At 38.3% G+C, this 115,909-nt stretch overlaps 1 protein-coding gene and 2 long non-coding RNA genes across 5 annotated transcripts in view; 1 reads left to right on the top strand and 2 right to left on the bottom strand.

Annotated features, from left to right (window-relative positions):
- The first annotated feature begins 7,618 nt into the window (after positions 1–7,618).
- Positions 7,619–17,856, top strand: LOC137169390 (uncharacterized). Its single transcript, XR_010924453.1, has 3 exons — positions 7,619–7,807; positions 12,854–12,924; positions 17,046–17,856. It is a non-coding gene; the product is annotated as an uncharacterized lncRNA (long non-coding RNA).
- A 9,808-nt stretch (positions 17,857–27,664) lies between these two features.
- opn5 (opsin 5) lies at positions 27,665–100,906 on the bottom strand. Of its 3 annotated transcripts, none has more exons than XM_067571759.1 (7): positions 100,701–100,906; positions 82,905–83,051; positions 57,595–57,714; positions 41,837–42,007; positions 40,495–40,829; positions 40,123–40,367; positions 27,665–33,771 (listed from the first exon to the last, which is right to left on the bottom strand). In XM_067571759.1, exons 2-7 carry the CDS (start codon positions 83,035–83,037, stop codon positions 33,705–33,707), a joined length of 1,071 nt encoding a protein of 356 aa, XP_067427860.1. In that variant the 5' UTR covers positions 83,038–83,051; positions 100,701–100,906; the 3' UTR covers positions 27,665–33,704. The 3 variants fall into 3 exon arrangements, with proteins under 3 accessions (XP_067427860.1, XP_067427862.1, XP_067427861.1); XM_067571760.1 differs by lacking the exon at positions 27,665–33,771 and adding an exon at positions 33,788–37,776; XM_067571761.1 differs by lacking the exons at positions 82,905–83,051; positions 100,701–100,906 and adding an exon at positions 58,883–58,966.
- Positions 100,907–111,270: 10,364 nt separating this feature from the next.
- Positions 111,271–115,909, bottom strand: part of LOC137169428 (uncharacterized) — an 11,045-nt gene continuing 6,406 nt past the window's right edge. The window contains exons 1-3 of the long non-coding RNA XR_010924458.1: positions 115,236–115,909; positions 114,870–115,140; positions 111,271–113,553 (exon numbers count right to left, since the gene is read on the bottom strand). The exon at positions 115,236–115,909 is cut by the window's right edge and continues 6,406 nt beyond it. This is a non-coding gene — a long non-coding RNA (uncharacterized lncRNA). The remainder of the gene's footprint in view (positions 113,554–114,869; positions 115,141–115,235) is intronic.

Raw genomic sequence — 115,909 nt, 5'->3', positions numbered from 1 at the left:
CAGTAATATCTAACTAAAGTCTAACTAAAACATTGGCTAGCATTAGCCACCAAAAACTACTGGTCATGCCAGAACAAGAAATGCTGAAACAGCAAAACCCCTGTATTGAACTGAGGAAGGGTCCATTTACTGCTTCTGTATTCAACTTTTAGTTTGTGAGAGGGAAAATGTACCCTGATCTTACATTTCTTACATAATCTCCCTTTAAATGTGAATATGGTATGAAGAATATTATATGTACAGGGGAACCTTCAAGCAAAGTTCTCTAGATGTTCTGTGTAGAGAATATTCCATTTTTGTTGGTTGTAATGTGATTGAACTACAGTTTTCTGCTGGTTAATCTATAGTACACAAAATACCCAGCAAATAATTGGTCCAGAGACTCGTTTTCAGGTCAGGGGAATGTTCCCTTAAGTTCTGCAACATTCCTGAAAGTTAGAAGATGCGGTTCCTTGGACATTCTTAAAAGCATCAGTTCAGTGAACTGATGCAGTAATGTTAGTTATACAGCAATTTTAAAGCGCTAACATTTGCTAAAATTAGCTTTCAGAAGGTGTTGGTTATGCCAGAGCAAGAGAGATTGTACCAGCAAAATCCCTGCAGGTATTATACTGAGAAAGGGTCTGTTTTATTGCTTTTGTATCCAGCTTTTCATTTGTTAAAGAATAATGTGATATTTTGTTTGTAAAAAGTTACATAGTCTTACTTAAATGTTACAAGAATATTATGTAGAGTGAAGAACCTTCAGGTAGTATTTTAAAAGTAACTATGCACAGACCATTAGTAAACTTTTCCCAATGGTTTTATCATTATGCTTATATAAAGACACCTTTTTGGAACCCAAATATTTCCAGAACATTCTTTGAAGGTTGTAACAAAGTAAGTTAACACTGAAGGATGTTACAGAATTTTCTGGATGTAGATTGGTGAAATCAGATAGAACTACATTTTTCTGCATCTCAATATACAGTACATCTTTAGTAACTCTAATCTGCAGTTACCTAAAGTCATGCTCTGGCTCTACTGAGCAGCCTCAGACTCATCATTTGTTTGAGCTCTGGTTTTGAAATGTAGTCTTTATCACAAATGGCTGATTGGACTGTTTGTACCTGACAAGAATGGTTTCTCAAACTGGGTGGTATTCCTCTTTTAAGTATCAGGTAGCTTCATAAATCTGTGCTCCTCATATGACCACTGGCATTGCCTTACATATGTTTTCCCACTATTTCAATACTGATGTCATCTTTAAGGTGCAGTATTTTTTTATGTATTGTGATGGAGTGAAGTATGTCTTCGGAACCAGGTGCACTGAAGAAACACTGTGAAGAGATGACGATGTTGTGAAATGTCGTTGGATGTTTGCGTGTTGTGTCAATAGGTGAGTGGAGGTGTATTGAGTTTGATGGTAACTTGTCGTTTGATGTTACTATACTGTGGACTTTAGGCTTTTTAAAGTGCTGTTCATTCTTAATGCCTTCCTCATAACTATTTTTCACATAACAATCACTCAAAATCACAAGAACCGATGTGGCTATGAAACTGAGAGAAGAGCATGCACGTGTGTGCCCAGAAATCGTGGTTCACATGTTGTGATTTTGCTAAAGAATGAATTGTAATCCCCTTCTCACCGCCTCTAGTCACTGTTAAATAGGTTGCCTACGTTATGTAAATGCTAATGTCACTCAGCTGTTAGACCAGTGCACAGCTCTGCATGGCTTTGTATCATACACAAACACATGTACACACATGTTGCCAAGGGATACTCTTCAAAGAAGAACAGGAAATTATCAGCTTTGGTCTTTGTGTTGCTTGTTTTTCTGGTTGCCTTCTTAGGTGTTGGCAAAGCTTGAACTCTGTTTTGCTAATCTATGCCTTTTACCAAACAGCAGGAAGATTTAACCTCATTTGACTGCAGTGACAGAGAGGAGAAATACAGGGTTGGAAAAAACAGTGAGAGAAAATGTAGGCAAGGATGAGAGAAGTGTTAGAGGGAGGGAGTGATAAAGAAAAATGATGCTGGCAAAACAGGAGGTAAGCCCTCATTTGAATTTGAGAAGATTTCAGCAGCAGGGATGAAGGCAAGTTTCTCGGTGAAGGCAGATGTATGAATCGAGGGTGACTGCGGCACTGCAAGAAATGTTAACATTGAGTCCTTTGCTGATGTAATGAGTCTTATCGGCTTACTTTATGTACAGCACGTAGAAAGTTGCTGTCTGTTGTGTCAAATGCTGAATTGCTTGTTTCAGAAAAAAGTAGTTATCTTGTGAAGGTAGGATTTTTGACTTTACTCTCAATTTTCTTGGATCAAGTTCAGTTGCCTGGGAAGAAAATGGAATTACCTCAGTCTTTGTCAGGTTTTACAACTTCCTATTGCACTTCCATGAAGTTTGGGAGCTTGCGAAGAATGGATTTTTTAAAAAATGGTCAAAATCAATGCAACAGAGGCCAAGATATCCAGATTTTTAGTCAATAGCGCAGAGGGCTGGATTAACTCACTTGGGGGTCCCAGAGCAAAAATGAGCCATGGACCCCCAGAGAGACTCAGAAACCAACCGATGTTTCCCCTATGTTTCTGCCCTAGGTTTGCTGTATGTCCGTTAGTTTGTGAGAATAAGATTAAAAACAAATTTGTTGAAGAATGCACACTTTAAATCAAATATTAATAAAATATTAAAGGTCCTGAAACCCTATATTCTCAGTCAGCTTCTTATTATGAGCAATGCGGTCCTATATGAACAAACAGTTTTAGTTGAGATTCTTTATTGTGTTTTTGTCCTTGCTTTTCTCACTGGTTTGAAGTGGGTGGGGCTAAGTTGAATGAAGGTGATGTCATGTATTTCCGTGCTCCGATTTGAGTTTAGAAACATTTGAATCAAAATATGGTAACAGTTGTTTAATTACGCAGCCAGCACTATCAAACACAGTCCTGATGAAGAAATTAGCTGAGTTTGTGAGTGTTAAACATAAATAATAACTAAAAAAACTTTAAGTTTGATTATTGCTTATTTATTTATTAATATTTAATCTTGTAGAGAAAAACTTCAGGGGCTTTAGAGGTATACTGAGCGAGCTTAGGGCCTTAACCATAGCAATTTTTGATTGTGGCTCAGTGGTGCATATCACCAACCAAATGTGTAATTTATGAAATTATCATAAAGTAACTGCCACACAGACAAACTGGAGACTTCAGGGTCTGGGGCCCTGGGGCAGTTGGTAGTCTTGCTAGCCTTGCTAGTATGGATCAAGCTCCGTAAACTGGATCCTATACTTCCCATAATGCAACTCGATAGCATCTTTCAATTGACCCTTTTCTGTCTCAATTCACACTTTATGCCCTCATCTTTCACACTCCGTACCTCTAGTCTATAATGCAGGCTTTCCCTCAAAATTTGTAGTCTCTAAACCTAAACTGAGACAACCCAGATGACATCGTCCGGGTTATTTTTTTTAAACTTTTAAATGCTTCCTCCTCATAGTACTACTCACATGTACACTGATCTTGATGTTTAAAATCGGAGTGCCCCTTTAAGTCTCAGTAAATATTTTGTCAAGATGGACTTTTGTTTTGCAGTAAGATGCCAGAATTTAGCCATGAGGTATTTAATTTCAAAGTTTGGATTCAGAAATAATCAGTATGATTGAGGAAATTTAAAATTTTATGTGTTTGCCTAGTTTTTGCATTATTTGATGGTAAACCAACCAAAAGTGCATCTCTGTTACAACGTCCTAGATATATACAGTATACAGACAGTAGAGAGAGTAGAGGACTAGTTTGAGGACTAGGCTCTATACTGCATGACACTGGAAGTTTTACTGTACAAGGCCACATCATAGTGGCTTTTTATAATCCCCAAACGTTTTACTTCCTGAGCTGACAGAGACTGGCAGCAGGAGTGGCTGCTGTCGTGTTGTGCTCTGTTGCAGCGTTATTGCGCCAAGCTGCCTTGGCCAGGGATATTTTTGGCTGCCACCTTGTCTTAATCCTGTCGTGATTCTCCAATGGATTATTCATGCTTCCTCTCTCCTCCCCTCCCCAACCCCTCCTGTTCATCCCACCTTCTCACCCCTCCTCCCCCCTTCTCACCTTCTCTCTCCTTCCTCTTTTTTTTTCTTTCACACTTTCCCATCCTTTCCTTCTGAGCACCTTCCTTTAACACCACCACTACCACCACCAGTTCTCCCCTTTGTGTCATCATTATCGTGCCTGCATGGTTCCAGTGATGAAGTGTGTGCTCCCATGCTGGGGACCAATAAGATCTGTAATTTATTCATTCATTAGGTTATATAATATATCTGCAGTTCCCCCCACACCCTGCAAATATATAAATAAAAAAAACTACAAAATCAATAATCCTGTTAGCACCACTACCTGGCTTTTAATGTATCCCTCCACCCTCTCCCCTTCAATGAGATCGCTTTTCTTCACAACATATTAAAGTAGTCTGAATTCCCTGCAGAGGGCAGCTGCGATAATTACTTCCATAGAATTCTCTCTTTTGCTCTTTCTCTCAGCCTAAAAAGAGATCCTGAAGACTTTTGGCAAAGAATGGATTGGACTAGTATATGAATATATATTAGACTTGAGACTGAAAGTCTAATTCTCTCTGAGTGTGAGAAAAAATGAGTGAGAATACTCTGTGAAATCTTTATTAATCATTTTCTTTACAGTTTGTTTGGGACTATCACTGTGCAAGGTGGCTAACAAGTGGTGGAATGATGATAGAAAGCAGAGAGAAAAAGAGGAGTGGAAAAATGGTCAGGCTCAGTTGGTTTCCGGATTACTATAATTCTATATATTAGTTCAGTTTAAACTTTATGCACACATGTTGCTGTTCTCTGTCCTTCACTCAGCATCCAGGTCACTTCAAATTTGAGAGTACAGCCACACTAAGCTAAACATAAAAACGCACCATTTTCTCTCCATTTTGGCTCTCTGTCCACACTAAACCAGCTTTTTTTTCACCTGAAAACAAGGTGGATAAATCTGTAAAGGCCTGCTGTATGTTTTAATACAGACTAGGAAAACTGATGTTTTGGAAAAAGATGACATAATCCTGTAATCTGTCATTTTTAATGTTAATATAGCCAATGAATCAATACAAATGTGGTCATTAAGCTGTATATATGCAAAGCAGGATTTACTGTTTGTCTGGTTAATGGATAGCTTTTATATGGAGACCCTAAAAAAAAAAAATCGTGATGTGGAAATCTGTGCAGACGGGTTGATGAACCCTGTGCACAGATTAATAAAATATTAGGGACAAATCTGTACACAGTCAGATTGCATTTATGGGAATGACAAGACTTCTGATCCGGACCTCTGACCTTAAGAATAAAATAGAACAATAATCAGCCAGATGCATTTTGAGATATAACTTGTGCTTCAACAAGGAATTGTACAATGGCTAATATGCTGTTACACACTTGTTTTCAGTATATTAAGTACAGCATATGGTATTTATAGTATAGTATTTTCACTTTTATTTCTGATACCAGTTATTAGTCTGTGCCTCCTCTTTAGCTGGTATGTTAAATGCTGCATTTCATTAAAAACAGTGTGGAAAAAACAGAAAAATTGGTTTAATTCTAAAGGCCAGATGCATAACCAGAATCCTGCAAAATGTCCTGTAAACCATGCACTCCGTTTATAATCTGTACTCACACATTTACAAACCAATATTGTTTTTAACTATATGACCCCCATGAGCCTCCGTACTTTATGACTGCTCATTGTGACAACAGAAACAAAAAAATTGTGAATGAGAATAACAGTGTATGTTTTGTTTTGATGACAGAAATGAGACACAGAGGAAGAGATTTGGTTGTTTTCCTACTGTAAAGGCTTTTTAGTGTGGATGGAGATCTTTATGAAAATAACCTGACAACACTAGTGTGGATGCACATTACTTTCACACACAGAGAGCATTTGGAAAATTAGCCGGCTTAGAGTGGACATAGTGACTGATGACTACAAAACTGCTGGTGTGGTTGTCAAGTTGCTTTGCTGGTCTTGAAAAGTAAAGAGTTAATCACTTCCAGGTCTCTAAAATAAATAAATAGCACAAAAAAGTCTCTAAAAGAATTAAAATAGAAAAAACAACGTACATGTGATACACATCTGATGTCCTTTTAGATACAGTGTTATATCAAATATAGTAATATTTATTGTTAGACACAATACTCTTCTGCTCTTTAGCGCATCGCATTGCCCAGCTGCTATCAGTGTTCAGTATATTGGATTTAATTCATCCAAAATCTTCAAATGCAGTCAAGGAATTAAAGTTTTTGCATCACCAGCAGTGTGTCAATACTCCAGCATGTATTGGCCCTCTGATGGAGGTTGAACAAAGTCACTAATATTCTGAACTAGACAAACAGATACACATAACTACACACATTATGTCAGCTTGTGTGTATTTTTCTGTCATGTGAGTATTACGTGAGCTTCTGTTTGACTTCTGTTGCAGTTATATGCTCATGAATCCTCTCAGATGTCAACTTCAGCTATGTGAAATGATGTAAACCCTCACGGCAGCAGAAAATGAAAAAGCAGTCTTCCATAAGCGCAAACATGTAGGTGACAAATTATCAGAATAAAAGACCTCTTGGACATCCTAGCTTTGCCATCTCAGCTGGCTAACTGTTACAAAAATGGAGAAACAAAAAAAAATGCAAATATGTCGGACTGAGATCACCTGGGTCAAAATATTATCCTGAATCCTTTTTTGAACAAAGCTTTTCACTGTAATTTTTGACTGATATCACCCAGCACATTACAATACAGCCCAGTCCTGGCACTGACAGCCAAACCAAAATGTTCTTGGACGTACATCTGCAAGGATTTTGGATAGAATTTGAGCCCAGGCTTGCATACTGTATACATTTCTCTTGTAGCAAGGGGCTGAACACCACCGATCAGACCAGCCAGAAATAGAACCATAGTGAGTTGATGATGTAAGGGAATGTCTCAGTTTCAATTTATTAGAAGACTTATGCTTTTGAATGCTCTGAATATTTTAAATGTAAACTCTTTTTCTACTGCCTGCTATGTTGAAGCTATAAATAGTATGCATATGTTCAATCTTTTTTACTTGACAGAACAAAAAAAAATTCACAATTTTCATTAAAAAAAGCTTTTGTCTATGAAACACGTGTGAGTGACTTTTGTTGTTTTTTTCATTGTCTGTTAAATTTCAGTAGTAAATTTCCACCAACAAGCTATGACCATACAGCATAGTATAGCTATGAACTGATCTTCAGAAGCCAAGAGCACCAGGTTGTTATCTTGAGATCGCAATCATTATTATTTCATTATGTTGAGATATCAGACTGTGCTTCTTTAGATCACAGTGCAATTATCAAGAGATTACATGTAAAAGTTTATTTTTGACAACATCACGCAACATTAAAGCTGCAACATTTTTATGGATTAACATCAATGCACTGTGCATGTAATAGGAAATAGTTTGTGGCCAAAGATGAGCAGTATGGTATGTCAGAACTTTAGAGGTAGTGAAACTACATTCTTCACCTTTTTTAAGTGTGAAAAGGCATCTGATCAATGAGGAAATGTCTAAGCCTTGGCTTTTTTCACAGCAGACATTTTGACTTGTCATAGTAGGAAAAACACAGGTGTTACTAATAACATTAACGATGGCTCTGTTCAATTTAAGTGTCCCAGTAAACCATGACAGTGTGACAGTGAGCCACCATGTGCAATACCAAGACCCTGAAACTGAAGCAGCTAAATGGAATTCAGCCATCATTCATTTTATCAACGCCAGTCACCAATGCTAACCAGCTAAAGGTAGGAGCTGAAGGAACATCCTTCTTACCTGTATTCATCCAAAAAAAGGGGGACATTCTGCACATTTACAGGTCTATATTTATATTCTGGGACACTACTGGAATATCACTGCATGATTTATAATAATAAAACTCCTTATTTATCTTATACTAACCCTAAAATATACTATATTTATGTGTGTGTGTGTGTGTGTGTGTGTGTATACACTACATTTTTTCAGCGATGCTGTTTAATGATGTGAGTCTCAAGGTCAACTTGTACGTTATGGGGCTTATGTATGGTTTCTGTTGATTCTCTGTTGGCTTTGTGTGCAGCAGTGGGCTCTTGTATTTGTTTTTCACACCAGTTAAGGCAATCACTGGATTGCCAGTATGTGTGCGTGTTTTACAGCATCTGCCCCTCTGCTGCTGATTTCATTAGAGACCAGTCTATTGTAGTAAACCTGACAGTCTGGTCAAAGTTTAGACTTACAAGCACTGAAGAAATCACATCTGACCAATGCATCATTTTTTACTGTAAACAAGAGGCTGAATGTGCAACCGCTATCATTACCTAATCACATATCACAAAGAAATAAAGTTTGACATTTCAAGATAATTGAATAAAGAGTGAAAGACTGATGACTGAAAGAAAAAACTAGCACCAACAGCTGCCCTCGACTTCCCCATTCAACAAATTACATCCATCTAAGTGTCCTTGGACACATTGATTAACTGCTGCAGTGTTAGAGCTTTTTGACAAATGGAAAAAAACTGTAGTTTTATTGGGCTGCTTCCATGTGCAAAAGTGTGAAATGGTCAACGTGGGAAGTTGGATGGTGCTGAGGTTGTTTGCACTCAGCAAAGCTTCCCTGCAGTAATCAAGGTTAAAGACATGTACAGGAGTCAGACTGGGTAAGGATAACACATGCTAATATGCTAACACTGCTGGGTAATAAACATGAAAATTAAAGATTTGTTCCACTTATTATTATCATATGCAGTTATTAGACTCTCATTCATGTATCCATAACAAAATATGATGAACATTAGAAAGTGTAGTCTTCCAGCACAAGTATCAGTGTTGCCAGGTGAAAACCTTTGAACTCCAATCTGTTGAAATGTCTGTGTACGGAAGCCCATTTCTGCCAGGAAAAATAGAGATGAAAAGTTAGACATGATGAAGATAAAATCTGAAAAAAGTCAAAATGATGAAATTTCAAATTCAGAATTTTGAGATTTTAAGTTAGAATCATGATCCTATGTCAAAAATATAAGATAGTAAGTCTCAATTTTGACATACTGGGCTCTATTTTGTTGCAGGAACTAGCAATTTCCTGAGGTGCACTGAGGTTATTTCTTCAACAGCACTGGATTAGTTTGGTGTGCCGTTGTCATGGATTTGCACGGACCAGATTGACAGCACAGCAAGCACAATATTTTGGCCACTTCATTTGGTCAAGATAAACCCATATAAACCTCTCTGAAATTACACAAATCTCTTTATTCATGCTTTGCTCGTCTGTTGTGATTAATTATTCTGCATAGTTTTACTGCAGTGTAAATCAGGAGGTTTGTTACATACTGAAAGCAGTTCACACAGTGCCACATTAACCTTGTCTGTGCATGTAAAATGTTCCTACAGGCAGGTGACAAATGGAGGGAACAATCTGGATGAATGTGTGGAATAACATAATAAATTCAGATGCTTCTACAGAGCACAAAAGGTCACTGAATGGTTCGCCAAGGAGCAATGAATCTGTACTGGAGGTACTAAGACACTTTATGTCAGGTTTTCCTTTATTTTCACACATCTACATGTCCATGCAGTCAGTGTGCTTTGGTATTTTTGACCCATAGTCACGCAGAAAGAAGAATGACATTCTCACATCTGTTTCTAAATTTATTACACTACAGGAAAGCTCATCGGTACTAATTACAAAAGCCAATCAGATAATGAAAATAGTCCATCTGGCACAGTGAGGGGGAGGTGATAAAAGCAGTAACAGGCAAGCAAGAGGAGTGAGAGGACTGCTGGCAGAGAGAGAGAGAAGAGACAGAGATAGCAGCTGAATTCTTCTCAATCTGACACTTTTTTCCCCCTCCAAACTCCTTCTCACCCTCTCTGGCTTGCATCTCTCAAGAAATGAAATATTCATGGAAGCCCTGGATTTTATCTGCCGCTTATCATCCTGCCAGCCTCCTGCTCTGCTACTACGGGTGTGATCGCTACTACGACAGCAGTGAGGCCACCGCGGCAGCCTGCATCACTACCGTCACTACCAACACCTGCACTGCAAGTTCACACTGTTTATTTGAGGGGTTCCTGCATGGATGCAAGGGCGATCTCAAGATCCAGCCGCCCTCCCTTTCCTCCCTTCCACCCACACAGGAAGACAAGAAGAAGAAGAGCAAAATGGTTAAATGGAAAATGAGGGAGTGGGGGTGTCTGTTTGGGGTGTCTCAGAGAAATGAGAAGAGAGGGGGGAGATAAGGGAGAAATAACTGTGGAGAGGAAGGAATAGATGAATGGAGGTAAAGGGAGATACAGTGCAGCATGGTGCACTGGGAGTACCACATAATATGCCATTATATGCCTGTGATATCTCCTAATAGCCAGTTTCCATTTAGGAAATCTCATAAAATCAGAGCAGCTCTGATTTTCCCACAGAGTGCAAATATGGAAAAATATTCTATCACTGGAGAAGGAAAAAAAAGCACATGCTCCATTTTCAAGCCATGTAAAATAAATTCAGACATTTGCTTTCATTTACGCTGGTGACGCTGAAGCTGCATGCTGTGAGCCTGAGCAGTCTTTAAACTTCAAAGAAAGAGCAATTGCTCCCCCTAGAGGCTCCTCTGCACTCAACTGTTTGATATTTCATTTTTAGTCAGTGCACATACTGCCATTGTAGTTGACTTTCTTAGTAATAATCTTATCTCTACTATTATATTATATAATAATTATAATATAGCAATAATTACAATGTTAAATGTAAATACACATGAAAATAAAGTTTAAATGTGTGAATGACCCTGGCAGAAGAGACGACATCATGGCCAAGTTTATGTACATAATTACAACATCCAACACTGAACTGTTTGTTTGGAGTGAAACGTGGAACCCCTGTGATGAAAAAAGAAAGTCTTTAGTCAGAAAGATTTACCAAGTGTGTTCATATCAATATATCCCCAAATCAATCATCATTAAGTGCATTTTCCATATAAGAAAACTGACTTGTAAAATTCAGAGCGAGAAGTCTGATTTCATGTTCTTATAAACACATGTAACTCAAATATCTTGTCATTTTTATCTGACACAGCTGTTTGCACAAAATGCAAACTACCAACTGTGTCTTGCTTTTGAAAGTTGTATTACAGCATAATGTTTAGACTTTAGAACAAAATGCATTAAATAAGTTATAAAACTTGTCTGTTCAGCAATTATAATATGGCAATAATAATAATTTAATATATTGTATTATGTACTAACAATTCCTAAAAGACCTGTACATGTTTGAGGGACTTGAGAACATGTGAGTGAAAGTCTCGTTTTTACACACTTTAATAGAATAGAACACTTAACTGCCCACCAAGGTGGAAAATTGTCTTATGGCCATGTGGCTGATCATTAAAGCATTAAATCACATCACATAACAACAACACGGATAGTGTGAATACAAGGAATATTATATAAGGAAAAAGACAAAGAAAGAAAAGAAAAATTGAGAAAAGTCAAAATTAATAGATATAAAATACCGTACAATGTACAAAATTTAAGACAACACCTGAAAAGAGAGAGGAATAAAATTTGAGTCTTTAAGAATTGAGCAAGCCAACTGTCTGTGAGATAAATGTTGCTTTATACGGTCTTTGTATCCCGTAGCGACTATCAGAGCTTGAATCTAGAGAACAGAAGGTGTGAAGGTTCCTCCGGCTGGCTCTGTGGCTTTAGATGACCCTCGCCAGCTTGCTGCTGTATCTACTGCTACAATACTATGCAGTGTACAGTCCCAAACTGTATGACAGAACATTTTCAATGGCAGATTTATGGACAACTTTGAAAATTTGGTTTGTAAATTCCTTATAAACGGAATCAACATTCACAGAGAAACAAAGGATACTGTGTAGGAATATACTTTAAGTTATCCACAGCCTGAACTGGTTGATCATTGATTATGACAGGGTGAATGACAGTCTTTGGAAGGAGCATAATGACTCATACATCACATGTAGGTGTGCGCCTTTTAGAAATCAACATTGATGAAAAGAGCAACACCTTTACATAAATAGATGACGTGTGAATCCAAGTCTGATGTTTGTCACTACACACATACAGTATAGACTAGTATATAGGCTCTATGATGTATCTATGATGGTCAACTATCCAAACCTACAGGACTATGGATCGATGTAGCCCAGTGGCATATTGATATTTAACCATATTTTATGCCTTTAGAACAGCAGCAGTTCTCCTCGGTACACTTGCACACAGTTTTTCAGGTACTTGGCAGGTCGGTTGTTCCTGCATCTTGGAGAAGTTGCCACAGTTCCTCTGTGGATTTAGGCGTCTCAGCTGTGTCTGTCTCTTCATGTAATCCCAGACTGACTCCATAATGTTGAGATAAGGACTCTGTGGGGGCCAAACCACCTGTTGCAGGACCCCCTGTTCTTCTTCTTGATGAAGCTCTTTATGACTCTGGTTGTATATTTGGGGTCATTGTCATGCTGCAGAATACATTTGGGACTCATCAGACGCCCCCTTGATGGCGTTGCATTAATGATAATAATCTACACATCTGAAGTGCCTAAAACTTTTGCGCAGTACTGTATATATACAGTATTTTTGGTGGAACTTGTTGATAGCTGTCCATGGTAATGATGATAACATACATGTATGTTGGTGTATGTGAATGGAAAAATATAAAGCATATGAATGGAGATAAATACATTTTTAATGCTTGTTGTCTTACATGTCCTAGATATTTTTGATCAATTATTGCCTCTGTGCTCTAACTCTTTGGAATTAATGTAATTTGTTTGCGTTTTCACAGTTTGTCATTGTCAGTATTTCCTAGATGCAGTTATATATGGAGGGGTCAAAGGTCAGAATTACCCAGGAGCAGCTTTACTGTGAAGGTAAGTGAACAGCTCAATAAGATCACATTAACTCAGAATTGTCTGACTGATGCAGGGGACATACCTGCCATTGTGCACTCTGCTGCTTCTGCAGTTATGAAACTCATTTATGCTGTTTACATAGTTAGCCACAAGAGGGCAGTGTACACTGTGGCAAAGAGTCACTCAAGACTTGAAGAATATCACTCAACTGTAGTGTATAAGCGTCATTATATTGCCTGATGCTGATTATTACAGTAAATCAGGCCTTAGAATCTAATGTAATTGGTTTGACAGTTAAGCTGTTATTATTGTTAGTGACAATAAGACACAATACAATACATCCCAAGCCTACTTCTATACTAAAGATTACTGATTTAAACTTTATAACCACTTATAATGAATTTATAAAACTATTACTTAAAAACTAATATTACTTAAAGACATGAAATCATCAGATAATAAAGCTGAAATAAAAGAATCTAGCTTGAGATCAGGTAATTCCATTTAAAAGGTGATAACTAGTTTTAATGAATCAATACAAATGTGGTCATTAAGGTTTTAATGAGTGAAACCAGCTGTATAATATCTAAAGATAAGTGGTTACTGGATCATTTACTGTGATTTCAAGATGTGAGAAGAGATGTGATGTAGTTTGGATTGGAAACTTTATAGATGAATATCATGAGAAGATTATTGATGAGCAGGGTTTAGCTACTGAAGAAATACTGGAGCCCCACTACAGCACAGCAATAAATTACATAAAGGGCACTAAGGTCCTGCATTACAACCACATCTTGAGGCCCTGTCTTGTAAAGGGGCCCTTTCCCACAGTCTTTGACTTAAGACCTTTATTATTTTAGTTTACATGGTGCATTGTCCTACATAGATGTGTTTAATTAAATAATGACATGCTAGATGAGACACAACAAACCAGGGGCAGGTAGTATTCTGGTTTCTGGTGCTCTGGGCAAAGTATAATGAAAGTCTGTGCAGTCTGCTGTGGGCACTTTGCATGAGGGGTACATACTGAACAGACAGAGAGAGGAGCAGGTGGTCAAAAAGAACATACGGTTCATTATTTTTACTCATGGCCCCCTAATCCAGCCACGAGACAGAAAGAAGAAAACTAAAAAAAAGATCCTTTGCTCCAGTTAATGATTTTTTATTCCTAGCCTTCAACTGCTTTTGACTTTAAGGCGTTCATTTGTAAAGAACAAGTCTACTTTGATGATTTGCAGAGTATGCTTTGATGATTGAGAAACAAAAATCTTTCTTCAGAAAGTCTCTTACATGAAAAATACAAGAGTTGCAACATTCTCCTCTGACTCCAACAAAATGTCACATCTGATACATTTAAGACAGAGAATATAACTTGTTTCTGGAGTCAAAATGTTTAATCCACAAATTACTGACTGATTACTATAATCTACCATGAAGTATCTTGTCAAAAATAATTGTTTTTACCCCAACCTGACTGAGGCATCTCAAGCTTGGGTGAAGTGTGTTAGGCCGTTACGCTACACTTCTCCCAGGAAGTTATCGACAGCAAAATCGATTTTGGTATGTGGACTGTTTATGGAAGATGGCTCTAAGGTCTAGGCTCTAGGATGGCAGAGAGACTGAGATATGTCAGCAACTATTGGATGGATTGCTATCAATTTTTTTGAAGACATTCATGGTCCCCAGAGGATGAATCCTACTGACTTTGGTGATACTCTCACTTTTCCTCTAATGCCACTATGAGGCTGACATTTGTGGTTCAGAGTGAAATATCTCACTCAACTGTTAAAGGGATTGCCACAACAAGAGGTCACTTACGCTGTGATATACAGATGTATATCATTTCGTTTTTCAGCTTTACCACCACCTTACCACAGTGCTGCCATGGTGGTAAAAGAGGGGGCTGCACCAAATATCTGTAGACACTAGGTGGCAGCAGACATGGATATAGAAACATAGATACCACACTGTCCGCTCATGTATGTTGCAACTATGTGTCCGCGCATCCGCCATATTGGGGCAGTAAAGATCCACTGGTAAACAAATATTTGTATTGAGAGATGCAGACTTCACTACAAAATGGACTGTAACTCACTTAATTCATAACTGATTTTCACAAAATTTGGTCTGTTATAAACATGAGAAATTGAACATGATACTGGTTAGTTGTTGAAATTAAATTCAGTTACAGGGGATGGATCTAATCAGCTCTCTGCCAAAACAATGACCCACTGAGCCACAACTTCCTCTGGGACATGCAGGCTCCAATCTATGAATAGGCAACATCAAGTGTAAATCATTTAGAATTTGATTTTGTGAGTTTCTCCAAAAATGTAGATTTCTATATCTATTATATTGTTATAAAGCCGCCTGATTGCTTGCTCTTGTATTAATAATTAATTCAATTTATCAATAAAATAAACAAGCCTATTTTTGTTCCTCAGACTCCAGTTAAAAGTAGAACATCTAGTGAGTTCATCCATTCACCCCAAGACACATATGATAACTCCACTAATGCAGGCTGGACAGCTGCCATTATACAAACAATGTCACAAATATTGTAAATCTCAAATATTTTACTTTCATCTTCATTAATTCACTTTAGACACTGACACATACAATACAATACTATGATATAACAATACAATACAGTACTATAATACAATAACATGATACTAATATAATCATAAAATACATTCATATAATAATACAATACTACATACAATGTAGTGTGTCAAGTGTTTGAGATCAATGTTCAGATATACAGTGCAGTCATATGTAAACATAAAATTGGGCTAGGTGAGAATCAAAGTAGTTCCCCGTCTTGGACAAACTCAGTTCCTCTCCATCTCACACTTTTTAGCAAAATGTGATCAGCTTTTGTTTTAATGATTAATATCCTTGAAACAGTATATTTTTACAGATCTTCCTTCTCAAGCTACCACTTTGCAATTACAGAGTGTGAAGTTTGGCAATGTGGTACTGCTTCAACTTGTGGAAGTTGCTGACAACTAATGACAGTGATGCAATGCAAAAGTGATGATTGTCAATGTTGTTCTGAGTTCCAATAATATGGTCACCAAGACTGAACACATCCTCTGAACCTACATAGGCGTTGATGAGCTGTTGATGAGATGTTTGTGGTTTGATGAATCTAATGCTCTGCTGAGTGGATCACCCTGACAATACCTACAGATGCAATCATCAGGCCTCCATTGTTCTTCAAGGTCAACAGGTGGTAACATTCAGAAAATTATGCCAGTGTTGCCCCGAGAAACCCCACAGTGGACCATTAGACAGCGGAAAATGCTCTGGAACTGAACCAAACTCAAGTTGTTGTTCCACTCACCCACTGTAATTTGCACATTAAGTGACATTAGAGTTCTGTATTCTATCATCTAATAAAATTTTTCCCTTACCCCTTGTCTTACTTATAACATAGCATTGTGTATTCAAAATGTAATTGCTACCTGATGCCCTGATGGACAGGAGCTGTAAATGGTCCTGGCTGAAGCGCTATGTGCAGACATAACACTGTGACTGAAGCAGCTCTGGAATCATCAAGGTTAGGGTGTTGATGTTAATGATGAAGCCAGTCACGGATAAGTACCTTTAAAAAATACTGAAAATGAATTAAATTAAAATAGTAAAAACTGGCAATATTATAAATACTCCTATCACCATTACCTCAGCCTAAGTGCCCCATTTCACTATGAGAGTATCATGTAAACAGAACACATTTTGCTGTCACATGAGAGGACAGAAATTACATTTGCTCTCACTGAAAACTGCAGTGATGCCGAATTCAGCTTTGTTAATTGTTACATCTAATGGATGCAGCTTACTTTAAATGTAATAAATCAAATTTCCACATCACTTGTTTTCAATGAGAGGGTGTGGTGTTTATCCCCTTCACATTTGATAGTCTATTTACATTATACGACATGGAGCAATTAGATTAAAATATTTTAATGTGAAAATGTCATTGTGAGTATAACTATGTATAGGAAAAAAAAATTATGCTACTGCAAAGGTTTATATTCATGTGTATTCTTGGATGGGTTCATGTATGCTGGGTTGTATTAAGAGTATAATGTTTTCTCTGTGTTTCACTTCTGTGTACCTGCATTCCTCCTCAGCCCGTTTTACCCTCCACACCTGCCCTGCATCATGTCCGGTAGCCCTGCCCTGCTCCCTTGGTCTTCCCAGCCAATCAACTCCCAGCTTGCTGTTGTGTCCATTTCCTCATTAGTTCAGTTTATATTTTAGCTCTGAGCCCTTGAGTTTGCTCTGTTCCATTCAGCCTGTTCAGTCATGCCCTGTATTCAGTTTTTTGCTCAGCTCAGCCAGCTTTTTGTTTTTTGCCCACACATCCAAGAATACAGAACTTATTCTTCAGCCCTGCTTTTGCCTTCGGTCTCTGCACTTGGGTCTACCTGCTCCACTATTCATAACAAGTCTGGAACATCAAACAAACTTCATAGAACTGAACATCAAACAGCAAAAACTTTTAAAGAGTAAGTAATAAGTACAGCTTAAGGGAGATGAGACCAGAGTCAAAATGTCTGTACAGTTATATAAATATGCATTTTTTAAATAATAAATTTGCTGATATTGTAAATGAAAATTCAGCAGTATATATCTAAAGCTTGGTCAGATCCCCAAAGACATGCTATATGGTGAGCTTGCTACTGGTACCAGACCTGCTGGAGGGCCTGTTCTCCATTACAAGGATGTTTGCAAACAAGACCTGAAGGTATGCAACATCAACCCAGCAGGCTGGGAATCTGTAGCTGCAGACAGCAACAGATGGAGGCTCACCATCAAATCAGGCATCCAGAAGAGCGAGAAAAGGAGAAAGGACCTGTGGGAAGAAAGAGAGTGCAGACAACAAAAGGCAAAATCAGCACCCACAGAGTCAGCTGCGCACTACGCCTGCAGAAACTACAACAGAGACTGCCACTCAAGAACTGGGCTGTTCAGCCACAGCAGGCACTGCAACTCAACCACAGACTAATCCTTGGTGCATACTCCATTGTCTTGTGAGACAGAAGAAAGCCAGTGATGCATTTTTTTTAGTGGACTCAGTACATAATCATTAAAGTATCATGGGCCAATCAATGCATTTATGAACAGTTGTTTGATATTTGATATGAAATATGAATCTTTACTGTCATAAATTTTTAAAAGGAGAATCCTTACCATCTATTTTAGATTCCTGCAGGGGTTATTAGGGGCATTTACCTTACTGAAGTAAAAAACCTGAGCAGTATAGTGGTGTCCGATAATTCATTGCCAACAGAATCATGTACTCAAAGTATGTTGCACAAGTGCTGTGGATAAGAAAATACAGGATCATCACTTGCCTCACCAGCTTGTTGAAGTTCTGCATTCAAAACGTATGTAACAGTTAACATTTTATTGGTTAAATGTAGTTTAAATATCATCAGATAAAGTCTTCAACTGTTTCCTACTGTTGGAGGAAAATCTCTGTTAACATATCGTTAAATTTAACAGAGCTGAGCTTACTGTTAAACATCTACTCCTTTCTTGCCTCAGATGTTTTCAGAAACACATTTTAGTGTACTGTTTAGCCGTAATATGAGAGTTTGTGACGCAGACGCCATGTTGAAAAGAGACAAGCCAAAACCAAGCACTGCCCCACTCGCAATACGTCACCCACATGTCAAGTCTTTTGATCGGCTCGCTCCACGTGAAGGCGTCTTTCATCAGACCGACGACCCTTTACATGCTTGTCCCTGCAGTGTTACTGCTTTCATTCACAATACAGTCAAACCGGCATTTTCTCTGAAATGTTACTAGGTCTTGAGGTGGAATTGGTGACAGATTTCCCTGAATATCTATCCCTGCTCCCATTCACAGATGACCCCATGCAGGAAATGTTCCTGAACATATAGAGTGCATGTGTGAAAGGAGCTTAAGCCATTTTTCCACTACATGGTACTGGCTCGGCTCAACTCTATCTGCTCGATCTGCTTGTTCATACAGACATTCATGGTTCTCAGACGATGTATTCTAATGACTTCAGTGATGCTCTGATTTTTCCTCCAGTGCCAACATAAGGTTGACTTTTTAGTTCTTTATTGAAATATCTCAACAGCAATTGGATAGTTTGATGGTGAGATTTTATTCACACATTCATGTCTGCAGAGGATGAACTGTAATAACTTTGATCTCCTGACTTTTCGTCTAGCGCCCTCATCTTGCCAAAACTTAATTTGGCCAATACTTTGGTTTATGACCAAATACTTGCAAAACCCATCAACCTCAGCTGTACTTTGTGTTTAGTGTTAATTAGCAAATGTTAGCATGCTAAAGCAACACTGTGAACAAGGTAAACATGATACCAGGGCCTGATCAATATATATATATATATATATATTGATCAGGCCCTGGTATCATATATATATATATATATATATATATATATATATATATATATATATATATATATGTGTGTGTGTGTGTGTGTGTGGTTCTCAAACACTTGTGACAAAGATATGTAATGGAGGCATGTTTTACAGTTTAACAATAAATGTTATTGTATAGAATGACATGCGCTGAAACACTTCACTGAGAATTTAATAATTATAAATGACTATAAATAAAACAAAAAACATATGTACATATATTTAACCTTGAATTAAGAAAAGGATCAAATGTACATAAAATGCTGCTTATATAACTTTATATATATATATAGACGCATCTCAGACAACATACACACCGATATCAATATATCTGGGATAGGCCAATATCAGCTGACCGAAATATCAGTTGGGCTCATGATACATGCTAAATATCAACATGCTAGTATTATCATTGTGAGCATGTTAGCATGCTGATGTGAGGGTTCACTGAGCAGAACGATATAAATGCTTACCCCCAAACATTTTTTTTAAAGAAAACTGAATATTACCATGACATAAAAATTAAAATTTGTCAGTATGTTAAATCTAATGTTACTCCATCGTATATTTCTTGAAATTATTGTGATTTTTGAGACCCATAATAATATTAATAATAATAGGAGAAGGAAAAGGAAAGGAAAGGAAAGGAACTGTCAAATGCAAAAAAGGGAGGGAATTTAATATACTCAATATTTGCATGAATAAAGGCACTAAATGGCATGAGGAACACAGAAAAGACTTGGATCAGTAGTTACTCTGGATTGCAAACTGTTGCAAAGCTTGGTGCTCTTCCTCAGGCAACTGGCAGATGCTGCAGTTATTGTAGTACTGAAGTATCCCAATCTGTCATCAGAAAGCAGTTCAACATATCAACAGAGAGCGACTGGGATGCAGAGTTTGTATGTTTATCTCTCATCTAAATTATGTAAGATTTTATTCATGTCCAGTGTTGTCTTGATCCTTCTGCCAAATTAAATAATAATAATCATTATCATCCTATAATGAAAATGCTTCTTCTATTTAAAGGATTGTCAGATGGTTTGATCCGCCACTAGGTGCTGCAGGCGGGCTGACCAGAATCTGCTCTGAAGCCAAATTCACAAGCAACATGAGCAAACATCAAGATTGCAGTCTATTAAAAACCTTGACTTCCAATCGCAAACGCTGGCCTGTCCTGGTCCTGGTTTTCTTGGTTGAATAGAAGCTTATTCATAATGCTCCCTACGTTCTCCAGTTCAGTGTTAAATCTTGACCTATTTCTGTTAACAGAATTTTCATTTTCTAAACAACGTTACTGGTGTCATGGGGCGGACAGTAATGAGGGGATTACATTTAAATAGCCTGCCATTCAGTGCTTTTCATGAAGTATAAAGATTCCCCAGTGGTCAGTGGAGGTCTATTGATGAGGTATTGCCTGATCAATTACTCAACCAGTAAGCCTGGATTTAGGAAGATTGACTGTGAGGCTTTCCAGCCTTTACAGAGAGCACTCCCTGGAGACTTTTGGCCTCTGAAAATTATGAGTTCTATTTAACATCGAGGCAAACCTTCTAGTAATGTGCAAGTTTTAATAACCTCACAATAATATTTGAATAACCGTCTCTTTTTGGACCACAAAGTTTTGCCACTAGGTTGGAAACACTCTATTGTCTAAAATGTTATATGATGCATCCTTATTTGGTAGTAAAAGTCCCAGACAAAACTATGACAAAAAGCAAAAAAGTACACACATGTGGGCAGTAGTGATCACATACAGTGTGTCTACTTTATGTCACTCGACAGAAGTTCATGATTAGCCAAACATAAACAAAGGCTGTCTTTCAGGCTTCCAATCTCTTGCATTTATTTTGAAATCCAAGGTAACCTTAAAACAAACAAGATATAAAACCTATAGGTTATTTTTTTATCCCTGTGTATGTTGCATCTATCTTTGCATAATTCTTCCTGCCCATACTGGCAATTAATAGATCCCTTCCTAACATGATCTACTGGAAGTGCTGGTGGACAATATCCACAGTCCTTGAAATGTGTTCAAAAGTTTGTAGTCAAATTTATAGTCAAATAAAAACAAAAATTCCCTTATGTGGAAAACACAGATTCTTGTGTTTTTCTCTGGATTTCCTTGTTGAGCTTCAGTGGAAGGATAATAACAAAAAGAGAGAAAATTATACAATATGTACACACACAAGAAAAGTAACTTGATTTGACTAGATTGCTAAAGCCTCATATTAACTTCAGGTAATTTTAGAATACATGTTGGTGGTAGGAAGGCATTAGGAAGGGATCATTAAATGGTCAATATGAACAAGAGGAATGATTATGGCAAAAAAAAAATGTGACCCTATCCTTTAAACAATTAGCCTATGGACTGAGATTATTTTCAATACACTTTATTTGTCTTACTCATATCATCAAAAGCAATTGCAGTAATATCTGTGATTTTACTTTGGGGAAAGGTGCACCAACTAATGTGTAGATCCATTTTCTGAAAGGAAAAAAAAAAAAGGGACAAGAAAAAGAATTCAAAGAATAGTAAATACATACACACACATAAGACATGTTACCTAGTAGTTAATGTGAGGTTAAATTTTCTATTCAAAGACTGTTGGGTAGAAGAATAGAAAAATTAAAATCAGAGAGGATCTAAGCGCCTGACTCCTGCATCTGACTGGCCGGCGGGGCTCAGCCACTGTAAGGCCTGCTTTCAAGTATTATATCCGGTCTCCTGACAGTCATGGCTGCTTACTACTGAAGGCCAGTTACACTGTTTTGTTTTGTTTTTCTACTTGCAATTTGGGCAAAGACTGTGTGTGCTAATGTAATTATGCAGACATATAGCATATCACTTCCATGACAGCGAACTGGCTTTTGTACTTCTGGTAGAACAAAACAAGAATTTTAAATATGCTGCATTAGACTGTGGGCAATTGTTATGATCACTTTTTTCTGACATTTTTAGGACCAAATATATAATTGATTATTGGAGAAAAGAATTAGCAGATGAATTTGTAATGAACACTGATGCTATGGTGAAACTGTCAGAATGGAAAGCAGATCCATCATTAAACTAAGCTCAAAGCTAAATACTTACTTAAGTCAGCACTCTTTCATTGATGAAGTGTAGATACTTGAGTCACAGGGTTTTGACTCAAAGGACGAGTGCTGTAAAATATGCAGTGAAGTAGGTGTGAAACAAAGAAATTAAACATATTTCATGCAAATGTATGTGCATCATTGCACCTTTTTATTTGCACTTTTACACAAGAGTTTTACAAACACAACAGATTTGCAATGCAGTGCAACTGTTTACTCAGTGTGCAACACATTGTACTTATAATAGGTAAAAAATACCTGACTGAACGGTACACAACAATCAACACATACTTATATAGTCTCATCATCACAGTATCAGTGATGTTTTTGGACAAATTGCATAAAAATGCCACATTTTATATGACCTCTCTTTATCTGTGATACAATAGAGAAGCTTTTTCATGCTTTTAATGCTCTCCAGCTCAGCTCACATTTTAAAAGTTGACCTATTTACCACTTTCTAAACAGCATTGCTTACTGATGTCACAGGGCCGATGGTAATTAGAAAATGACTTTTAAATAGCCTACCATTCAGTACTGTCCACAAAAATTTGAAGATTCTCTGGCTAATAAAGGTCTATTGATTAGGCTTGTTCTCTCTCTCTCTCTCTCTCTCTCTCTTTATATATATATATATATGTGTGTGTGTGTGTGTGTGTGTGTGTGTGTGTGTGTGTATAATCTCAAAAAGCTATTCCTTAAGTAGATATGTGGTCTTTTAAATTTAGTATAGTATTTTTATCTGCACAATAATGTGAAAAAAGACAAAATTAAGTGAGTAAAAAAATAACATCTTTCTTTATTGAAGCCTAGCGATATAAGTCACATTAGGACAGTGCATGATGAAATGATGAGATTGGGATTATTACAGCAATGTGTCCTGTGATGTTAAAATTATTATTAGGTTATTAGGATTTTCCCATTAAACTCTACTGCTGCAAGAGTTTATGTTCTACCCCTTTCACCCAACACATACATACATAAATTCAACACATATTGTATCTTTCATTCGTTTTTCACCTCATAGTCAAACACTGAAACAACAGCACAAATTCTCCTTACAGAGAAAGCAGATCCACACTGATTTTTGTAAATATTGCCAGCAGTTAAAACCCTGTTTGATTCAAGATTTATCACAAATCCATACAAATGTTATAACAGATGGGTAAGTATTTGTCAGGCCACTTGGGATAAGGAGTGAGAGTTTGCTCTAAATCAACCTTTCTGACTTATAATAGTTTATAGTGATTTCTTGTGAATCACCACAAAAACAAAAATGCAATGCTATATGAAATATGTTCTTCTTTGTTACAGTTTTCTTTTTCAAATTGCTGATGATAGTTTCTATCAGTGTAGCATTCCTGGCTGAATGATGGTCTAACCCTTCAACTGAGGTTCACAAAGTGTTTATTTTATGTGCAAATACACCATACTGTAGCTCAACCCACAGCTGAACATACCTTGAATACACATTTTCCAAAATTAAGCACACACTTATGCCATGTGGACACACTTGACAATCTACAGAGTCTTTCTCTCGGCAAGACTCAGAAAAGCCCCAGCTTTAAAATCTAAAATGACAGGACAAATAATACCTAAATAATACCCAAATAATAACCTTTAAGAAAATACTTATAAGATGCATAAAAATGAAAAACAACAAATTCTGGGAACATGCTGGGCCATACTAAAGGTCATTTACATTCAAAGTGAAGTTCCTGCTTCAGAGACTTAATGCTGTTGTTTTCACTGTTAACCAAATCATGTGTTACAGTAACAGTTTTAAACCATCTACAGATTAGTCTCAATTTACCGTCTGACTGTCACATGTGGAAAAATCATGTTTTAGGAAAACAATTTCAGAAAAAAAGAACCAAACAATGACACATACTGGACAAACGATTAAATAGAACAAAATCCTATGTGTGTATGCACAGAATAAAATACAAATGAAAAGATGTGTTTGATGAAATCTCTCCCTCCTAAAAGAATCTTTTACACATGAGGCAACAGGCAGAGATCCTGACTAACATAAAATACTTACAGGTAGACTGAATATGAGGTTCCATGTGTGCCAAAAGTGTGTTGAAATATTGTGTTTCAATTTTTTTTTATCACAGTGTTTTTTTTAATCTGTATTTGTTAATTTGCTTGTCGTTATTTTATAATAAATATATATTATTTTATATATTTTATTATCTTCACTTTGTACCTCAACTATGACTTTGCCTATCACTCCTCTTGTTTATATCTTTTGTAGTATCTGAAAAAAACACAAGAAAAAAAACTTGGCCCCAGTGGTCCATCTTGCTACAAACTATATTATATAAAAGTGATATAAAAGTGATTATTACTGTCATCTGTGGTCAACGGCCCACACTAGACTAAAACCAATGATGCACAAGTCCATGTTTCAATGGTCTCTAACTTCCCTACTCTGTCTCTCGGCCCACTCAGCCCAAAGCCCATTTTTCCCCTTTTCCCGTATTGTTGACTTAACTCTTTAAAGGGGATATATTATGCTTTAACTATGATTAACTTGAGGTAGAAATGCTCCCTGAAAGTTAAAAGCCCAGGTTTCTTCAACCTGCTCTGAACACTTTGCAATGTTTTTTTCTACCTTACCCATGCCCTTAAACAGCAGTCCGTTCATAGCCTTTGTTGCTAAGGTTGTTGCAAAGGTTTTTCCATATGTTGATCATGATGTCCACTCTCATATTTTGGATTGGATTCCAGCTCAAACATGTACAGAAGTATCTGAGAAATTCACATTTTGAGTAAAGAATGAGAAAAAGTAGTGAAATCCTGCTACTATAGTTTGTTTGATGGTTTGTCAGTGTAGCCTCCAGAGCTGGCAGAAGTCTCCTGAGGGGCAGCTTACAAGAGCTGGCCAATCAGGACAGAGTGGGCTTGGGAGGGGAGGTGGTCTTAAAGAGACAGGGGCTAAAAGACTGAACAAAGGGGCTGCATAAAAGGGCAGTATGAGTTAAATAAGGATTTTTTTTGTTGTTGTTGTTTTTTCTACTATAAATCATGTAAAGATACTCCAGTAGTACCCCAGATTAATTTTGGGGATTGATTTGAAATAAACTACAGTGCAGCAATTAATTACAATATTAATAATAGTTTTTGGACAACAATGGAGGTCTGTGGCACAGAGGAAGAAGCTTTTCAGACTTTGGCTACACAGACAATACTTGTTGGTAGGTTTAATTGGTTTGAGCCCTATCATGGGATTTATTAAGAAAAATATACAGTATCTACCAGCCTGACTCTTTAATTTGGCACATTAACACAAATCGTACTCAACGGTTATACCTTTTAGTCAAAAAGTTTCTCAGTTTCAATATGTGGTTCAATATGAAACAATCCCATATCAAAAGTGGCCTGCAGTCTCATTTATCAACTACTTACTGTACAATATTGTCCTGACATCCCTTCACAAGGCAGTTTCACGCCTGTGACTCATATAACTGATGACCCTCACATGACTGTCATGTGACCTCAGTGACTCTCAGGTGACATCAATGCACAAACAATCCAGAAGGGCTTAAATAATATATTTATAATATACAAAACACATAGGAATACAGTGAAAGAGTTTATTCTGGTTTTGTGTCAGTGTTAATGGATTATGGTAAATTATGATGACATGCCTTTTACCTTAACTGTCAGTCAAAATGAATAATAATCATTAAACAGATGTAATACTGTTGATGTCTGAATTTAAAGTTATCAAACAGAAATGATTAACCAAAACCAAACAGAAGTGATGTACAGAGTCAAAACGGTGTACAACAGTAAATAAATGTGCAAATATGAAAGTCAACAGTAATTCATATTATAAATTCTGAAAACAGTATTTATGTGTAACAGATTTTTGGCACAAACGTAACCTCATACACCCTCATAGACCAACAGATCAGAAACAGACCAGAACATCTAACAACCAATACCTGAGATTCAGTTTGACACCAAACAAGGGCATCATTGTCTCCATCATATAACTACAGGCCAGGCCGCCTTACCCTCACTTCAGAATTTCAAATGTTTATTCAGTAAAATCTTAAGGCTTAAATTCATGTTTATGATTATTATATAATGGAACTTCAGATTATACATTTGAACTGAGGGCAAACACAACCCAGCCTGTTTTATAATGCTTTTTTATGTGCATAAACATTAGTTGTATCACTCATGATTCAAGGTAAACAGTACAGTGTGCTTTCTGCACAACTAAAAGTCAGTTTCCTTTTGCTTCTACATAACGTTGGCCTCCCACAGACCTGACTGATATCACATGACATCATTTGACCCACCAAAACAGGAAGCAAGAAACAAAACAAACAAAACAACATTCTTAAAAAATATTTTATCAATAAGCACATTTATAACTATTGACAAAGCATTTAAATGTAAGCAGCAAGTCAGTCTGGAAATATTGGTAAAATGCAGACAGTGCAGAACTAAAGCAATATTGAGTTTGTGCAAAATGTTTGCTGCAGCAGTGAATTATGTTTTGTGGAACTTGGATTTTGTGCAGAGAACAGTGGGACTAAGAACTGCATCTACTAGAAAACATGCCTGACTTGCACTACAACAACATGAACAACCTGTACAATATGGTGTAATACAAACTGCAGTTTCATTTGAACCAATATTGCTATTGTGTTAGATTACATGCGACTGTACAAGTGTGTAGGATATGCTGTCTATTCCTTGTTCTGTAGGTGTAGAGCTGCTGAATTCTGTCATCCTGAACTGACAAATCATATTTTACTTGACTATGATTGATAAATCTGTTTAGTTACTGTATATGGATTTTAAAGGACCAGTGTGTAGGATTTAGTGGCATCTAGTGGTGAGGTTGCAGGTTGCAACCAGCTGAATACCCCTCCCCTCCCCCTCCCCTTCCAAGCGTGTAGGAGAACCAGCGGTGGCTGCAAAACTCGTGAAAAACACAAAAGGCCCTCTCTACAGCCAGTGTTTGGTTTGTCCGTTCTGGGCTACTGTAGAAACATGGCGGGCTCTGTGGAAGATAACCTGCTCCCTATGTAGATATAAAGGGCTAATTCTAAGCTAACTAAAACAAAACAATTCCTTTCTCAGATGATTATACACTAATTAAAACATACTTATGAATATTATATTCCATTTCTGCCAAGTCCGCTCCGCTAGATTCCACTAAATTCTACACACTGGACCTTTAATATTGTAACTCCCTGTGGGCAATATTTTGATCTGATGATGTGAGTCAGTTTTTTTGTTTGTTTGTTTTTTTGTTCTGAACTGTGCATTAATGAATTATGGCTTGTTTTACATGTGCAACGCCCTAAAATTAGGTCTTCTGACCAGGGCTTACTGGTTGTCCCTCGCGCTCAACTTAAAACAAAAGGTGATTGTGCCTTTGAAGTGGTGGCTCCAACACTGTGGAACACTCTTCCTGTAGACACACGATCTGTGGTCTCTGTTGATGCCTTTAAAAAGCAGCTGAAAACTGGCCTTTGTCTTGCCTCTTACTGTCTAGGGTTTGTATGTTGTGTCTTTTTAAGGTCTGTTGTTGCTTGTTTTATTGTTTCTTTTATTATATCTCATATTGTGCTTTCTTTAACAATTTTACTTCTGTGAAGCACTTTGTGACCTTACTCTGTGAAAGGTGCTATATTGAATAAACTTTACTTACTTACTAACTTGCCTAAATTGACCCACCTTTAGATTAGTAGTACCAAATGTACCAAATTTGGAGAAAAAACTTGGACAGTTAAGCAGTAGTAGCAGTTTAGCAGCTCATGTTTTTCATAGTGAAAAACACGAGCTGAAGCACATTAATGACCTACTGTGACCACCGAAAGTAAGAAATTGCTCTTTTTTTAAAAATGAAAATTGACAGCAAGATTCAAGATTAACTCTTGAAGCCACTTTTGTCCTGCTAAGGTCAAAACATGGACTAGCTGGCAAAAGCAGGTTTTGCATATTTTATGCAATTGTTATAACTCTGTCTAGGTGGAAATAGAATATAAATTAACATGTAAAAGCACTTTTAAGACCAACACCATCTGTACATAGGCCAGTAGGGCTTGGAAATATTTTGTATATTATATTTTGTACCAACTAATTACTTGGCACACATGGGGCACAGCACGGGACACATTTTTCTTCCTCATTGTTTACTCATAAGTCCCAAAATGTGATGAACATGTGTCTTCTGTGGACTGTAGGTAATCAGGCATGTAGTTCCAAAAGGTAACCTACAGCAAACCATAAATGTCCCTCCCTCCCTGACAGATTCATTACCATTCACAAAAGGTAAATGTTAGTTATATTTTGTGATGTGAATCAATCCCATGCTTCTCCACAGTAGGTATGATGAGATGTGCGTAGAGAAGAAGAATATAAAGAAGAAGCAGGTCTTTTGTAACAATACAAACTGCACATCACAAACAGTCAATGCAAAGAGACAGCACGTAAATCTAGCGGATAAATTTAGTCTTGAAGGATCAGTGGCACTAGAGGGTTGCTGGAGAATCCACAGAGTGTCTGACTTACTCGGACAATGCCCCGATTAGGGTTGCAGTCATAATAGAATCCAGTCAGGTGTTTAAGACAGTAGGACATGTCCAAACACTTAGGCTTCAACGCTTGCAAAGTGCTGAGTGCAGACACATGGAGGGAAACAAAAGAGGTTCAATGGAGCATGTTTACAAAAGACTCAGCAAGAAAATCATAGCAGCAAGAAAATTATAGCAGCAAAGGGAACATCAACTCATGAGAAAAATATTACCAGAATGTGTGACAAATTGTGCCTTTTTTTTTTTAAAGACTTTTGTGCTGGTTGTCATGCATGTTGCTGTTGAAATACAAATGTCACAGTTTCACTCAGACACCATTTGAAGCTGGACTAGTCAATAAATCTACACATTGCTACTGTGTATTATTAGTCTAGGGCTGTTTGCTATGGTGTCACACAGCATTTTAGGTGTGTTCAAATGTACTGATAAAATTAAGGTAAAGTCTGTTTTCTGGTAATAGATTTCATTACAACAGCCATCTTTCCATGCTGTCAAGTGCTGCTCATATGACATTTTTTATGATAGCACACACCTCTCTCTAAAATTAATCAAATTCACATCTGGAAACCACAAAAAAACATGACTTTGCTCTGCTTTGCCATATTTGTATATGTGTCACATTCTGGTTGGTGATATGGATAAAGCCTTCTATTGATGCAAAAAAAAACCCTGTTATTCTAACACTGCCATTTGATTTTCAATATTTTTCGCAATGAGAGATATACACAACCAGAGATAGTAAAGGAATGGATACAGTAGAAAAATCTCTGATGGTTAAAGATATTGTCTGATCACCCAACCCTATTTCAAAGTATTAAAGATGTATTACCTATAGTAAAGAAACAAATCCCCAGCCTAATATCCCTTAGAATTAGGCACATATTGGAGGATTCTGATTTTTGCCAAGTGCCAACGTTCAGTCCCAAAGCAGGAGTGTGACCTTTATGTAGTCAGGTGGAAAGTAAGGGTGTGGAGGAAGGGGTGTAACATTTGCATTTTTATTAACTTTTACCACAATCTTTTCCTAACCTTAACCATATGGTGCAGTAGTTGTCTTGTACAGATATCGGAGAAAACAAGAAATGTTGGTACTGGATAACAAAAAAAAAAAACATTGTCAATCAACATAATCTGTGATTTTGCAGAATTGTCCAATATCAACACTCTTGTCTAGAGACAGTGTTGAAATGTCAGAGCAGCTGATATTAGTGGCTGAGTACACTTGCAGCTTTCAGGAGCTTCATCTGAAAAGGTTGTACAATGGAAATCTGGTCCAAACTGCAGTGTGTTACTGAAGGTACTGAATGACTGCAGTAACTTGGGGTGGAAACGTTCATAGTCTACATTAGACATGAAGCATGAACTGTACATGCGTCAGGCATGATTATCACACCCCAACAAGCAAAATTCCTCAGATGAACCTGAGCCACTTTGAGGACTGTCATTAGACTCAACACTGATTCATTTAACCAATATTGTATCTTCATCCCAGTTTGCCTCCACTTTAAACATGCAAATAACAACCTTTGAATCTCCCTGATGCTTCAAGCTAGCTCTTTTTGACCTCACAAAGGATTCTTCCCACTCCATCCACTTCAGTCAGTCTGCCAGCTAAACCTGCTGTTGAACTTTCCTGGCACTCATGAGCCTCTCTGTGCAAACAGAGAATCAATGTCCTCGTTTAACCTCTTTCCGTCTGCCTGCCCACTGAATGACACTGAAAAGTAAAATCAAGTACCTTCAAACTAGCACTCATTTATGATTTGTGGAGTAAAGGTCCACAAGACAGACTTGCATGGTTTTCAAAATGTGAAGCTCATGTTTTTGAATATTGCTTATCCTATCAGAAAAGTGCTTACATGAACATTTAATATGAAATTTTAAATATTTTTATAATGAGGCTGCAGGTTTGCAGAAAAGGGAAAATGTTCAACCAAATAAATGTTTACTTTAAAGGAATCACTTGACATTTTGGGAAATATGCTTATTTGCTTTCTTGCTAAGAGTTGGATGACAAGAATGATGGGAGACTCTTATCAGACCACTACAACCCGCAAAGCAAGGGCCATGTGAACATCAGAGACAGCAGATGGTGTCAGGAGGCTACTTTTCAGTAGCTTTGCTAGCTTGTCAAATAGTAATGCTAGGTAACTAAACAGTGAAGAAGCACATAACACAACTTGGAAAACTAGTCTGTACAGTGAAGGGAAAAATGCACTAAAGCATTTCTTTATACTCAGAAGTTGTGATTCAAATTATGCAAGAATATTTAAATATAACATCCAAAATATAACCATGAATATTCATGCAAAATAACTTTGTTAATCTGATTGTAAAAACAACATTTAAGCATCCCTTCAATAGGTCTGTCGTCCAGCAAAAGACTTCCATCAATTCTGTTCATGTCTGTCAGGAAAAATGACGGATAAAGAAGAGGAAACATGTTGTAAAGAGACAGTACACCTCATTTTCATCAGTTCTTCTGTAATGTCTCTATTCTAACAATTAAAGAAAAAGTAATAAAACAATGTGACATAGCAATAGCTCACACCGCGAATAGTGCCCAAATGGCAGTGGACATGCTAGCGGATTAGTTTGCTAGTGTTAGTGCCTGCAGTTACCCACGACAGCCACTTGACCCTAATCTTGCAGGTTGTAGTGGCCCATGGAAAGTCATCACTGTGAAGTATCTCCATTAAATATAGAACTGGAGCCAGGAGGTGATCAGCTTAGATCAAAGACTGGTAGCATTAATAGACAGCTAGCCTGGCTCTGGCTTAAGTTAAAAAATCCACATACAAGAATCTCTAAAGCTCAGTAATTAAAACATTGTATCTTGCAGGAAGTCACTGTAGTAGACTATATACAGTACTTTCCTTCATAACTTTTCATTTCTTAGTTTTCTGTTTGTGTATGCATTAAACAAGCAAGATACAAAGCATTAATTTGTGAGCTTTAGAGAGATTGGAAGGTATATTTTTAGCCATGCTAGGTGCATGGCTATAGGGATGGCAATGTCGGTCTGTCGGTCCATCCCTTTGGACAGACAGAAATGTCTCAACAATTATTGGAGAAATTACCATGAAATTTGGTGTGGACATTCATGTCCACCTCAGGATGAATTCCAATATCTGCCGTGATCTCTTGACTTTTTTTCTAGTCTCTCCATCAGGTCAAAATTAACCAAATACCTGTAAATATAATGACATTCCCTTCAGCCTCAGATGCACTTTGTGTTTAGTGCAATGTAGCAAATGCTAGCATGCCAAACTAAATTGGTGAACATGATAAACCATATACCTGCTTATCGTCAGCATGTTAGCATGGTCATTATGAGTATGCTGGCATGGTGATGTTAGCATTTAGATCAAAGTACAGAGCTGCTGGCAGACTCTTAATCTTGTTTAACTTTTGCTATCTTCATTTTCCCCTGCTTCAAGTCTTTATGCTAAACTAAGTTAATTGCCTCCTGGCTTGAGCATCATTCTTAACACACTGACATGAAATATTTTCATCTAACTTGAAAAGAATGAAAATAAGCATATGGAAATGTTGAGCTATCATTTGGAGCATTATGAAAATGATGATGTTATTTCTGTCAATGGCCATAAAGGAAAAAAAGAAGCTAACAAACCAATAATAAATAGATTACAAAATGGTCCCTGAATTAATCATAATTGTTCCTGTTCCCATAAACACAATTGCACTGTAAGTTTGGTAGTAGTGGAAAAAGTACTGAAAAAATGACAAAACTGCTGGATTTGTTTCTTTTTATGTGCATCTGTCCACTTCTCTGCAACAATCCACAACATATATATGTGTGACACAAAACTGTTATCAATGAATACTGAATGGTTTTGTAGGTAAAGTGCACTCCTGTGCGTGTGTTTTCTTGTGAAAGGTTTAACCTTTAGCTTTTGATCAGTGCTGCAATGTGACAATACCCTGTTAATGTAATATCAAAGTCTCGGTTTCACCTATTAGAGTCACAAACATCTCCTTGTGCAGTTTAACAGCTGATGAGAACATAAGCTGACGTGATTCAGTGCCTTTTGAAATATCTACTGTATACAAGCCACAGGTGTAGGAGTACAAAAGACAACAGCCTGTACAAACAGAAAAAATACAACTTTGAGCTTTGACGGTAACACCCAAACCTGATTTGACAAGGCTTACATCAGGTTTTTTTTTTCTGTTTCAATTTGCAGTTAATGTTTAGAAACATTGTTAATTTCACGCTTTTGCAATATTTGGATTCGCAAAAAAGGTTATAGCTCCAGATGTGACTTGACTTTGGTTGGAAACTTCTTAAAATTTCAAACCTGAGTCAAGCCATATTATGAGAACACTGTAGTGAGTCGGTAATACTAAAATGTTAAGTCAAGAAGCTTACACAACACATCACTTGTATGTTGTAACCACTGTTAAGACAACGCTACTCCACAGATGAAGGAAAACCTCGTGGGAAAGATGTGTTTCCAAGGAAGAGGAGGTGGGGAGCTGCGGGAAGCACACAGAGATCCAGCGTGGGTGCAAACAAGCAGCGAGACTCAGGAACCACCGGCTACAAAGGTGAGCGGTTGATGATGTCATAGCAGATGACAGGCAGCGTGTGATTGGGTAAGTGTAGGGCACAGAGGGCAGGGAACAAGGCAAACTGTCCAAATAGAAGAGGTAAGAGGGTCACACAGTCTAAGTGTCTGTCTCACATCTCGATGTGAGCTTCTTTGGCTGGTGGCGTGTCCTTTAATGAGCCCGAGATGGTGTAGAACCTGCAGGAACATGTAAATAAGAAAGAATTTTTAAGAAGAATAATATACAAATAGTGATACACACAGAATCGCATACAGTAATATTAACTGTGTCTGATATAACTCATCATATCATGTCACTAGCTCATAACTGCAGTTTATACATCTGTCATCTCATTTGCAAAGGCGAGGTGTTGCAACTCATGGAATTTTTAGCACAGGGAACATTCTTTGCTTTGCTGTGCAGTGTGATGTTTTTATTAACATATACATTGCAATTTAATATCTCTTCTAATCAATGATGGAAAACCAGAAGGCTTACAATGATTTATTGTATTTATTATAATTAAGTACATGAATTTATTGACATTTATATCACATTTCTGTCAGAATTTCCAAGCTGTATATAACAATAATTCCTAGTAGTATAATGAATCCAGTAAAGTGTTCTGGAGCCAGAGAAGTGGCAGAAAATTAATAGATGGATTTACCTGTTACAAAATTCTGTTTTTGCTAATTGAGACTAAAATTTACCAGCTTTCTAGCCACCATAGCTAGCAGCAGTGACAGCATAGCATTCCCTACAGGTCTGATGATGCTGACTGAAATTCCACAAAAAAGATTAAACAGCTTCCTGCAGCACAATCCACTGTCACACCTGCAGTATTGTATCATATCATATCGTATTGTATGCTATTGTAACATTACTGTTTTCCAAAACTGTTCTTTAATTTAAGGATTCTGTGCAAATTTGAATCATAAGTGAAGAAATAAATTAAGAAAAAAGTAATTTTTTTCTAACAGGTGTTAAATTGAGTAATACGCCCTCGGCTGGCTGGTGGTGGGCAGAGCTTTTCAGTTAACTCAGAGACTTGGGGCCAAACATTCACAATCATTCTGAGAATACTCTCAGAGAGCTCCTCACTTCGTCTAAAAATTCTAGCAAGGAGTCGTAGCTTAAGAGGGATTTCAATTTCTCAAAGCAACTCTGAGCAAGGAAGGGACAGAAACTTAGTTTCCTCTTAGTGAGGAAGTGTGGTTGACCCCATTGCTAGATAGGATATATTTTAAATGTGTGGTTGGTTGAGCAAAAAAACAAAGCCTCTTAAAAGTCCTCCTCCCTGTTTCTTAACAGTTTTTCACCTTAGGAGCTCTCTTAAGGGCTAAGATGCTCTGTGAATAGCTTTTATCTTCACCAGGATCTAGTCTTAACTGTAAGGGGAAATTCTTAAAAAATGTCATAATTCTAAGAATTTTCTTAGAATTTGGTCTCAGAGGAGCAACTCTTTGTACTAGGAAGCTTTATGAATATAGCTCCAGATCTAAAAAAGAAAAGCACACACAAAAACCATGAAATGATGAGGTGGAGAAGAAAAATAAGGTGAGAGATGCAGTCTTAGTAAGACATTGTTTGGTTAGGATTGTTAGCCAATTTTACTGGTCGTGGTTTTTTCATTTTGATAGTCCAAAACATTAATAATTTATTGTGAGCCATCCTTTAAAGCCAATTCCAGTGCTATAAACTACATAATTGATTATCTTTTTCCAAATTGATGATGATGATTAAGATATCACCACTGGTGATGGCTTTGCAGGTATATGTCATGAATTAATGATGCAGGTGTTATAAATAGGCACTGACAGATGCTCTGGCATAGTTGGAGAACCTCGTCAATATGTTCTTATCTGCCTTTTGTTTCTTCTCTGCCGTTTGTGTCTCTGACAGTTCTAATGATTGGTGAATCAGGCAGAAGTACTGATATGCAAACATCTGATGAATTATGTCTAATTATGAATTATTTTATATGTGATTTTGCAGATATTAGACATATTGTTATATATATCAGTATCTAAAAAAGTGCTCTTATTAATATTTTGATATTGACTTCAACCATATGGCTCAGCCCTATGCATTAGATAGCAAATGTGGAGTGATTTTGGACAGTCATTATGACTTTTTGCGCTAAAAATTTTTTTTCGCTGTGAGTCTGTGAGCTTCTCAGGTAGGTGTAAATATAACAACAAAAACCCCTCACTAGCATGCACACATTCACATGTCAGTGAGACACACACCAGGCAACTGGATCATCTCACAAACTGTTACTTTTACAGTGTGTCACCTCTTCGCCATCAGGCACACATCATGCATCTACCTAGATGGCAATTTGATTTTCACCATCACACAGAGTTACTCATCAGTAATATTTTTACTGGTCAAAATAACATTGTTTTTGCATACGACATCAGCTCTGACATCATTCTGTCAAAATTTGACATATAAATATAAGGTTCTTCAGATCTAAATATGTCCTATTATTCACTTAATTTACTGAAAGTGTTGACATTGGTGGGCTTGCAGCAGTTTTTGCCATTTCTTAATGCTTAATGAACTTCAACATGCAGATTTGTGAAAGGTGATTTGACCTCTAAGGGGCATGTGTGATTGAGTCACTGACAGTGAAGACTTTTCATTTAGCCTGTGTGACAGCCTTCACTGTCAGATGCCCTTGAGAATGAGATTGAAGTGCAGCGTTCAGTTAAAAGCACAGAATGATGTTTCACTTCACTGTGACAACATCAGAGTAGAAGAATATATCACAGCACCGACCACATTCACACTGTAGGGATGGGCAATTCTGATGATAGGGCCACAAAAATTTTATCCTCACTACCAGAAGGCCACATTGTGACCGTGCACCTCCACCAGTAGGATACTGTAATCGCATCACTCAATTAGCCAATTATAGATACTAATTTAATTAAAAAAACTAAATATATACCAGTAATCAAAGTTTATTATACCAACAATCTATTTTTAATATTCAAATGCATTTAGTAATGTTTCTATTAACTAAACACAAAAACAAAATGTCCACATTCCTGAGTGATAAACCATTATTTCAGTGCAATGGGGCCTCAAAAATCAGCATTCAATGGTGGTGTGCAACAACTAATACTCATGTTTGTTTGCATTTCTACTCTGCCCTCCCATTCCATGACATGTTTCAAATAAGCATGTATTTATCTCAAAAACCACTGACTCTCACCCTCAGGTGGATCAGTATAAAGTTCTGTCTTAATATAGTTGATAGTTGTGGCCTCTCTTGCTGGCGTTCTATAGACTGAATGTCATTCTCAATTTTTATGCATCCAATCAGGCTGACAGATGAAAATCTGTTCCAGCTCAGGCACTTTCTCTCTTCACTTGATGTGCTTCATTGTTGAAAAGCTGCTCTCGCAGATATAAGTGCTCCCAAACATGCTGGCCAATGAGAGTGCAAAATCCCTGAGGAGTGGAAAGCAGGACTCGGGTAATAGTCTCCAAAATGAAATTCCCGTCTCATTGCACTTTGCTTGAAAGAAGGGATCTGACTGTAGTTTGCACAGTTCAAGCCACAGTTCAACTCTGGGGGTTGCTCACTGACAGCAGCAGAGAAGGGGTCAGTGAATAACACAGTTCATGGCATAGAAATCTTGAAAGCGGTCGTTGAACTGCTGCTGCAGTGTTTCTATGTCAGCTCTGTACTTGAGAAATGTTTTCTCGGTACATCTTTGCGTACCATTTGGATAGTCGGATGAAAAGCCTTGTTCGAACAGGGCTAGTTTACACTGAAATGTGTTCATGTGTGCATAGAGATCCGACGCAGTTTGGCCTCTTCACAGCAACTGCATATTCAGGTGATTTAGATACAAGGTAATATCCACAAGGCAGGCCATGTTGCAGGGAAACTCTGCATCCCTGAGTTTACTGCAGTAAGCATTTTTTGTATCACATCAAATGTTGTCCTCCAAGAACACTGGGATTTCAGTGCGCAGCACAAAGAACCTCTTCAAGCACCTCCCACGGCTCATCCATCTAATCTCAGTGTGCATCTGTAAATCCCCATAAGCTGCACTCACTTCATCCAAAAAGGCTACAAACTTCCTATGATTGAGATACCTGTTCCCCCCTCGAATGAGATTGGTAAACTTGGAAACTAGATCCATGAAATGACTGAAGTCCATAGTCTTGGCACAGAGGACCTCCTGTAAGATCAAAATAAAATAGGATTTATGTAATGATAAAAATGATCACAAAGAATACCCACATTCATAACCATATATTAACAGTTAGTTAACAATAACATTACCTACCTGATGTGTGATGCAGTGCAGTATTGGAAAGTCAGTGCTGCTCTGTTGGAGAGCCCAGCAGATCCAGTGCGTCTTCCTTGCATTGATTGTGCGCCATTGGTAACAACAACTGAATGCTTGTCAAAGCCCCCATGCTCACTTACAACACTTTTAACAGCATTGAAAACATCCTTGCCCTTGTTGGTGTCATGCAAAGACACCAGTTTCAATAACTCCTTATACATGTCAAATGAACTGTTAATGGCTCTTATGAAAATGAGAAGCTGGCTAGCATCCATCACCTTAATCAAATTATTCGCATCACTGTGTGATGGGACAGAGAAACCGTTTCAAAGTTCTAGCCATGTTATAATCTTCAAAAGCTTTAGCCATCTCTACTGCACATCGCTTCACTGTTTCGCCATCTGACAAGGGCTTCTTTGCTATAGCAAGCTCAAGGGAAAAAGCATAAGATGCCTTGAGAGAGGAACTTGTGTAATTGTGGCTTTGGTAAAAGGCTCTGCTGTCAGTGTATTTTTCCTTTGAGGCCAGCGATGATAGTGGCTCTGGCAGCTCTGGTGTACATTTCATATTTGTCTTTGTATGTGGTGCCGTAGTGGTTGAAATCCTTCATGACCGATTTTGTTTCTAGGCACACTAAACACATAGGTTTGCCTTCGAATTCTGAAAAAAGATCATGTTTCCCAACTTGCCTGGAAGACACGGTTTTCTTGGTCGAGTTTTCTTTTTTGGCCGCTCAAGTCTCTCTTGCCATTGTGGAAGAGACCTGGCGAGACCAAAACGAGACCATGTGCAAGCAGTTGCTTGGCTAAAGGCCTCTTGCGTTTCGAGAGAGTGACTTCCTTACTCACTAAGTGAGTACAGGGGCCACATGTGGCCCATGGGCCACCAGTTGCCCGTCCCTGCTGTAGATACTGTAGTATTTGTTGTTTCTCTTTACATCAGGCCAACAGTATTATGTTTAAGTTCACATTTTAAGTTCCCTGAATGGTGAAGCAACACAAACGTTGTACTTTATATGGATGCAGTTCATTCAAATTCTAATGAGATGAAGGCGGTTGGACCTTTTGCTTAATGCCTCTACGATTTTATTTCATTGCGCCTCTTAAACTGCTGTGAGAATATGTGCCCACACCACTGTTAAACTAACAATAACAGCAATGAACCTCTGGCAATTTCACCTCAGCAGTTACAGTATTGTATGTCATAAATGCCTCTGAACATTTCTGTAAAACTGCAGATTATCACTATTCCTGCTGACCCAGGAAAAACTGTATTCCCTTTTAATACTTTTTTGAAACTTTTCTTTTACAATTACTTCAACCCCATTTTTTACAGGCTAATCAGAAATGTCATCATTTGTTATATACAGTAAATGGTACTATCCATGTTCTGGAACACTTTGAAAATAAAAAATGTATGCAATTCTAAAATTGTATTTTTTGCCTGTATTTACACAGGTTCCTACCACATCACAGATATCTGTATAATGAATGGAAAGAGGAGAATGTAAGTTCTATTTTATTCAATAGTTGTTTTTTGGTTTGTTTGTTTTCTTCTCTAAGAATATCCTGGAGCTGTTTCACCACCGTCAACAAACAGTTTTGATTTTAGCAACTGTGAGCACCTCCATTTCTTATTTGCACTGTGGGAGAATAGTGTGCATCAATGAAAATTCAAGAATCAATCATGTTTTAGGATGCATACTAATTGTTCTGAGTACACTTTACTTTGTCAGAATGTAGAATGTATGTAATGTGGAACACATTACATTTTAGCCACTCTGCACCATAAAAAGGCTGCATTAGTTTCTTGAAGTTTGAAGTGCATTGTAACCATGGATAAGCAGACAAGAATATACTGGATGGAAGGCATAAAGCTTAATTTATATTTCTTTGAAAAAGGGTTACTTATCTTTTCCTTTGCAGTAACACACATCTAGCAAAGCGAACTCCACTTGTAACTTTCTGTTCACCATGACCTCTGCTCTCTATCACAGTAATAGTGGACATTCCCATGAGGGACTGTAAACACAGTTGCTGTGTGGAATATAATTAAAGCACGACAATACATCGTGCAGTGTTGCATTTGTGCTATTAACTGGCGAAATCCAGTTTGACTGAGTTACAACACTGAAAAAATATGCAATTTGTCAATTTAGTGCTAAGAGTTAACTAAATCAACTAACTAATTAAAACAACAAACAGCGAGGTAGAAAGATTACATGTTCAATATTACCTTGACTTTCTAAAATGCCTGCGTTTCTTCAGGACCTTAAAACAGGAGGATTTTGCACAGGAATTTTTCAGATCCACCACCTGGTAGATGATGGGGTTGTACATCGCTGAGGACTTGGCCAGCAGGGTAGGAACAACAGACACAGGGATGGGCACTGAGTCCGGCTCGCCAAACGCTGACACCACTGACACCACTGCATAAGGGATCCAGGCTATTAAGAAGCCTGCACAGATCAGCATTGCCACCTGGGAGTGAACACAAAACAAGATTCAGATCACAGATTTGGCCTTAACAAGACTGCTGTATGAGCAGAGAGAAAATGTTTTGTTTTGCATGTTTCTTTTCACCCCTTCCCTCAAACCTCTCACCCACCTTTGTGAGTTTCATCTCAAGGTTGTGGCTGTTGTTGATGCGGGCGTCAAAGTGCGAAACCTCTTTCGTGGAGGACTTGACCTTGAAGATGATCATGACATAGGAGAAGACTATGATGCCGGTGGGGAGGATGAGACAAAAGAACAGGATGGCCATGACAAAGGTCTGGCCAGACAGGGAGGCCTGGGCCAGCCACCAGTCCAGGGTGCAGGATGTCCCGAAGGGCTCTGGGGCGTAGTTTCCCCAACCAATCAGGGGCATGGTGGCCCAGAAGGCTGCATACACCCACACAAAGACCAGGCACAGGAAGGCGTGGTGGCGTTTAAGCCATGTACCTAAAAGAGAAAAAGATGGACTAGCGGTGAGAGAGACAATAAAACCCCAATTTTTGAATCTAAATTCAATCTTAACTCTAACTCCAACCTTATTTTCTGACTGTGATCTCAGCCTCAGTGTGTGCATCATATAAAAACTCATTTTCTAAAAACTGCTCATACACTGCAGTGACAATTACCCAGCCCTCACAAATGTCACACATCACATCACTGCATCAAGCAGTAGTAAATCATATATTTTCCACTTAAACAATCATGTCTGTTCACATAAATCACATCTGTCAAATGCAGTGTTTGCTTCAACCAGGCAGTGAGAATGTGAGAAGGGTTTAGGTTGTGTATGTCTGCTTTTTGCTGCTGTCTTGAGTGCATTTTGATCAGAGAATATCTTGAATATCCCTGATCAAAAAACAAATAAAGTAAACTACCTCGTGCTATGGAAGTTGACAGCATATCTCCTAGCATTCATGGCACTTAGATGCCAGACAACTGTCATGGAAAACACCATTTCCACAAATGTATCCATAAACTGTTTCATCGTCAAAAATATGTGCATTATCTGCAATAACATAATAGTTTATATTTCTTTACAAAATATGTAATGAGGATTTCAGTTCAACTTTAAGCTTCTTTTGGTTCTATAATGTATAGTAACAAGTAGTCAAAATATGATGTAAGGTAATGTGTGTAAGACAGGCCAAAACATGCACATGTTAACATGAACATAACATATGGAGTCTGGAGACCCTGAGAGGTCCTTGAGGGAGTTCCATGATTCATTTCAATCAAATCTGTAATTATAATTGATTTCATTGGGGGAAATAACAAGTGCGCAATATTTCAGAATGAATACTCCAGTTGTGTGTTTGTCTTTCACCTCAATTACCTTCCTCTTGCTGTTACTTATTTCCATTCAGATCAAAAAGCCAACTCATCAATATTTGTTTGTCTGTACGAGTGTGCATGGAAATTTTACAGAGGTTCTGTTAAATGAGATTGTGACGTACCATATCTCAGATGGCAGATCTTGAGGTACCTGTCCAGGCTGACCATGGTCATTGTGATGAGGCTGCCGCATCCAAAGAAGAAGCCTGCCCAGCCATAGAACTGACAGCCCTCCCAGCCAAACAACCAGCGATGGGCGAAACTAGATACAATAAAAAAGGGCTTTCCTGTCACTGCAAGGACAGGGAAGAGGAAGGAAGGACAGGAGGAGGAGGAGGATTAAGAGAGGTAAATGGAGGAGTGGGGGTAAAAGGAAGAAATGATATGAACATGACAGAAGAACAGCAAGAGGAAGAAGAGGAATGGGAAGAAAGAAAACGAGGACAAATAGAATAGAAAGGCACAAGTACAGAGGAAGAGAAGGAAGAATGTCAGGTGGAAGAGGTGGATATGAAGAAAAAATTATGTAGAAACAAAATTTAGAAAATGAAAATGAGGGAATACGGAGTGGATAAAGGGAACAGGAAAAAAGAACAGTGTTGTGTTGACAGTGATGATGAGGGTAATATGGAGGGAGGAGTAAGTAGATTTTCACAGACAGGGGAGGGAGAAGCAAAGTAAGGAGCAGAAGGGGTGAAAACATAAAATTAGTATCAATTCTTTACCCAGATAGCATATGGAAGTGGGCCACTTCAGGCAATAATGCGGCACTGCTGGTCTTCTTCTGGTCCGGACAAAATGGATGTGAGCCTGAAATGGCCCACATGTAAAATAGCAAATATGGCCCAAATATCCCAAATTTGGTAAAGATGTGGTACCTTTTTTGGTAAAGATGTGGTGCTCTCAGGTATGTGTATCCTGGATGTGGGCCAGTTTTGGTTTATCTGGTTTGTTCTTGGTTGGCATACGGCTTACATGTGGCCAAGATCTGGGAAACAGGAGCGGACCGCCCAAGTGCCATCATTCTACGCGGTATGTGGGCCGGATGAAAGTGCCGAAAGTGTCGGGTGTGGGCCGGATCTGGGCCACAGCAATTTTGCTATCTGGGTAGTTATATTTACTAAAAGAGATTTCATTTTAATCATGAAACTTGACAGCAATCCCACAAAATTACCTAAACCAACAGTGTGTTATTCTGTTCTTCAGTAATTTTTAGCTTTTCAAGCCTGTCTGTGGCTTTCAGCATCAAGTTCATTGGTTCCTACTACAGATGTACATCTTCAAGGGGACTATTTTCAGCCACATTTACTGCTTGCCAGTATTTACAGTGGTAGGACGGATGTATGTGGGTTTGACTCATAATAAATGACAATGCCCATGTTCATGGTGATGAAGAAACTAGTCACCAAGGGCAATAGTGTGGTATGTTGTTATTCTTTTTTGGAGATTAACAGGGTTCTGCACAAAATAATAAAATATATCAGGCTTTGGATAAACAAACAGTACTTGTTTAATTCATTGGTTTGGTCTTTTATGGGATATGTTGACAATATGAAAAATAGAGAATATCACCAGCCTCATCTTTTAAATAACTTCAGGCAATACACTTAATTATAACTCTTCATTACATTTATATTCACCACCATCTACACCACTTTTTCCCATCCAAGACCACAACCAGGCACAGGATCTACTAAATATCTATAAAGTAGGCCTAAGGCAGCTAGTGCACCTATTACATGTAACAAACCCTTACAAAAAAAACATATTGAAAATAATTCTATACATTTAACTGATTAATCAGAGTATATGAAAGAACTCCACACACATACATACATACATACTACTATTAGCTAGACTAATGCAGTATAATTCAACTTCATGGTCATTTTGGAGGCTATAGATTATGTTATACTTGTTTGTAGTTTGTCATTTTTTGTTTTATATCATTGATATAAATGGTTTAGACAAAATAATACCTCTCAGTTTACTGCAATACAATTCAGCAGCATCACAAAGTGCTAATCCAGCCTATTACCAACAAGAACTGAACATTATTACCTTTATATAAGTAGAATATATTGCAGGGCTGTTTTATTCAACTGCATTAGTTGTAGTTAGGTGTACCTACCTAATAAACTGGCAAATTCATGTATATTTCTGTTGCACCTTGGAAGAACTTTAATGTCAGCTAAAAGACAAAAGTTGACAATATTCTGAAAAGTTTAACTACTGAGCAATACCGAATCAAAAGGCAGCTACAATAATACAGGCTTGAGTGCTACATGGAAAAAGCCAAAGGCCAGTGAAAGGACATAAAAGTTAAACTTGCTGTCCTTGCCTTGAGACTAAATAAATTGCAACAGGCAGGAAAAACCCATTTTTTAGTGCTGATGACAAAAGCCCCTTTCTCCTTTCCCGGTAGCTCAGATTCAAAGGATCAAAAACAGTAATACATGTGACAGCTCTTGTGACAACTTGTGTCAAATGCTTCATTACAGAGCAGCCAAAAGGAGAGTGACAAACAAGAGGGTAAGAACCACTCACTGATGACATAAACACAAAGCAATCATAATCGCTGTAAAGATTCCTTGAAACATAGTAGGGTACTGAGCTCATATCAACACAAGATTCTACTGCTGCTAACCACAGTGACTTCCTGATAGTTGTTGTGTTTGTCAGACGCGGGCCCTCTTCTTGGCGAGCCGGACAGGCCAAGAGCCATGAGGCATGCCAAGTCTGAGCGGCATAAAAGGGATAAACATCAAAACCTCTCGAGGCAAGATTACATGAGACTATGAGCCAAATGTTTTCTTGGAATCACTGAAAACCCACCAGGGCATGTACACATGCTTGCACATGGTTGCTCACATGTTTGAGGGCTTAATAGCATTTATAGTACACAATCTGAGTCACAGAAATAACAGAAAAAAATCTTTCAACTCTACAAATTGGGCAATTGTTTTGTTTGCCCTTTGGCTTGTTTATCCTGGTGACCATCACTGTTATTTGTCTTGCAGCTGGTGAGGAAAGGATTATGTCTAAATGGAGAATATGTCCAGAATTAATATCAACCATGTAGGATCTAACCTTGATACTCCCTGTGAGCATACCCCAAGTTTGTCACTCCCCAAAAGATTGAGGAGTAGCAGCACACTCGTATTGTCTGACTGAACCAGCTTGCAGGGATTGTTCCACTATTAAGAGACACCGTCATATCAAGATTATTCCAAGTAAACCCCAGGGTTTTCTCTACATTTACTCCACAAATGTTCCACCACTACATGAAAAGCTGCGGAAAAACTTTATTATTCACACATAAAGGGCAAAACTGTAACTTCATTTCAAAATAGTATAAATATATGTTTCCACCTGAGTTTCATTTGTTAAAAGAGTAGTTAGGTTATGGAAAATTTAATTTAGTGCTAAAATTGTACTTAGAGTTAAACTGTATATGTAATTTGTACTATATGCAATTTGAAGGTGAATGCTGACTGATGAAATTAGTAAAACTTGCTGCGGTCCATGAAATAAGTAGTAGTGCTGCTTAAAGGTGGAGAAATATTTCATATGACAGCAGCTGTGTTCTGATCTCCACTAACCCCTGAGGGAAATGACTTTTTAGCTGCTAGATGCTCCACTATCTTTACCAGCTAGTCACTAACGTTGGCGCTGGGCAGGTAGCATACAGTTACTGTGTCTGGAAATGACACTAATGAGAGCACCGACACTGAAACAAAAAAGTAAAACTGTAGAAAACCAAAACAATGAGCAGAGTTAGCTGATAATTCTCTTTGGGTTTGTTACTGAGAGCAATCCATTTCACAAACACATTATCAATTGATCTATTATTAACATAAAAATATTGATCATAGCAGCTTTAAGAGAGAGCATTCAGAAACATTGCCTGAAGCTGACAGCACTGCACTGACTGTGGAAGTATTTTATTTACTGTTGTAAAGACTAAGTCATGCTGTGAACCTTGACATGGCCACGCTGAAAGCTGTCTATATCTTGATTAAATGCTGCATTATGCTGTCAGGGATTTTAAACCGTTGCTTGAATCTGTTTCCCTGAACCTGAATCCTTACGTTTGTTTAGCAAAGTGTCTCCCTTTACAGAAGAAGGAAAAAGCATAGGTATGGTTTACATTTTGGAGGTGTTGTCTTGATGAAAACAATCTAAGAACTGGAATAGTCTTCATGACTGATATCAAGAGAAAGAGAAAAAGGGTTTTGGCTTAACTTGTTTGTTTGTTCATAAGGGTTAAATGTTTTGCTTGGTGGAGATGAGTGAATAGGAAAGTCATAGAGTGGCTGTACCTGAGACATCACCAGCCTCCCCTACCAAGAAAATTCAACTTAATTATTCTTTTTAATTCCAAAATTTCCATTTTTTCCTTTCTTTATTCCTTTTCCATTCCTCCAGCTTTTTATTTATTTATTTTTATTGATTTACTTGTTATTATCATCATTATTATTAATTTTTTTTCTTATAACCACTCGCCCCAATTGCTCTTCTACACTTACATACACACTCACTGTCATGACCAAGCACACCATGTCCGTGTAAACCAGCTGAAAGGCTTAATGAGAGGACTAGTCAACCACAGGAGGATTAGTGAGGGTACAGCCCTGAGGATGGCATCAAGTATTATGCAAGTTAACAAATTTGTAACTGCTTTTAAATTGATGTAGTTAAATTGCATGATTTTGGTTACACAACAACTTAAATCTCTATTTTCCCCCAGTCATCTTTAAAATACAAAGAAATTACAAAATATTGTTAGACTTAATAATTTTAATGATTTCTGTCCTCAGAGGTTTTCATTAAGCTTAACCTTAAATTACGATTCATTAATAACTTAACTGCAGGACCTAACCAATCAATTTATTTATATCTCTGTCTTCATTTCTGCTGAGCCATATTGAGCATCATGAACAGAGAAGCAATCGCTGCAGCCTGCAGGTAATGATATAGATATATCATTGAGGCCAGTACTATTTAATTAACTTATATCTTTAACAGAACTCTCACAAGGTGACAGTTCACAGTCAATATTGTATATTTCCACTTGTCTCATCCGTTAAAACCGCAGCTCAATTTTTTTCCCCCGAGGGATATGAGCATGAACATCCATGGCACTTTAATGAAACCTACCTGTCATGCCTGATATATGTTGATAGGGAGGAAATTAATTGTCTTGCAAATTCCCGTAATAACTTTCATATGCTGTAATAAAATTGTAGAATATCATGTATGATCATACATAAACATTTCAATACATTTTTTTCTCTTAATGTATAGTATCATTCTTAACAGGTTAGATTTTCAGGAGTTTTTTTAAAGGATAATAAATGAAAAAAAGGTTGCAGTCACTAAAGTTGCAAAGTTGCAACTCCCTAAAGTTATAATATACGTAGATAGGTTCATTTAAGGCAAACTGGTCTAGGGCAAGGCCAGATGACAACCTCCTGATAGGTTTTAAAAGATCAGAGAGACCCTAAGCAGCTCTTGCAGGTGAGTTTCCGGTGATATAGGGTGTTTGCAAACCTAGAGTGGGTTTGCTCTGCTCTGAATCAATGGATGCGTTGGTTAACTTGTTGCATTTTCACATTGGTTCAATTGCTTTTCACACAATAAAAGATACAAGCAGACCAAAATGCATTACTAAAAGCCACTCCTCTCATTGGTTAGCTGTGTCTGGGCTGGGAGCCAGAATGTAAACACAGGAAGGTGGTCCTGAAGAAGCTCCTCTCTGCCCAAATATGAAAACTTAACAACGTACTTCATTGTTGGTCCAGGTAGGATCTCGATTCATTCTCGGGCTAGCTGCAAACAACTGTTGATTTTGCTCATCCGCAACCCAGTATGCAAAGGGCACCTACCTACTTTTAGCTCAAACTTGCAGACTACGCCTAGTATTTGGGACAAATCGAGGTTTTATCACACTCCCACTGCAAACAAACCACTTGTTTTGGTCTGTACCCACCCAAATACATTTGCTGTGTTCAGATCTACCCAAACGAATTGTACCAGGGGGGAAGTCCAATTCAACCAAACTAAACAATGCAGGTTTGAAATCACCCTTAATGAGTTCAGCTAGTGAGGTAACCTTTATCATTACCTTTAATGATGATCACTTGCGAGTGGTAAGGGTCGATGTGCATTGCCAAGGGACAGGATGAAAGCAGATTTGACACTTCCTTCCTTCCTTCCACTTCTCATATAATAAAATAAAGACCCAGTCAGATGAAACGCCCTCCGGCGCTCTGTAAGAGGACTGTGGTCAAGATGACAAGTGTAAATCATCAAAACATTAAGACTGGTGAAGATGTTGGCCTTTGGCTGTTGCCAGGAGGGTACAGTGACAGCAGTTACTGAAGTTGCAGTAGTTCAATGAAAACAAGCTCCTTCTTATGGTGCAGCAGTAAGAGCAAATTGTTGTGGTTCCACATTTTCCCCAGCGCAAAGGGGAAATGTGTTCATAATCGTGAATGAATGAATGGTACAACATGTTCGAGCTGAAAGATTCCCAGCAGTGTGAAAATGTTTTGTAAAAGACATTCAACTTGAATCAAGCAGATTTGTTAAAAAGGTACTGTTTTGTTTTTGATCTTCTGTGTAACTGACAAATCAGTTCACATTGGAAAAAGAGAGAGAGCGAGCTACAAGAAGACAAGACTGACATTTTTCACAATTACTCCAAACAGCTTGGCTGCAAGAATCCGGCACGTGCTGGTCCAAAGAATCTGTGTGAGCAAACTACATGGACCAGCCTTCATCTGTCATCTTCTAAACATTAACCTCTGTCTTTGGAATATTAAGCACTGCAGGTACATCATATGCACAACATCAAAATCACCTGATGATGAAAATATATATTGTCTTGAAATTGGAGTCACCTTTGAAAAGAAAATACACGCATCTTCTTTGATATGAGTAACATTGTTGTGACAGATAGATATGGATATAATATTTTCTGAATAACTGTACACTGCTATTCATTTACTCCTGCTTCAATGTTGTTATAGCAAGAATACAATACTCGAGGGATGAGTACTTGCAAGCACATTTGACAGAGTGCAAAGCACTTCACGGACACCAATCTGATTGAATTTATGCAGACAATGCGGAGAGAAGAAAGATACAAAGGAAAGCAATAGAGTAGATGAGAAATTATTTATGGAAGACATGAAAAAAGAAAAACATTATGATTTCTACTTTTCGAGAGTTCACATCATTTTCAAAGGCTTTACTTGCCAGCCATACAAACTGAGTCAGATTGAGCGGCAGGAAAAGGCAGATGCAATTAACAAGGTAATACAGTTTATATAAGACATGAAATGCTTGTCCATATAAGCCAAAGGCTAAAAGTCTGTATTTTTATATGCACATGCTAAGTACATAATTCCATGTGCTCAAGAGATTTGGTTTTTGCAATTTACAATTTAAAGCAGCTTTCATTGATTTTTATGTATTTATTGGCCATTTGGTGACAAAGTAACAGCTGTAAACACAACACTGACATATTATGAAGTGATAAAGGTGTTTTGATGAACACATTATCAAACAGTTGTCTTTTTACACATGCAGCAGATACAGAGCAAAATTTATTATACTTTTAAACATTTATTTGAAGTCAAGCGTCTGTCCATTCATACTCTCATTTTAGCTTTGTTTTGGTCTCAACCAACTCCTGAGAAAAAACATGTCTTTCTGACAGCTAAATGCTCCTCTATGTTCATTAGCAAGTTGCTAACTTTGTCAGTCTGCTGTTTGCAGGTACTGTACAGTGGGTTTATTAAAGCATTTTTTGTTGAAAACAGCTGCAGCTGGGCATTAGGTTGATGAGAGCTGTGAGAGTGAATCAGTACAGTTGCGACTCATAAATACCAAAACAATTAGCTAAAAGACATTCAAATGTTCTGTTGAGTTGAGTGGAATTGCAGAGTTGGGTGGTAATTCTCTTTGGGTTTATCATTATGAGTGAAACCTTTCACATTACACACAGGGCCAAATCCACAAAGCTAATAGCACCGTGAATTGCACAGATTTTGGACCCGCAATCCGCCCCGTTTTAAGGTCGTATTCACAAAATATTTTGCGCTAATGATATGCCGGCACAAACACGCCCATAAAGTTTTGGAACAGAGTGCAGGTTGCCCTTGTTTTGTGTCTGATTGAGTGAGTGGAGCGGTTTACAGTGTTTCATGCTCTTCTCCACATTTCAGCACACAGATTGATCAATAATGAAAACTGCAGAGAGCAGAAAAGCGTCAAATTGTGTGTCTTTAATTAGCAGAGGTGTGCACACACTAATGATGTGCAGAGAGCCTAGTATTTGTATTTGTATCTATATTTGTTGAGGCAGCAAAATTATTTATATTTGTATTCGACTAAAAGTGGAAAGAGGCTTAAAAATCCTGTTTTTGTTTTTATTATTCTTTTAATTTTAGAAAATTAAAGTGTTACAATAAGTGTCCATGAATAAACTACCTTACAAAGGAGGTCCCCACACTGGGTCTTGAACTGGAGTCTCCCAGATCATAGACGACTGTGCTGACTACTGAGTTAAAACCTTACTCATTGCAATAGTACAGACAGACCCGTAGTTATTTATACACCCATAATACAGAGACAGCACAGTGTGTAACGTGTAGGCAAAGAACTTCAAAGGCGATTATTGCTTTGAACTTTTCATTTATTGCCTATTTTTTACAACCTAACTTTGTGGAAAGGAGAAGGGGAAGAACAGGTTATGAGAGTCCCTTGGGAGCACTTTGTGTGTGTCAGTTGCTTAGCTTTATATCTGGGGAACACCCCCAACTCCAGGAGTGAAATAAGAAAATGTGCATCATGTAGAAGGTGGATGTGACTCCCCTTATTGAGACCTGCTGATAGACATAACAGCGGAGCAGAGGAGAGAGACTGAGATAGAGATGTAAATGGTATTTGACATGGGAAGAGAGCCAGGGTCAGAGCCAAGCTAACACAGCTTGGACCTATAAGGCTATTCCTCTACCCAACCTACTTCTGGCTAATGTCTGGTCGCAGGAAAATAAAATGAAGACTAATTCAACAACGGGAAATCAGAGACTGTTGTGTCTACATGTTTACAGAGACCTTGCCCCATCCCAACATCCCAGATCAAGCTATTGCACTTGATGGGCAGATGGTGTTTTGCGTCGACAGAACACAAGGAGAGGAGACCGATTCTGTGTTTACATCAATGATGCTTGGTGCTCAAACGCAATTATAAAGTGGATGGACAATGTTTACAAGATGACGAGTTTTTAATGTTAAGATGTCGACCATATTATCTGCACAGAGAATTCAGCAGTGTGTTTGTTGTTACTGTTTACTTTCCTCTAGATGCAAATTCAAAAAATGCCCCTCAGGAATTGTATGAAGTCATCAGCATCCACATGACAGAACAACCAGATGGTATTTTTATTGTGGCTGGTGATTTTAATCAAACAGACCACAGAACTGTTTTACCTAAATTCCACCAACATGTCCACATCCCCACCAGGGGATGTAATACCCTGGACCATGTTTATACCAACACTGCTGGCAGCTACAAAGCCCTCCCTCCTTCCCATTTTGGCATATCAGACCATATTTCCCTGCTTCTCCTGCCTACTTACTCTCAACTGATAAAAAGGGTCAAGCCATCAGTAAAAACTGTTAAAGTGTGGACAGATGATGCTATAGCAGCTCTACAGGACTGTTTTGAGTGCACAGACTGGCACATGTTCAGAGATGCCGCCACCCAGGTGAGCCACATCAACCTTGAGGAATATACATCAACAGTGACATCATACATCAGCAAATGTGTTGGTGATGTGGTGATCACTAAGACAATAAAATCATTCCCCAACCAGAGAGCCTGGATGAATGGAGAGGTGAGGGCTCTATCCAGACCCCAAAAAGCTGCCTTTCGGTTAGGTGATAAGAAAACATACAACACCGCCAGAGCAAGACTGAAAGCTGGCATCAAGGAGGCAAAGCGAAGACATCAGCAGAGACTGGAGAGAGACCTCAACACCAATAACATCAAAGATATGTGGCAGGCGATCCGGAACATCACAAGCTACAAAAGCAGGAGCGTCTCCATAATGTGTGAGGCCACATTGCCAGATGAGCTTAACTCATTCTATGCTCACTTTGATATCCTCAACAAAGTCAGCTGTAAAGTCCACTCCGCCTCCAGAGGACCTGCTACTGTCAGTATCCACAGCAGATGTGAGAAAAATCCTGCTGAGAGTGAATATGAATAAAGCTGCCGGGCCTGATAACATCCCTGGCCGTGTACTAAAAATATGTGCCAACCAGCTAGTTGATGTTATTACTGACATTTTTAACATTTCACTGTCACAGGAGAATGTTCCCACCTGCTTCAAGACAGCCACCATCATCCCTGTACCTACAAAGTCTGCAGCGTTGTCCCAGACAACCTGGACCCTCACCTGTTTGCATACAGAATCAACAGATCCACAGAGGAAATAACAACACCTACATCAGAATGCTGTTTTTTGATTTCAGCTCAGCATTTAATACAATTTCCCCCATGAAACTGATTGGAAAACTTAGCACTCTGGGCTTAAGTACCACACTCTCCAACTGGATATTGGACTTCCTCACAAACAGCCCCCAGACAGTTCAGATTGGTGGTCACACCTCCTCCGCTCTAATGCTCAACACCAGAGCCCCCCAGGGTTGTGTGCTCAGCCCCCTCCTATTCACGCTGTATACCCATGACTGCAAACCCCAACACGGAGAGAACTCTGTTGAGAAGTTAGCGTATGACACCACCATCATCGGCCGGATTTCAAACAATGATTAGAGCTCATATCAGGAGGAAATCAACAATCTTGCAGAATGGTTCACAGAGAACAACCTACAGCCCAATGTCAACAAAACCAAGGAGCTAATGGTTGATTTTAGAAAAAAGGAGGCAAAGACACATACCTCTGTCTACATCAGTGGAGCTGAGGTGGTGCAGGTGAACAGTTTTAAGTTCCTGGGAATCAACACCACAGAGAACTTGTCATGGACATCACACATCTCCACCCTAGTAAAAAAAAAGCTCAGAAATGACTGTACTTCTTAAGGAAACTTAAGAAGGCAAAATTCCCATCCCAAGTTCTTGTTTACTTTTACAGAGGAGCATCCTGACTTGAAACATCACAGATTGGCATGAGATGTGCACGGCCCAAGACAGGAAGGCTCTGCAGGGGTAATTAAAACTGCCCAGAAGATCATCAGAACCCATCTACCCAGCACCAGTGATATTGGTGAGGTGAGGAGCCTGCATAGAGCCCAAAGTATACTAAAAGACAACACCCACCCCAACCACAGCCTGTTCACCCTGCTGCCATCTGGCAAGAGATACAGAATTATCCGCTGTTGTACCAGACCACAGAGCAGCTTCTTTCCTCAGGCTGTGAGACTCCCCAATTCATCCTCTGCACTCCAATATAAAAATATAGTTCTATTTTTATGACTTATTATTTATTAATCCATTTATATGATTTCTGTTTTTGTGAGTAGCATTAAGGGACTACAAACTACATTTTGTCATACAATCATGTGTTGTAAAATGATAAAAAATGAATCTTGAATCTTGAATTTCACCCTTTGCGGGTGCTTTGTGAGTTACAAACTATCTTTCTTGTCTCATTTACTATTTGTATTTTTGCTCACAATAGACTCAATAGTTTTGAGCAACTTTTTTGTCATTCAAAACTTTCATTTCTATTTTTCTTCCCCCCTCCTTTTTCATTTTATTCTGATTGTTTTTTCCCTGTCTCCCTTATATATTTCTTTACTCATGCATACACACTCACACACAACCTTGTTACCATACACAACAGACTGCCGTGCTCCTTCTCTCATTACTTTTGTCAAATCTGTTTCAAGTCATACTCAAACCCAACTTTGTTCGCTGTTTGTCATAATTTGCATGTACTTAATGTACATGTTTTGTTCTGATGTGTCAACCTTGTCATGTTGTGTTACATTCTGTAACACAAGTGCTGACAGATCCATTTTCCATTACTTGATCACATCTGTGTGTGCTCCGCTCTTTCAAACAGAAAGTCAATGGAGTTCTGTTCGCATGACCAACACAATCACCAGCATCCAAAGTGATCACCGGTGAATGTATGTATATTAAGACATGGTTGAAATGAAAAAGTAGCAAGTAAGGCACTGCATAGACCAAACATCTGCATAGCACATACTGAACAGTATCAGTGCCTCTTGCAGATAGTAGCTGCAGTAAAGCATGTGACAGCATGCAGAGTGAATGTGAGGCTGAAGGTCTTTAAATAAACCACCACATCATTGAGATCTGATCAGTCCATAAGGTAATGTGAGCAAATTGTAAAGCTGTAAAAAACAAACAAAAAAAAAAACAGCATCAGTTCAAGGTTGGAAAGCCAATTACATCCATTTGAAAATCTGATAAATGGAGTAGGATTAATCAAAGGAGGAAACTGTTGACTCAGTCAAGCTGCTTTTTATAATTTCTATTTTTAGAGCTGTTTAACTTTTTTGGAATAATACAATTTAATCAAATCAAATCGAGGGCAGAATGCAGGATTGATAATGCATCAGAGTTATTCCAATTGAGACGTCCGATTAAATCATCACACCCCTTTGAAACAGAATGGCATGACTCTCACTTGTCCTGGTTGATTTAGGTCATAAGTATACCAAGACATTCTGACCTTTCTTTCAGAATTCAACTGGTGGATGACCTATTTTGGAATAAAACTCCTCAGTTCTTCTTAATATGCCAATGTCATAATTCACGTCACAAGGCATGAGAGGACAGCAGACTTATTTAATAACATTTATTGTGAGCCAGGACTACTGCGTAAGTAGCCGCGGGGCAAACACATGTGCTGATAACCCGGCTTTGTTCACTTTCTGGGTACACATGGTCTGTTGATTTTTGACTGTGCCTAGCACAGAGCGGTCCATACAGGGCATACATGGGTCAGAATCCCACACAGCATCCCTATAGACCAGATAGATAAAGTCAAAGATGATCAAGTGCTTACTGTGCTTCCTGAGAGCTTGTCTTAGTTAGATTTCATGAATACACACACTTTCTAAACTGTTCTTTGACAGACAACAATTTAATGTGAAAAATATTTTGCCCAGCTCTGGTTCTCAGAGTCTCGTGGTCTCTGCAGCTGCGCATCATACTCGAAAAGGCCGAAGAACAAGATGACCTCTTGTCTCATTACTACAACTCCTGATGATTATGTTTAACTCATTGGAATGTTGACATTCAGATTCATTTTAATCATAAAAGTTGAAATGTGCCCCAATCAAACTGTAGCACACATTGATCACAAGTACACTGAAAATAACTGACTTTAGTATCCAGCTGTGATGTTACCTTGAACCAGTGTTTCCCCTATATTCAATCTGCATCCAACATTTTTTCTGAGAATCTATTAGTGCCGTCTGGGCTGAAGGGATTTCCTTCTGTAGCCTATCTGACAAATTTGAAAACACACACACAAAAAAAAAAAATCAGAAAACTCATCATGCATAATGTTGCAGATAAATCAGCTTGTTGTCAAGCTAGCTACATGTGAGTGCATCTTGTATGCAGAAATTTTGTCTCCATTTCTTAGCGTGGCTCTAGAGATGTCTGTCGGTCAGGCCACCATTTTGATGCAGACTAATTTATCTCTGTTACTACTGGATGGACTGACATGAACAAATCTCATCTAACAAAATTTAAATTTGTCCAGTTCTTTGGTTTAAAATTAAATACCTGCAAAACTACTGACATCCTCATCAGTCTCAGCTATGCTTAATGTAACACGCTAAACTAAGATTTTGAAGATGGTAAACATTATACCTACATGCATGTTAGCGGGCTCACTTTAGCATTGATCTCAAAGCACTATGTGCCTATATAGCCTCACAGAGCTGCTAGCATGCTGTAAAATCTTACACTGCTCAGAGAGCATAGCATTAGCAGCATGTTTAGCAGGGCAGCTACGGATATAGAGTCAGTTTTGACTACATTTTCTTTGATTTTTTTAAATATTCTACAAGTTATTTTGTTGTGATGTCACCCTTTTTGAGAAGGCTTTAGCTACTTCCCACTGAAAATAGTTGGCAACACTAGTAGATCACCCACGTTTTAGAAGTGCTTCAAGTCCTATACACATATACTGTAGTTAGTCTGTCTGTCTTGGGAGAGGGATCCCTCTGTTGTTCTTCCTGAGGTTTCTTCCATTTTTTTTCTCCCCCTTAAAGGGTTTTTCTAGGGAGTTTTTCTTTATTCAAATCAAGATTCTAAGGACAGAGGATGTGGTATTGCTGTACAGACTGTAAAGCCCCCTGAGGCAAATTTGTGATTTGTGATATTGGGCTATACAAATAAAATTGACTTGACTTGACTTACTGCATCTTTTCATTAGACTCTCTCTGCAAGGTAATCTTTTAAACTTTATGTCTCCAGTTTGTAACGCAAGCTTTCTGTCAAGCCCAAAGATATTATACAGCTGTTTTCATAGTAGTAATACCCATGACTACTAAAGTGACATTTATGTGTAAAAATCGGTTCCCCTTTAAGTAGCTGTTGAGCAATGTTGCATAATGTGACACTGCCGAGTGATGAATCGAAATGTCAAATCATTCTCCTGAGGCCAAACGTGTGCGCTAACAGTTAAGTCATCCAGAAAAGAAAGAAATGTAATTTTCCAAAAGTTATTAAAGGAGAAATTCCATAAATGGCCAGTGAATCACAAGCATTATGGGTTGGAGCAATTAAATGGGGACAAAAGATTTTGAGATTCAACACTTGATAATAATGGTGAAATACAAAAACAAAATGAAAAGTTAATGAAATAGCAGCCAAATAGATGGATAGCCTCATCTTGTTGAGAGTTGAAACAACTTTGAGAATAGAAGCTATTTCCTTCGTCTGACAGCTTCCTCTGGCGTCCTGTGACTGAATAAATGAATCTATGAATATGCAAATAGTAACCTAATGCAACATGTATGAAAGAAAAATTAGCAACAAACTGACACTTCACACAGTTTCATATTCAGGCCTGTGGCTGTTATCTAGAGGAGAAAATTAGTAAAACCTGATGCTAAATGCCATCATCATCATTTTTTACTAAAAATATTTAGTGTCTGTACCTTCACCAGTGGTTATGTTCTCAGGTTTGGTAGTTTATAGGCTAATTAAAATTAAGATTTTGAAAGATTTTTTATAAATGTTCATTATTCATTATGATTCCTCCATCAGTCTTACATACTATACTTTTGTTTTTGATGTGTGTTACTCAAAGTGGTCCTACACTGTTTCCCTCAATCCTCCCCATACGTTTTCTTTTTATGACTTGAAGTTTATCATTTGATTTGATGATTTGATTTGGGAATTGATTGAGAGCATACATTAAAGTTAATCAATTTTATACTAAAAAAAAGTATTTATTCAATCACAGACAGAAAAATTGCCCACATTGGGATACCATACCATTGATTGCCGTCGCTAAACTAAAGACTGAAGTTTAACAAAAATAAACTTCAGTCTGCAGAGGTCCGTCAAGCGTGTGATTGGTTGTAGGTCTATCCAATTATGTCCAGAGGCATTTTGGTCTGCACCCATTGATAATGCCCCTTGGAAATCAGAAATGGAGGTTCCAGACTAACATGCATTTGTAAATTAGTCTGGTGATGCCAGGCTAGATTTTACTCATGAAGTCTAGATATATTAAACAGTGCTGTTACTGGATTCCATTCAGTGTGAGAGCAAGTATACAATACACAGTTAAGTGGTACTTCACAAAGCAGTCTGGCATTGCTGATTTTACAACTGAAAGTATTACGGTACCTGATATGCCAAAGTCAAAGATGGCTAGATTAACAGTCATGAGCTCCGGAGGCTTCAACTTGGTCTTGCGTTTGATGGTCATATAAATGACATAGCCATTCCCTGTTGCAGACATGATTCCTGTAGGAGAGAGTGAGAGGGGGGTTTGAGGTTGTTGAAATACCATTTGCACTTGTGAGTCACAATTGTTATACATAAATTTGAATACATTGTGGATACTTGACGTGAGTCGTTGAAGTCTAAATGACAAAGCAAGAGTGAATATTTCTTCTCTTGATTAACTCTGTCATGGTTTTACTGGATCGCCAATGAGAAGCTCTCAGAATTTTATTCAGATGCATAGTTGATTTTGTTGGAGTCATACAAATTTGAAGTGATACTATTCAAGCAGTATGTAATTATGTAGAGGAATGCTGCTCAGAGGTTAGAGAACAATGCTGGTAAGCTACAGACACAGGTTTATTTAATCAAGTGGCCAATTAAACAAAAATAACCTGCTTTCAAGCGCAGCAAGTTTAGATAAATTGTAGGTTGTAAAATCACCATGATGAAAAGGTACACTTCTAATCATACTGTAAATAATGCTTACCTTGACCCAATAAGCACAAAAATAGACTAAAACGGTACAGGTGGCCTGTAGGCACAGATGCATTTAACCAAGTAGCTAATTAGAGAGGAAATACCTGCTATTCTATAAACCATAGATCATAAATCTGCACATCATAATTTCTTTAAAGGGCTTATTGTACAAAGTTACTGTGAGGCAATGTTTCAGACAAAAACAATAAAAACACACAGGGAGACTGTAAAGTATTCTTTAAATGCCTCTATTAAAAACTTGTTATGGTGAAAAGATTAAGGGGATATACAAGAAAAAAAAGTGAAGCAATTAGGCTATCATAGATGACTTGTCTGAAAGCAAAAAAGCAGGATTAAGTGCAGAAAAAAAGAGGCGGATAAAGGACAGAACAATTCGTACAGGAAGCGTACTATCAATGCAGTAACCCCAATATTATGAACTTCCTCCATCCCATACAGTGCCATATGAGAGAAAAAGTAAGGGAGGGGGCTGAATAGATTATTATTACCAAATATTAACATCAATGGTGCAAAATAACCACCCAGGTATTTTATTAACAACAAAGACATATTTTTTAAGCTAGTCTCCAGCTGATTAAAATGACCCTTATTACTCTCATTCCTACAAGATACAACTAATACGCTAAAAAAAAAAAATCAATTTGAGTCTGACAGTGGGGTTCTGTCACCAGACCGGTGCATCACCTACACTAAGGTCCAAAAGTCTGAGACCACTTTCCCATTCATCCGGCCAGTGGCTCCTCACATTTCTGAAAACATCAGAGCAAATTTCCCAACAGGCATTATTTGGATAAACTGACGACATATTGGGAATCTAAATGATTACTTTCTTGCCTGAAAAAAATATTAAAACTTAATAAAGTGACATATTAACAGTCCTAGAGTGAAAATTACATTTTAACAGTTAACAGTTTAGCCTGGTTCAGCCATCGCTGCCGGTTTGTGTGAACTGCATTCTGGGATACTCGGCTCTCTCAAGTCCACACAGTCAGCTCCCGATGCATCATCGATAAAATGGCCAGTGCAAGTACACATCCAGGCATTTGGTCTGTACTTTGCTGGATGTGGACTTTGAATTGGAACAGTACTCGGGCTGTGACAGATAATGCAAGTACACAAGAACACAAGTACAGACAAGAATGCAGATTAAAGGCCTACTGTCAGCTGTAGAGTCACACTAATGTCATTTTTGAATCCATAAATGTGGTACATTGCATTGTGAGACTGCTAGCAGAAATTAGTACCGTGGACACTACTGTTTCATTTCATTTCATAAGTTTTGAGCGCACTATGGCTAAATTTATACACTCTAAATTCACAGTCAGATAAAATGGTGGACAGTAAATATTGTACTCAATATAGAAAATAGGCGGCACAGCTCAAGTAAATAGATGGACCCAAACCTGTACTGAACCTGACTGGTCCTGCCAAATTTGAGAGTGTGACCAGGCTTTACTATTTCATCCATTACTGACCGTTTCATCCATTACTGACCATTACTGAGGCTATTGCAACAAATTGGCTATGCTCAATCTCTGTCTATTTCTCACTAAATTTTGCAAATTTACTCCTAAAACGTGGACATAGACGGTTAGCAAAGTCAGAGAGAGGGAAGATAGAAATATCTCAATAATTTACATTTAAAAATACCAAACCTGAACCCCAGAGCCAAAGCTTTACCTGTCAGGTAACAGAGCTGTACATGTTGGCTATGTGTCTGCCATTTCACGCACGGCAGGTAAAGTAGCATATAGCGGGTTATCAGAGCTTTTCTGCCTGCTGTTAAGCTATAAAGCTGCGCAGAGTTATAGAGCTGGGTAAAAATTCTCAGTGGGATGTGTCAAGTTCAAGTGACCCCTTTAACATTACATATGCACTACTGCAGTTGTTTGATTCATAGTTAATATAACATATAATCACTGCTGGAGCTCAGCTTAGAACAATGTCTCATTATTATGTCACATTTCTCTGATCTTAGGTGTTTAGATGTTAAAAGATTTCTGCAGTTGCAGATTCAAAGCAGCAGTGTTGGGCAGTAACGCTAACGCTATAATCCCTTACAGTAATATCATTGCTTTTTTCAGGGTGAGTAGTGTAAGGGATTACAATTTAAAATTCAGTAAGTGTATTACAGTTACTAATTCCAGTAACACTCTGGAGGAGGAGAACTGCAACTTGTGGTAATGCCAAAGTTGTGTTGTAGCTTAGCTGGCTTGCTAACGTTAACGTCGTACAGCAGAGGTCGGGACGTCAGTGCTGTGTGTAGTCACTTAGGCTATGCTAACACTAGCTGTGGGATGGTCAGTAAACTGTTTCCTGCCTGCTTGTTAAACCACAAACGTTTCCATTTCTAATGTTACATGTGTTAAATAGAAAAGAGACGGTGAATGGGTGTGGAGGATTTTGAGCTGTTACAAGGCAACTTTGACGGAGCTGAAGGACGGAGCTGAAGTAACTAAACTAAATTAACGAGTAATATAACGCGTTACTTTTGCTGCTGAGTAATAAGTAATGTAATTACTTGTACAATGAGTAATATGTAATCAGTAATAAATTACAATTTACAAGTAACTTGCCTAACACTGTAAAGCAGCATGTTCCAAGTCAGACAGTGATAACTACTCCTCCCAACCTAGCAGTATTAATTATCATATTTGTAGTCTGTGTTGTCATTTGGCTGTGTGAAATGTGATGCCAGAAGCCTATACTTTTTGTGTCATTTTCCTGATTCAGACATGTCATTAAATGCTCAACTAACTAAAATTCCAATGTGCAATCATGTTTTATTCAACTAAAGAACATTACTAAGATCATTCAGGTCTTTGACGTCACAGACCTGGAGAGGATGATTGGCACTTTAATCTTCTCTAGGCTTCATTGCTGTTACATCTTTACTCTGGTCTTAGCAGGAGGTATGACCTGAATACAGGGCTTGGCTGGTGCAGAGCAAATTTATTTATTTATTATTTGCTGGTTTCTACATCTTCTACATCTAGCTTTAGTTTTTAAAGCTGCTTGAGATCCTCTGGTTAGCATTTAACAAATCTCACTTTGTCATTCAGGTAAATGGGATCTTCCTACTGAGGATCTCATACGCACAAGTTTTTTGTTTTTTTTTAATTTCAGTTCTTTTAACCATCTGTTAGAGTTATCTTTGTTTTAATAATGTAAAGCACTCCAACATTAAAAGGTTTAAAATAAAGTTTCTTAATTATTACTATTATCAGACTCAGTTGTAAATAATCTTAATAATCTTGTCTTAAAACCTACCAATGATTGAGGCTTCAAGTCAACCAAAGTTAATTAATTGCAGTAATTAACCCTAATTTAATGCTATTTTCACCCACACTGCCAATTCTGCCTATCAGACAAGTGTTCATTTGGTGAGTAAATTGTTGCAGCTGTTCTGCAGTGCACCATTATTTCTGTGGCTAACTTAAAAGAATAAAAGTTGGTTTGTATTTGATAATTTGCCTCACAGTAAGCAGCATTTAAAATGTGTTTGGACAGGATTCTACTACACGTTTTTGCAGATAAAACATACAGTATATGCATGAACATGGAGATTTTAGGATAGTCTCACAATAGAAAAGCAGATATTTTCTGTCTAATTAGCTACTTCAGATGTTGACATACTGCATCATCATAAGAAAATGTTGCCATCAAATTCTTTGGCTGTAATTTCATTTCATCCTGCACTACATATTATAAGACATATTATCAACCACAATGAAGAAGCAGAATCATATTTTAAATGCCCGACAAACCCATGTTGAACTCACAGGTGATTTTAACGTCCCCCTCCACTAAAACATGGGTTTCACTAATTGTTAATTCACTTGAATGTTTGAGCTTCACTGTGCAGAATGATGTATGTATAGAGTTTGACACTAGAAGGCTGTTTTCACAGTCACATGCTGAAGAGGGAAAGTTTATCAAAAATCTGTTTAAGGCGTGTATCCTACGAGCAGGATTTGTGACATCATAACTTCCCCAACTGCGGCTACAGGCGAGCGATGTAACAGCTTCCTTGACTTTTTCAGAGCCAAAGTCAACAACATCCGCTCTTTGATGTCCAGCTCTTCCTCTCTTCCTCTGTCTCCCCCTGTTATCGACCATCTGCCTGGGAGCTTGCTGTCTGTACTTCATTTTACTGGCGTCAGGGAGAGCCACATCGAGGAAATCCTCATGAAGATGAAACTCTGTACTTGTGCCCTGGACCCCGTTCCCACAGCTCCGCTCAAATCATACATCCCCATTCCCAGCCCCCCGATCACCCAAACTGTCAACCTCTTCCTTCAAACTGGTAGTGTTCCATCTGCCCTCAAGGTCGCAGTCATCCACCCCCACCTGAAGAAGCCCACCCTGGACTCAGAGGTTCTTGCCAACTACAGACCTATCTCCAACCTCCCTTTCCTGTCCAAGGTGTTGGAGAGGGTGGTTGTTTCTGAGCTTTAGGACCATCTTAAACACAGCACACAGCACTGAAACAGCTCTGTTCAGGGTTGTGAATGACCTGCTGATGGCAGCTGATGAAGGGTCCCCCTTCCCTACTGATTCTTCTTGACCTGAGCACTGCATTTGACACTGTGGATCATACTATCATAGAGCACCTCCACACCACCACTGGACTGTCATCAAAAGCTGAGCATAAAAGCTGCCAAGCATTTCTACAGCCATGTAACACCTCAGCATCTGTCTTGAGGAGATAAAGGCCTGGATGAACACAAATTTCCTCCAATTAAACAGCAGCAAAACTGAAGCTCTCATTGTCGGTACTCCACATCAGATTCAGTCATCAGCCATACCTCATCTCATCTCTGATGGCCAGGACATCCCCCTTTCCACCTCAGTCATTAATCTAGGTGTTAGGTTTGAGCCTCAGCTGACTTTTGATGGCCATATAAGTAAGGGTGCACAATAATATTGGCACATCATCATCATCAGCTGATAAATGCTTTAAAATGAAATATGGGGATTGGTCCAAAATTAACATTTCTGCCACTACGAACATTTCAGCTGATATGACAGCAGCTGTGTGAAGTGGAAGAAGCACCAGGACCGTCTGGGTGAAACAGTCTGCAGAGGAGCTGCTCTGTTTGGCTGCACAGATAAGAAACACCTCAGCTGACAGGATGTACCACTCTGTTTGAAAAAACTTCTTCTTCTTCTTCTTCTTCTTTTTGGTTTATATCGGCAACCAGTGTATTAGGTGCATTATCACCACCTTCTGCTTCAGCGTGTGGACCAGAGATTAAATCCTACCCATTAATCCTGTCTGCCTGTCTATCGGCATCGGTAATCGGCAAAGACAAGATGGAAAATATCAGCATATCTGATATCAGCAGAAAATCCAATACTGTTCATCCCTATATATAAGACATTTATGCAAAACCTCTTTCTACCATCTCAAAAACATCTCTAAACTTCGCCCCTCTCTAACCCTATCAGATACAGAGAAACTTGTCCATGCCTTTATCTCCTCCAGACTAGACTACTGCAATGTGCTCTTCACAGGGATCCCTGGATCCATAAGCTCCAGTACATTCAGAACAGCACTGCCAGGATCCTGATGAGAGTGAGAAAACACAAACATATAACACCAATTCTGTTTTCATTGCACTGGCTTCCTGTGTCCTTCAGAATTGACTGCAAAGTCCTGCTACTCACATACAAATCCATCAACAGACATGCGCCTCCCTGCCTACAGGAACTGAACATACCACAAACTGCCAACCACACCCTCAGATCTGTCAGCAGCTTGCTCCTCCGGGTCCCCAGTAATAACCTCCGCACCATGGGGGGCTCTGCTGCACCACGCTTGTGGAAGGGCCTTCCTAACCATCTGAGGGCAGCGCAGACCCTAGACTCTTTCTATTTAGGAAAGCTTTTTCATCTAAATGCATTACTATTTTCTTTATGTGGTGTGTTCTATGTTATATGTACGGTAGCCCTTTGAGTTTCACTATGAATGAAAAGTGTGGTACAAATTAAATGTATTATCATCATTGTTATTGTTATTATTAGAAGACCTGTGGGCATGTACAGACTAAAACTATTTCATATCAAAAGAAGCCAAGTGTAAATGCAACCAAGAAGCAATAAAGATAATTGAAATCTGAGACACATTCTAGCCAGATGTTGAAAAGGTGTAAATGCCTCTGTGCTCCAATAAACATACATAAACTTTACTCTGTCCTTAGTAGTCTGTCATAACAGCAGCTGATGTCATGCTGAAATTATCTGCTGTTTTTTGTTATCTGCTGTCTTAGTAGAGCAGCAGGCAGAAAGCAGCTCCGTGATTTCAACATAACATTGATTTTAACGTAACATGTTGCTGTAATGTTTATCTGATCATTGATCAGCTGAACATTCTGTGTGGGTAACAGAGCGGAGTGAGTCGCTTGTAGTTAATCAGTACAAGTAAGTTTATGGACAGTTGTTAGCTACCTTGTTAACTGATAAATTGTGCAATTTATAGTAATTCCAGTGGTTTTGGCAGTTACCAAATAGCTACAGGTGCATTACCACCAAACTGTGGTCTGGAGGACCCTAATTTGCATGTAGCTTGGGAAAACCAAGATGGATTGCAATCAGATCTGTGATATAGCTAACAGAGACATACCTACTGTGTGTGGCGAAGGGTAAATGAAAGTGTATTTAATCGCATCTGGATTTTATCAGGATGCACAACATTTGAAATTAAGTTTAAATGGTGCCTTTGACTGTCACTGGGCAAGAGAAAATACACCATAATGATTTTTATTAGAAGATGGAGTCTGGAGACATCATCTAATTCAAGCAGAGCTTCAACCTGGGCAGAGGTTTCACTGAAAGAGCCTTTAATCTTTTATTTCAGCTAAGTTTGCAGGATAACCTCTCTGGATCTCTTGTCTATGAAACTACTGAATGCAGTTGTGATGTGTGAAATAGCTCTCCAACATTAAAATCAAAATCATCTTCACAGTATCTACAAACCATGGTGAAAAGGTGAACTGATGTTTGTTTAATCTCATAAAAAAATGTTAAATTACTCCAAATGAATTTCTTTTCAAAAGACAAACAAACCTAGAGGTACAGCAGCTTTTCTTGTTCTGTGACTACTGAACTGCTGTGAATGAAACATGACAAGGAAAAGCTTGAGGCAGGACCATTAACATCAGGCTGTCAACACCCATAGGCAGCGACATATTCATGCCATCAAATCATCACTAAACAGGACTGAAATATAAAAATAAATATAAATAAAAGGCCTTGACATTTCCAGTGCACCGCAGACTTAATCGTCTCATTTAAAGGTGCATTATATAAGATTTGGTCAGAATTTTAGTTTAAAACATTCAAAAATTATCTAAATTCTCAACAGAATATGAAGAAATAACAGTTTTGACATTATGTCAAAGATGTCTATGTATTGTGTTGCAGAGATATCTACTGAAGTTAGCATGCTAACCAGCTAGCCCAGGCCTGTCCTGTCTCACAATATCACTTTGTACCTCAAGAGGTGATAGTGACTCACTGTAGCGTCCAGTCTGTCCTTGAGCCACCCTGAGCCACCACAGCAGCAATGGTGGAGATTTTGAGCCAGGCTGAAAGCTGCTGTAAGTTTCACTATTAATATGTCACTTTATAAGTTTTAATATTTATTCAAGTGACAAAGTAACCATTTAGATTCCCAATATGTGGTCGGTTTATCCAAAAACACCTATTTGGAAATTTGCACCGATGCTGTGAGAAGATACTGCTGCTGCAACCACATTTCAGTCAAAATGTGTTGCCTAAACTTTATAATGCAGTAAAAGCTAAACTGGTGGAGGACGACTTGAGCAATGCAAAATTCATTGCTTTAACAACAGATGGGTGGAAATCCCATGCAACAGAGAGCTTCATCACAATCACAGTGCACTTCATTACTGACAACTGGGTAATGGCAAACCCCTGTCTCCAGATACATGCTGTCTATGAAAGTCACCCAAGTGACCATTTGTCAGAAATACTACAGGGAGCTGTAGCAGAGTGGAAAATTGACAGACCAAACACCACCCACGTCACCACCCATGACAATGCACAATACCAAGTGCATGGTGAATGCGGCTGAAGCAGCCAGATTTTCACCAAACAATAGATGTTTTGCACGCACTGTTCACCTGGCATCACAGAAGGGGATGGGTGTTAACCAGATGTCCCAGCTTTTAGGCAGAGTGAGAAAAGTGGTCACTTTTTTCCATGGCAGCACTACTGCTGCAGCAGGGTTAGGTTCAGGATGTCCCCACCAGGTGGAACTCAAGCCATGACCTGCTTGAGCGCTACTTTGACAAGCAGGCTGCTGTTTTCTCAGAATTAACAAACAGGAGTATTAAGAGGAACATTAAGGACATTGTTACTCTGTCTGATGAAGATGTAAAAATAGCTGAGGACATGGTTCAGGCTCTCAAACCACTTAAAACAATGAAAACTCTGTTGAGCACTGAACAGCTGCCAACAGTTTCAGTGATATTGCCACTGAAACACATAATCCTAGAATCCATGAAGAAGAGTGACTCAGATTCAGCAGCTGTGAAAGATGTCAAATCTGCCATTTCATGACTTCAACAACAGATACCCCGACTCTGACTCAACACTTATTAGTTTCTTCATGAGAGCAATGCTCTTGACCCATGTTTTAAATCTTATCCCTTTCTGAATAAGACCACTCAAGGCAAGATCTTCAACAGCCTGACTGACAATATTCTGTATGACCATCCCCCACAAGTATGTGTTAAGCAGTTTCTAAACTGAATTGATTTAATAAAATCAATGTAATCAATACAGTTCAGTTTCAAGGCCCTGAGACCTGTAAAGCATCGTAGTGACAATAAGCACTGTACAAATCAGTTTTATTTTTAATTGAATTTCAGCATTTAACTATAACTAAACAGACGACAATAGATTAAACCATCAGAAATGTACATCACAATGTTTTTGGTAGTTTTATTAATGTCTTGTTTTCCTGGATTTGTATATTTACCAGATATTTTAATTGCAATAATATCTAATGGTAACATTATATTGTTGTTTTGTGGACTTGTCCTTGTTAGGCCCAGGCCTCAGAGACAGAGGAAGTCAGTCAGAAATGGCATCCAGCAGTGGTGATTCTCCAGCCAAAAAGCAACAATCAACCAGCTGTTTGGAAACTTATTTCCAGTGGAACAGACATCATCACCCATGCCTCGGTGTCAAGTGGTGGAAGAGGAGGTGCAGTGTTACAAGTAAGTGCAGAGCCTCCCAGTGGAGTCAAATCCACTTACATGGTGGCAGGACAATGTGAACCAGTTTCCCCATCTAACCATGTTGGCTAAACGCTACCTTGGAGCCCCAGTAACATCTGTCCCCAGTGAGAGGGTTTTCTCATTTCTTTTACTGCAGGGGAGATTGTCACAGCACAGAGAGCAAACCTCTAACCTAAGAATATGGACATGATGGTGTTCTATGTTCCCATACATCAAGCATTTCCACAAACATGTGTGGTTAACTGAATGCACCAACCACCCTTTATTTCTGACTGGTCTTCCGTCAAGTTTTATTTTTGTTTACTTAGTTAATTTATGTGAAGTAAATTTATAAAGTTAATCTACCTTCATAGTGTCCTTGATATTCCAAATTGTAGTTGATTTAATAAAACAGAAATAGAAACAGATTTTTCCCCAACTGTTTTTTCTTATTCATCCCCACCCCTAACCTCAAGGTCTGAACAAGGTCTGAACCGAACCGTGGATTTGGAGAACTGTTATACCCCTACACTCTATATAACATCTATGCTGGACCACAGGACCAAACTCACTCTACTAACTATGCTTTAAGTCCTGCTGTTTATTTTGAACTTGGAAAATCTGCCATTAGTTTTTGTGCAATACATCCTCAAGACTGACACTGTCACTACCCCTGAACAATTCAAGACTATTATCTCAAACCACTTCACCTCAGCGTGCAGTTGTTTTCACTGAGTATTGTCCTCTTCTGATCTATTTAACCCTACGTATTTTGTTTTTAACTCTGTATCTCAACATCATTGCAAATGAGGGAAACCTCGATGATTTTCGAGGCTTAAATAAAGGTTTGAATGAAGGAATGAGAGAAAGCGAAGTAGTGAAGGAGAAAAATATGACAGCATAGTTATGAACCCCTATCTGATCCCCATTCTGCATCCACAATGTTCACATCAGAGCACATCTAATGGCAAGATAATTTCCATGACAATAAAATGGATTTTCATGGCCTATTGTGTGTTCTCTTGGCTTCAACATTAAAGAAAGTTAATTTACTGTTCACAACAATGACACAAGAATGTAGCAGAGCGAAAGACAGATGTGTGACATGTTCAGTGTGCTTTGAAGTCTCTTTGAGTACAATGAACACATGACGTCTAATCTGGACTGACACAGTGAATCCTGAGAGGGTTTGCCTCATTCTCAAGTGTAAACAACTCGAGAGTAAAATTGTACTTTGGAAATATGTTGACTGACTTTATGCTACTTTGTATGCAATATGTAACAGCAAGGACATAATAAAGTGGCTCAAACAGCTGTTCCTATTTGACTAGAGTGCCCCTCTAGACCAAATTAATAAATATCAATATCACTATTACACCAAATAAAATGCTGTTGCTGAGACAATAACATCAAATGACTGGGAAATGAAAACTGTTGCAAACTCTTTTAACACAACATTAACAGAGCAGTCAGTCTCCTTATGTGTCTGACAGATAAACGGTACTGAAGGATCCAGAGTAGACTTATACACTGCACCATCTTTACAGTGCCCCTGGGTTACCAAAAAGTCACTCGTGTGGAAAAAAAAAGATTCCGTCGGCACTGGTTGCCATCTGCTTGTCACACCACACTTAATGCTAGTTTAACCAGCATGTAGTTCAGTCCTAAAATTGGAAGTTAGTTATTGTGACTGGCCTGCTTAGCAACAGTGGCTGTGACACACAACTCATGGATACAATTAAGGCAGTTGAAGGAGCAAAATGAAGCACCTTTTGACAGCAAGAACTTCAGAGCTTTAAACTACTACTAGTACCTCGAGCTGGGTTTATTTGACTGACTGAAGTGACTCACCATGGCATATAAGGAAATGTTGTGAAGCTAACACATTAGCCATGACTACTTTATAAAGAAATGTTGTAAAACAAAGACGATAGCCCTACTTATAAGGGAATGTTGTAAAGCTCACACATGACTACTTTATAAAGAAATGTTGTAAAACAAAGACGATAGCCCTACTTATAAGGGATTGTTGTAAAGCTCACACATTAGCCATATCAACTTCACAAGGCAATGTAAAAAAAAAGAAATTCTGCTGCTTTAAAATTGTAATCAGTGTTCAAAATGTGTGGGTAATTTCCAGTAGTGAGGTGTTGAAGTGGGTTGAAGAAATCAATCAACTGCATGCGCAACACTATTAGGTTAAAACCACTATCTCTGACGTTGCTTTAGCGTCAAATATTTCAATAAGGAAAAACAAATTTCCTCCCAGCATACTGCTGATGTTTTGAGAGTCAACTGTAAAACGTGCTGAAATTTCTGCTCTACTGAATGTCAACGTCTACTGTGACAAGGCAGGAATTTGGAGTATTTGGGTCACTATTTCACGCTATAACAAAATTAAGTTCCCTTTTCTTTTCTTATATAGGCCCACATAGTGCAAGTGTAAATGCTGGCTTACTAATAAGGTCCAACTTCCATAAACTTCAGAAATTTGTTTTCAGAACATGAATATTCAAAATTGTGGAAGGCCTGCCTCTTGGGGTTACAGGGGTTACCTTCTCATGATTTAATACACACAAACATCCAGAATTTCTTATTATTTTCTATGCAAATGACTTAAAAGTTTGTTAAATGTAAGTCACAAAGTAGCTGCTTTTGAATGCAAATGAAAACACCAGACAGTCATAAAAAATTAATGAAATCAAATGAACACTTTAGTCTTGAAGACATTTATGAAGACTGTATTGGAGTCGACAGTGTCGTGTAGCCTGGAGTCATTTATGTACTCCTGTAGTTGACAAGGTCACACAGCAAAAGTGTACTTTAGTGTAATCAGAAATTTGAATGAAGACTATGACCAGACAAAATTAACAGAAAAGGTTTAAGAAGGTAATTGATGACTTCTCAAGTCGTCAAACCTGTTAATAAAAATATAATTTGTGTTTTCCTCAGGTCTCTGATTGTTTACTTCAAGGATTCTGCTTATTATGTCATGTTCCTCCTCCTCCTAACAGAGCTGTCCTGTAGTTCTCAGTATCACCACCACAAATCATCCTCAAGTGATTTCTCAGTAATTATAGAGGCAGTTTTAGAGATGAGCCTGAAGAACTCAACAGTTCCTCTTCCTGGCCCTGTCTTACATGTGTCATATTTGACTGCAACAATTATGCTAACAAGGCCTTTTAAAGGGAAGCTGGTTGATTCTGGGGTATTTTTCTGTGCAAATCAGCTTGGTCATGCATGAGCACATGTGTGGGATTCAATATGTGCACAGCTGTGACTATGTTATGTGATAAATGTCAATTTCCTGCCATTTACTACCAGTTTTTATTTGTTTTTTTTTTTTACCAAATCAAAGATGTTTGGTGTAATGAATGTAATAACCTTATACACAATATTATTCTGCATTAGAAAGCACCAAAACCTACAAAAAACATAAAAACATTACTTAAGGAAAAGCCAAAAGATACCATGATCTTGATCTGTTCTACTGTATATTGCACATACATGCCCTTTTTCAACATGGACATCACCGTGCCACAATCAGACACTAAGCAGCTCAGCAGCAGAGGGGAGAAAACTTTGTTTTCTTTCGACACATTTTCCTAAAAATAAATAAATAAAAATAAGTCCTAGCCCAGGGTTAACAATGGTTAACCTTCAGTCATAAACCTACTACCCTGTCAGCTGCTTCCCATTCTGCCCGTTTGATCAGCACAAACACCCTTTTCACTGCTGAATAAACCTGATTCATTCCAATTATTTATGAGGGCACGAAGTAAAATGGCAAATTAAATTAATAAATAACACAACAAACTGACTGTGCGTCTCCTCATCTCCGTGAACTCATATGATGCATTGCAACAGCAACCACATAATAGCAAATAGAGGCTCTTGGCCAAGTTTAGGCTGTTGGAGTGTTCCCACATGAGGCCATGTGGGAAAATTCATCTTAAAAATGGAAAACAATGCGAGGAATCTGAATTGATAGAAAATTAATTGCATATCAAAAGCATATCATGCTGCCTCCTCCTCAGTCCATCTGTTTGTCTCCTCATATCTTATGGAGCTGCCGTATTATATTACAGCTTTTAGTATCAGGTATTGTATTAGGAGAGCCTAAAGCTTGACACTTTATAATGGAAACAGCAGTGGTTATCAGCTGATCCTCTATGAACATCAATCACATTCACCTCCTGGTATAAGCCACTTTGTTCAACTTGTCCTGTTTGCACAGCTGCTTAGTGTTAGGGAAGCTTCTCGCCTCTGCCCCAACATGGGATTGTCTGGAGATGTGTTTAGCTGCATGTCACACTGGCTTATCAGGAGGATGGGTAAGCTTGATTTTCTGTTGATGTTTCGAACAACAGAACAAAATGTTTCTGGTTTGGACATGTATGTACAAGGAGGCATTCCCCTGTCCCATGTCCGCATTCTTAATGAGGATAATTTCAAGGCTTGCATGAGGTGTAAAAAAGTTTGTTGCATAAGTGTGAGGAATAAGATAGATTTATACATTTATATTAATCATATGTATCGTCAGAGGAGGAAGTCAATCAGAAACAAATACATCCCATGCATCAACATTTTACTCAGTGGCAATTTGAATTTTTAAAAAGTTTATTCTATTTGTGTTAACTTCTTTGGTAATTGAAATTGAAAAACTGGAGCAGGAAGGAATTTCTGCTGCTGGGACAAGAGGTACAGTACATAACAGAGAACATATCAGAAGGAGAATTTAGATGCATGGAAAGTGACTGCAAACAAAACCATTGCCACCTTTTTTATTGTTGCTAGCAAAAGTGTGATTAATCAAATGCACAAATCAAATGCAAATAGTGAACTCAAACTACTCTAGTCTGCATATGAAATACATTAGATTCAGCTAATGTATTAAATGATTGTGACCAATGATATATTGTACAAGCACTCCAGAACATGTGTGCTCAGCTGTGTTTCTGTCCTGCAGACAGATAAGATCTACTCTTATGCAACTTATCAAATTTAAGAGTATAAGTCTAAGAGATAAATAGTCCATAATTTCACTTTTAGCTGTTTGATAAATATGAACCCAGGATAGTAATGAATACATTTGGAATAGGCCTTTTTCACTGAAGACATTTTGACATGTCACAGTAGGAAAGGCACATGTGTAAATGAGAAAATGAATGATGGCTAAATTCCATTTAGCCGCTTCACTCTCTGAGTCTTGGTATTGCACACGCTAGCTCACTGTCACACTGTCATGTTTTACTGGCACACTTGCCCTAATGCAATGAGCCATTTTGCATCCTGTTTTGTTTATGATTATAACTGTCTCCTCATATAAGTGTAAAATTAATTCAATTGTACTCCTGAAACTCGGGAATAAAAGCTGTCATCAAATTTCTTTTGACTTGAAAATGCCCTCAAATTTAAGACATCTCCAGAGGTCTCTCACGTCGTTTAAGATCTGGATCTGTGCAAAGGTTGACAAATCTGCCGACCAACACCTCTAACTAGGTTGAGCTGAATGCTCGGATGAAACCAGTATCCATTATAGATAACATACTTTTTACTAGGATGACTATCATCCGAGTAAAATGTGTCAATATCCGTATTTGTGATGAAGGAAAATCGTCACTGGTTAGCTGTGTCTATGTCGTTCTGTGATAGGCCAGCCATACACAGAGCTCCTCCCCTACACACAGCCTATACAAAGTTCACTGCTGCTGCACCACACAAAACAATCTTGCCATCATCACAGCCACTCTGTCCACAGGGATTAACAGCTCACGACTCTCACTGCTTCAACCCTTATCCATTTCAGGCTTATCTGAGTATGGATACAGATAACTTAGTTGGTTAAACAGTTACAGATACAGATACTCACTCACCCTTACCTCTAACACTCACTAAATATCAAGTTACATCTTATTTGTTCAAGCGTACACAAACAGAAATTGTGGTTTTACAGGAAGTTGCATACTGGAACTAGCTACTGTAAGAACTTAAAAGCTTGGTTCTGCTTCATATTTAGCTTACAGATAAATAAAAAGATAATTAAAAGATATGGATCATATATCATAATTGACATGAATGCAAGTATGTGCATTTCCCCAAATGTCAATTGCTTTAAATTGGTTAAAGGTAGAGTCAGTCTTTCTGGAGAAAGATTGATAATATTTAAACCAAACACCCAAACAAATACACACCTCCCTTCGTACTTCCCCCCAATTCATGGATGTGCATTGCCCTGGCAGAAATATGGCAGAATCCAGAGCGATGCATCAGCGTCACTTCTGTTCCTCTCAATTTTTGTCATGAGCGGGAGATAGTCCATCCACACTGTCTGTCTCTCTGTGGCCTCCACACTTCTCACTGGACCTGCGTTCAGCGTCTCTGTCCACAGAAGCAGCCGTCTGTCAGCTGCAGCTCCTGGAGAGCTGAGAGGACAGCAGCAAGACAAACTGCCTTCATCAGGCTGACTGACAGCAGAAATGTACTGAACCAGAATAGTTTGCATGTTGGCTCCATGTCAACCTCTCCAGAAGATCTTCAACCTGAGTCTACAGTTGGGGTGGGTCCCGGCTCTGTGGAAAACATCTTGTATTGTACCGGTACCAAAAATAAAATGTCCGGCTAAACTAAACGACTACAGACCGGTGGCCCTTACGTCACACATCATGAAAACCCTGGAGCGTCTGCTTCTACGCCTACTGAGGCTTGAGGTCAAAGACAAACCCGATCCCCTGCAGTTTGCATACAAAGAACACATTGAAGTGGAGGATGCTGTCATTTACATGCTCCACTGTGCCCTCGCTCATCTGGAGGAATCAGGCACTTATGTAAGAATCATGTTCTTTGATTTTTCAAGTGCATTCAACTCCATCCAACCCATCATACTCAAAGACAAGCTCAGAGAGATGAGAGTGGATCCCTCCTTTGTTTCCTGGATCACTGATTACCTGACAGAAAGGCCACAGTTTCTCAGGTTGGGGAACTGTGTTTCTGGGACAGTAATGAGCAGCACGGATGCTCCACAGGGGACTGTACTGGCTCCATTCCTGTTCACATTGTATACCTCGGACTTCAGATGACTCTAAGTCCTGCCGCATCGAGAATTGAGATTGTATCAGGAATGGACAGGAATCTGAATACAGGTATCTAATAACAGCCTTCAGTGACTGGAGTCGAAAAAAACCGCCTTCAACTGAACACCTCAAAAACAAAGGAGATGATCATGGATTTCCGCAGGAGCCAGTGAAAATCTGTGGGGTGGACATTGAAGTGGTACACACCTACAAATGTCTGGGGGTCCTTGTGGATGACCAGCTGGACTGGTTCTGCTTGTTCTTCCTGTGGACACTGAGGTCCTTTGATGTGCGTGTGGAAATGATGACCATGTTCTACCACACGGTGGTGGCCAGTGCACTCTTTCTTGCTGCAGTGTGCTGGGGACGCAGCTTTACAGACAAGCTGGTCAAAAAAACGGGCTCAGTGCTGGGCAGGTGATTAGACCCGCTAAGATCTGTGGCGGAGAGAGGCACACTGAACAAACTGAAAGCTATAACGGCCATAGCAAACACCCTCTCCACAGCCTCCTGGAGCGACAGAGGAGTAGCTGCAGCAGTCGGGAATCAATAAAGTAATATCTATCTATCTATCTATCTATCTATTTGTGAGAGGAAATCAACAGTGTTTGTATTTATTGATTGACTAATATGGTTAATAAGTTGAAAACACATATACAGCAGGATATTTGAGTGATTTAAACAGCTGCCTGCTCAGATTATGCTTCATTAACACAACAGAGACAGACTCAGAGCATAAAAAAGTGCATTTGGTCTCCGTGAGGCTGTCTTGGATTCAGTGTGGATTGATACATTTAATAAAACAAAAGCTTATCTGTTCCATGAGAATACGCTTTCTCTATGAATTATGTCCTCACACAGACAGCTGCTCTGATCACTTCCCCCTCTCCTGTGCACAAGCACGAATGCCCCCAGTTGCTGATGGGCTAGAATAGTGTTGTGTGGCTCGCTCCAAGCCACTGTGTTTACATGCCCATTTACAGAGCCAGTGCTGTGTATGAACACCAGATTTTTCAGCACACACACAGAAGGGACAACTAGCGGACCATGAGGACATATTCCCTGAATTTGACAAAAAAAATGATGGGATTAGAATCGCTGACTCTACCTTTAAGAGAAGCCTGACAGACAGAGACAAAGGCAAGCACACACACTTCAAGATATGTTTTGAATTGGTCATGATGAAAAATATGTTATTTGAAAATTTATATTTTCAGAATAGATTTAGCCCACCATTTTGCAGTCAATGCTTTGTTGTAAGCTCTAAAGGCAAAGTTAAGAAGTTATACCACTTCACTGTTCATTGCACATGCTACAGAAAATATCATAGTTCACACATATGAAATCAACAAAAAATGTAATTATACATGCTTTTGCATAATACTGTACCACTGAGAAAACCTAAGCATTCTTTTCAATGAACAATGGGCCAGGTGGGTACAGGGTATGGGATTAAATTTGTGTCATAATAATTGAACATAATCTCCCAAGAATCAAAAAACAAAATTGAATTGAAAGTGAATAAAAAATAAACTAAAACCAAACAATAACATTAAAGGCAAAACATACAATTAACTATACACAAGTGCTACATTCGATTACAATATTCTCACTTTTCTTTCTCTTATAAAAACTGAAAAATTCAGCAGCAAAACTGAAAAAAGTGACGGCAAAAAAGAAATCCCAATCAGTAAAAGAAAACTGAGAATATTGAAACCAAATGTAGCACTCCTGTATAGTTTTATTTTAAGTTTTCTTTGGTTTCAATTTATTTTTATTCACTTTCAATGTATTAATTTAATCATTCTTAAGTGATTTGTTCAATTATTATGACACAAATTTATTCCCATAAAAGGGTAATGCCTTGTATCTCATTGGTTGTTCCTCTCATACATGTCATTAATCATGTCCTTACAATTCCCTGTAAGCAGGAGTGAGAGGCTTGATAAATGTGTCGTATTCTTTCCTTTCAGCAAAGATTTTATTTCTGAATTGGCCCTTTTTAGAGGTGAAGGTTGATGAATATGAGCCAAGGTCAGTTTTTCACTACAGAAAAACACAATGAACACAACACATAATGTTACGTACAGCATATGAACCATTCTGTGGTTTTCTAAATTAGCTAATTTCTGTAGGAAATGTATTATATATCCCATAGTATTCCCAGTAATAGTACATTCTTTCACTAGGATTAACTTGTACTGTACATTCTACTACCTTGCCGCCACACTGGGCTGAATGTTACCTCTGTAGAAGTGCGTTTGTGTTTACCGTGATAACTGAATGACTTGGATAGTCTCAGAGTATGTAATTAACCACCCACAAGCTGCCCGTCAGAGTCAGGTAATGTGCATCATGAAAGTGAAATCACACCAATTAGAGCACTCATATGAACACTCAACACGAAACAACATGGACTCACAAAAGAAGAACATTTTGATATGACACGTGTCACTGTGCCTGTGTGGAATTGCCTTTATTCCTTAGATTCTGACTTGCTGCAGACTATTCAGTCAAGTAATAGTCTAACAATACTGCTAACCTTATGAGAGTACAGTGAAAGCCAGACAATACCACGGTTGTATATGTGTGAGCTGTGAGACGGAGGTGGGCTTGCAAGTCCCACAAGTCTCACGGCAGATGTTGGGTTTCCTTTCTTTTTATTCAGCATGAGGTAGGTACAGATGATGACATAATGATGTGGTCATTGTGCAGGCTGGACTGGATTCTGTTTCTGTGTGTGTTAACCAAAAAGCTGTTTGGCAACACTTTATAAATCACAGCTGATGCATTCATCACACTGAAGCTGCATCTATCTTTCATGGAGTCTGTCCTTTTTTAACTGCTGCTTCATTAACTATTTGTACAGTTATTATTAATTAATAACCGTACATGGAGTTTTTCCTTCCCATAATAGAGAGATTAAAAAAATACTAAATACACATTGATCCGACAAATAAGAAGGACGGATTTAAAATGTTACATTCTGATCAAATAATTTCTTTTTTATATATTCAGTATTTTTGCTTCATTACAGAGTCGACAGTAGAAAGCTGACAGGAAACGAGGAGGAGATAGGGGGATAATATATAGCAAAGAGACACTGCATTTACATGGTCAGTGACTTAAACCTCCAGGCCAACAGTGCACCCCAAGGGATTAATTTTTGTAATATAAATGTTAATTTATTTCCCTTCACACCTTTATGTCTGTGAAGCTTGTCAAATCACATGATTTTAGTCCCCTATATCACACCTGTGACTTGTTCTCTGAACTGAAAAGTGTGCCCGTTGAAGCTCATCCTACATGAAATGTACTGCTCTCTTTCCCACTTGCACATATTGTTTAAACAATGTAGAAGTTTTAAGATGATCCAGAGCTAAGTTTTGGACTTAATAGCATTTTTATTTTCAGAATATCTATCTTCTTTATGCACATGCTCGCCTGCTGGCATAGAGCTAAAATGTTGCTCAACTATGAAGGTGTTGCTTGCTAGTTTAATACTGTTCAGTGACTCCGGAAGCTGTGTTATATAATTCAACTGCTGCTTCTGTGCAAAACTGCAGCAGTAAACCAGTAATGGTGCCAAACACTCATCTCAAATCCATCTTTACCACAGGTTATTATTGTTAGTTTGATTCATTTTTAAAAAGTAGTTTTCAACAGTTTTTCTACACAGACTTATCTTACAAAATTACAGAAGATAGGCACACCAAGATGAACATCCAGCAGACAAGGACCTACATTAGCATTTATTTGGACTTGTGTTTCTAGCCATCTGACAAACATAAGTCCAATATTCACTATACTTGTTTTGCTCTGTTTAGGTCTCCACCAACTCCTGAGGGAAATATCTGGCTCTTTAGCATCGAAATACTTCACCATGTTCACCAGCTAGTTGTTAACTTTGTCTGCCAGCTGTTTGGTGCTGTGCATAGTGCAGAGAGCACATGTGTCGCGTAAAGTGGGCTTATCTAAGCTTTTATGTTGAAAACAGCTGCCTGCTGCTGGAAATGACACTGATGCACACAGTGGGGGTAAACCAAAAAAGTAAAGTTGGGACCATGAAACTGAAACAATGAGCTAAAAGACCAGCTGGTAAAAATTAATCATTACAAGCAATACCAAGAGCAGCTTAAAGGAAACTATAGTTTTGAAGTTCATTGAATTAGTCATAATTAGCCATAGAATTAGCCCTGAATTGCGTGAATCATTATCTAGAAAAACAGTCTGTGATTTTATCACCTTTCTTTTCACTGTCAATTATAATGCGACTTTGCTGATCTACTGTATATACTGTACATTCTATTCTTCTAGCCCTGCTGCCTTTATTTGTTCCCAGCCTGACCTCCAACAAGGGTTGCTAGGACACTTATGACATGTTAGGCTTCTAAAACTGTATACTGCAGCTATTTCACCTCTTACCATGCTTTATGTTTACAATCTTTACATTTAATACAGTAGCCTATCACTGTTTTTCACACTGATTGGAATTATGGCATTGGCTTAATAGCCACAGAGAAAATCAAGGTGATAACAGCCTTTTTATACCAGAGGTACAAGGGAAGAGAAGAGGCCAGATGATAACTGAAAGTGAAAGCGGAAAGCTCATGAGCCCATGATAGCCTACATTTAGTGCATTTACATTCCACTGCTAATATGAACATGTCAGCAGACCTCCATTCAGCCCACTGACTGATAAAAAGAAATCCTGCGAATGCGTGTTTGTATGGGATCTGAATTTACATAGACCAATACACAGATTATAATGTTCTTGGCAGGCCTTTGATTTAATTAGGCCTCTTTGGGATTATACTGTTCCTTGAATGTACTTCATGTGAGAGTCAATGTGTGTGTGATTTACATATATGTGTTTATGTGTTGATGGGCTGGAAGGGATGCATATTTAGAGCAAATGAAATAATACTTTTAAAATCTGTTACACCTATTCAGTACCATAAAAAAGATGAAAAAAAACAATGAGCAAACTAAATCTGTTTCGGAAGACTGTGAAATGCAGTTGAAAGCTCTGGAAAACGTACTAAGTAGATCTTGAAGAGGAATCACAATGATGCAAAAATTATGTAAATATCCAATATTTAGCATTTCACTCCCATAACACTGTCTGACACAACACATTCATCATCCTTGTTAAAACCTGGTGCCAATGTTATTCACAATACAACTCGGCAACACAACCACCGACAGTTCAGTCAAAGATTCAGGTGTGTTATTTGTCAAGGATATTGCTGGAGCTGGTTAACCCAAAGTGAAGAACTTGTCAGGAGACCGGGATGTCTTACTTGGAAACATTTATTGAGGCTTGATTGAGGAAAACAGAATTTCAGTACAAGTGAAACACTGTGCAATGCCACTCAATTCTGCCGTCTACTTCCAGACAATAGTATTTAAACCCCTCACCAAATCTTTACCCTTTCTACCTCCAAATAAGGTTATTCTTCACACATCTATGCCTCTATTGGTTACTGAACTATAAACAAGACACTATACTAATTGAAGTTAACTGAAATCACGTAGTCTGTACACAAGTTACTTGCTATCCATTCAAAGAGGAGACCAGTCTGACCGTTTGCACAAAAACACAGCATATCATATACAGCCGGCCTTATAAAGACAGCTGCATATCCCAGCCAATCTCAGTGGACAGAGAGATGAACCGCTCTGAAATAGACAGGTCATGACCAACTGCTCCCAGGATAGAGAATGACCAGGGGATGACCAGATAATGACCCGTGGAACACAAATTTTTCCCACACATTATCCTAGTAGCAGCTGATGTAGCCTTGAGCCGCTAGCCTCAAAATCATTTTCAATTTCAAGTCACATCCCTTGAGGCAATCTCTCAGACTTCACGCAGATCCTCCTAGAGCCACTAAAGGCTTTATACAACTTTTTTCACATATGCAGTAATGCTCCAACACCTGTAAACATGTGCTGATGTGGTGAAGTTCCCCTTGTAATCTCCTCCACACATGATACATACTGCAGGAGGTCAAAGGGCAGCAGGTCCGATACAAATTTCAATTGTATAGTATTTCAACTGTCAATTTTTGTGACCTTAAGGTTTATGTTTTCCTACTATTCTGTTGCTCAAAATTAACCCCATTTCCCATAATTTTCCTAAATTTCCTTAGCAAATAGAATGTGTACTTCCCCTTCCCCTGTTATACCAAATCCTCATTTGAACGTAGTTATAATTTGTTGGCGTTAAAAAGGGAATGCAGCGACTTAACATACTGTAGGTTTGCCAATTCTTAACTTGTACTGTAACCAAGCTGTATCTCAACAATGACTCCCTTTGTACTGTTGGCTGCCTGAGGCTGTATCCAGAGGGATTTTATTACCAGCAAAGGTCAGTTAATTTGATTTGCTGTTGAACATTAGTAATTACAGTCGGTCATCCGGACATTAAGAAAATGTTCTTTGGGATCATACTAATCTCAAGGCCAAAAGACAAGATGCAAATATGACAAGATGCAAATATGATACAATTAATATTGATATATTAGTCTGCAACTCAATGGAGTTGTGAATTTCACACTACTATACATTTTCTTAAACACAGTAAAGTAAGTGTTAGACAGTTTTAGGTGGGCCGAGATTTATTCTGTCCATTTATAGAACAAAAGAGAGAAAGAAAGAAATATGCTTGAGACTCTTCTCTCTGGTCTGGTTGAGATAACAGCTGCTCAGCTGATAACAGCTGCTCAGCTTTTATCAGCTTATTTCTGCCTTCCAGAAATTTAGCAGATATGGAGAAGTTTTTTCTTGCTTTGGTTACTGGTGGATTGTAACCAGTTGAAAGGTAAATACTATCACTTTAAAATTACCTAATCATGCTCCAAATTACACCATATTACTCAATTTATGTTCTTTAATGTATAAATTGTTTGCACAAAGTAACGGAAAATTGCATTTAACAACAGCTGTTAATATTTTAACATGTTGAAGGGTCAACAACAGCACAATGGCAGTTGTCTTTTTCTCAGGGCAGACATTTTGACATGACACAGCAAGAAAATAACATACAATAATAACAATAACATGAATTAGGGCTGCACCCAATTAAGCTAACCTGTTTCAGAACCCTGCCATTGTGCATACTGGCTCACTGATATGGTTTACTGATACACTTACATGGAATTGAGCCATTGTTAGCAGTATTAGCCTGTGGTTTTACTGCTATGACAAGTCAAAATGTCTGCCATGAAAAAGGCTGACTTAACTGTACATAGCTTTACAACTTTCAGTGTTTGCAATAAGATTAACACTTAATTTCCAGTTACAGTAGCAATTATAATTGAAGTTACAAATTAACATGTCTACTGTGTTCAGTTAAGTAGGGGCACCCAGAATGTTAGCGGCAAGCTAGCGGCCATGTTTTGGTGTTGTTAAAGTTGGTTATTGCTTTCAATAAATGTATCCTTGTCCCTTTATTTGTCCGTTTGTCTTTTAATAGTTGTGACACTGCATTGAAAGTTATTTCAGCAATACCGGTCAGCTTTAGCTATCGGTTAGCTTGCACATATGCAGTCTAATGTTGTTTAGCCTAAAGTTAATGCATGGAGAAATTACCTGTGAATATTGTCAGGCTATAGGCAATCTAATCTAAATGAGCTGCTTGAATTCAATTCAGTTTCGTATTGAATTTGGACAGAGGTAGGTGGGTCTTCTTTGGAATTTGCATGTCTGCTTGTTAAACAACCCCTAAACATATGTTTAAGATTGCTTAACATTGCATTCCATTAGTCTGTGCACACAAATGAGATAATGCGGGTTTTGTTTGTTTGTTTGTTTTTTCCCTCCATGATACCTAATAGAAAAGTAATGAAAGAATGAAAGAGAATAACCTAACCCTAAATTAGCTCTTTATTCTACTAATGTTCCTATCTTTCACAAGTTCCATCTGTGACCAACATACTGTATTTTACCCTTCTGCTCTCTACTTATCTGCTTTATTGCTTCCATTTGAACATTATGTTTTACAGGACTTGTTATTATTCATCACATACATCATATGCGTTAGTGTTTCAAGGTGTTGTGTAATTTCCTATTGTGCCTAAGAACAATTCCCTTACCCTCAGCCAAAATAAACTCAAACTTCAAAGGAAGCTCCCTATGAGTCCTGCACTCCTACATCTGCAACGTTCTACCAACTAACATGGCAAATGAAAAACTGAACTGCGTCTCAATGGCCTAATCAAATGTTACATTTATTGCATGCCACAGGCTGTTATTGTCTTTATCTTTACCATACCAGAGGACATTAGCATTACATCTCACTGAACACTTGACTTTCAGTGAAAAGATGAAATAAACATTTGTGAGAGATGGAAAAAAAAAGCATTCTTCGCAATAGGAAACTGACCTATGATACAGATGTAAAAGGCTGCAACGATATCAGCCTCTTTGGAGAGTCTTGAGGCGAAAGGGTCACCACGGAGGAGATAATGGGGGACGTATGAGGGATGTGGCCACGTCTCGTTCTCCATCACTGCCATCAGTGGGGAATGTTCTGTGAAGTGGAGGAAAAGGGTGAAACAATGAAGCTGCTTCCTCAAATTGAAAACAGTCCACACACACATACAGGCATCAGGTAAACAGGACACAAAGCTGCACACATGTACCAGCATGCAGAGTATGAAATGCAAACACATGCAGGCATAGAGTAATTCATAAACCCATGTCTACAAACCCATTTCAAACATGCATGTTCTATATCAGAGGTTCTCAAATTTTTTCACATCAAGGACCCCTAAACTGACACAAATGAGACCACGGACCCCCATTTGATAAGATTTTTTTTTTAGATGTTTTATTACAGAAAGTATATGAAACCCATACATCCTGTCATTTTGTTACTCATGGATGGAATTATAGTGAAAATAAATGATTCCGCTTTTTGCCATGGAACCCCCTCAAGGCCCTCTGGAGGTCCCCAGTCCCCACTCTGAAAACCACTGCTCTATATCATCAAGGCCGGCCCAAAACAACTAGGCGGCAAACTGTGACAGCTGAGTTAAAGAAGATGAACCTAACATGGGGCGAAGCACAGCATGCATCACAAGACGTGTCTAGATGGAGGCAGATCGTTGAAGCCTTCTGCCCACCAGGGATGAAGAGGATTAAGTAAGTAAGTAGCTCTATATCATGATGTCCCCTGAGCCAGCAATCAGAAACAGATGTCACAGGTGTCCGCAAGAGATTGCCTTGCATCACTCTGGCAGAGAAGGGAAACTGGCTGCATATTTAGCTGCTTTCTTTATTGATAAGAGGATGATTGTGAGAATACGTTCTTACGTTTGGGTTTGTTTAAGTTGTGCAGGTTCAAAAAAACAGAAAAAGGAAACACACCATAGGCCTTTTTTAACAGGACAGTTTTTGACATTTCACAGTAAGAAAAACACATGTATAAATAATGAAATGAAAACCAGGATCCTGGTATTGTATATGCTGGTTCACTGTCACATGGTTATGGTTTATGGGAATGAGCAGTTAGCAGCCCAGTGCATTAAAGTGCATTTAGAGAGAAAAGTATATGTCTCAGTTTGATGTAGACAGCTCCTGCATGTCAATGAGTGACCAGCACTGATGGGGGAGTTATATAATCCAATTTGCTGTCCAGAGAACATTAGGTGGCATGATTGTTGGAACTGCTGGTTTGTATGGGTTAACAGTTAGCCTAGCTTGCACTACTCTGTGCTTGCCCAGCTTCCACGTCTTTTCAATGTTTCCTCTCCGGTGCAGCTCCAGGCAAGGCCATGGTCTCAACTGGGACCACTGGGCGTAGCAGACCAAGTGTGCTCAGATTATTTAGCTCTCAACCAGTATTTCTCATAGTAAAAGTCCTTGTTATAAATGTCCAAAAGAAACTGACGATCATAGGTATATTTCCCTTGCACTCCACACAACGACACAGACGTAGACATGGACAAATACACTGAATAGTCGGAACTAGGAGAGGTCGCGCCACCATCACACCAGCGCATGGAGAGAGAGAGAGAGAATACCACCAACAAGGACCCCTTAATTTCTCTTCTTGTCTTCACAAAATAACTCTTCTGTTAGCTTCCTCAGTGCAGTTTCTCCTTTGGAATGTTGGTAACAGTGGCAGGTAGCAGTTAGCAGTTGACAGCTAAGCTAGCTGTTTTGATTTACAAAATATATCCAAAGATGATATTTCCTCTTCTGTTCTTGCTGATTAATGCTGAAGTTATTTTGCAAAATGTCCCACTTTTTAGGTCCAACTTTGAGATGTATTCAGGAGCCCATCCCTGGTGCAGCCACTCTCTCTCATAGAACACAGCATATTAACACTGACATGCTATCACCAAGCAACATTAGCATTTGTTTGGAGTTGTGTTTTGGTCACCTGATGAAAGTGAGTCCAATAATAACTCCTTTTAGTTCTGTTTCAGTTTACAACAACCCCTGCCAAAAAGTATGTTTCTGCAGAAAACGATGTTGTGAAAGTGGTGAGAGGGAACCAACATGGCTGTGAGTCATAAAACTATAAAGCTCAGTGATATGAGGGGACATGCAGTGCTGGGTGATAATTCTTCGTGGGTTTGTCTCTACGAGCAACACCTTTCACACACAAGTAGTCATGTCATCTATTGTAAATAGAAACATCTTGACTATTGATGCTTAAAATAGATGCAAAAAAGTACATTACATAAGGTATAATAAGTGCTCACTAAAACATCAGTTATTCTTGTCCTTGAGATAGTCTGTTTCAACACCTTACTTAATTTATTGATCTTTTTTTTTTAAAATATTTTTTATAATTTATTAAATTCCTCAGGCCACTGTGCGCCACCGCAGCTCAGAGGAGATTTGATTATAGGTTTGATAAGGTGGCAAGTCTCAGTCACAGTTCCCGTCAGGTCTGGAATTGATTAAAACATAGTTTAGGGTAACAGGTCGGCTCCAGTGCTGAGCTTTGCATGTGCAGAGGGTTTAAAGGTTTGCAAAACTGGACACATGTAGGACTCTGATGGAGTTAAAAAAGTTTTTAATAATTTTAATAATTGTGTGGAATTAATGTGTGGCTGATGTAGGCTTACTCTGTTTTAGAAGTACGGTGTAAAGCATGGGAGCCCTCAATGGTATTTTGCACACTGACTTTAGCTTTTGCCCTTCATCACCTGATCTTATTGAAAGTGAGCTTGTTTTATAGCAGTTAACCTCTTGATTTAAATAATGATTAACCTTAAAAGTGAAAAGAAAGATTGCACAGGTAAGTAAACTGAGTAATTACCACTAAATGTAAATTAAATGCAACACTAGTTAGAGGTAATTTCTTCATTGTAATGTGCAGTATATTTTATGCACATTCATGAAGGGAAAAAGGAGGTACTCTAAGAGTGTACTGCAGAGTAGGAAACATAATACAGGCAAGCAGATATGCACTATCAGAAGTATCCTTGCTGCTCACCCAGGGGCTCACCCTGAAGCATCCTCTTGCATGTGAAAAGGCTATCTCTGCTTTATGAGTACAATATGTTTGGCAAAGAGAGAAAATAGACTGTGGAAAACCTCCACCAAGCAACGCTATAAAAAGAAAAATGGAGAGGGAAGCAGGAGGTGCAGCATTAGGCCACTTCAAAACATTCTATTCCACCAAAAGAAGTGTACAGATGATAGCAACAGCAGGAGAGCACCAGCAGGTTCAACAAATGAAAAGCAGAGAGCTAAATTAACCAAGGAGACCACAGAGGTCGCAGTAGGAGCAAAGCATTTTGGAGGCTTGTTAGCGTAATTTGCCCAGACAAAAACCAAGATGAATGACTGACAAGATCATATATTGTGTTTCTTATAGGGGAATTGTCAAGAGAAGAAAGAAAGGAACACTGAATTCTTTAATCTGACATATTTTGTTTAGAAGAACATGTCTTACTTTTGAAGGAATATAAAAATAGCATAGATGCAAAAACCCTCTTATAATGAGGTGCACTATGACAAACTTTTGTGAAACATACAATTATCTTCTAAGCTTGTGTATATTGATGCAGGCACATGCAGGTCTACCCCCTGCAGGAGCATACTTACATACTGCATACTGTGCACCCACTTTTACACCCTAGAATCAACATCTTTGTTGCCTACTCACATGGAAATTCGTCTTTGGCTTCACAGACATACTCTTAAAAACTTCACAGAAATACTGTACAAACACTTAAAAACTTCCTCTGCCATGGGTTAAAATACATGACATAAGGACAATAAATAAGCAGGCTTGTAATAATAAATGGTTGGGATGAAAGTGCTAAAATAATAACAATAAATTAATATCTTAAATAGACATCATACAGTCACTAATATCTAATACGTCATTGGTTTAGTAAGATGACAGAGGATGGGATAAAAGATCTCTTAGAGTTTTTCAAATTCATTAAATAAAGGATGTGAAGGGTCGTGAACTATTAATGTTGCTTTCCTCGTGGTTTGTGTGTCTGTCTCTAGGGGTTCCATATAATCTTGCTGAGCTTGCTAAAAAAAAAAGCAGGCTAAATTAGGTTATATAATACTGTATCAACAGGCTCATTCTCAATCACTCAGAATAAAAGTCAACAGGTGCTGTGCAGATTTAGAGATAAATAATTTTACTTAAAATAAACATGAATACAATGAAATACGTTAATATTTTAAATGTATTTTTTTCATTATCTTCAATTAGAATGAGCTTCTATTTAAGATCTAAAAGGAAAAGCAAACAAACAAAAGAAAAAAAGGCTGCTGGTATTTTAATGGGACATGTGAGCTGCTGTTGACGTGGAGGGAGAACATGTATACCATGTATTTCAGAGCCACATTACATATATCTGTATTTGGAAATGTGTAATACCACAGTGAATGCGCACGGACAATGATGGATATCTTCCACAAGCAGCCAAAACCTGTCCATCAACCTTTAGCCAAGTAGTTTTGTTGGTCGGCTCAGATTCAGTCATCTCTGTGTTGAGAGCTGAGATGTTATAGCATTTCCTTGAGCTGTTTTTTGTCTCAAATCTTTCCATCACTGCTCTGATGCTTACTTTTTCTCTGACTGCTGAGCTCCTGCACATCTGCATAGCTGGAAAGCTTGTTGTGTTACTATGACAACCAGCAACAGTGAGTTGCCATGTCAGCTGCGACTACCTGCATATTAAAGAGTTTTTAATATGGTGATTTTGATATTTATTACTTAATTATTGTGTTTTGATATGTTCGAAAATGTAACATAAAAGTAGTTCATGTAAATTTACATTTACATTTTTTATTTAGCAAACGCCTTTAGACCTGATACAACACAAGCAGGGATCTAGTCAGGAGACAAAAACACGAGTAAGTGCCATAAAGCTTAAGATTGAGTCCAATAGGACGTAGATGCCAACAGGCAGTGCACCAAGGCAATGCATAGAGTGCATAGATTGCATAGAGGCAGGTTTTTTGTTTTTTTCTTTCTCTACCTCCAGACCATCAAGTGCAGAGGTGCAAATGTGGGGAAATGTTATCAAAAACACACAATAGATGAACAATGATATGAGTAATTTTGCAGAACCCCTGGGCTTTCCTCCAAGCACCCCAGTGTGCTGCAGCACCAGCTTTGGGAACCACTGGTTTGGTATTTTAATAGTATAATATTTTTTCCTTGAATAACTGCACATGCTACTACAGTATGATAAACAAATGCTGCTTAAGGTCATGGAAAGGTTGGAGACATGGTTTAAAAAAAGACAACATTAATTATTGGACTGAGATAAGATGCTATCGCCGGTCTCTGGCGTGAAAGTCACACTTTTCCACCACCCTGAACTCTACATCCTTTGTTTTCACTTCACTCCACAAAGGACACAATTCTTCCTGCATCAGCACTTGAATCATGTGCTGAGTGCAAACACAGTTCCTACAAATACCGGGCTGACGCATTAGCATTCTTATACTGATTGATGCTTCTTGTGCAAGATGTAAACAGAACATAAGATGTGTTTGATTGTCCAATCACATCCTTCAAATTAGAGGATGCAGATGGAGAAACCCTTTCCTTCCTGCTGTGAAGTATAAACAGCAGTGGTAGGAGTCAAATCCGGCCCTCCAGAAAATATATTCTACTGTGGGTAACAAAAAGCAAACACAAGGCTGGTGTAAATCCCAATCAATATGTTACTTCTATACTGTCCCCACAGGACGTGAGGCATTATGAAACCCATGGTTGTACTGTGCTATTTGAATAGTGCAAGGTGCTGAAATTATGTCTAATAAACCTACCAGAAATTAAACTTGAAGGTTTGAATTCCAATACTGTTTTAATTCCACAACTTTAGCCTATTCAATCATTACAGATTTATTTTTCACGTACACAAATAGGTGGCAGATGAACAATAATGGTGTGGTGATGCCTTTTTTTTTCTAAGACAACAACAACAACAACATTACTTTCAGTCAACCATGACTGAAGCGGCCTACTGTGTGTGGATAACAATAAAGTACGTCTCTAATCTCAAACTGCAACACAGAACATATTGTATATTCCTGTATGAGTCACTTTTAGCCAACTGAGTATAAAAATAAGCTGTAACTGTTCATCACTTATCAATGGTAAAATGACCTCTGACCACAGATATAACCATAAACAGAGTTATAAATAAACACGACATATAGGCATGTGTTCCCACTGATATACAGGATAGAATAGGATATACTGTACGGTAGATATCCATATATTAAGCTACATAGAGTATGTTACATACGTATCTTTCTTACTTATGTTATGAGCTCAACTGCATTATGACAGAAGTATGGTGTGTCACTCAAATTACTGTCTCAGCTATAATGAAAGGTTGCACTTCAAGGCCTCTATTTGTGGAACAAACTAAAGGTGAAGATTATTCTTACACAGTAAGATCTTCCTATTGTAGCATCACAAAGGAAACATCAATAATAAGACTGACACAAGGGAGTGATTTGGCGGAATATTGACCGTGTTTTTGTCCAGCTAAAATTGTTTCTCAGATTTCTCAGAGGACCCCACCATTGATCGTTTTAAATGCTCTCTTTATTCCCAAAAGTATTAAGCTGCATTGCCTTCAAGAGAATGGTGTGCAAAGTGGGTGACGTGCTAAAATACTCCAAGCCAAATCTCGGCCAGAAATTTCTCCATTCTCTGTTTAAGACACTAAAATGAGAATAGCTGGTCCACCTTTAAGGTCAGTCCACCTTCAGGGAGCCTGGTCAGGTTATGCTAACCCATTGTTGCTAACTTCAAGGCTAACCCCCTTCACTCTTCCAGCAGTTGGGGAAACAACAGACGAGGCTTTTCTTGGTTGTGAGAAGCTGCAGCATTTATTAACTGGCACACTGTAGTCTGTACTGTACATTTACTTCCAGATTGACAACTTACTACTAACCTTTTCCTCTGCTCCGCTCGCATTCCCCATCACTTTTCTGCCACTCACTCAACCACACACTTTCTACACACACACATTACACACTGCCCTATTCCTTAATGGAGCTACGCTACTCTTATAACAGTACCTTTCATGTAGATGTCCTTTGAAGAACGAGGAGAGGAGGGATTCTGGGATTTGATGACTCAAAACAATTCCACGATAACATAGGGTGTTATCGTACTGGTACAGTGTGTGTGAGCGAAAATCATTAATTGATGTTAATGATTACCATATCCCTGTTAGAAACTATGTTTTTTCCCATAAAAAAAAAAAAAACAATTGATCTCCAAGGTGCAAGGAAGATAAAAATATAATCATTACTTACATTTACAGTGTACTTATATTTTCACCTGACTTAGCAGCTCCCCTCAGCTCTACAGAGCATCTTTCAGCTCGCTGTTTTGGTTTAGTCTCACTGCTCTCAACAACAGACAGTTGTTTTCATTAAAAAGCTTTATACATTACCTGCTAAGCACCAAATGGCTAACAGACACATTTAACTGTAGACTAGCTGGTGAACAAAGTGAAGCATTTAGAAGCTAAAGAGCCAGATATTTCCCTCAGGAGTAGGTGGAGACCAAAAACAGAGCTAAAAGTGAGTGAATATTGGAGGTAAGTTCATCAGGTGTATAGAAACATGACTTCAAATGACTGATAATGTTGCTCTGTAACTGCTAGATAAAGTGTTAAAGAATCAAGTAACAATCCTCTATGGGCTCATCACTATGAGCAGCTTTAATTTTGATTAATTATCATGGTCATAGGATCAACCAAATGAATCACAATTATGCTTTATACTCAGCCCTATTATGAGTGTCACTGAAGGAAGGAGAGGAATTACTTAACCACGTCCTTCTTGATAGAATTAAAGTCTTATTGATCAAGTGTGAAGTATGAGCCGTGAAATCCTGTGCATCCACGACTAAGCTAAGAGATCACAAGACCAACACACATCATCCTTTCAGTTCATTCAATTGTGTGCAACTGATGTTGGTTCAATTCACTGCTCTCTTGTTAACTCACAGTAAAACCACACATAGACAACCATTCACCAGTGATTTCAGCAAGTCACTGGGGCCCTCTGAGCTCACTAATTAGGTCAATCCATTCTGTTTTGTCTTCCCTAAATCAAATGACTGATATTCTCTGTTTGAATAAAGATTTTCTTTAAGTGCTTTTTTGAGTGTTTTTTCTTCATGCGTAAGGCACTGATTAAATCATTTTCACATTAGAAACTCTTAAGTGTTCCCAACTTTTTCTGCCATCTGTGTTAGGCGACTTTATCACTAATCTGGCACACTGCACACTTAATCTGTGTCCTCTTCCGCCTTTGCAGCAGTGGCTTTTGGTTTAAATGCCTTTTCTCCTTTGTTTGCCAAGCAGAGCATAGAGCACCACATGCTGTGTTTGTGCTATTAACATATTCATGCGGCAGGTACTTAAGACGATTAATTTTATAGGTAAAAACCACTTAAAATACTATATATACACGTATTTCCTGATTTAAAATTGTGATATATTTGTTCAAAATGCATTCAAAACCTACTTCACAGATTCCATAAAAACTCTATTTTCTGCAGTTAACACAAATCTCCATATGTCCACAGAATTCTCATTGCGTTGATAAAGCTTCGCAATCTTGTCTGTTTTATCACATTAATAAAAGCACAGACCTTTAGGGTATGATTTGTGACAAATGTTTTATGCTCATGCTGCTGAGGTGTCAAAGCAGCAATTCTTAAACTCAGTACAGAAGGTTATTATGTGACCCTGAAATGTATCAAGGTAAATGCACCTCTTTTATCCTGTTTAGTCTAGTGTTGTTTAGTGTTGTAAAGTGTTTGATTAAAGTAATTCAATAAGGCAATTCATGTTTAGTTTAAACAGTACATCATAAAAATGTAAGAAAAATTGCTTTTTACAGTATTTAGTTACAGTATTTAATACAGTGAATGTGACAGGTTATAGGAAACCTGGTGATAGTAATCATACAGTATTACTGTGGAGAATATACTGAAAATACCTTTTTTCAAGCTACAAACAGAGATTTTTTTATTCCGAAGTTTCAAGGAAATAATCTTCCCTATGCCGTGTCACTCACTTTAGTGACAAAATATGTGTTCAAGATGTCGAGAGCGAAGTCCGTTGCTTTCTCCCCTTTCTGTAAGACTGCAGCATACTGGAGAATAAAATGTTCAGTTTGAACGAAACTATTTCTAGTCAATACATGAGGCTTCCTCTATACAACAGTATATCAGTGAATGATGTCTGCCATTCAGCTAACTTATTTCCCCTGTGGTATGGTCAATGGAAAATCGCATAAAAGCTAATGATGATAACACATGCAGTGAGACAGTGGCAAGTTAGGTAACACTTTCCCATGTCTATAATGCATTATAAACATACTTATAATGCATTACAATCTGCTAATAACACGGTATAATTATAGTTATAAGCACTCATGAATATTCATAATGCTTTATAACAATAATCATAACACATTATAAAGCATTTTATAATGAGTTATAAGGTCAAGTATCATAATACTTCATAATTGCTGGTCACTCACTAACATTTTTTTGCAAGGATCATAGTGTATAATAATTCTCATATTTGTAATAAATAATCATTTTATAATGCATTATAATCACTGTTATAATGCATTATAATGTGATTATAAGTTACTCTAAGTGGTGATTGGATGCTTTAAGTAAAGTGAGAAAAATTTAAAAAATTAAATCTATGTGTTGTGAAGGAGATTTCCCACACCTCCTCTCGAACCCCGGTCTCCCAGACCACAGACGGCTACGCTAACCAGTGAGCCAAAGAGCTAAGCTTCTGGACAAGGGCCAGCACATCTAGCCATCTGTAGTCCTTACTCTCTAGAATGCAGGCCTACACTGTGACAGTATGCCAGAACAACACATAAAACATTGTTTAATGGGTCATAACAGAAGTTGAATACGCCAATTTGACACAACTTTTTGATTCTGTCACTGCATAAGTGCTTCATCCCAGCAATCTCTAGCTCCCTGACAGCACTTTTTTGCCAGAGAGAAACACTGTATGGACACAAGGCCTTACCAAGGATGAGACTTCTCAAGTGTTAACACCAGTGCATGGTTTTTAACAAGTTACTTTTGTTGATCAAACGTAAAAGTAAAATATACAGCTACATGTAAAGTAGGGCTTCATATAAAGTGTTACCTCAGTTTTCATTATTTTTTGCTGGTTTTAAGCTACAACATTTTATAAGTCATGTCAAACAAAATCACCAAATAGTTGGTAGTAAGACAGTAAAACAGATAGATAGTAAAGTCCGGATGTATTATGAGCATCCTAAAGCTGGATTAATTGTTTGGGGGATTTTTTTCTTTGTTTTTTGGGCACTTTGGGGCAGCAGAACAAGTTGAAAATAAAAAATATCACCATATAAAGTTATTATGGCAAGTATGTTGGTAATTTACACATCCAGAAGATATGGGGCAACATTAGCATTCATTTGTAGTTTTGTTTCTGGGAACCTGATGAATGGTTTGGTCTCCACCAACTCCTGAGAAAAATATCTGGCTCTTCATTTGTTTAATGTTAGGGTTAGGGCTAGCTAGTTGCTAACTTTGTCTGCTGTTAGCTGCTGGGCAGGTAGGATACAGTAAGATCTGTATAGCTGAGGGGAACTCAAGAGTTGGGTGTTACTTATTTGTCTGCCAATACAAGCCACCCCTTTTACTTTTCACATAGTGGTTTGATCCACTGGTTATATAAAAATACTGATTAATGCAGCTTTAAACCCTTGCATTTTTAGATTTTTCATTTTATTTTTCATCTGCTTTTACTTGCTTCCAGGTCAATAAATCCACATCTTTGTAAAAAATAAACCTGCAAAAGCTTAAAATGTACTTTGTAATACATCACAGTGAATAGCATGTCTTCTCTGATTTCTGTCAAGCATATGCTATTATTGTAGCAAGGGGAGCATGGACTCTCCACTGTTGCCTGTAGATATCTCTCTCCCATCTCTCTCTCTTTTTATAACGAGTCACCCCAGAGGGAAAGCCATGAAAGGGGACAATATTGTTTCAGTGTGAGGTACTGACACTGCAGTACAGGACATCAAAAACAGACAGCTTGCTCTACCATAGCCAGCAGCTCCCTTCACAGGGCAATCAAATATGTCTGTCTATGATAATACAATAACCTGCTAATTAGCTCACTACCTACAGTACCATAGAGGTGGGATGGAAGGGTGCTAAGGAGGGCTGAAGTATCTTTTTAGCAAATGGTTGGACTTTCAGCATTGAGTAACCACATCTAAGATTTATAGAGGAGTTTCTAAAGGAAGGAAGGTTTTCTTCCTTTTTATTTATGCCCAGCTCAAAGAGGGAACTGCTTTTCCACGGAGGATTCAATTAGTCCGTTTTGGAGGACCGGTCGATACCATGACAATCTAATGCTGAGTGAGACGCTGTGTGGTTGGAAATCAGAGCTTGAACCTGGCACAGGGGCAACAACTCGGAGCAAAAGCAAAAAAAAAAAAAAAAAGAACACACACACACACAAACACAAAATGCTGCCTCCAGCACTCCATCACACATCTAAGGGGAACAATTTCTCTGGTTTCCCCATATACAGATGTGACATGGAATACAAAATGCTCTCTACATCAAAGGGTAAACCATATACACATTCTATATTATATATGTTGGGGAATGTCGGGGATGTGCCTGGTGAGAACTGAATTGCTGCAGCAGAAAAAGACAGCAGAATAATCATAACGACATGGAAATAAACAGTGAAGAACAGAAAGACGACTGGAGACAATGAGAGAAATTGAATAAATTCATGTGAATGCCATTATACAGTAGGCTACATGTTATCTTCCTACGTTATTTTTCTTTTTCACATTGGAGTGAATGACGGTAATATAAGTGAATATGAACACTGCTGCAACCCTAAAATGAAAGATTCATTTGTTAATAATTATAAATGATTGGATCTTTCCCTGTACTTTCATTCAGTTTGATTAGTATGGTCAGATAGTGAATGTTGTTGTGTTTTTGGTGTAGGGCTGTTGGAATGAATTTTGGGAGTTGAATATATATCAAATAGTCAAAAAATTAATACTAATCGAATGCTGAAAATACTATTTGAATGTGTATTTTTTTTTTTTTATACAGTCCCCTCTAAAAGTATTGGAACAGCAAGGCAAATTCCCTTTTTTTGTTGTTCACTGAAGACATTTGGGTTTAAGACCAAAAGATGAGTATGAGACAAGAGTTCAGAATGTCGGCTTTTATTTCCTGGTATTTACATCTAGATGTGTTAAACAGCTCAGGACATACCATCCTTTGTTTCAACCCACCCATTTTCAAGTGAGCAAAACTATTGGAACATGTGACTGCCAGGTGTTTCTTGTTGACCAGGTGTTGCCTTTAAGGTTGATTGTTCAAACTTTAAATAGCTCTGCATGACTAGTCTACTTTTTGGCCTGGGTTTAAACCTATAAAGACTGCATTTCTTGTTAAAGAGGATAAACCAACATGAAGACCAGAGAGCTGTCTGCGGGAGAAAAGCAAGCCATTTTGAAGCTGAGAAAAGAAGGAAAATCAATCAGAGCCGTTGGACAAACATTGGGCATAGCAAGCACAACAATTTGGAATGTCCTGAAAAAGAAAGAAACTACTGGTGTACTGAGCAACAGACGTCGAACAGGTCGGCCAAGGAAAACAACAGTAGTTGATGACAGAAACATTGTGAGAGCTGCGAAGAAAAACCCCAAAACATCAGTAAGTCACATCACCAACGACCTCCACAGTGCAGGGGTGAAGGTATCACAATCCACTGTTCGAAGAAGACTCCGAGAGCAGAAATATAGAGGCCATACCATAAGATGCAAACCACTCATCAGCAGTAAGAATCGGAAAGCCAGAATGAGATTTGCAAAGAAGTACAGAGATGAGCCGCAAAAGTTCTGGAACACAATCTTATGGACTGATGAGACCAAGATTAATCAAAGTGATGGAAAGATCAAAGTGTGGAGAAAGAAAGGAGCTGCTTATGATCCGAAGCATACAAGCTCATCTGTGAAGCATGGTGGAGGTAATGTCATGACTTGGGTGTACATGGCCGCTTCTGGAACAGGCTCATTCATATTTATTGATGATGTAACTGATGATGGTAGCAGCAGAATGAATTCCGGAGTGTACAGAAACATTTTGTCTGCCAATTTACGGAGAAATGCATCCAATCTAATCGGGAGGAATTTTATCATGCAGCAGGACAATGACCCAAAGCCAACAAAACAAAGGACTTCATCAGGGGAAAAAAGTGGAAGGTTTTAGACTGGCCAAGTCAATCACCTGACCTTAACCCAATAGAGCATGCATTTCACCTCCTGAAGAGGAGACTGAAGAGAGAAACCCCCCGAAACAAACAAGAACTGAAAGAAGCTGCGGTAAAAGCCTGGAGTAGCATCACAAATGAAGAATGCAACAGTTTGGTGATGTTGATGGGTCGCAGGCTTGAGGCAGTTATTGCAAGCAAGGGTTATGCCACCAAATGTTAAATGTTATTTACTTTAAGATTACTTGTTCCTTTACTTTTGCTCACCTAAAAATACTGCGGTGTAATACAATCGGTGATATGTGTTGGCTAACGTTAGTAAATCTCACCCTCCTCTCCTTTGCCTACCTGCACCTGAAAACAAAATGCTTTTGTCACATCTGATGAACAATAAAGTTTTCCGAGTCTGACTGAATCACAATCTCACGTTCAATGTGCCAGCGTTAATCTATGACGTCACAATATCAGAAACGGCAGAAAGCGATGTACCCACAGAGGTCACCACTCCTGACCATTTAAGAAGCGATGTGTGGAAAGGTTTTGGATTTCCATCAACAAACAGAAAAATTTTAAAAAAGCGGGCCCACAGTAAAAGACGTGAGACTGAGCGATCAGTGCTGCAGCTGCAGTTTGGGGTTTGAACACAGAACTCCTACTCACGCTATTATTTGGACTTGCAGCGCATCCCGACGCAAATAACACATCACGTATTGAAGCAAGCGTGTGCCGATGTGGATTTATTGATATTTCAGTGACGTGCGTAGTTTAATTACTGTGATCCAGTGCGATGAACGCCTATTTAATAGTTATATTTTAGTTAACGAACGAACAAAGTGATTACAAAACTGATATGATAATGATAAACAGAAAGGTGATCCTAAATTGCTAATTTTTGCAAGTGAGATCACACATGAGACTTTCAACAACTCAGCTGGAAGCTCACACATGAGGAAAAAAGGAAAATGAAAATTAGCATTCCTTATACAATCACAGTAGGACAGAGAAGTGATCTTATGAAGAGAAAGTCTGTCCAGTTAGTGTCCTGGACTAAGATAAATTGGATCCACCTACAGATTCTCTGTCATCCCTTTGTCTCTGTCCAAGTGGTATCTGACTTCAATAATCTCATTATTCAGCCTAAAACCTCAAAGTCCACCTTCACTCAAAAATGTGTTTTTCTTCTTCTTCCTACAGTTGAATGTCTGAGCTTCACTGTGCAGAATGATGTATGTGCAGAATTTGACACTATAAAGCTGTTTTGCTGGAGGAAGAAATTTTTTTCCGTGCTCACCGTAAATCTGAGCTAAAGGGGCGGGCCCACGAGCATGATTTGTGACATCACGACAAGTTTGGAAGCCAATCGTGATTTAAGTATTAAACTTATGTGGAAACTCAAAACCTCCAGTGCACATACACTGTGAGTTCAACCTTTGAAATGAAAAATACTTCTGAATATATTACTATGCTAATATATTAATATAATCTGGGATTTTTAATGAGGGAGAAGGAATAGATGTCATTTTATGGATTTTAACCAGATAACTGAACTTTTTTTTGTGGAAAAAACATATTGGACACTTATTATTAGTATTTTATATACCTCTTAAAACATGTCTGAGGGGGATCTTTAAGCTCTAGTAAGTCTTAAAAGTTATATTTTTACACAATTATATGTATCTCTAACACATTACTGACTGATGACAACATCACAGTCAGAAGAGAGACTCTCTAAGGACAGAGATATTTTGAGAAAAATCATGTTTTTCAAAACGGGAATAAAAAAATTATTTGGGAGATCAGCATCATTTATTTTCTCAATTTTTCAGTCACTGTCACTGTTTCTCTGAGTGATTGAGGACATAGATTTGATTCCCCTCCAAGCTGCCCGTAGATCACCGCTACTGTACTTAACATCCTTATCCTTATACACTCTTAACTTTTCTTATCTCATTACTTCTTTGGTAATTGCTTTCTTTTCCTGGCTATTCCATGTGTAAAAAAATGCATTTCTTTTTGTTTATGACATTTTTTTTGGTTCCATGTGTTATTAGGGAAGACTGTAATGTCGGTGTTCACACAGAAGGATCTATAGGAAGAAACAGATTGTGCCAGTTCATTTACGTCAGAGCATGATCTATTAAGACATGCCAATCTGTACAATAAAGCAAGCTTGTAATCTGACAATGCTGGAGGCATGGTCAGGGATCTGAAAGTGCCAGACACTGAGTCATAGCACAAGTCAATGGAGGAGTTATTCTGAGTTGCTGCGCAGGTAACATGCTGTTCATATGTCTTAAATGATTTATCTACCTGGCAGTGATTAAAATCTCCTAAAATTAATTTCAGAGCATCAGCAGAAAGAGCGTCCAGTCTGTCGGTCACCTCTGCCATCAGCTGAGTGGCTGAAGAGACGGGGGTGAAGAAGAGCTGGGGGAACTCCCTCAGCAGGTAGAAGGGGCGAAGTGAGATGGATAGCAGCTCATGATTGGGGGTACATATCTTCTCCTGGACCACGTCAGTGTTAGAGTAGCTCTCATTAATGTAGAAGCACACTCCAACTCCAGTGGATTTGTTATGAGAGGCGTGTTAAGTTATCATTCAAACTCACAGTAAATGAAGCAGTAATATCCTGCTGAAGTGTTATATTCTCTCAGGATTTGCTGATAACAAAACCATTTTTTTTACCTGACATAAATGCAGACATTTTAGTGACTCTAACCTGTAAATGTCTTGCTTTGCCCATAACTTCAACAACATAAGAGACTGTTAAATACACATATATCAATGGTTTAGATGAGATTTGAGTTCTATCACTTATTTGCATATGAGCAACATTAACTTTTCAATGACTTTCAGTGTTTAGTTCACAGACTCCTTTTGAATAAGACATTACAAAGGTCTGAATTAGACACACAGCGTCACTTTCAATCTCGTCAGGAAATCATCTTGAGGAGGTTAAAGTGCTGAGGCTGTGTCAGGAGGAGCTCCAGAGGTTACAATGATCAGTTTGGGTGCTACTGAATATTTCTTTGAATCAAGCACTTTCAAGCCCATCTGTGTACTTTGAACCACTTATATTTTATGTATCTAAGAACCAAACTTTACACTTGAAACTTGGCAAAAGTCTGGCCTCTTTAAAAAAAGAAAAAAGGATATGAAAGGATTTTCTGACTCTAAGGGTGTAGGTTTGTTTCAGATGAGAGGGTGAAGCAATGACATGTAGGATTCTTCAAACTGTTTATTTATATACATACATTCATGTTAACCTAGCAAATTGCAATTACAAATATGGCCTTGATTACTGTATTATATAATGCACTAACATCACTGAAAATATCAAAGTATCATCAGTAGAGAACTGAGTCTGTGATATGGCTTTGTTTACATGTCTAACCACAAACCACAAAAATGCCTTTTACTGAATTTGCTTTGACAGATGTTCAGCTGTAGTGTTGTTTATTAGACTCTATTATTCAACAGCCTGAAAAACAGACTTTGCATGGTTTTATCAGCTTGATAATTCAGCTTGATTTGGAAGAGTTGCTTGTTAACATGACTTTGAACAGTCAGGATAACATGCATTTCTTTGTCTGTAAATCACTTTTTGGCTAACAAAATTAACATATATTAATAAACGTCGCACATAACAAATAAAGCTTGTGATGTCACCTTTATCAAATGTGCAAGTTTGTGGCAAAGGGAAGGTTCAACACCACTCTACATACTGAGTTATAATAAGGTCAGAAAAAAAAGAAAAATATGTATTTAAGGGGGAAAATTAGTTGATTTTGTAGTTATTGTTATTATTTGTAGACGTACAGTGTCAAATGGGGACGTAAAGCCAACTTCAAAACAACACTAATAGAATTATATTTTGTCACATGTGCGTAAAATATGATTAAATTTTTTTTTTTTTTCTGTAAAAAATGCTGTGTGTGTTTTCTTTCTTCACCCTCCTCTCAGGTAACCTGCCTGTACGTACCTGACAGATGAAACCCAGGGCAAAAAACTCAATAAAAAGCTTAATATCGCGGCTAATTGAAGGCGAATCAGATGAGTATATCAACTTAAAAACACCACCAACAACAAAAATCACATCGGAGCTTCTCTCATTTGTGTTTTGATGGTTGGCAGGTAAGAGGCCAATGTTTACAGAAATGTTAACCAATAAAAAGTAAGAGGGGCGAAAATAGGATTTTGAAAAATGAGATTGTCAGTGCTTTTTATCAATAGTTTAGCTTTATCATTATTATTATTATTATCATGATGATGACTATCATCATATTCAGCGCAGTTTGGAGCATGATTTCATAACAGACTAAGAGAGCACACAGCACACGAGAAGAAAGTGAAGGATAATGATCCTAAAGTGAAGGTTTGCTGAAGCTCACCTTCTGATCATCGGTCATCAGTCATTCCGAGCGGAGTTTAATTCCCCACAAATCTGTTCCACTGTGAGATAAACTGGAGGAAAGCAGTCAGTGATGGTCCTGATGAAGAAACAGACACAGTCTGTAAAATATTCCCGGGTTGCCACTTGAACTTCTCCTCTGAGCTGCAGACACGCTCTGAGCAGCAACATCAAACCAGCAATCACTTTGCTGTATACTGTCAAACTACTGTCAATACACACAGTCTGGCTAAATACTCACTTCCGGTCGCAGCTTTCAAAATAAAAGCATGCCACTTTAGGGACTCAGCGGCTCTTAACACAAATGAAAGCCTTTGAGAGTGAGTGAACTGAGCATGGAGGTCACTGCAGATAAGAATGCGTTGTGACAGTGTAAGTCAAGGGGACTGACTGCTTTATTGATCAGCATCAGTGACAACTCACAGATTTCTTTGGGGCTTTCTTTTCCTGGAAGCCAATTTTCTGGGCCATTACGAAGCAAGAGGTCCCAAATGATACACATTTTTATATCATTTTATAAAAATGGGAAAGTATAACTATACAGGGTTTATTTTCTCACCTGATGAGAAAATAAAACCTTTTTCTGCTGAGCCCTAGCTGTGAAACGGCATAATCAAAATTTCATGCCCTTGTGACGTCACGTAGGTGGGCGGAGCAAGCATCAAAAAGGAAGTTGACCCTGCAACACCATGGATGTATTATAAGAGCTGGATAGGGCACTGTCGCTGAGCCAATGCAGCCAATTTTCCCAGTGGCCACTCGCGGTATTGCAGCAAAAAATCCCCCTTTGGCCCAAAAAGTATTTTCCCCATAGACCACCACTGTAAAAGAGACGTCTGTAAAACTGTTGACACGATGCCTCAAATTGCAAACAACGTCGATTATGACTCTTTCTATTATGAACTTTTGATCCATGGAGGTTTTATATTTGTAAAACTTTCCTCAAGCCACGAAAAGTGATTTAAAAATCTGTGACGTCATCACAATGTGAAGTCTATGGGCCGAACGGAACTCGTGGGCGGGGCCAGTGGGGGAAACACTACTGCGCATATTCAGTGGGCCACACAACACGGAAGCAAACCCGGGAGCTAGAAACTTTTTTTGGCGTATGTGCCAGTCGAGCAATTCCTATAGGACTGAATGGGCGCCATTTTTAGTCCGGTATCCAGCTCTTATAACACATCCATGTGCAACACATGAGGTGAGGAAAATGACATAAACTTAAGCTAGTTTTCATGATAAGGTCATAAAATTGTTGTAGCTAATATATTGCACAAACCTTTGATGGAAACATGAATATGATGTACTACTGCAATGACATCAGTAAAAATGTATTAATATCATGTTTCTATTTTTGGAGTTAGGTTGTTTTTGTTTCGACTCATCCACTCAAATATGATTTGGGTGAATGAGACAGCATGATTTTGTGTGACTGGGACAGTGCTAAAAGGCTTTCTTGTATTCCCAGCTGTGAGCGTGCCACCACAAGTAAGCAGTCAAAGCCCCCAAGCTTCCACCTCACAAGTGATGCTCACTTTGAATATGTGGGAAGCAAGACCACAGGAAAAGGGAAACAAACAACCAAAAAAGCAAAAAGCCCAAAGGATGAGTCACGTGTGGTTTGTTTGTAGCAATATGGGGACACAGAGGACCCTAAAAAAGCAGAGGACTGGATCTCATGTGATCTGATCCCAATCACCCAAAGGTCCTGTCACGATCACGCAAATGTTAGGAAAAAAAAAAGGTTTTGGGTCAGTTTACACAAAAGGGTATGCCATGCCTCCTTGGAATATGATATAACCTTCTTTCCTCCTCAAATGGATAGGTACATCTTCAGTATTACAGAAATGTATCATGTGTTGGGCTGTTTTTTTTAATTTATGGCAAGAAAGCTTACACAAGGCGGAAATCGGGAATCGAGGGGCATCAGCCCCAAGCAGCAGCATGATAAATCCCTCCATGGAGTGGTGGCTGATGACTTTTGCTGAGAGTGATAAGGCCAATGAGGCTGATGAAGTGATGAATCTGATGAATGCGCAAAGCCTAGGCAGTGATGGGGAGGTGGAGGGGTGCACATAACAGTAGTGTGAACACACTAAAGACAGAGAGGAAGCATATTTAAAAAGACAGCAACAAGATGACAGGCTAACAATGGAGGGGTGTCGCCATGCTATTGGACAGACATGAACAGCTGACGTGAACAGCTGATAGCACAATTGACAGCCCCAAACAATGACAGCAAGGGTTATTAAGAGTGATAGAAGCGTGATAGATGTGAATGGCAGGATGAATGAAAAATATACTACAGGCCTATTCATACAAAAGATAGTCTTTCTGACCGAACTGACTGATGTCACAAATCCTGCTTGTAGGCCCACCCCTTGAAATCTGATTTTCAATGAGCAGCGCTTTCAGGAGATGAATGTGAAAACAGCCTTCCATCCACTGTCAAACTCTGCACATGCATCATTCTGCACAGTGAAGCTCAAACATTCATAGGAGCAAGAAGAAAAACATATTTTTGAGTGGAGGGGACTTTAAATATTAATTATCGATTCATTTGATAATGGTTATTGACTATTTTTTGTAAAGATGGAAATTTAAGTAAAATATTTTCTTTGCTCAAAATGTTCAAGTCAGTATCAGTAGTGATCTTTACAGTTTTGAGGTACTTCTACTTAACTGAGTAGTAACATTTTATGCCACTTTATACTCCTATTCTACTACATTTCACAGGTCAATACTGCACTTTTTACCCCACTAAGTTATTAGACAATGACAGTTACTAGTTGTTTTGTTGATTGAGATTTTATATACAAAACATATGTTGTCAGATATGATCAGATTAAACTACCCAGCAGTATTGAGCTCATCCTTGACCAGCTACAACAGTAAAATAAGTAATAACAATCCAACATTATAATGGATAATGATATACTTACAGAGGTCTTCTTTTTTGCATAATTAGTACTTTAACTTTTTGTAATTTAAGTATATTTTGGTAATAAATAAAAATACTTCTGTACTTTAAGTTATAATGCACAAGTTTTACTTGTAAAGGAGTATTTTTGCTGTTTTTTCTTCGGTAACAGATCTGTTTACTTCTTCTGCCACTCGTCAGTAATCATAACTATACACATTGATTGAAATGTGTATGACCAGTATCAACCAATACAGACGTTACATAGGTTGAAATAAATTAAGAATAAATTGATTTCTATGTATTCGTATGTATAAATCTTAATAGAAGGAAATGTATGTTATATTTAATGAAATATATTTTGAAATATATTGAGAAAATATGTTCAAATAGAATCTTAAACACAAGAAAATTGAAATCCAATTGTAAGCAATGGCCCTTTATTTTCATGATAAACCAGACATTTTATTTCCATTTAATAGGAATAGAAATGTTGCTCCATCCAGTGTTTAATAACTTTAAAAAGCCTGTCTTGGTTAAATTATGGGGCCAAATGGTGAGCTAAACTTTAATTTACAGGAACACTGTTGTACTTCCTGTTGTGTCTGTGTCTCTGTGTGTCTGACTTGACCACTTGCTCTCTGCTGAAGCTTCGCTGCAGCAGCGCAGAACACACTGATTGAATCTTAAGGAATTACAGTGCAGTGAGATGGATGACTTCATCAGGGAAATAAAAACATTCCAGGAGCCACTTACAGATAAGGAAGCCAGTGCAGTGTGGATGCAGGAAGAGCCCCACACTCCTGCAACAGGAAATATGTTGTGGAGCCTGTGAGGCACTAATGCCATTTAGTCTAAATGTTCATTTAGACAAAAAGAAGAGTTTTCACTGTGATTATTAAAGACCCTGTCCTTTTTCCATCTTAATTGCTCTAATGGGATGTCTACTTGGAATTTAGCCAATTTAAATGGGCAGATACATTGACTTTAACCTCTACTGCACCCCTTAGAGCCTTAAAGGATAGGTTCACATTTTTTCGAGTCTGTGTTAAAAATGTGTCCTTATGAACAGTGAAACAGGTTTTTCTCACTGTAATCATTCCTCCTGTTTATACTGACCATTTAAAGATACCTTCCTAATCCACTTTCAATGTAACTGATAGTGGAATCCACATTCTTTGTTTTGTGCAAAACTGAATTCAGAAGTTTATCTGAAAGCTAATATGAAGTTTCAGCAATCTGATGGATATCTTTCAAAGGTTTAAGTACAAAATTCCCTCCTGAGCAATGTTTCCCTGTTGAGCTGCAGTGGAGGGACAGCAACAAAAAGAGGGGATTTTGGACTTAAAAGACAATTTCTTTGGAAGATATTCGCTTGATTTGGCTCATTTCTGCTGAAACCTCATATTAGCTTCAGATAAATATTGAAAGGAAGAGATCTTTTAACAGCCAGTATGAATGTAGGAATGATTAGAGCAAGCAAAACCTGTTCCAGTGTTCATATGGGCACCTGACCATTGTGTTAAGACAAACTTTGACAGACATTGTTAATCTGTCTAAGGTATATATATATATATCCCCTTAAAACCTAGTTATCCTACTCACCCTTTAGTAGATCTGAGGCTGAAAAAAATCTGACAGTATCATCAGCTTGTTCAAATCTTCATTGAAGCTGTAGTGCTGTGCAAAAAATGTAGGCACTTTAGATGTTTGGATTGTTATGAATAATGCAATACGTTCAGGGAGGCGTCTGATAGGTCCCCAATCTGTTCTGCAGCATGACAACGACTCCAAATATACAAGCAGAGTCATAAAGAACTGTCTTCAGTGACAAGTGACAAGAAGGAGTCCAACAACAGAACAATGGAGCCCTGATCTCAACATAATGGAGTCAGTCTGGGATTACATGAAGACACAGAAGCAACAGATATGCCTAAATCCACAGAAGAACTGTGGCAACTTCTCCAGAACGCTGTTTAAAGGCAAAGCGTGGTCACACCAAATATTGATTCATTTAGGTTTCTTCTGTTTAGTCAACATTGTATGAAGTTAATTGATGAATTAAGACTATTCATGGCATTATTTTTGAAAGCATCCTCACTTTGCTTTTAGTGCCTAAACCTTTGCCCAGTGCTGTATATAATGTTAACACCTTTATTTCAGCAGTACCATCATCAGAAAGAAATATTCTGTCTTGCAACATTTCCCCCAAATGTATTTCCAATCCAAAGTGTTTGTAGCAACACATAACAAAGAGAATATATAAGTGTTACATCACAAATATACATTAGATACAGTATACATTTAAATCAGCCTCTAGCAGTGAGGAGAAACATATTTACTCTCAGTCATAAATTATAGGAGACGGCTCTGTATTATTTTCAGCTTTCACACTATGTACTCTGCCTCTGTGTATACATTGAGTGTGAGAGTCAGCTTCAGCTTAAAAGACAGCAATAGAGTGATGCATTCAGGACCACACTCACAGGTTTGCTTTCAGTGTAGTCTGTGTACAGATGATTATTTTCAAAGAATATAGTTCCAATGAACTCCCAATTATCAGTTATTATGTTAATGGGGATATGGGTAGAGGCTGGCTGCATACGGACTTTGGCTCCAGGTTCCCCGGTGTGCTTTCACCTCTAAGATGTGTAACGTGGTTCAGTCAAAATCTGGTGGATTTGTCCGTTTGGTCCAGTTCATTTAGTCTGCTGGTCTAAATGAGTTTTCAAACTTGTGTTGTTTAGTCCAGTTGAATCTTGGTGCAATTCATTAGGTCAGATCTGAACACTCCAATTGTACTCTGGTGGAGACCAAAACAATCATACAGAGACCTTTTGAGGTCTCAGTTTGGTCACAAATGAATTCTGTAGCGGTTTGTTTGTGTCGGGAACATGATCCGACCCAACTGCAAGGTATTTTGCAACTAAAAGTACCAGAAACCAGGAGTTGGTGGAGACCAAAACAGAGCTAAAATGGGAGTGAATACTGGGCTTACATTCACCTCCTTCGTAGTTGCTCAAGATTATTTGGTAACCAAATTATCAAGTATGTCAGGACCTGAGTGCAAGAAATTTCTCAGCTACTGTACAATACATCTGAAAGTGAAAGGGGGTTAAAACAGGTGTTCTTTGCTTACAGTATCTCCATGTATTTTGGCAGTTCCTCAGTAAACAGCAACAAACCTCGTTTATGTCCTGATTCTAGTTGACTGTCATTGTTTCTGACTTATAAGTTGAAGCTGCAGTCTTGACTAATACTGCTCATAACTACATATTTCTTTGTTGACACTTGAAGATAAATAACAGCATAAGGCATGGTGAAGTGCACCATGAAAAACTGTTTTGTTTTTCCTCAGTGGGTCCATGTGGCACTGATGATACAGGATGAAAGGCCACTGTCCAATGGATGAATTACCTGTCAGTCCATATGACTTTCTGTTTACACCTCTTGGTTGATTTGTGGTAAATCAGTCCAGACATGAAACAGACTAGAACTAAAACAAAACGATGTGCCACTGACCATAGATTCTCAATGGTTAGCACTGTGGCTTTACAGCACTAATATCCTGAGTTTGAATCCACCGTGCAGCTGTGGTATTTCTGTCTGGAGTTTGCATGTTCTCCCAATGTCAGCGAGGGTTTTTTCCTGGTTGCTTGTAGGTGTGAATGCAAGTGTCAGTGAGGTTGTCTTTGTATATGTGATAGACTGGCAGACTGTCTCTCGCCTCATGTACCTCCAACCCCTATGACCCTGAACAGGATTAGCAGTTCACAAAATGGAGTGTCTATTGTGCCATAACTAACACCCAGGTGACGTAATGTCTATCTAAGGAAGTACACCTTTGTACAGCGCTGCAACAATGAAATCCTCGTGTGAGGATTATGAGGGGCTTTATAGTATAATGCTTCAAAACAAAGCAAAGATGATATTGTTGCTGTTTCAGTTAGCATAATGAGACTGATGGTGTTGAAAAAAAATGAAGGAGGTGACTCAACCTGACAAAGACAACTTTCTTGCCAAGAAGCCTCAAGTGTTTGTCTCCTCATTTTTTGCACTGAATGCAGAAACAATTGGGACATTGTCCTTTGTTCTAAAACTGGATCAACTATTTTATCAAGGAAGGCAGAAAGGACCCATATCCTGTGATCTCAGCAATGGCTATGGTCTCTTGCATGCTAAGCCCATCTTGTTTAGCCATTTGGTGCGATCAGGTCATAGATAGCACATTCTAGAGATGTAGGTTGTTAAAAAATTCCCACAACAGAAGCCTGGAATATTTACATATATGTCCTAAAGATGTAGTGTTTATTTGTCTATTCCCAACTGAATGATGTTAATCCCAATTGAATTTCTGAATTGACCCATTTTTCATTTGTGCTACTTAAAATTAGTGACTCATCTCTTGTTAACTTTACATAAGCTTCCACTACAGAAAAAAAATCTATCTAAAAGATCTAAGTCTATCAACAACTCTGCAACTGGATTTATTTATCTACTAATTAGAAGTCACAAAGGCAATTCCCCCTGGCAGGCCATTATTATATTGTTACTGGTCAAAAACAAGAGGTGACTTCCAAATTACAAACAGCCATTATAAACCAACTAGCTAAACAGAATGAGTTTTTATATGCAGAAAATAGTGTAGTTTCAAAAAATTACTAGTAACTAAAAAATGAGTGGCTTATGACGCATTAAAAAACTGGCTCAACCTTTTTAATTTTTATTTTTTGCTTATTTACAGAGACTTATATCAGAAGATCAAAACCACTTTCATGTCTGTACGGTAAATATGAAGCTGCAGCCAGCAGCCGGTTAGTTTAGCTTAGCAGAAAGACTGGAAATGGGGGAAAGCAGTTAGCCTGGCTCTGTACATATGGAACAAAATCCACCTATAAGCACCTCTAAAAGAAGCCAATGAATGTTATTTCTTGTTTGTTTAATCTATGAATTCAATCCATGTTTCCTGTCTTTATGCTAAACTAACCAGCTGCTGGCTTCAGCTACATATGTACTGCACAGACATTGAGAGTGGTATCAATCTTCTCATCTAAATCTTGGCAACAATGCAAAAAAAAAAAACCAAAAACATATCTCCCAAAATGTCAAACTATCCTGTTATTTAGTCATTTAAAAGTTTTTAATTTATTTCAGCAGTAGCTTTACACAACTGAAAAACTGTCCCTCCATGAACAGGCCAGTAATTGTGCAAAGAAAACATTTACATCTATAAGAGATAGTTTCCAAGGGAATACGGAAGGGGAGAATCAGCAATGTCATATTCTAATCTTCTGTGTGTGATGAGCGTGTGTGTGTATTTGGAGAAATGTGGAAGAGGCAAAGTATAACTGACACCTTTGTTAGAGAAGTGTGAGACACCTTTGTTTTCTGTAGATGAGTCATGTTTGGATTATTACCAAAGTGTTAAGATCAAGCGAGGTGGGGTTTAGCAATGGGTTATGAGAGGTATATAATTTAATGTTTTATGATTTTTCATTAGGTTATTTGTCCTGGGTCAAAGCCTTGGTTTGCTTTGTATTGCTCTTTATGCAGAGTAAACCTATTCACATTGAACTCTTTCAGCTTCCAGTGTATTCTTTTGAGTCTTTTTCATAAAAAGTGGTAAATTAATTTCTGAGTTGTGGGAGACATGAAGACTTCTGGCCCATCTGAAGATTTCCCACGACACAACTCTGATATGTAAAGCTGGCCATTCAGCCCTCAGGTCCTCTTCAGGATTCACAGTGATTGTTGATCCTGAAGAAGGCCCGAGGGACAAAACATCAATTGAATAAAAGAAAAATGCATATGAAGCCAGAGTGTGCAACACTTTTTTCCTACTCTCAAGCCTACTTCCAGTGATCAGACTTTCACTACAACCCTTGGTGTGTGTTACTCTTCCATTACATAAAGCTGGCCAATCAGAACAGAGTGGACTCATCGGGAGGGGGGCCTTTATGAGACAGGAGCTCAAATGAACTGCAGAGAGACAGTGTATACTGAGGGGCTGCATAAAAGGTCAATATAAGATAAATAAGGAGTTTGAGAGTTTGAACTGTGAATCATGCAAAGCCACACTAGTGGAGTCCAAAAATAAAAATTTAGAGCTGGAAATGAGCACAATAGGACCTCTAACTATCAGGACACAGCACTTTCAGCTGCTGGATGTTGGAGTATTTCTGTTTGGAAACCCTGCAAACTGGATGAAATACAGAAGAAACAGTAGCAGCCTGGATAATATTACAAAGGCAGAAAGTGAAATCATGTGTGAAAAACCAGTGAATACACTGCAGACCCACAGCAGCTGACAGAAAGAGCAGGTTGTATTATTCTGAGAAATATTAGCTTTTTCTGGGTGAATAAATGTTAATGTGACTTATAAAAAGGGAAACTAAAGGGCAATGAGAATGCTGAGCTTTCAAGATTCATCTGGAGTCATTAATAACACCATCAAGCACATCATGTTTAATTAGGGAAGTAGTTTATGCACACAAAGGGCAACAACTTACTGCATACTGCCATTAGAAACTGAGCTGATAATTAGCTTGTACAGCCATCGTCAGTGATCAATGAACACACATTATTAGATTGTAAACCATCAATAAAACCAAAAACTAACAAAAACAAAAAGTTATAAAACATACATATTAGCATTTTGAATTAAAATGAAGCTCCCTGCACTCTCCGGGGAAAATATTACACCCTTTAAGAAATATGATTATCAACAATTCCTTACGTGTCCATAAAAACACATAACTCTAGAAACACAAGATAAAAAGGCATCATATGTGACAAATCCTCTTGTCAATTTGGCATCAATATAATAGATAAAGATAAATTGTATTTATGTACAAACTTTACATTTTGGATTTTTTCACCTCAACTCCCTGCCATCCCTATTGGTTAGCTGTGCTTTTTTAGTGGGAGAAGACTGTAGGAATGAGAGGCAAACTGTTTCAAAAATTAAGATTTCTCACTAAAATATGTGCTGTTTGGTGGATCAGATACATGCCAAATTAAACGCTGACTCATAACATTATTAATTCATTGTCTGTCGTGTGTGTGAGTTTTTTTCGGCCTTTACAGTTACTACCCGGTTTGCTGCTTCCTGTTTGGTGCTGGAGAGAGCACACCAATTGGTTGACGATGTTCATCATTGAACTTTTCTATTTGCATGAACCAAGACTAAAGACTTACGATAATATTAAACATGTTTGATTTTATTGGAAAGTCAAGACAAGAAAAAGACTGACTTGAGACAGCTCAGACTGAGTTTTTTGACCTCCTTAAACCAAACGATCAAGATGACGGGAGTGTGCCACAACTCTAGCAAAACTCTCATGATTTTACTCTGACATTGAAATAATTTGAAACATCATTTCGTGTAAGGCCGGCATAAGCCAACTGGCTGCTGGCTCTTGCTTCATATTTATCCAACAGACATGACAGTAGTATTGATCCTCTCATCAAACTCTAGGCAAGGAAGTGAATAAGTGTATTTCCCAAAATGTCAAATTGTTGCTTCAAGAAAGGATCACACGTTGTCCACAGCTTGCAGCAGGAGATTTTTATCAACAAACAAGCATTAATATAATCTGACAATTTATTTATAAATGAATACCAGAAAATATTGTCAGAAATACACATAAATGTAGTAGTATAATCAGTCACACCTTAAGATTTCTGCTGGTACACCATAAAGACGCCTGATAGGACGGCTGGAGTGGTGTAAGACATTGCATGTGACAACTGTAGAGAAGACCATTTCAGTGAAATACCAAGGACCCGGGACAAGCAACTGAATGAATATTTGAGGAAGATTACATCAGCTGTCTGTGCATACCAGACCAAAGTAGGTCACAGTCTCATCTGGGAAGAGGTCAAAGGTCATTGATCAGGAATCAGTGGACAGGCGGAGAAAGATCAAGGAGGCTATTTACATTTAACGCAAAAACCATCCTTGACCAAAGACAGCAGGGTTTTAATTTCCCCCATTTATGACCACTTCTAATCACGTTCCACAATTAGGTAATGTGATGAAGATCATCCAGTAACCATGGTAACACATACTGTATGCGCAACAGCATGTGTGTGCAGGTATTTTCCCAGATCCATCAGAAAATGAACAAAACTTGTGTTAAACTAGTGTCCAGCTTTCTGTTTTAGCAGTTCCTTATTAAAAAAGTAAGTGAAACAGACAGTAGTGACCACACAGTAACTACCTTCCTGTAATATCACGGTATAGTACACCTTGTTTTCATGCTGTTTCTACCTGTTCCTCATTATTCATTTAATATGAGGACCAGTTGCAATCTCGATTAATACTGCTTTATTTTCTTGTGTGCTCTTTGTGATAATAGAGAAGATAAACTCATTACATTTACATTTATTCATTTGGCAGACACCTACTTCTATCCTTTATTTAACCAGGTAAAAGTCTTGTTGAGATTAAATGAGGTACGCAGTAGATCTGAGAATAAGTGCCTGAGCATTCAGTTCTACTTTTCACCTGACACAAGTGCCACAAGGCTTGCAGGTGCATGAAGTAACATATAAGTGGACTTCTTTTGGTTTGGTTTTGGTGGGGGTTTTTTTTTGAGAGAGAGAGCTAGATAAGGATCTAAAGATAGATAAAAAGCATATTAGGTGAGTAAGTACCTTTGTAAGAGGTAGGTCTCCAAGTGATTTTTGAAGATAGAAAGAAATTCCACTGACTGAGTCAAGTTGGGCAACTCATTCCATCTCCGAGCGACCATACAGGAGAAGAGTTTGGATGGAGATTTCCTGTCTTGCAGTGACAGTAGGACTAGTCATCATTGGTTTGCAGATTGGAGTGAATGTGAAGGCGCATAAACCTGAATGAGGGAGTTCAGGTAGGTGAGTGTTGTGCTAGTGGCTGCTGTTGGCGAGCATTATTGAGTCATGAAAAGTGGAGTGACAAGCTCATTTTTGGCTGGCTGAAGACCTGACGGGCTGCTGCCATTTGCACCATTTGCAGATGTTTCACTGTGTAGTCAGTGTAATCTGCATACTCACTGAGACACAGCTTCCTCTTTCTGAGCAAGGGAGCAGTCACCATTCATGCTTGAGTTAATACATGAGATTGTCTCAATACATAATCTGGAGATGGATGAAATTGCTTGTTGCAGAAAAACCTTTGTCCAAGTCCCTGGGAACACATATTGAATTTAAAATCTAAAATCTATTGACACAACACCAGATTCCATTTCAAATGGGTTAGTTGATGAATGCAAATGTAAAATGCACAGTATATCAATGTAGCTGGCAAACGGTCAGAGAGAGAGCGTGCACTGCCTCTTAAGATTGAGTTTAATAAATGTTTCAGGTTACAGGCCTTTATCAGGTGAGCTTCAGCAAGTAAAAGTAATGAGGGATGACGTGATGATAGAATGTCTATTGTCCTGTATCTCCTTAACGGATAAACAAGCCAATTAGTCTGCATCTAAGGCAAGAAAGTGTGATGAAGTGTTATTTTATCTGGAAGCCATTACAACTGTGATGGCCACAGCCACACATGGTAATATTAACCCAATTAAAAATAACCCAACCCACCTCATTAGTTTGCTTTCCTACACAAGTTTATTTCATTTGCAGTCACCACACCACAGTTAGTTTGACTTAGAATCTGTTTATTCCCTTTTAACCTTACATTGTTTTATATGGAGTGTACAAATTGGGTTACACAGGCAATTTTCTGTTATATTAATCATTTGTTTCTTTGTCTTGAGTTACCATGGTTGTTGGGGGGCATCCTTTCCTGGTGGAAAAGGTGTGGCTGAAGGCTGATGACTCTTGGGCTGAATTCAAATGTCCACCCTCTGGACCTGCGGACTGAGCCCTCGCAGACTTCAGTCGTATGTACTGTCATGTGTTCACCGTCATCACGTCAAGTCTGCAAGGGCGCGAGAATGCAAGGCTATATAAGGCACTGATGGACAGGCATCAAGTCTGTTTCATTCGTTGCTGCAGAAATGTTCGAAGCGACAGTCTAGTGACATCTACAATCATGTACACGGTGATCGCTGCTGCACTTGCTTATGTAATCATTCTAATCCTTACACAATGCCAGAGGCTTTTAGCTGACCCAATCATTCAGGTGATTGCTCTGCAAGAAAGACAGGTGAGTTTGGCAGTGATTGTGAAAAGTTACTATGATTACTTTTGTGCTAGCCCAAAACGGTTGTTGAGGTCTCACAGATGATGATGATGTCAGTTGTTGTTGTTGTTGTTGTCATTAGTATTATTATTGTTACAATTATTTTTAAAATAGACAAGGGCTACTTACACCCCCCTGAACACAAACATACCAGTGTTGAAAATATTTCTGGATGAATGTGAGGATCTCAAACCAACATTCCAAATTTCCAGAGCAGTCTTCAATATTTTACTCACCACTCTCCACTTGCACTGAGATCATGGCTGGGGATACCACTTAGAGCTTCTGATTTTTCTTTACTGGCTTGCTCATAGAGTATCATCACAGCTCAAGTATTTGATGTTCCAAAATCCACTGTACATTTTTATCACACACAAAATTGCACCAGACATCAGAAAGAACAGACACAAGGTTGTCTTTTCCCCAAACCTCAACACCATTGCTGAAGTTGGTCAAGGCTGTTCAAGACTGCCACAAAATGATGCCTGGGAGCCATAGATGGGTGCCACCTTAGAATCAAGCCACCAAAATCCAACTACATTGATTATTTCAACTATAAACAATATTATACTTAAGTTTTAAAAATACCACAATCTTGTGATTTATTTTAGTGGTGAAAAGCAAGCCCAGCTTCCAATTTACACTACTGAACATGCTCGAATAATGCACGGTTGCAGTGATATACACTTAACTATAACGAGATAATAACAGTTTATTTATATAACGGTAATGTTATATCTTTGAGTAACACTGGTGCCAGTGCAACTGGAACTTATTTTAGGTACTATATTGCGAATGTAACATTACTTGCCCATATGAGTTGGTGTTTTTATATGTTATAATGTTAGGTAGCCAATGGTAACAAGCTAACAAGCCAACAAGCTAATGTTAAGTCTCTTAATGTTAGAGCCATCCGGTCAAGGCAGATGGTCGCTCACCGAGAGCCTGGTTCTGCTCTGTTCTTTCTTCTTGTTAAAGGGGAGTTTTTCATTGCCACTGTCGCCAAGTGGTTGTCAACAGGTTATGTGATCAGCTGACCTTCTTTTACGCACCCATTTCCTGACACATTTTTCTGGATCCCACTGGTCCAAAGGAGGCCCAACCAAAGAAATGAACATCAGTGCTGAGACCTTGCTGATTTGTAGTTGTGTCTGTAGAGATGTTATTATATTGTTGAAAAGACGACTTTGTCCTTGTTGTTGATGTCTTGAAATAGGAGCCTTTTGCAGACAGCAGCAGTTGAGGAAAAGAAAAGTGGCTGCTATTTCACTCCTCCAGCAGAGAACCTCCAGCAGGACAAGACAATGGGTCTATCCTCTGAACCTGGTGAGAAAACAGCAGGGGGATTTCTATAGCCTTGTACAGGAATTGGCATTTGACAGCAAAAAATTCCACAATTATTTCAGGATGAGTGGTACACAATTAGAAGAGGTCTTGTCCTATGTAGGTCAGGACCTATCCAAACAATGGATCACCTATAGAGAACCAAATGAGGCAAAATGGAGATCGAAAAGACACAAGTTTTGGATAATGAGCATTATTTTTTATTTATCCCAGACAAAATTCTTCCAGTAAATTTGGGCAATTAAACCGATCAATAAAACTTGTAATAATAGATACATTAAGATACAGTAATAAACAACATGAATATATCATAGAATACAGGAGAATACAATTCAAAGATAGGCTAGTTATTCATAAGTGGTGTTGTTTGGGTTGTTGTAAGGGCTGTGGTGTGGTGGGATGGAGTGGTTTGCTTGGGTGGGAGGGTGAAAAACCTGGTTGCTATCCCAATTTAAAATTGTGGCCAACAGCTGTTCTTTCAACTGGCCCTTGCTTGAACTCTGGCAGTAAACGTAGCAAAAACATTTCATCTGGGCCATCAGGTTGAATAGGTGCCTTAAGAATTTCATAGAGGTCTTCGTTAGAGGGCTTCTGAGGTTGATTTGCTTTCTTCCTTGTTTTGGAATTGTAGGAGTGGGGCCTCTCTTTCTCATCTCTCTGCTCTCTCACTTGTCTCTCTCTCCCACCATTTCCCCTCACCTCCCTCTCCCTATCTGCTCTCTCCCCACTTTTCATATCTACTCTCCTC

This window comes from Thunnus thynnus, chromosome 18 (genome assembly GCF_963924715.1).
Source record: "Thunnus thynnus chromosome 18, fThuThy2.1, whole genome shotgun sequence".
In the NCBI taxonomy this organism is placed as follows: Eukaryota; Metazoa; Chordata; class Actinopteri; order Scombriformes; family Scombridae; genus Thunnus; species Thunnus thynnus.
This window is presented reverse-complemented; position numbering and strand designations above follow the sequence as displayed.

Excerpts from the sequence above, each read along its gene's own strand:
- opn5 (XM_067571759.1), bottom strand. The coding sequence starts at position 83,037 with ATGGCAGTGATGGAGAACGAGACGTGGCCACATCCCTCATACGTCCCC. Across the intron at positions 42,008-57,594 it reads CTTTGACTTTGGCATATCAG|TGACAGGAAAGCCCTTTTTT; the intron begins GTACCGTAATAC and ends CTGTCCTTGCAG. Across the intron at positions 40,368-40,494 it reads TTGAGATGAAACTCACAAAG|GTGGCAATGCTGATCTGTGC; the intron begins GTGGGTGAGAGG and ends GTTCACTCCCAG.